Source organism: Ylistrum balloti, unplaced genomic scaffold (genome assembly GCF_031769215.1).
Source record: "Ylistrum balloti isolate Yb309-2 unplaced genomic scaffold, AGI_CSIRO_Ybal_v1 Utg370946, whole genome shotgun sequence".
Lineage (NCBI taxonomy): Eukaryota > Metazoa > Mollusca > Bivalvia > Pectinida > Pectinidae > Ylistrum > Ylistrum balloti.
The window spans coordinates 376,598-506,538 of NW_026782533.1; the positions used below are offsets into that span (position 1 = coordinate 376,598).

The following is a 129,941-nucleotide window of genomic DNA, read 5'->3' on the forward strand; positions in this document are numbered from 1 at the left end:
AAATTTCACAACATTACTCCCGTAATCGCTCTGTTTTTTACTCACTGGTAGAAAATAACAAGAACATTACATTTCACTCGCAACTTGATAACCTTTGATAATTACACTCAGTTGAACAATTTTTGAATGTCAAGCTTTCGGATAATGCAGATCAACTTTGTCAACGTAAATCCTTGATTATATAAACATTATGTCAAGCAACACAGAACACAATGAAAGAATTCACAAAAATATTTATTTGTTTTCTTGTTTACAGTCCTAATTTATCATACATATAGTCAAGACATTTTCAATTTGAGACGGCTTGCTGATAAAAATCTATTACATGATAACGTGAAAGGATGACGCTAATGTTGCCATATAAGGTAACAATGGAACTTCCGGTGGAATGACGTAATAACCGTAACCAAGATAAATGGAACAAAAACGCCAATGTTATTATTAGATTTTCATGAAAATAAACAAGTTATCGGTGATATGAAATTTGTTGGGCAGGTCTATCCGTAAGGAATTATCATACTGTGATGAAAATGTGCTAGATATGAATTAGATAATCAGTGATTTTAAGACTCAGAGCCCTGGTCTCATATGTCTTTCCTGTGAGACTCATTCAAGTTTTGAGGACTCATTCTATCTCTTAGTAATGAGACTCATCAACATTTTGGAAATGGTGACATGAATTCGCATGAAAAAATACTGATAACAAAAGCCGTTTGATGGGATTTCATCTAACATGTTACCGATGCCTTCTATCCTGATGTTCAGTTTGAAAGGTAGCTACAGGACACATTGTGTTGTTCTCCCGCCTGTTTCACATGTGTTGTTCTCTCACCTGCTTACCTGTGTTGTTCTCCTTACTGTTTTACATGTGTTTTTATCCAACCTGTTTATTTGTGTTGTTCCCCTAATTGTTTACCTGAGTTGTTCTCATACCTTCCCCCCCCCCGTGTTCCCCTCTCACCTGTTTACCTGTGTTGTTCGCCCACCTGTTTACCTGTGTTGTTCGCCCACCTGTTTACCTGTGTTGTCCCCCCACCTGTTAACCTGTGTTGTTCCCCCACCTGTTTACCTGTGTTGTTCGCCCACCTGTTTACCTGTGTTGTTCGCCCACGTGTTTACCTGTGTTGTTCGCCCACCTGTTTACCTGTGTTGTTCCCCCCACCTGTTAACCTGTGTTGTTCCCCCACCTGTTTACCTGTGTTGTTCCCCCACCTGTTTACCTGTGTTGTTCGCCCACCTGTTTACCTGTGTTGTTCCCATACTTGTTTACCTGTGTTGTTCGCCCACCTGTTTACCTGTGTTGTTCGCCCACCTGTTTACCTGTGTTGTTCGCCCACCTGTTTACCTGTGTTGTTCCCCCACCTGTTTACCTGTGTTGTTCGCCCACCTGTTTACCTGTGTTGTTCCCATACTTGTTTACCTGTGTTGTTCGCCCACCTGTTTACCTGTGTTGATCGCCCACCTGTTTACCTGTGTTGTTCGCCCACCTGTTTACCTGTGTTGTTCCCCTACTTGTTTACCTGTGTTGTTCTCATACCTTTTTCCCCCGAGTTCCCCTCTCACCTGTTTACCTGTGTTGTTCGCCCACCTGTTTACCTGTGTTGTTCCCCCACCTGTTTACCTGTGTTGTTCGCCCACCTGTTTACCTGTGTTGTTCCCATACTTGTTTACCTGTGTTGTTCGCCCACCTGTTTACCTGTGTTGTCCCCCCACCTGTTAACCTGTGTTGTTCGCCCACCTGTTTACCTGTGTTGTTCGCCCACGTGTTTACCTGTGTTGTTCGCCCACCTGTTTACCTGTGTTGTTCCCCCCACCTGTTAACCTGTGTTGTTCCCCCACCTGTTTACCTGTGTTGTTCCCCCACCTGTTTACCTGTGTTGTTCGCCCACCTGTTTACCTGTGTTGTTCGCCCACCTGTTTACCTGTGTTGTCCCCCCACCTGTTTACCTGTGTTGTTCGCCCACCTGTTTACCTGTGTTGTTCGCCCACGTGTTTACCTGTGTTGTTCGCCCACCTGTTTACCTGTGTTGTTCCCCCCACCTGTTAACCTGTGTTGTTCCCCCACCTGTTTACCTGTGTTGTTCCCCCACCTGTTTACCTGTGTTGTTCGCCCACCTGTTTACCTGTGTTGTTCCCATACTTGTTTACCTGTGTTGTTCGCCCACCTGTTTACCTGTGTTGTTCGCCCACCTGTTTACCTGTGTTGTTCGCCCACCTGTTTACCTGTGTTGTTCCCCCACCTGTTTACCTGTGTTGTTCGCCCACCTGTTTACCTGTGTTGTTCCCATACTTGTTTACCTGTGTTGTTCCCATACTTGTTTACCTGTGTTGTTCGCCCACCTGTTTACCTGTGTTGATCGCCCACCTGTTTACCTGTGTTGTTCGCCCACCTGTTTACCTGTGTTGTTCCCCTACTTGTTTACCTGTGTTGTTCTCATACCTTTTTCCCCCGAGTTCCCCTCTCACCTGTTTACCAGTGTTGTTATCCCACCTGTTAACCTGTGTTGTTCCCCCACCTGTTTACCTGTGTTGTTCGCCCACCTGTTTACCTGTGTTGTTCGCCCACCTGTTTACCTGTGTTGTTCGCCCACCTGTTTACCTGTGTTGTTCCCCCACCTGTTAACCTGTGTTGTTCCCCCACCTGTTTACCTGTGTTGTTCCCCTAATTGTTTACCTGTGTTGTTCGCCCACCTGTTTACCTGTGTTGTTCCCCCCACCTGTTAACCTGTGTTGTTCCCCCACCTGTTTACCTGTGTTGTTCCCCCACCTGTTTACCTGTGTTGTTCGCCCACCTGTTTACCTGTGTTGTTCCCATACTTGTTTACCTGTGTTGTTCGCCCACCTGTTTACCTGTGTTGTTCGCCCACCTGTTTACCTGTGTTGTTCGCCCACCTGTTTACCTGTGTTGTTCCCCTACTTGTTTACCTGTGTTGTTCTCATACCTTTTTCCCCCGAGTTCCCCTCTCACCTGTTTACCAGTGTTGTTATCCCACCTGTACTATTTGTGTTATTCTCTCAATATATTCATGAGACAATTCTTGCCTTCAAAATGTAATTGTATGCATTACATACTTATAACGGTAACATTTAATGATTTAATATTTTATAAAATAATTACATGTTTTCTATAACGGATTCTGTTGTATTCTTATCAAATAGTATCTGGACACTGATAAACAGTTTTATATCAAATTGCCCTAATCAGGAAAGTGGCTATCAAAATGTGTTATAATTTACACAGTGTGTACTATTTTACAGTTATGATAAGATATCCTTAAAACGTGTGATTAAGGAGAACGAACCCTTTTAGGAAAGTACTAAAGAAAATAATACTTTAAAGAAACACGTATGAAACCAAATTAACACAGCACAAAACTACAATGCTTAATATCGGACCGAATATGGAAAATTATTCAATAGCCTCCGGAACAAGAGACAGGGTCAGGGCGACACACCATTTTATATAACGTTTATTGTATAATCAGGGTGATAAAGGGCCGCATTATGAGACATTCAGCCAACATGAACACATGAGCAAATTCTTAAAAGAACGTGACATATTATGGTAAGGAAATCTCAATTTTAAAAAAATCATCGATATTAACATCATTTTTACACAAATATTTCGCTTTCTCTAGAACGATTTGTTACGAACTGACGGAAGCTGGTCATTCACACTGATATTTGGTAGAAACAGGCTGGGTTCTTGTTTCTTGACATTGCCATAGATATATGTTATTGACGTGGAAAATACACAACCATTCATTTATAATATACAAATATAAAATATAACAAAGTTAATTAAAACAGTCGACCATGGTTTAGAGTCTTACACATAACATACACATACGTACACACACATACACGCTGAGGAGTTTTGCGTGTCTACCGCAGGACAAAGAGGAACGCGTTTATCTTTTACTATGACACGAGATTTCTGCAAAATAGAACACCTTTTTAACGCATATGACGAGATGGGTCTGTTTCAATAGACAGATGGTACCCAAGTGAAGATGAATTTCTGTAGCGAAGCAGAAAGGCATTGGAGTTACTTTGAATGCATAAACTTTACGAAATCTCTCTCCAAACAGCTCTTTATGTCACTCCGCCATATACAGATGGAGATCAAATGAAATCAAAGATATTTCGCTCATAATTGCACGTGACACAAATTATAAATACAAACTTAAATTTTATTAAAAATACGCAAATAGAATAAATTTATTTCTTACACATTGCGAAATCTTTCCACTGTGAAAAAGATATTCGTTTCGCACCCACGTTTGAGTATCATAAACCGCATTCTCGTCTTAAAACATTGTCAAAACAGTCACTCATTACCTTAACGTTTAAAAGCAAGTAATGTTCAAGATGTATTCGATAAGGGTAACTTAGATTCGTTCATTTTTGACATTTGTCATCCATTCCACAAGAAAGCATATAGTTGTTTATAAAAAAAAGAAATGGAAACATTTCCTTACGTAATGCATTTCATACCTAAACGCGTATCTAACATAAAACAGGTATACATCACATACAAGGATACATCGGCTTGCATTCTGTCTAATAACTCACAAAATTGACATATTTTATATAAAAAGAAGTGTTCTAAGTTCTCATTCAATACCAAGGTACCAGTAGACCGTGCTGATATGTACATAGAAACGCACCATTTGTGACTTTGAGTCACAGAATCAGGTAGCAGTCGACAAATTGTTGAAGGTATGTGTCCGTTCCATCACTCTCCAGCCCAAGCATGTGAAGTTGCGTCAGGAAGGCCAAGATCGTGAAAGCAAGAGCAATTTATCTCAATCGACATCATTTCCTCTGCGATATTTACCTCAATCCATATGCCAATATGTCGTACCCTAATTTGTTCTTGTTCTATTTAGACCTACAGAAAAAATCGGACAAAGTTGGTCAATCCTGGAAATCGGACAGCACAGTGAAATTATGCTTCAATGAACATGGCGGTTTGGAAGTCTTTGCTAGACACGAGGTAATGTTGGAAGGACACAAGAAACAACAGTTGCTTATGACATAATTCCTACCTATATATAGGTATCTTTTTAAGCCGATCTATATATAAATATGCTTACACGCACATAGTCGAACGCCATGACTTCTCCATATTTGTCTCGAGCAAACGACAATGCCATGTTCGATCTCATTCATAGTTGTCATTTATTGTTTTGTTCTCTCGTAAACAAATATTATTACAGCGTTCATTGCCCGTTATAAGCGTTTCGAGATACTTCACGAGAGTATGAACTGAAGTACGTGTATGGTAACAATGATTAAATCGTACGTTCTATGGACGATTGGTGCTTAAAATAATACGTTTTCTGTGAAAAGGAGACTTATGAGAAATGTCCATCTCATTTCGTTTCGGGTGCAAATCATATCTAGTACAGTTATGTTATCGTTTTTATTCTGTATGTGTTTTTTTTTTAAATAAATTATTTTATTAAGTAGGAATATGAATATGTTTCCGTAAACTCTGCAGTAAATGTAGGTCGTGAATCTAATACTTTACCGAATAGAGGTCACACAATCTAGCAGAAAGGAAATAGTTGCTCTCCAAATCATTGTTAACACTTCATCACTAGATTTTTGTCACGTATTAAGATTCTGTTAAGGATCTATCAAACACATCCGAACAGGTACACTGATGTTATTTAGAGTTACCCCTCTTTCCTCTGAAACGTTGCCTCACCAAGATCAACCAAGAGACGAGTTACCTCCCTTCAGTCTTCCATACAGAAATACGTAACTTGTCTGATGTCAGCATGCCGATGAAATTACAATTAAGCGTCACATATAAGCAGACGTTGCTGTCTGTCGTTAGAGCTTTCAAATAACAAACGTTTCTTTATAAAGATATCAACATGTGTTTCGCCATTTATTTATGGTGATAATATTGCCACTCTTTCGAAGAAGTTGTTTACCCTGCTGCAATTTGTCCGAGAATTTGACGTGTTTTAGTCTTCGTCTATGACCGAATGCACGTGATTTGTAAGGCGGAGTCCATTGTGTTTGCTGTGACGTTAAATTTGTAACCCTGACAACAGAACCTTGGACCATACGTCATAGCCGTCTTATTGGTGGTAAAGACTATATCTCCTTGGTTGGCACAGTTGGTAATCTGGTGATTTGACTGAAAACATAAAATATTTCATTAGGTACTGATGTGTTCAAATTACAAATTATAGTTGGGGTCTCAGCAGTTTGTTATGCAAAGTCGAAAGCATTACATGTGTTCAAGAGTCGTCCAATCATAGCCTCACTTATGTCCTCGGCACAGTTAAATTTGTTTCTTCTGCATTCAGGTGTCACTACTGTATACTAGATAAATATTCGAATCTATCATACAGGGAATACATTTCATCGCTTTAAAGTACATTATATAACTTTACCCTGTGAAGAACAATTTACTGAAATTAAAACGACCCAATATTAAAAATCAGATTGCACGGAGCGACATATATATGTTCGGGAATATGTTTTGTGTCGTGGATTTATATTGATTTTCAAAGCAGTTCAACCATGGAAGTGGTCAATGGAGGTCACACCTGTTATTAAGTGACAAGGATGTTTTGTTTGTTGCAGATTCCATGTGTCCAAGGTTAAATGGAAATAGAAGTCTTAGTCTGAGGACATTTGTTTGACCTAATCTCTTATGTAATAGTGCCTATACGGATTTTCTGGCAAATTACCTGTTTGATCATGAAATTGCTCTGGTATATTTTTCTAGCTTCGTAAATTTACTTTAATTATTTGTGATGGCTTCTGACAACATCGGCTATACCGAAAGCGATAGGCGGCCATTTTCATATCATATACTGATCGTATCACTGTAGATGGTAGTATACAGCTTAATATACTACCATTTGATACATTAACAACAAACCGACAAATGAAACACGGAATGCAGATGTATTCAGATGAATTTATACGCGGCATGCAGATTAAGGCAAACCTTGTCTACCACCTATAATCTTAAAGTTTGAACATAGCAAATTCGAAGTGAAACAGAAACTTTTGACTTTTTTCCAGTGAATGTTTAGACAAGATATATCACTGAGAAATATTTATGTCCAAATCAAATAGACATCTCTTTAGAAGTCCGATACTTTGATATAAACAGGAGATCATGTCCTTGCATTTTCGAGTGTGGTAAACTGAACTGATGTTACGAATATCGTTTTATTTTCTACAAGAATCATAAATTACGGATTACGTGTAGATCTAATGTTGAACAATCTAAAAAAAAGGCTCCATGGTTTTTGATAAATGGATTGAATGACCTCATAAATAACGAAATGACAAATCTAGAACATTTCTAATCTATTATGATGTTCATTTATCAGATTCTGTTCCAGTTTTTACCTCATTTCTACACTTAAACATTTTCCCGACCAATGTTGATTTCTCTAAGCGTCTGATCACTTCATGTATCACTTGCTAAGTTGACGACACATCTGTAGGATGCAATTTACGTCATTATTTAACAATATTACCTTTACTTTTTTGCATTAAAATGTGGTATTTATTTGTGTGTCTTTTGTATAGTATATATGTCCTCTTTTTAAGAGATGTTTATTCTAAATGCTCTTTCTAGAAACTCTATTGCCGATTCCTCTAGAGATATATATTATTTCGTTAATTTTAAAACAATTGCCAAGCAACCTTTTGCTTCTAAGAATCACTCTTGTTGGTGCGGATAGAAAACTCGTGAAAGTTTCACTGTGGGAGGAAATCGGAGCACTAGGGTAAATCCAAGTGGTCAGACAGGTGACCTGCATTCCTTTTCATATCTGTTTGGGGGACTCGAACTCTGAACATCTGGGTTAAAAGTGTTACCACTGCGCTACTGATCATCCACCCGTCTGGCAATATCACGTGTCTTTTTGTATTAATTATTTGTGTTTATAGCTCATTAAAATACCTAGAACGTTATTTTATGTGAAGCGTTTGAATTTTTATTTTATTATTTTTTCATTCCAAGACTGCGAATATAACGTTATTTACGTTAAGGATAGAAGCGATCTCAGAACGTCATATTATATATATCAAGATCTATGTGACAGTCTTCAACAAACTTAAAAAGAAAAAAAAATCCTAAAATTGATGTTCACATTTTATATAATTTGATTTAACATTTTTTAAAATGAAATTATGATTGCTATGAAGGGTATGAAGATATGTAATTGGCTAAAAACGATATATGCAAAAATAAAATAGCATGTCTGTTTAGCTCATTAATATCCGCGGCAAGAGAAATAACCATTTTGCAATCCTTCAAGATTTCGTTAAATACAACAACGCAGTGTTATAGATAAAAAACTATTGATTGTTGGAATTTAAAATAATCCAATCCTTTTATCCATCTGGGAATCGTGATTAAGTTATGTTTGACGTCACAGCTGAAATAACTTGAACTAACATCCGTGGAACTCTCTTAAACTACAGCTCAAGGACACTAAGGTAGCTGGAATATATAACATTGAATGACAAGGTTGATCAACACGAAAGGTTACTCTCTGTTCGAAATATCTGCTGGGATATCTGGCAGTCTAACTAACTAACCTTTATCACGTTAGGGAATATCCGGCGGAGGAATGACTAAAAACACATTTTCTGATAGAAAAAAATTAAAAAAAAAAGATTTCTAGGGAAATGTCGTCCCGCAGGTATTGGTCTTTACATTTATTGCACAGGTAGGTATTCTTTAAAGGCTTTTTGTAAGTGAAAGAGACAGTTGACTGACTATAAGATTATGTGAGAATAGTTAGATATCATGAAATGTCTTCAGGTAGATACAATGTATGCTCTTAGCTGATATAGAATGTTGAATTTTTGCAGAATCCAGATAAAACGTTATGAATTCGAAATTATTTGACGCGGAAATATATCATGAAAATTAAACAAATTTTAATTCGTTTTAATAGTTTTTCTTGCACCGCTTTGCTTTGCAAGTTTCAAAATTTATAATCATTGACGAGTTCTAGAAAGATGAAATAGCTGTATGATGCAATTGAATTCATTATTTGGCCCATCTGTCTATAATCATCTGTATCATGTTATGTTATTTATTTGTACAGTGTTTATTTTGATAATCTTAATGGTAAAAAGATGAATATATCTTTAGATTTATCTAAAATAAACATTTCATTTCTTGGAGGAAATGTACTCAATTCTGATATCATATCAAAGATCGATGAATTTGATAATCGTGGAAGGTTTTCAATTTGCATACGATTCTCCACGAACTGATAAAATATCTCTAGCGAAAATAGAATGATTGACAGCACACCACAGTTTTGAATCAAAGCTAATGTACGGTTTGACGAGAATGATGCTGATCTACATATTCTCAATATCGCAAAGATACAAAAATAGGTTCATGATGACTAATCTCGCTGTCCTATTGAAACGCAAATAAGATTATGTAAAACTGTTATCTGGCCTTCCATTAGGAATTACGAAACATCCCTCGCGATATCCTTGCATGAAACTTGTATCTGATTAGGGTAAGAATCACATTGACGAAAACTCGGGTATGAATGTCTCTAATGAAGGCAATTTAATGCAGGCTGTAGGTTCTATTCCCTTATCAATTTGTGTCGATGCAGGCTTCCTGGTATCGCACGTAATTTGACATTTAACTGAATCCATGTTTCAAGATATGTTAACATTGTAGATAATAATTACTACTGATCCTTTATTATTTCTTTTGCTATTAAATGGAAATTCCAGAGTTCGTATGTTGGTAAATGGTGTTTTTGGTTTGGGTAAACAGGTCGAAGGCCTTTCAATTAACCGTTTCGTCAACGAAACACGTTTACTTGGCAGATTCTGCATATGAAAGACATGTCGCCATTTATGTTGTCATTTGTAACACTAAATAATGCGGGTACAGATTTATAATTCCGCGTGCTCTCTCGTTTTCGCAGGGTTTAAAACTTCGATTTGTTTTATCTTTAAGAAGTAATCAAAATAGTACATGTATATTACCTGCATGATCATCTATGTTTCCATGATTTGTTGTACTTTTATAAGCTCTCGAACAGGTATAGGGTTAGATAATATATTGTATTTCACACATACTCCCAGGGGCGTAGCAAGCCCAGCAGAAATTTGTAAGCCCAGACGAGGGGTCTGAATTTCATGATTTCAAAGATGTTTTGAATCGTTTTCTGAGACAGTTTTTTTAAAATTTATTTCACAACAATTAAAACTTCAACCCCTGATATTTATTTTCAACCTTAGTTTTGTAATTTTGTCCGACATACTCTATCCACGGATTTTTTTTATTTGTAAGCCCGGGCTTTTTCTTTCTATGGGAGCTACGCCCCTGGCTCCTTGCAATTTCAGGTGATGGTAGACCTGCTATATGCCGTTGCCATTTGTCGCAGAGGCAATCAAGTTTTGAAAAAAGGTGTAGAAATTAGGTGTATCTTGTATTTCAACAATTTCGACCTAAGCTTAAAGTATGAAAGGAACATCAAATAATACATTGATGTCGTAGAGCTTTTATATGGAATAAATATCGTTTTGTTGTCTTGTTCTACAGCCCTGGCGTGATCGTTCACTTAAGATTTATGGAAAACCAAGTAAACGGCCACCAATTTGACTGTCTGGTACACGTTGTTAGCTGACATATGACATTTACAGGTCTGTAATTGCAATTGACCAACGAAATGCCTTGTTACTTCTCAATAATGAAATAACTTCTTTAATGAAATCTTAAAACATTTCATTTCTTTAAGAAAGAGCTATGATATTATCGCGATACTGAAATTCGCAGATCACCGAAATCTTTAATAAGACGCGGGTAATTAAGAGAAGGAAGTAGAATTATCCCTTTAACCTCTAATATCATTTTCAACTGACTAAGACGCTAAGGAATTTCACAAGAATTCAGACGTTTCAATTGAATTACAAGACTATTTTCCGTACGTCTGTGCAAATTCAGATGTTACAAAGGTAGAAGAGAGTCGAACAAAAACGTCTTTTACTGCAAATAGATTTATCTAGGGTAATGAAAACGTAGTGATATAACAATATGACAACAAAACGAGAATTATTCCATTCAGTTACGCTTAATACGTGATAAATAAAGATTAAACGTACCAGCCAGATTGAAATTGGTCCTGAGAAGAGTTTGTGTAATGAAATGATGTTTGCTTTTTGAAAGGCTTATCCTGCCGTCTTTGCTGAAGATTTCATTTGACACATACGCTAAGTTATCGTGTAATGTATAACATATCTTTGCTGTGGAATCTATAACAGATACTTACTGTCAAGTAAATTCTCATATCCTACGTAGAGAAATCGATTTGTTATGTTAGATTGTAGTAAAAGTACATGATGTAATTTCTTCATACATCTGTAGAAAACAACTCTACCCATTTGTCAGTGAACAATGATGTGTGTATGTCATTTATATCTTTATGTAGGGATGAGATTTCCATCTAGTCGCCAAAATCAATATAATACTAAATAAATATCCTAGTTGTTGGAATATTATTTTTTTAAACGTTTGTTAGTAATTTATTTTATCTCTTAGGATGACAAAAAGTGACAATTTCTCATTTCTAGAGATAAATATATGTCATGTAGTTTTTGTTTCTTAAAAGTACAGATAATAATTAATAACTTTAAACCTCAAAGTTTCCGCTTTTACACTAACAAGATAATGCAAATTCTGGCAAGTAGCATACGCATTTCAACTGAAGCATTCTTGATAAGGAATGACGGAAACTGCCAAGCTTTCCATCGGCGAACCAGATAAGTCATTTTACTGATAGTTTCGACATATTTTTTCCATGACTAATAGTGAAGTTCGTTTGAAAAGCAGAATTTTTTTCATTGAAAATATTATTTCAAAAATTCTAATACTTATACCGTTAATCAATCGACTATTGATTATCTATGATAATTGTTGAGATAAGCTTTATTGATGCCCATGAGATGAATACTATAAAATTACAAAATCCAATGTTATAACAATGTTATATAACAGTACATGTATATTATCAGAAAGAAACTTTTTCATCGGGTGAATGCTTGATGCTCATTCCTTTTTCAACATTTAACCATATGGTCGATGCTTCGTCCTAAAACTGCCACCGGTTTCCAAAACATCGAGGGTCGAACCCGAAGCTAACCAAACTTTTAAAACCGTCTGTCAAGCGCCCAAGATCTCTTAAACAATTGGATTTTGTACAGAGCGTATATCACACGCGAATAACGACACTACCGTTTTGAAATCTCGAGTAGTTTGAAAAACTTAAGATAATATGACGTCACAATATTTAACGTCGAATTTACCAATTGTAGCAGATCAACTAAGTTAACTGCTGATGATTGGTGAAGAATTCTCTGAAGTCAGGGTAGTAGTATGGTAAGCCCTCGTTAAAGTGGGCATATCTTGTTTGGATGAACTCGGTTAAGTGTCCCTATTCACGTATTGATTTTGCATTACTTCATACAAAAACAGTTTTCTAGTTTACTCAATGAAGTAATAAAAGCTGATAAGCTCCTATAAAAGTTTACTCACTGTTGAATCAGATTCTTTAATGGTCCCAAGACAATAAAATGAATGTTTTAGCTTTTTATTCATAGTATTTTTACTGTAATTAAACAACGCGGAAGTTGTCGTATTGACAACATCTTCGGCCAAATACCAAGGATGTTAATGGAAAAAAAATACTCAAATTGGATCCGAAGCCTACATGCCACGTTTTAATTCCTCAAAAAGTTGCTGGATCGTGAATATGTACAAGCACAAAACGTTATTCTGAAAGTATAAACTAATCATGAGGCTATTGTACCGCCTATCCTAGATTTTGACAATCCTTTCGATCTCTTTGAATTTACTTCAGTCGCTTCTTAGGTTTCAAAATTTATGCCCCTTGCATCAGTGATGAGTCTTAGAAGGACAAAACAGCTGTATGGTGCAGTTTGATTAATCATTTGGTTCTACTGTATTTAATTCTAAACTTGTATTAAAAGCCATTGTAAGCTATGGAAACTAATTATTTTGAAGTACAATGAACATGGAAGAGTACTTAAGAATTACTGGGGTGTATCTCTTTGTTTCATAATGACGTTAATGCGTACACTTTATGTATTTTACCAAGTCTGTTAAGGTAGATTGTAAATATCACATATTGATTAAATCATTTCATAATTACAGCTCCTGTTTGCTTTGCCTCGATGAAGGAAATGAAATCCAATCACTTCATTTCTCGGTGCTTTTTGTTCTGGGCGAAGAGCGAAAATATATCATGATGCATTGTTATGAAACATGGCTATACATGTGTTCACACTTAAAAATAGTTAGTATAAAACAGGGAGTTAAAACACGTGATCTGCTGACAAAACACTGACTTTTATGAAAGCATGATTGCATCAACCATCATATAATTCTAAAATGATGTATGATTTTATCATAGATACTTTATCTACCGTACAGATTAATGTGAAATGAGTTTTACTCTGACGGTCGGATTTCATCATCGCAATAATAAATCATATTCTTTGGTGGTCAAAAAGATTTGGTATTAAATGTTCATGTGTTATTATAACACAGTTCAAACATTAGTTATCAGAGATATATCGTTGTGTGCTGAGTCTGGCTTAGGTTACATGACGCTAACAAAACGTGTGCTTGAACTCGCCTGATCGGCATCCCGTGATAATAAATTTAATCAGAAACAATAGAAAGAAAATCAACGACAATCAATTCCGATTTGAATATGTATTTAGATTGAAATTTCATACTTTAACAGCACGATGGCATCTGTTGAATTTTCATGTTTAAAATTGCGATAATAATATTGGATTTTCCAGTACTGTTTCGGTCATGTTGTGATATTTGGATACTACTCACGTACGATCTTCTCATAATTGAGTACGATTGAATTATTATGAAATTACCCCAGAGGAGACAATAAATGCCATGAAAAAATCAGGATTTTGTTTCATTTTTAACTAGAAATTACATAACAGGCGACTTTCCCACAGAAGGGTCATTGTCAGTGGCGTAGCAAATGTTTTTTAAGAGTGTTTGATTTCAAGAAAGGGTCCAGGGGCGAGGCTCCGGAGGAGGTCTGGGGGCGAAGTAAAATTTTTAAAAAAAGTAAGAAAAAATATATCAATGTAATTCGAGTGCATGTTTAAGCTTACAAGCAAACATTATTGCTATGCCACTGATTGTACTGGCGCGTGTTTGATCGTCTTAGTTCTGTCGGTAGATACATTGTTATATCATTGGCAAATCTGTGACTGGTTGTCGATGTATTCGGGTTTAACGGGCAAGGAATCAATTATTAACACCCTGTTATCATATAGAATTCAAGATAACTCAACAAGCCTTGTAGTTTAACAACTGTTTTACTCATATACGCCATATATGATTACGATGTATCCTTTATAGAGGATTTTTGTATATTTAAATATATACGCGGTTGTGATACATAATATGTATATATGGCAAGCACGTTTACCATGCAAATGCACAACATAAAGGATTATCATACAAATAAACGCTATACACGGTAACCATACTTTGTAACTTCATGTAACTTTAAACATTTATCAATCAAAAATATATCATAAATTTCTTTCTTAAAAATACACGCCGTGTACATTTATCTTAACACACAATGTTATACACAGTTGTCAGGCAATTGTAGCACGGGGCTATGCATACACGCGAATTCCATTGTGTGAGGCGAAAAGGGGGTTCTTTCAGGGAATCAGAAATTGATCAAAGGATTCAAAATTAATTTTTCTGTATTGCAACTTTTACGACCCGATTTGATTTTGGTGTTATCTAATTTTTATAGTGTTAAGCTGTTCCGAGACACGAACAATCCAATACCATATGTAAATGATACAAGATATGTATTGCAATGTGATAATTAAGGATATTTACGTCATAACGGTGAAACATTGATGGGTTACCTCATTCTCAATACTTCAGGAGTAAGGATCACTTTCGCTTTCTGCATCCCTGGAACATTTCACGGCAAAATTGAAGGTTCCATGTGCGACACCTTGTGGACAAGGCGTTAAGGCCCTTGATCCTTTGATGTAAAACAATCGAATCTCAAGGTCGGATAACGGTGTATTGTAATGACTTTGAAGTTGAGCATCGTTTCTTTGTAATCTTCAGCATGTGGCTAGTTTTTTTTTCTTCGGGAACCAATGAAATTACTTCGCTTGTTCCTTCAATTTTGCAATGACATGTTCCAGGGATGCAGAGAGCAAAAGTGATCATAACCCCTGGTGTATCGAGGATAGGGTTAACTGTTCTTTTCGCTTAACTTACCATACAACGGAATACAAAGTTGAGAGCGGCATTAATTGGGAAGGCAGCTACAGTCTCGTTCTCATCACAACACAACATGGAGGCACACGGCATTTTGTCTGGTCTGTCGGATGCAAAGCCAAGCGTCCCATTGCAACACCGTTGGGTTTTCCTCCCCCCTGGTCCTCTATCTCCGGAACCCACCTCTTCACGGCCTCGATGCCGACGTTGTTCGTATGTCTGTCAATAGAAGAAAGGACCTAATGCATTCTGTCTGAATTATTCCCGATCAAGGTCTTCCAACGAGGCGGGTTATACATGGATGTGAATGTGAAATTGACAAATCTCTTTTGCACATGATTAAGTAGATGTGAGGCTTTAGATGGTAACGAAGTATTCTGAAAACATACTAAGACATTCTGTACAACTCCACAGGGTGCTAAGCTGACACTCAATAATCCTTTTGATTAAGGTTAGCTAGAGTCGTTACACATACAAGATTTCTATCTGATGTAATCAATATCATTGTCAGTTCTGAAGAATCATCATGTTACAGGAAAAAACCTGAATGCAATGACTAACGAAGATTGTGGAACTCCTTTCAGATAAAGATACACGATTTTGAATATGTTACAAAATTAAAGCTTAATTAAAACGATGTTTGGAACATATATAGGTTTAATTTAGGACCTTGAAATTCTGTATTAAATTCAAATGATGAGTTGTTAATTTTATAAAAAAAAAATAGTCCATTCAGTTTGAAAGGTTTAAAAGCGAGTCTGATTTCAGATTTATTATCTATCGCATGTACATGTACTGTTGTTATATCATTATGTTATATTATATTATATTATATTATCACGGGGAAATGCTATATAGAATTAAAAAGGATTAATAGAAAGTTACAAATATGGCGTCAGTCTTTCAAAATGCCCGTCCTTCGATGTGAATATATTAATATCTCAATGTCAGAAATACCCCAGGCAAAGACCCACGGCAGCTACTGTTAGCTACTCATGTCTGTATTTTACATAACATTTCAGTTAAAAAGTGAGACTTTGAATTATTGTTACATGTCTGGTTTACCATTGTATTTGCTGGAATGATTAATGAATAAAACAAGCTGTCTTTGTAATTTCAGCATAAACACAGAAAATCAATAAAGGTGTTCAATATATCGATTTTTTAAAAAATCTTCTGGTCAAGCAAATACGAAAAAATGCTGTTGTTTTCACATTTGCTTACACCAAAGCGAAAGCTGATTTTCTCGAGCTCGGGATAAGCTTCTAGAGCCCCGGATGTGTATAGAGGTCAAACTGGCGGATAAGCCTAATGGCATGAGTTATAATCGCCTTATGATCGCTGTGACTATTCCATCAGAAACATTCCGGGTCCATTTAGGGGCAGACATACCGTCGGGACCCAGCAAGACAATTTGATCCGTATTCCTCTTGATGATAAATAACCGTTTCACTAGTTATAGCAGCAAGGCCGCCCTGATTTCTGACTGCATGGTGTGAACGTTGATGGGTTTGTGCCTAAGTCTTTACATCACATTTATAAAATACTGTCATTGTTCCCGACAGAAAACCTCACGATCAATTTCTTATCTCGTGACATACAATGAATATTAATGAAGATATGATGTCAGGTATGTGACTAACAGGATAACACTGTGATCAAAATCACCAACAATGCATGTGCTTATGCACGACCGACAGAAAGAGACCAAATCTTACTGTAGTAATAAAGGCTATTCAATTGAAAACGCATCGTAATAATGAATTTAGCAGCGTAAAGGGGAAAGTACTGCCGGTAATATCACAATATTGCACTACAAGTACTTTGAACATAAGAATGAATGAAAAATATGGATAAAAGAAAAAAATATTAGTAAATATTGACATAGAATTACAGATATATCACAGTAAGAGAACTTATGTTCATCATTTACATGAATAAACACCATAAGTATTATTAAAGTCAAACATCATTGTCTCAAATTCGTATAACTCGAAGACCCCGTTTAATTCGAAGCATTTCGACTGTCCAGATAAAATTTTTCAACAAACATTGAATCTCACTAAATCGAATACTCGGAAAACTCGAAGTTTTCTATCGGTTCCCCCCGACTTCGAGAGAACGAGGTTCGATTGTATTTTGAGAGAGAAGAAAGTGTTGGGGGACATATTCCTATACGTAATAATGGAAAATCGAACAATTTTCTGGTAATTTACAAAGGTTATATTAGTAAATATTGAACATCGAATTAAATAAATGAATTTTTAAAAATCAAATAGGCTTCATTTTGATATAGTAAGGGGAAAAAATAAATTCAAATATGTAACATAACCTTTAAAAATAATGTACTCTATCGATATGTAAGCAAAGCTTTATTCACATTTTGAAGAGGATATGTGACCAAATAAACAAACAAACCAAATATAAGCATTATCTTTGACTTATCCCAAGCAAAGACGCATTAAGAACCGTAGATGTGTAATGAATACTCTGACATCAATCACTAAGATGTAACATGACCAGTCATCTAAACTTGGTGGTGCTCTAAACGCTGAAGGATAACACTAAAATATCACGACAATGATGAAATATATATCTCATTAATTCAATCATACCGTCTGGCTCAGAAAAGTCAATTATGATCACAGACATAATTTTTCGGTATAAAAAATGCAGCACCCGCAACATATGTCAGATTTTACGGAACGGAACAACCAGCAGAAGATAAGTGTGACGTTTCGATGACTACACGGTCACCTTCATACAAAATAACCCGTGTGAAGCGTACTAGCACTGACGTATGTGGAACGAGATGGTAAGGAATCGTCCACCTTTTTCGGCTGAACTATAATCCTATGTACACTAAGGTCAAAAACAATGTGACGAGATGGTAAACAGATTAAGACCAAAAATACACAAGATGGTAGTAATGTACTGTAACCAATCTGGATACGCTGCAGCGGGCTAGCACTGAACAGGGACGATGGGGGCCTACAGATTCTAGCACATCTATGAACAAGTGTTAAAGCGAAACCGAATTGACCACCGTCGTTGTTATCGTCTTATGTACTTTGTGTTTACCATCTCGTCACACCAACATTTCCCAGAAGACATGTTTCGTATACGAATTTAGTGTCTAACAACTCTAAATTGTTTTCCCACGTGTCTTCTGTGAGTCTCCAATGAATTTAACTCAAATCACTTAATTACATATTGTATAAAATCAGCCAAACTTTCTAACAGTATACAGCAGAGTAATATAAACAAATATGTAATATTTTTAACAGATCTTCAAAATAACCGTCTAAGTGTCCACATTTCATCGGCTTTAGTAACCCATTCATTGAAGCTTTCTGTTTTGTTTCGGTATAGTTTGATAGTATAAATACTACAAGACGAGTCTTGAGTGATGTTTATTTTATGACTGATCCATGTTACTGTCTGGAACCCGATCAAAATTGACTTGTACCATTTATAGTACAAAACATCGCATTTTCAAATGTCAAGAAATTTTGCAGAAGGTCGAAAGCACCAGCGTGCTAAATTAACCGATTTTTAGTTTAATCGTTCGAGAGAAAATATGTTTTATTGCCATACGTGCAGTAACAGTTTAAATCACGTTTATAACGATAAACAGACTTGTTTGTCTTCAATAAGGTGATGAAGTGCATCTCAGTGTAACCTTTTGGTTTGCAACATCTTATCGTGAAAGAGGTTCGACATATTGTACGGGTCGACGTTTAAACGTGAAAGCTGTTATTTCCTAAAGGGAGGGAGAATGTTTTGGAAGTTCATAACACATGGGTTGCTTCATCATATTAGAGACCACCGTTATTTCCCAAGGCAACGCTGATACAGCTTCGAAATTTGATTACCAATGGATTCCTTGGTCGTGTTGCTTTCTGTATAATCGTCTAGATTTTAGTTTTCCGAAGCTTGATGAATAAACTTTGTAAAAATGAATCATTTAATCGATCACAATTATACAATAGCTCGAGATGTATGCCTCAATGCCTGGTACCCGCCGGAACTTAATTGGAAAGACAGCAGTTTTGTAGTGACGTTTCAGTTGCGCTGCAAGGCGTTATCGGACGATTCGCAGTCATCAGTTTAAGGAATTGCAGTCGAGCGCATATCGCCAGACCACGTAGATATACCGTGTCCTTGTGATGTTGTCTCGGCCTACAGGAACACAGAGTCACGTTAACATCTCAACAACAACAGGAACATATCTCTGGTTATCGTTCCCCTGGGAACGATAGTTAGTGTCGCATCGACTGAAGAAAGATCCATAACCTTTAGCACACAAAGGTTGGATACACTTGGGAAGCTAAACCAACTTAAGGGCCATAAAACTATTTACAATGCAGTTAGCACACGAGCACTCCAAGGATAATACTCGGGCTGAACGTTTCCAGACCCAATCTCTGTGACTGGGACTTTGGAAACTATGCCTTGCTCGTGAGAACCATGGAACAGAGCATGCGCCAGTTACTGTATGTGAGTTATATCAATGGACTCGTTTTAGGCTCAAAGCGAATACTGAATGTTTACTTTTGTAAACATTCATAGTTTGGAAATTGCTTAGAGGTAATACAGTTTTGAAATGAAATATTACATTGATGTCACAAGACCATGTCTATCTTGCACTTTTTATTTTATCTGCTAGAATTACAAGGGAACGTTTTCAACGATCACATTAGGAAATTTAAAGTAAGAAAAATAACACAAAATCATTTTGATTTTCAAATTTTATCGTCTGTGTTTTTGTAGGCTGCACTTGACATGGATGATACGCGCTCAACTCTAGAGATGGCGCACCAGTCGCCCGTTCGTGATATATGATAATAGGGATTGAAATACGGTTTGATAAAACAGATAAATCAAAATTTTACGGTAGTGTTAGATTATGTAACAGAGCACCATTAAGATAAACGGATGATAGTTGTAACTAATTGACCTTCAGGTTACTTTCTGCTCAGAACCTCCGATCTTGGTGCAAAACCATTAATAAGCATTTCTCATATTATAGTGTTTGCAGTTCAAGACATTAGAACCTATTTGAAATATCCATCCTTCATAGTTACAACTTAACTAACGTAATGTGAATATGGATTCCATCAAACTGAAACTGTTCTAATTGACAATTAAATGGAAGGAGATGTATTCTGTTTTAACACTTCTGGCCATTGTTCTTTCATATTAGCGTTGAAGGCATTTCGTAATTCAGGATTCTATAATATGCCATCAATATTATACATTATCAATAAAGCCGACAAATTTCTTCATTGTACTAGCCTAGGACCAGTAACAATATAAACAGAGAATGAAGTTGTAGGTTCCATTCTGGCATTCTTCGTTGGTCCGATAAAAGGATGAGAAAACCGAAATCAAGATGCTACAAATCAAATACATTTATTTTTCTGTTCATGTCTGCAAGAGTAAACCGTGTCTAAATCTGAAGCCGGGTTAAGCATTTCTAGATAGATTCTAGCTGATCTAGTACTAACATTGTCCAAAATTGATCTCACTTTCTGGTCATGAACCTTTTATGAAACAATACACCGCCATTTTGAATAAACTATTTGAATTGGCGGGAATATTCAAATGGCTTTTTAATTTGACATGTTTTATTGTAGCACGCCGTGCATAGTTTTGAATAAATTATGGATTTAAAACGGAATATAATATTTCCGCATATTTTTTTTTATTTTGAATATGAATGTAAATTTGAATGCAACATAAGCTGATTTTAGCAGAAAGATTAATGAATTTAGTAAGAATGTTTTTGGATCCTTGGATTGATTCATCCTTGTAGAGATGAAGTTGACCGATGGAGTATCCCGAGATAAATATAACAGTTCCTGGGTCGATTTCTCCAGGTAATGACTCCGGCTAGCTGTTTCTAATGTGTTTTAAAGCTGTGTTATATTTCGTCTTTGTAAGTTGACATCATTATTTTGTAGTCTGTTTGTGTGAAAGCTATTTTTACATTGTCCTATCCTTCCGGAACACATGGTCTTATTCTACTTGTATTTTGTCATGACTCTCCGTATAAATATTTTTGTTGAAATTTTGCTCTTAATCTATCGAATTTGAGTTACATATAGGTGTTTTCTTGCTGTTTTTGACTTTTGCCTGTTTTGCCCTTGAGCACGGTATATATATATACTTTTTTCCCTACAATTTACAGATTTTTACTTTGTGTACAAGACGGTGTCATAATTGCCCTGATTATGTTCAAGTCATAGGATTCTAAGTGTTGCAATTTGTTGAAGATAAGACATGTAACAGAGGTCATTATTCATTTCAAAGTCTCCGCTAGGATTCCAACAAGGGACCACCTCCGGTTACTTGTCTAACGCTAAATAGTTCTAACTAAAGGAAAGTTCTCCCTTCGCGACTAGTATTCAATTAGGGTTACAGACATATCTTTCCTAACGTACTGCAGCATTAAACCATATTCTATGTAATTGACATATATGATATTACAGGAAGTGTAACGTGAAAAATAGAGCCTGGGTCAATTTTCATTGGGGTTCAATTTTCAATGTCACACCAGCAATTTACGAAACATTACATCTATCGATTATATCTATATGAAGATATATTAGATTTTTCAACATGTTTTTTTTTCTGATAACAGCCGGTGTAAATGAATACTGCCTCAGTATTACAAGATAAAATGCTATCACACGATCCAGAAAAAACCCTAAACGTGTTCATCATTATTAAGGCGATGCCACTTAATGGCACAAAGAGTTCATAAAAAACATGGATCCTACTTCATATAACAAAAGTTACAGTAATTGTATAAATTGTGTACAATAAATGTCTATTTCCTTGGTGAATATGAAAATCAATTAGATGGAATATATGACAGGCAAATACAGCTCATTTAACTTTATCAAATTGCTTTAGATAATAAAAAAGCCAAGACTGGTTTATTCTCTCCAATTGAGAGTCATAAAATGTAAAATTAAGGCAGAATTTCTCGACAGGAAGGTGACCCTACACAGAGAAATATATATAAAAAAAAATGAAAATCTCATATCGGAGAATGATAAGACTGATAAATTGTCTGGCGAGTGCGGCGTAAGGGAGTCAGATTCAGGAAAACTATCAGATGGCAGAGGCGATAGACTGGGGCATTCTTCACGTTCTAAACAATATGATTGCCTTCATTTTAAATGTATTGCTCAATAGACATTATCAGACAAACGCTTACATGACCCAGACTGGGATTCAGTCATGGTCGTCCTAAGGTTTTGCTGATATGGCACATACATGGATTGAAATCAATAATTTATAGAAGTGGGTTTGCTCAAAGGTGTCTAGGATTTAAGGGCTACCGGTAAGAAACACCCTCTAGTTGACGTAATGACGGGGATCGCTGACGAGGAATGGGCAAAGCACGCGCACCGGTTGAAGGCTTGTCACTAAATTCCAACTACTCCAGATGCAGGAGATAGCGGTTCTGTCAATAACAAACAGGGATCGTCGAATGCTAAGCGACAGAAACTACCTGTTGTTAGAGAGCCTATAACGAAACATATATTTTCAAACATGGAAGTAAATTATAAGGATGTAACTGGTTTTTTATTGAGATGATCATACAAATAACAGCCTATAAATGCTGAATAATAATAAAAAATATATGAGGACCAGAACTTAAAGCACTCCAGTAAAAATACCCAATATTCTGTAAAGCAATATGATGGTACAATACATTATCTTCGATCTTGTTTACGTGAAATAATCCCTTCCTGAAAACATAATACCGACAAATTCGATGTCAGGTCAAATCTACCTTTCTAAGTGTATCTTTACATTTGTGTTGTTAATTTAATATTTGCAGGTGGTTTATGCTATCTTCCTTTAGAATTAGCACTGTTATGTTTTGTTTTTGTGCTTTATGATTGCTAATTGCCTTCGTTAGATTGGTACTTTCCAGAATTAAAAGGATGAGAGTAATAACGATAAAGATATTTGTTAATGAAAAGGAATACAAACATATTGATCAACAACACAGATAAAAGGAAAGAATATCAATTATTTGAACAGTATTTTGGATTACACGATGTCGGTCCCGAATAATTATTCTGAAGTTATCGTTTCAGTATTTAAAAATTTCAAAATGAGAATATTTTACCTGTTCGTCAGTTATCTGACATCACCTAAATACGATGATGAGTTTCACACACAGCTGATGGTGCTCCGAAACAGAATGTTGGTTCTTAACAACAAGAGACACTCGTTATTTTTTAAAAGATCGATTACCAAAGCTTTATTTTAAGAGGGTAACATGACGAAGGTAACTTCTATAGTGCACAGACTTTACATATGTTCCCTACTTACAAATAGGCATCTTTGAGACTGGTATTAAAACATTTCATACCGGGTTTACTTAAAACAATAATCATGTCATGTACTTTAATAAAACAATCTGCATTTTTAAAGAAAATGAAATTACTTCTATTTTCCAAATGTTTTGATTTATGTTCTTGCCAACAAACATTTTTCAAAATGTTTATATGTCGTTCAGAAAACCGCTCCGAAATGCATCATCCATTGTGTGCAACAAATTCCAACGATACAACTGACTAAACCATTCATATTTCTTGAAAATTATAGCTCAAGTAAACTGAAATGTCGGAAAATAATATCGATAAATTTCAGTACGTTTTATTCTAATTATCTGACAAAAACCCAGAAATTCCTTATTGAATGTCTTTCTAAATTAACGTGATAGTGTTTACTTTAACAATGATGCTTCAATATCTTTGCTGAAGTGTACATCGGCGTAATATAATGCAGATATATAAGTCTGAACGACGCCGAAGGATGCAAATTTCTCATCATTGATGGAATATTGCATTGTCAGTTTACTAAAACGATTTCGATACAAATGTTTGGGTCAAGTTGCCATGCTTCTGCTTGTATATTTTCAAAATTCAATTACTGTCTAAATTTGCCAGACATAGTACGTCATTTTTTCTCGTTTAAATTACAGAGAGAGAAAATGCACATCCAAATCAAATTTGTAAAGACAGACTATAATGGTTCTTTTGTTGCAGGCTTTCAATTTTGACACGAAAAGCCCGTGCACGTTAACAAAAACACATCTATTGATACACATCTCTGCAAGCCCATGGCAATAAACAATCAGATTGTTTGGTAGGCGCTTTCCGGCCCTGAACTACAGTAAGGGTAGATTTGTAATCAATAAATTCTATCTATTGTCATAATTTCCGTTCGCATGAAGACATGAAGTTTTAAAGTCATTTCTTCTGCTCATTTATCGTTCGATAATGGACTACCATATGCACGTGGTATGTATGCACTGACAAATCCACATGCAGTTTTAAATAAGACAAAAATGTGCAGCAAAATATAATGGTATTCGATGCAGAACAATAGTTCTTTTAGAAACGGTATTGGGAAATACTTTTGGTACAAAAGCTTTTCTTAACACCGAATATAATGAACTCTTATTCAGGTGAAGTAATCTTTTACTGGAACTGCAAAAATAATGAAGGTTCAAAAACGATGTTAGTGTCTAAACCAGCAGCGTGATCTCCCAAGACGTAGTTTTGGGAATGCAAAAGATTTAATATGCGTGGAATTTGCGCAAGATTGTTTGTAAATTAAAATCTGTAATTTAGTTATATCACGACCAAATTTCAATTAATAGGGAACTACAAGTACAACAGCGGGAAATTCACCGATTTTTATTAAAACGAAATCATAATCAGGGAAGTTCTCGAATTCAAGGAAATCCCACAGGCGAGGGACAGAAAAGTAATCTGATTTATCCAGAGTTGACTAAATCAGAGCCGTCATACACGTATTACACATGGCAATTCAGTGCAGAATCCTTACACAAACGAAAGGTCAATGCCATTCCGCTGCTTTGGTGCAGACTGCATATTTCGACTACAGAAAATGTTTTGGCAATAAAAAGGGTTATTTTGTTACTTTGGATGATACGTATTATGCACTTAAAGATCCAAAATCTATAAACAGAGATTATTGATTAAATGCCTTTTGTTGTGAAATATCTAGGTGGTATTTTCTTTCTATTAAATAGGTTTATTGTCGTTATAACATAGTATCTGTTCCAAATACATTTTTTCCGAAACCAGTATAAGGTACTGTATGATTAAGGGGGACTTGTTACTTGCACAGTAAGTTGAAAGGTTTCAAATCGCAAGCAACCACCACAACGCAGCAAGTGTTGCTGTTAACTCGCCCACATTTCAAAATTTCCAAACGTTTACTGACTGATATATCTGTTTCTCTCAAACCAAGCACCGCCACAAATCAAAGTCTTGGCGAGATATCACCTGCATACGGCAATATTTCGGTAAATTTACGACAAAATTTGGAGTCGATAAGTTTCAGACAAACGAGCTAACGTTTTCTCCTACTATATTGTGTGCATTAAGGTATGTTAAATATGATATGTACGATATAACAGGAACTATCCATCAACTGGCAGACATTGGTGGAGTTGTAGATTGGCAGAATTTATAACCAAACACAAAATGATGGCGCTTCTTGAGATCAGGGGATATGGAGCAATTGTCTCAAGATAAGAACATATTTTTGATATTGTATCCGAATCAAGATATCAACTTTGATTTCTTTATATAATTTCTATAAATAACAAAGATGTTTCAACACATCACAGCTAAGGAAGTGTTATAGAATTTTTATTCGAATATAAAATCGGTTAAGATAGGGAAAATATTAGAAGAAAACAACCATAAACCGTCTCAAGTTGAATCAGGTGTTCAGTTTCTGTTACAAATTTTATATTGATTCTAGTCATACTTTAACGTTCTTAGTTTGATAACAGTGATTGTAAAAACGGTAAAGGCGCTGGAAAGTAATGAAATTATATATAGCATGATCGCATCAGGAAAAATACTTTTTGTTATATCATCACATTAACTTCCAAAGTTCTACGGACCCGCATCTTTGTCAGCCCTATGGCGTAAGATTGTTCGTCTATATTCTGTAACTATGATGGAAATAGTTGTGCTCAGATCATTGATCTAGAAAGGGAATTTTCAGGAAAAAATCGCTAGAATGATACATTTACCACGTGTTGTAAGTTCAACCGTCCTTTGGTGACATATTTTACGAAAATCTCAATATTGGGTGCAACCTCTAGAATACTGTATCAACCGCAACTTGTGAACGCGGTAGTTAGGAGATATTTTTAACTTTCCAGTAAAGGAAACTTCTTAATTCGGAATTCGTAATCATCGCGTTTATCATATATCTGACTAGGATAAAGGGTATGTTTGTTGCGTTGTATGGTAAGTGCATGGTGTGGAAGAGTCAGCCCTGTTTCTAATCATCAATACATATCTGGAAGTGAAATCCAATGCTAAGGCTGCGTCTTTGTTATCTGTTTTGCAAGTTTGTCGATAACGGCATCACACCAATAATGACAGAAGCATACTTAGGTGATATTGTTATGGCAATACTGCATTGGGAAATCTTACAACAAAACTCAACGAACGAATTGTCAATAGTAAATTTAATCATTCTCACGATTTTGCTCGATATTTGTTTCATTTATTCTCAACTATGCCTCCGATGTATGGTATATTTGTTACATGCAGAACGTATCTAACGAGATATTGATCCGTATTACAATCAACTGATAATTTGTATATCATTTTGTGTCTAATTACATCACTTTTTTTAAAACATCAAGTTTGCTTACAGATGTAGTCGAATGTCTAGGTTTGTGATCTCACTATTGCCTTATCTGAATAAATGTAATGGTTAATGAATATCAAATACAATTTTACCTGACATAAAGCTAAATCGTTAATGAGTTGTAAAAATGCATTTGTAAACTAATATGTCAATTAGGAAAAAACTTAATCTGACGCGAAGGAAGAATACATATATACAATGTGCTGTACTAATAGTGTGATAGTTTGTAATGTATTTCATTTTGAAGTTTCTAATCAAATGAATATGTTTGTGTGTGTTTGCAGGGTTGTTTATGTAGTCATGACATCCAAAAAGAAAATATCTTCATCTTAAAACCTTGCTATTGTGACGACAATATTAGGTGGCTTCCTGTATCGATAGAATTAATACTATATCTTACTGTGTAGTTAATTAGCTAACCCAATATAAATAATGAGAAGCCAACTTGCCTAAAGGGCATTTATTTACAGAAGAAAACAATATATCAGTACATAAATAAGATTTAATTTCAAATTATATCACTGGAAAATCTCGAATACTTGCGGTGTCATGCAGCGTCTTGTTCAATAAACAATAATGTTACTTTTTATTTCTTTGTTGTTTAGCTTCTCTTCCAGCAATACTAATTGATTTTTTTTCTGCAATAGAATATAGCTTGCTCCTATAGCGCATAGGTTCATAGGTTGTTTTGCCATCAGGGATTTGGGTTTATGGAAAACAAATGATATATTCATTTGATATAGCTAATGACATTTGCACACATCGATATTAATTTTAAAATAGTAAAACATGAACATTAGTCGTGTTTTTCTTAAGGATAGACATCAAAAGCACATTCGCATTATGCCTTCTATTATAAAGTCACATTGCTGGAGGGAGATATACTTATCGCTAAACACACTTCGAATCCTCTCCATAGACATATGTTCCAGCGTAGTCCATAGCTTTTGAAAGGCAGAAAACGGATCACAAATATCCTATTTAAATATTTAGGCCCCTATTTGAATATGTATTTAGCAATAAATAACTGAAGTTTAAAATGTGATCCCAGCAATGGTTATCTCATTAATACAATTACGCTAAAGCTATATGCAAAAGCAGACTTTCGTGTAGGTGTCATCGTACATAACACTATTATCTATCACTTCACTTTTATCCAGGCAATTAACGATTTGGACTGAAAGCTTTACTAAGTGGTTCAAATAGCCGCTAATATCCTAATAAGAAAATCTGTTTTCCCTAACCATAACGATATCTTCACTAAACTAGTTTTAAATAACATATGTCTGACTAGAAACGGATGGCAGGCAAGGATTCTTTTTTTTCATCATTTTGATTTAAATAATTACAAAAAGAGCAGCAATTGTATCCAAATCCAATGTCAAAAACAACGAAAGTATTTTAAAAATATTTTTGGTATCCTTGTTAAACATTATGAAATGCCTCACCAGTGAGAGCAGTATCACGTTTATCTCCCCTCCCCCCTTAAAAGCAGAAAAATGGGCGAAATTTTGACTGAGGCGCCACCTGTAGACAAAATGAGAAACTATTTTTTAATGTCATTAAGTATGGAGTAATTAATTATATTTGATAAATCAATCATAGCAAACATTTATTTATTGCTGTAACAGGTCGTATAGAATTAGATACAGTACAACAAACATTAATCAATCAAACAGCATCTTAAACCTGTCTTTCTAGATTTTCGTCAGTTTTGCTAAGGTTTTATGTAGTTAAAATCTAGGAGGCAATTGACCACACTTCTTAATCAAGTTCCTTTCCTAGATCGGTTTAGAATCAGTAACTCGCTATTTAGTTCTTTTTTGTTAGGAAGTAAATGGCGACCAAGAAACCTAAACGAATAAACGCGTTTTCCGCTAAATAACCTAAAATCGCATTTGTTCGCAGTAACCACGTTCGTCTTTCTCCTTTCAGCATCTACCTTTTGCAACCAAGATGCTAAGAATGAAATAGTACCAATCAGCCGCCATAGATTATTCAAATATATTTGCACTTTGGTCGATTGTTTTGTGTTCCGAATGTCACTTGACATTAACTCACTTGTAACGACAGGTTCGTCTGCCAACATGAATACGAGCACGCCAGGAACCAGACATCAAAGATACGGTTTGTCGGCGCGGCAATCAGATAGTTAATCTGAAGCAATGGTTATCATTTTATTGCTTTTACTAGGAACTGACTAATGTGTTTTGCTGTAATATACATTGGGCTAATTTTACTCTACGTAAATGTAGAACGGAGGGCAAGGAGAAGAAGTGGAAGAGGACAAACAGGAGTGATGGATATCCCTTTTAGCATTGAACCACTTTCACATGGCGTTTATGGGTATATGAATGCCAACATATTTAATGCAAATTCAATTAAGTGGGTAAGGCTTCATGTTGTATTTGCCCTAATCCAGTTTGACGTTCATAATTCTTATATTCCACATTTCCAATTTTCATCTGGTTACTAGGGGTGATAGTTTCAATTTGTTTTCCGATGTTGTTGGCTGTTCATGGTTCAGTGTTAAACCGAAGCAATGCAATACAATTATAAATATTGGTCAATATATGATATTCAACCATCAACAAGTTATTGACGCCGAGAGAAGCTTTAACAAATCACCTCGATATATATATAGCTTTAGAGTGGGTGTACGGATGTCAATTATGGAATATTATTCAATAAGTAGTAATTTAGTATTAATTTTACATCATGTTTTAAACAATAAATTATATTATTGACATATATGACACCTTTTTTGAAACTTAATCAGCATAAAATTTAATTGGTGTCGGAGAATGTAATAGCAAAGCGTCCACACACTAGATTTAAATAAAAGATTTAATTCCATTCGAATTCAGATGATAATTGGAACCGTGTCGATATCTATCTAGAATAGGAGATACTTAGGTTAACATAGTTGTAATAAAAAAACATGATAATCTCTCCTTCCAGAAATCATTGTCTTTTTCAGCAAAATGTTCAATAGTATCCAATTCAGCCGCTGCTTTTTACATTGTTTTGGCAGCATTTTCTTTATTCATTGTATGAATCAAGGGTGTCGATGGACAGTTTGATTCTCACACACCTTACGTCAGTGCAAATTAAAATAATAAGCTATTTTTACCATAGAAAGTGCCCTGACCTAAATAAGTGTTGACCTGCTCACTATTTGACTCAAGGTGTGATAAATTTGTTTTCTACATAAAAATCACAACAGCGGACAGGTACACCAAGGTCTTCTGACGGCGTTAGTGCCATTTCTACTCACAGCAAATGTCGCTAAAAGGAGGCAGGTGTAGTATTTCCTTAACATTGTGGAATTCTTGAAGTGGTATTTGATCTTAAAGTGCAATCGAAAGTACAACCAAAAATGAATATATGAGAAAATTAATAAGAGTATAACAATATTATCTGAACCTTTTATATTGTTCTCCCTATCACTGGGTCACTGTAATACAAAATTACTGACTGCGCTATACTTTGTTTTGTGTTAGTTCTTTCATGTGTCATCAGAACAAGGAAGATATTGTCACACAAACAAAAAAGACGTTATTGTTCATTCAGACATGTTCAGAAAGGCGATATTAAAACATAATGGTAGCATGTACCTTTTGTGTCAAAGATATCATTTACTATAAACGGCAATCATTTGGTGTCTCTAAAGTTGATAAGAGGAATGCGATATCTACCCACATCTCTAAAACTTTTCTTTCCCTCTGTGGTGCTGTATTCCGTTGCAAGAAATTAAGAAGGCAGATATATATAGGATTTTTAAAATATTTTATTCCTGAATTTTGCAATTTATATTTCATACGAGATCAGTAGAATAACATATGATTTAAACTGAGGAATACATCTACAATGATGTCTAGTATCTCTGCAATGTCAGTATCATTGCTGGATATAAACGAAAATTATAAAACCTTTGGTCAAATTCAAGGACGGTATTACTGTTAAACGGTCAATATTTCATACATATCTAGCGCTTACTTAAGGATATATTTTGAGTAGTTCAAGAGTGAATTTTTTTGGCGTCAGGGAATCCTGCCATAGTGATGCTTAAAGGTCCAACAAGTATGGCAAATTATTAACATAATATGATAATAATCCTTTCAAGCGATTGATTGGGTCATTTTGCATCACGCTTAGTTTTTATTCTTTTTTTGTGTGACGATTTCTTGTGAATTCTATGTTACATAATATTTTATCCGCAAATCTAATATTTTCATTTTTTTCTATGTTGTTTCTTAATACGGTCACTAAAGTCTACATTCAATGCACGTTTCTAGACATACGAAATAACATCGTTTTGAGGGGTCTGTCAAAATAATGCCATGATATCATGATAATGTATATTACGTCCAGTCTAAATGTTTTGAAAATTCTATTTCAGACGTACTCTGTACACCCACTAGCAATATCCATGTTTACCTACAGAACCAACACAGACAGGTTCCAGGCAATATTAACACAACACATAGATAGTTGCCCGCGTCACACTCTCATTTGGGGTTCACTGAGTAGTAGGTAGTTGTTCAATTTACCATGCCAAATAGATTGGAAGATATCATGATCTCATCTAACGACTGAAATATATGGCTACGTCATTTCGCCGTTGGGTCTGGATGTTTCATATCCTATTAGTTTAGCCGGAGTTTTTAGTATCTGCCGTCCATTTTGCTCTCCATGACCTTTTTACACTCCTCGATGCGTTAACTAGCGATACACATTCGCATAAATCGAGCGAATAACAGGGAACCAATGGTCTTCCTAAATCTTGTTTAGCTTTAAGCGGTGAATGTGTGCACAGTTCAGAGCTAATCAGCTATACACCGTTAATAGGTATTGAATCCAGAAACTCCCAAGTGGCGCTTTTGGAATTCTGAGAATAATAGGCGGGAAATATAGAGTAATATCTGCTGAATAGAGGTAGATGGCGTTGACGGTGTCTGGCGGGGCGAGGCAAGCGCGGGAATTCTCAAGACACCTTCGCTATTGCTAGCCGTAAAATCACGCTGATGATCGCCTGATGAAGTTACAATCAATAAAAACGACGAATAAATGCCGAGATATCACCACAACTATGATGGTGACAAGAGATTCACTCTCCCCTAATGGAGACACAAAAACACATTCCAACATTTTGTTTGATTTTATGTGATTTTATTTGACAATAATGGTGATGTGCTAGTGAGGTTTGGTGTTCCTTCATCGTTTAACACGTCGCTTAGGCACGGACCGAGAGTAGCGACTTTCCCATTTAGTCATTAGGGATGGTAGTTTGTTGCCGGTAGAATACCGGTAATGGAAAGAGGAGGGATAGTATTTCTAATTTCAGTTTCGTTTATTTCAAACCGTATTGCTTCACCTTTATATTCGAGAAAGCATTCCTTTGGAATCACGCCAAGTAGCAATTTGTCTGAAATTGCTCTTATATGTGTTATTTGATATTCATAATTAATGATTTATAATTTTACGGAGAAGATGTTTTGCTTGTATTTTTCCTCAGAGGTAACATAGCTGTTCTAATTGGTATTAATTACAGCAGAAATGTGTTTCCGAATGCGTTTGACGATATTGAATTCAAGAGAACGGATATAAACATCAGCTCTTAAAACAAACTAAAAGTTTTGTAAATATTTCTGGTAAATCGATCATTTGACATAACGAAGTTAAATGCGGTTTTTGGAATTAATTCTCATTTAAACGTCCCTCTAATACTACACACCCATTATCGTGTTCGCCGGTCTTGTTCCCAGATAGCATTGGCGGAAAGCTGTATCTTATAATGTTCCAATACAAATGGGAGAACATATTTTGGCAAGAACATTCAACAATTCTGTCAATTTAAAATGTACATTGTACATGATTTCATCAATATAAGATATCAATTTCAGACTTCATCTTCGATATTGTTTCCTAGGTTAATAAAACTATGCATTGACTTCATGAAAACACCAATATCTATGTCGGTAGATGGCATTACAGTTATCTGGAGGACTGCAATTCAATCAAATTGTCGTTATTTTTATATGTTGCCATTATATACAATATACTTTAGATATTTGGGTCATGAATCCTTTAGTAAGAGAAGCAATGCATATCAATCGCCGTAACTGTAACTTAACAATCGATTTGAAAAGCGGAAGTGCGTGCACAAAATCCTCGTGTTGTACATATTACCAAAGTGCCACAGGAGGCTTCCTTGTAATGATATAGCGGTTAAAAAAGATTGTATAAAAGTCACACAAGTGAACTTCTAGCACTAGAAGTCCAGAATTGTCTGCCGCCTGCAATCCTGGAGATTTTACGAAATTGCATACAATGTGAAAAGACCTTTCCTATACAAATCTAGAATTTAGAATACCACACGATGTTTGAAACTGGATATTTTAACCACAATTACTAGAATGCAATGACACAACAAATCTTCAGCTTTTTCTGAAACCTGAATGTCCTCAAGTTCCTGACATGGATACTTAATGTTTCTGCTCAACGAATTAAACAAACACATGTTTTTTTCCCCTTTATTTTCCCATTCTGTCTACTTTGCTTTCAGTTTAACACTTGATTGGCATCTTCTGACAAAGATTTGATTTGTTTTTACCTCACATTCTCAAGGACTTTCGCTGAAATTCGGAATGTCTAGTCTTGTTTTCGACTTCTTCATTACTTTGTTAAACGTAACCAAGATGGCGGTCAGTTCAAACTGACATGTACAATGTAAAGAGTAGATAGTTTTCGATTAATTCATCAACTTATTTATTGTTTTGGGCAACCGTTCAGATACACTATACAGCATGAAAACAAACAACAGTAATAACATTCACTAGGAATCTTAAGTTGATATTATATTGTCTTTGATCAAATTGAGAGTCTGGTCGGCGAAAGAAAAACAAATAATCAAATTCTTTGTTTACAATATCAATAAACAGTTATTTGACACGAAAAAAAGTTTAATATACTGAAATATCATATATATACCAGAAAGATGTCACGATTTAACACATAATATACCGACAACAATACAAAACGAATTGCACTGACATCTGAGGTTACTCAAGCTGTTAGAAAAATGTCCGCAACGAAATTAAAGTGCAGGTTCAAAGGCACTTGATAACTGAAATGAAACACCTTGGTAGAGTATGAAAATCGATTAAAGTGCAATTGTCTGTCGAAAGGTTCTTGTGATCTACAATCCAACAAAGTATTGCTTTAACTTTTGAAATATGTTAAAATGAAAAATAGTCGTTGAAAACGGATATCCTGCAGCATTTAAATGTATCTGATATATCATCTCGTGTGTGAAATATAGCATGCACCATTATAAATTAATTATTTTTGAGCGAAATCGATTTTTTAAAACTGACATGAAAAATTAATATTTTTAAATGTGACAATTTTTAGTGACCCAGAATTTTCTCGTTAACGTGAAATATCTGACTTCTTGCATTTCAGTTTTCCATAAACGGTAACAAATTTCTTTATCGCTGATCTTATTCAAATTTTTGTTAATCTCATTTTCTTATGACAGAACAAACCAAAGAACTTTTCCTGTACAATGACCCTATTTTTTAGTTGGAGAAACTAATGTTGTTTTTGATAAATTGCATTATTGTATTAATACAAAACGGCAGCTGAAAATTATTCTGAACCGAAGTTCAATATTTCAATAAAGGATAGAAGAAAAGGCATTAGTTAAGCGTACGATCAAGACGACCATCATCTAAATGGTTGAATATGCAGTCTTGACCAGGATTTTGTGCACAAGGCTAAAAAAATGTTTTATATGAGAAAATAATATTAAAATATCGATAGGAAAAATAAAAAACAAGAATACAAAACAAAACAAGAAAGACATGAATCATTCAAAAACTTGCAAAATCTTTACTGGTAATATTTGTGTGTAGTTACCAGTGATATATTTGTTATGCTCTCATATGGTGTATGTGTGAGATACTCCTATAAAATATTCTGCCTTCACAGGAAATCTACAGCTATCGCAGTCGTTATGTACAATGACTAGGTGATGTATTCCCTGAGCTTGGTCTATCCTAGTAAATCGGTATAGACTACTGTACAGCCTCATTTTGTTGTCTTTCCAAAAAGGTAAGTACAGTACATTTAACAGCATCTATCAAGTATAAATACTCAAGGGGGATGTTCTCGAAAAATGCCTACAGAGAGTGCCTCGATACCAGTATACGTTTGCCTGTACAGCAAGCATTGGCATTCTGGCGACGCTGTATTGCAGCAAGAAAACATTCATAATTTACAATGTCTTACTCTAGAAGACAGATCCCGTATATTAAATGGCAAAATGTTTCTCATTTCCGCTTCTTTTGTGACGGTTTTTATTATTTTTCTTGTAAAATACTTCGTAAATTTCTACCGATAAGCTATATTTGTGCCAGAGATAGACAAAGTTCTCGGATAAAGGATAGCGTTTTATGAACCCGCCTATTACCGACGCACCTCTATCTCTCCACGGCTGTCTCTAACTGGAATGGCGTAAAAAGAAAAAAAAAAGAATTTATATCGAGCTTTAGAGACTTGGATACAAATTTGCTTTAAAAGGAAAAGAAAACAACAGCGACGTGATTAAGTATCGGAGGAGTACATAAAACACATAACTACATTCTTTATGATACTATATGCTGTTTTGAAAACACGGTCGCCTCTTACTATTGCGCAGCTGCCTATATAGTGACTCAGAATGGATAGATACCATATATAAATGAATGTTTAATATGCAAACAGCAACAAAACTGATAATTAGGAAATCCTTTTAAAAGTGTCTAATTTATTTTCATCCTCTATCGATATATCATTTACTCAGGATATTAGGAACAGTGTATATCAGATACAGTGAATATCTCAAGATTTCAAACAAAGGAAATGTCATATAAAAAGACACAAGAGAATAGCAACACAGTTGAGTTATAGTTTTAATGAGCTACGCTGAGTAAAACTGAAATATACAGAAGTTACTTCCTTCTAGGACAGATGATATCTCTGGTTTAAGAATATCTATACATAGTTTGCGTGACGGCTTCATTGTTAGCAGGTTCTCAAGCTGAGAATAGGTTATTGTTTGGATGGAAGAACTTAAGGTTGGGTGTTATTGCTACCAACTATCAACACTGCGATAGAAAGAAATCAGCTTGCAAACGTACGGTGATGTGAAATCAAATATTAAGGGTGCAGTAAAATGTGAACCAAAAAACATTGTGGTTAAACAGCAACTAAATATCAACATCACAGTAATATAAAAACCAAATACCATTAGTAAAGTAAAAAAGGAGCTTAATATCAACAGTGCGGTAATTAAGAAACCAAACATGAACACTATGGTGATGAAGAAACTAAACACAAACATTGCGGTCGTGTAAGGACTACATGTAAATATATACAATGTGAAACAAAAATAACATCTGCTCTGTATACTCGAATCAAATATCAACAGTGAGGGGAAAAAAGAAACTAAAAAACAACAGCAGTTTTTTTTCAAATGTTTGTCACTCCTTGACGTCCTTTTTAACACAATAAAGTAATAAAAGTTTTACAATTGAATTGGACCCTCACAGAGGTAACCGCAGTGCCATTTCACTGAAATGTCATATCGATAGCACACTGTCCCTAACAATGAAATCGGCCATGAATGTGCCCGTTTTCTTTCATAAATCGCATTATCAGTACTGTTTTGATGACTTTGGTATGTAATGGCCTAGATACAGAACCCATAGCCTTGCTTGCTGGGACAAGTGCTCAAATTAAAGTTCAAATGTTAGGCAGTGTCAGGGGGAATATTTGAACGAAAAATAGTGTTGTTTACATCAAAGAAATCACAGAAAAAGGTCTAATTCTCACAATCACAAAATGTTGACAACAAGTACCAGTTCCGAGCTCTGTGAGGTAATACAGAAACCGAAACAAGACTAAAACAATGTAAAATGATTTATTTGTTTCATAAAAAGGAACACTAAATTAATATTATTGACAATAGTTTAAACTTAACAACAGAATCAATTTAAAATGATTTAATCAGAAATGTTGAAATGAGTGGTAAATTATATAATCAAATTGTTATTTTCTCATTTCCCATAATGACGCTATCAGTAGATACATTTTGTTTAATACGTAATGTCAATTTGGTTATACAGACATATTTTATCAATTCGTTAGCTAAATATCGATGTAAAATTGTATTTTTCTTTCGATGCATTTAGAAGACATCGATAATTCTTTCAGTGAGGGACCGTGATGGCCGAGTAGTGGTGTCTGGCCCTATCTATCACTAACTTTCCACCTCTGGGTCGGGACTATCGAGTGATTAAGGCGTCTGACCGTGTTTATCATTAACCCTTCATCTCTTGGTCGCGGGTTCGAGGCATACGCAAGGCCTTTGCCAGGTCCTGCACACAGGTCGGTGTTTTTTTTCCAGTACTCCGGTTTTCCTTTGCCGCCCAAACCTGGCAGGTCCTTAAACGAATCTGGCTGTTAACAGGACGTAAAGCAACAACACACCAAACTAAAATAAGTATTGCAGTCACATGATGCAGTTTCGATGATGTATATCATATCCAGTAAGATCTAACAATAGACGGTTATACTCCCCGTAGCAGGGTAACACACAATTTGTATCGTTTTGATATACTCGTAAGAAAGTGATCGATTTGATTACTGGTACGGAATGAACCAATACAATCACGGCTACGGTCGATCACAATGAGACAATAGAATTAAACTAATTTGGCTATTAAATGATACTAAATTTCATACACAGCCGCTTATTCAAGCTGAATAATTTTCTTTGACGAATGAATTTATAGCAGATACGTACATTGCCGTCGGGAGGAAGGTAGGCGGGGGTTGGGATGTAGGATTGGTTCTAACGATCAGAGCAAAACACTTAACGCATATATATTTTCTACCTTTTTAATGGTGTTTATGAGAGACTTGGAATATATACTACTTAAAGCAATGTCGTTTACATTATGATATATATTTCTTTCAATTGAATGTATTTTAAGGCTAATTGGTTTGACAACATAAAGTGCTCAGTTGAGAGCAATCAAAGAACTAGCTTATTCTCTTGTGAAAATGTTAGCTATGTTAGTTTGAAAAATATGTATCTGGAAGGTGAATTGACTATGTTCTTCCGATAAAATAGGCTATGTTAGTTTGAAAAATATGTATCTGAAAGGTGAATTGACTATGTTCTTCCGATAAAATAGGCTATGTTAGTGTGAAACATATGTATCTGGAAGGTGAATTGACTATGTTCTTCCGATAAAATAGGCTATGTTAGTGTGAAACATATGTATCTGGAAGGTGAATTGACTATGTTCTTCCGATAAAATAGGCTATGTTAGTGTGAAACATATGTATCTGAAAGGTGAATTGAATGTATGTTCTTCCGGTAAAATAGGCTATGTTAGTCTGAAACAAATGTATCTGAAAGGTGAATTGACTATGTTCTTCCGATAAAATAGGCTATGTTAGTGTGAAACAAATGTATCTGAAAGGTGAATTGAATGTATGTTCTTCCGGTAAAATAGGCTATGTTAGTCTGAAACAAATGTATATATATATATATATATATATATATATATATATTCCGCCATGTCTCCAACATTAAACTGATTAAGCTAATCAGGCAGTATCAACGCGTCTACAGCGTCACCACTGTATATTTAAACCCAATTAATACGTTAAAAATATCTTATTAAGTCGTTTATTTATCTCGCAGTTTCAATTTTTTACAAACCGGATTTAGAACAGCAAAGTAAAGGAATGACTGGCGCGGGTAAAAGAATGAAAAAAAATTCGCACTATTAAAAAAGTACAAAACGACTTGATTCAGAAAATGTACGAAACTATCAAAAAGTACATATGCACTTCTTTTGATTTGTCTTTTCCCTGTTAATGCTTGAGAGGATGCTGAAGCAATTTTAGACTTCTTCAACCAGCTTAGGTACTTTTATCATCGACTCCAGTAGAGACAGCAAAGCTAATGAACTCGGCAATTGTTTACTTCCGGAGTGATGGATTAAATGTATGCTACGCATGCGTGGTATAGTTAGAATTCCGGTATGCTCTGATCACGGACTATATTTAATGTTTCAGTCGACGAGATAGGAAAAAGGGCATTTGTCTTTTTAATGTCTTAGGTACATTAAAAAATACCTGATGTTAATGGGATATTAACCTTAATCCAGAGATGCACATGCACAATGCTTGACTTCATGTCTTTGATCACTGAAACCTTCTAAAAGAGTAAAGTATGTGTATTTTTTTAAATCTCTGAAGTTTCATTACATTTATCTCTTTGACTTAATGTCAATATGGTAGTCGTCTTGTGTCAAGAAAAATATCGCTTTGAACTAAAACTTGATGTGTCTCACATATCTCATTACACATATAAGGATATACTTTCAATGCCACGAGTTTGGTTTTAGTCCCCTTTTTAAATGAACTCTTTGCACGAAGATTTGAAGGAATCCACATTTCTCAGGAGTTCTCCGTTTTTATTACGATATAAATTATTATCACAAACGCTAACAACGAACACGCTAAACTTCAATGTACAATTAATGCCGAGTCCATCGTTAGAAAATAAATTAAGGAGAAATAACGTTATAACCCAAATAAAGTCTCTTTGAAAAGCAAATTATTCTTCAATTAAAAATTGAAATCGATTTGTCATAAAACTACTCTCACCGTCGATGTGGCAAAGTTTCTATAATTCACTTCATCAAGACTAATTTATTAACACGGGACGCGCGCGCCAAAATGAGATTTAATTTGTGTTGTTATTTTGTCTTTTCTTTATCACTTTGCAAATTAGTTTTATTTGAAATGCAACTGTGTAAATACAATCCTTCAATTAAATGTCGGTGTTACGAGCCTGCACGTGAAGATTGACATCATGCGTGTTATTCTTAGAAATCCTATCTTTCAATCAAGATTCGACGTGACGGAGAACAATGATGGTTGCCAATTTGACAGCGGTTATCGCCGAAGAGATCAGTGTTTTAATGAGAAGCCTACAGAGTCGTGTCCTATGGTAGAGGCTTGCGTATTAAGGTTCCTCAATCAACGAGACGTTTTAAGGGATTTTTTCCATTTAGAAAGTCAATCCGATTTGAGTTTCGGAAAAGTCGTTTATTCGCACAGGAAATAAAGGCGGAGCCTTTTCTGTGTTGTCAAGGACAATCCGGAAGGAGAACACGCTGTCTGTATGAGTCAAGGGCATTAACGTGATATGATGAGAAATCATCCATGGTAAATGATTAGCTGTAGCTAACACTATAAGAATGACAAATATGATATGAAAAAAAAACAGAAAAAAATGTATTACCTAATCGATTTCTAACTGATATGAGATTGAGATCAGTATATGATACTCCGCAGAAAGACATTGATAATGCGTTTATTACTACTTAGGGAAAAACCAGCGAGGAAATATGTAATTATATATTCATTTCTTGAAATATACATATATATATATTAGTCTGTCGCCATTTCTGCCTTTCCACGTCACGAACACTGGGAAATGTCAGAAGTGATTTTTATTTATTCATTTATATCTCATTGTTTTTCATTCCAGTTTTCGTTTCAATTCAAGATTTCCAACAGGTCCTAAACATACACCAGCAAAATTGTGAGAATTCGTGTATTCGGTTGGAGGAGAATTAATTCCAATATCATTCCAATCTTCCATATCCTTTAATATCCAGGATATCGAGTGGAAGTAATTTTTTTTCGTTATTGTCTATCTCTTGCTTGCTTGTCGCTCATCATTGCACAACGATGGATCAACACAAGCAAACGTATCGGGAACCTTTTATCTCTAGATTACATGTAGAAACATATATCTAAAAATAAGTTTGATAAAATACGCTTGGATTATTACATCGTATACTGATTTGGTGATTAGTTATACGTAAGCTACAGGCTTTGTCCTATTTTATGCTGAAATGCATGTCGACGACCAAGGACAAGTTATAATTGACTTCTATAAGTTAATAAAGAATCGAAACCAGACATATTTGCATTAATAGTCGTCTGCGTCCATTCCCAAAATGCCAGGATTGACAACTCGTCAGTTTGGACTCTGCTAAAGTGCACGTTACCGAGAACATGCTGGTTAGTTTTTTTTATCTTACGTAGGAACCTGCAATTGATTCAATATTAGCGCGAATTCCAAAGAAATATAAAATCCCATGATGTTCCACTGGAAACCCATTACCAATCTTTAACCACTTTAATGTATTTTACGTACGTCGCAAACGCTTGCATGACCCTCGTCAGCCGTTTCGAAACTTCATTACCAAACAACATGCATTGTAAACATCAATTGTATGCGGGCTTATTCTAATGTATGATGGTCATACAAGATAGTTTAAGATTCCATCCGTGGACTGTCTTTCTCGTTCATATGAAAAGTACTTGTCAAACGACAACGCATAGGAACATACAGTGACAATCCTCTCTCGGGGAAGTGTTGAAGAAAAATTGAAAATAGATAACGAATGCCTTTGCGAGATGTTGTGGCAAAACAACATAACGAATTAAATGTGTAGACATTGCTTTGTTAGTCATTTTTCCATTTGTCGAGATAACGGAACAGTTGTAGTTTTAACTTTTAGAATGCAATCAAGGAAAATGTCTTTCTCTTGTTTACAACGCAAGCAATTATGTAATTTTCATAAAAAAAAATATTTTCGATTATCAGTAATTGATTGCCGGACATTTTTATATTATACTTTGAAAAAATACGTCGTAAAGTATTTGTCATCTAAAAGTGTTTGTTGATAATCATAACTATCAAAAACAAACAAAAAAGTACCTTGAAAATAAGCTGATACAGAAAGCTATATCCCTTATTTTGACTTCTGCGAAAAGAAAAACTTTTACAAGGGGTCTTTAGGAATAAGCTTTTCGTAATTTTTGATAATAAAAAAATAATATAATTTCGCATGTTCTTCCTTAGTATTGTAACATTAGAATGTGAAACACAAATCATATTTGGTTCTCTTTTCATTATTGAGAAAAATGGCAAGAAACTTAAATTTGTGTCTGTTATAGGAGAAAGGACGTAGAGAAGCGTGATACACCTAATACGTCAAGTGTGATTGTGTAATTTGTATCTTTGGTCATTAATAATTAATGCTTTTAGAAGGAGTTACATAACTCAGGAATCATAAAGAAAAGACTAAAATCTGGTGTTCCAGAAGAGTAAGCGTCTTCTGATTCATTGATAACACCCGCCATATAAAGATTGGCCATGTTCTCAACTGAATTCAAGGTATACAACAACGGAAACAACAGGCAAACTACATTTGTAACGAGCATAAAAACAATTGCTACAGATGTCATTTGATAATACTATCCTGATGATAGTGAATGTTACAGAATCACAATGTTCACAGGAAGGTATAGGCCATGACATATAACAGACATGTTACCTGTAACTAGTTCCTGCCTTACACGGATAATTGTCACACAAATTTCCTAATTATTCCGAACTCTCTGGAGCAGACAAACCGTAATGGACGTCGGATGCAACCTTAACATTTAGCTGCGATAAGAAAATTGAACAGGCAGTGCGAAAGTAGGAAAGTAGTCTTCATGTATCTATACCTATAGTTATCTCTACATATCAGTGCTACTATGAATATGTGTTTATCTGTGAATTTGTAAAACATTCTAACCGATAATTTATGTAAGTCCATGATTAAAACATCTCCTCTAGTACTACTACGTACAACATTAATTTGACATGGAATGGACTGCTGCTATACATGAACCAAAGATTAAAAGCAATTGTAATGGAGCACATCACTATTACAGAGAAACGTAATCTGGTCGATTGATGTTTTGTAATACTTTGGAGCAGAAAGCCATTACTGAATACAGTGATGGTCTTCTGGATAATACCGGGATAGATATCTGACTGTTACTGCGTGCAGGAAAACAATTATTGTTTCATGGTGTTTTTAATGCTAGAAAACCGAAACTTTTGAGAGTTTCAAATTCATTTATTGGAAATTTCCAGCTGAGATAGGTTAAAGATAGAATTTTGTATCTCTTCTTCCCTGGAAAGGAAATTACATCACAGCTAGAAAGTGCAATGAACTTGTTCATAGAAATAGGTTTTCAAAGCTTTGTTATTCATATTATCTTCCTTTCTGGTCATAGAAAATTTTTTTTCTATAACTGATGGAATACTCATTACTTCACACCATATTTGAATCCATCGAGGCCCATTGGGAGTCTCAGCTTCACAAATCAATTAAGTATATTTTTCGCCTGCAGAGGACGTAACAAGACCCCATACTGTTGAAATCACACTGCTCTATATTTTCAGCCTGTTTAAATCATGAAAGTGACGTAATTTTATAAATGAAATTGCATATATATCAACTCTTCCAGTTTGCAGCCACATGTTTAATATAAGCGACAAGCGTCTATTTAAGTCATTGTCTCTAAAACGTTTTTATTGCATTGGTTACTGAACCGAAACAACGTTCGCTAAACGATTTAAAAAGCAAGGGAAAAATCTTCGATGATATTTCTGAATTAGCTGATTCAAAAAAGAAAAGCAAATGCTTTGTATATTTATGATCAATGCTAGAGATCAAAATGTTTCCAAATATCACGGTTTTAGTGATGGATGTCAACTGCTGACGAAAGAAAGCATAGGATTTCGGAAGATGCAGATGATTACAAGTGACACAAATATTGAGGTCTTCATTATGATCTAATCGTAAATAGCTTCACATGATAAATATCGTGTGATAAGAGCAATGAATTATTTGTTCCTTTTCACTGTGCTTGCAATATCGGGGTTAAACTTCACTCAGTCTAGCTTTCAAAATATGGCGACTATCTTTTCTTAGAAATTACTAATCAGGAATACCTGGTTTTTTTTTTATTAATTTTCCATTGCTTAGTGTTTAAGGATGCGACTTTCTTTTTCATTTTTTGTTTAGACCTTTGATATTATCTACCTTGATTGGGAAGGGCTCTCAATTCAGGAAAAGACAAATATCTGGCTATGTTGCCTTGGACACCACATGGATTTAAACTTTACTGCTAGCATGTTATAAATATATTCATACTTTTTCCGTCTAAATTATATTTTTGTAATCAAGGCCGCTAGCTTACATTGTACTCTAGACGATACAGTTTGAAACGTCACAACACAAATTTCGATTAGAGAACCTAGCTATGAATCAAATATAGAACTCGTAACTTCGATGGGTAATACCAAAATAGCTCATGTAATCCTATTAATTAGAAATTGTAACTATATTTGTTTAGATGTAATTAGGTCTCTTCTCCCACAGCTAAATCAGATGCCATGTTAGAAATCCCTGTAGTAACATTGAACCAGACTAAAGCAACACCATACCGCTTGAAGGCTTACACCCACCACTTTCGAGAATAATGAGCGTTATTATTGTATTTCTACAAGACAGTTGGTCGCTTATGTGTCCTTGTGACGTTCTACAACCGATAATCTCCGCTGAACCATTCAATGGCAGGATACTGATTAATTTAAAATACTTCATACAGCCGATAATGTCAACTTAACCATTAGATGTCTTAAAACAGCCGATAATATCAATTGAACCATTAAATGTCTTAACACAGACGATAATATCAATTGAACCATTCAGTGTCTTAATACAGACGATAATATCGATTAAATCAGTCAGTGTCTTAATACAGACGATAATATCAATTGAACCATTAAATGTCTTAATAAAGTTGATAATATGAATTGAATCATTAAATGTCTTAACATAGCCGATAATATCCACTGAACCATTAAATGTCTTAATACAGCCGATAATATCAATTGAATCATTAAATGTCTTAATACAGCCGATAATATCCACTGAACCATTAAAATGTCTTAATGCAGCCGATAATATCCACTGAACCATTAAATGTCTTAATACAGCCGATAATATCCACTGAACCATTAAATGTCTTAATACAGCCGATAATATCCACTGAACCATTAAATGTCTTAATGCAGCCGATAATATCAACTAAAAATCTCATTTCATATTTCCTTTTCATTATACTGATATACAGCAGGCAAACAGACGAGTAAACACAAGCTGAATTAAAAATCAATTCAAAGAAATGTGGGAGGGGACATGAACTAAAAAGATTTACCCGTTAAGATCTTGGATACATTCAAAAACCAAATGTTTCATCATTGCTATATTCAATTTCAATCTACGATTTCCTCCAACGCACATCATTCATCGATCCGTATGAAATAGTATTTATTTTGGTGCTGAATAGACATGCAATGCGTATATTTATTGTTCGACACTTTACTGTTCAAACAATGATGTACCGTGACTATACTTCTTTAGAAAAGGCTAGTGGAGTTCCATGCTATTTGTTTTTGATGTCTCGCTTTCTAACGTAACCTGTAGAAGGCAGTGTATTTACTAGCCGGAGCCTAAATCAAACGTGGCAAAACTTGTAGGTGTGATTGTTCACATTAAGTTGATAAAATTTCTTTGGTGTCTGACGACCAGAGAGCGAAAAACGGAGCTCGTCTGGCTTTTGTAAATCTATAATACTGAAAAAAAGATGACTCCTTTCCTTTTAAACAGTTTTGTTCAAATAAATACCCAAAAAATTGCTATTTTTATCGGTAGAAAACGAAAAAAGACCAAGTGAGATGTTAAGCAAGTTCTTATTGCGAACTATGAATTTCTGATTCTAGTGTCTGGATAACCAGAGGCAAACAATTTATACATTTCTATGATTTAAAACTTGGTTTAGACATAAAATAACTGCGATACATAATATAATAGCAAACATTGGCTTCCTCATTACTTCGGTCGAATGCATTGGGGCTAGTAAGAGACAGGAAATGAAACATTGTTAGGTAAAATTGCTAGGATATCATTGACATTGTTTTTGTCACATTACAAACGGACAAGAAGAGCGGGCGTTGTTGAAAATAATGCTGATGTACTGTTGATATTTTTTCAGTGACAATCGTGCTGAAAGTATTGCGTTGGAATATGATTGCGCTTGTAATACACACCTACTCGTTCATTACAGGCATGCCCATTGACGTCAACGCCTGATACAATGCATACACATAGGGAGGATGCGATGTTTCACTCCCCAGGTCACATTTTGTGACTCCTCGTGTACAATTCTCTATCCTACACCCTAACACATGAAAGAGTCTATCACATTTGTATCTGTATACAATGCGTAGGTCGCTGATACGGTCAAGAGAAAATCAACTACTCACTTGTAATATGATAAGATGTTAACGATAGCAAAGAAAGAACCGCAAATATAGTAGTTTCTTGGTAACCATCTTCTAATATAAACATATTTTACATAAAACAGGTACTTTTGTTTTATTCAGGAATCATGAGGCAGCATGACGTCATTCGAAGACCCATCAACACAGATATTGTCTTCAGTAGTAGTAATGGCAGATATAATGCGATAAGTGACAAAGAAGAGTACAATCAAGTATTAAATGGAAATACATTTCATCCCGAGGGTACTCCCCATCAAATCTGAACCGACTAGAAATACCGAATGAATGTATTGATCACAGCCAATGAAAACCCAAGGGGATTTAAGACGTACAAACAAGCAACATTTCCTACTGATAGCAATGTGAGATGTTTTGGTCCTTATTATATATCTAACATAAAACATTGCCATCAGAGATAGATATACATATCTGGGGAGGCGAGCTTGTGGTTATATACTTTGACACATATCTTTTTTTCTATACATTGATGTACATAAAAAGGCATTGTACTGTGATGTGTTTGTTATCAACGGTGTTGTTATATTGCCAATAAGCGCCAGAGAAATCCTGATTTCTCACTTCATCACTTCAGATCGAGGCTTTATGAAACAGCACAGACGGATAACAGATCACTGGTAGAACTAATTCAATAATCAAAGTGAAGTCCAAGCTTTGAAAAATAAAGGAATGAAATGCACAAAGCTACGTACAGTATATATCAGTATATGTATCCTCATTTGTCTTTGATAGAGAACTATTGACTTGATCATTTAAACTGTATGTTACAACATTGCGGTCTCTTCTGGCTGTTTAACCAAACATTTGTTCAAATCATTTCTTCATACTATCCAACCTGGGTAACAGTCAGTCTTATGGTGATACTGTTTAGACAAGAAATGGAATTAACAGTATGTTGATTTTAAGACACTACAAATAGCTTTTGACTAACATCCGATTCTAAAAACGTTTCTTCTGCGAGAACATTTGATTTGTCAACTCTATACAACATCCTTATCCAAAGTCATAACACAAGACTGCAAAAGATGCAAGTTGATAAAAATATGGGTAAGTTTTACGGTTGTCATGGTGATCTCATTGAGAAATCTTCTATTTCTTTGTGCGGTATGAACATTATTTAACAAGATTTGCATCGGGGCTCTTGGATGAAAGTAAAAGACACTGACTCATCTGGAACACCTGGTCATATTCCCATGTACTTTTATGGGAGCCTCCGTGTAAGTCTTTTTTTGTTTGTTTTTTTTGTGTTAATATTATTATCTAGTTTAATTGAATTTTTAATTGAATTGCATTTCAATTATGGCTATGTTTACATGTTGGTATTTTCATGTTGTTTTTAATTGCAATTAATCAAAAAATCTTCAAAACAAGTTGATCAGTATAAATTGATTCATTAAATTGCATGGTTATTGATTTGTGGAGTTGAGTTTGACTAGTTTCCGAAGCGACATTTTCGAATTCGATTGTAATAAACTACATTGGCACATCATTTTGTTGTCTGCTTTGTTAGCAACGAAATCACCTGATAAATCTGAATCGGTTTGGGCTTACTTCATCAACGACAATCCGTCGTTTACAATATACTTCCATCCGACGGATCATAGCCAGACGCCAATATCTCATCTATATTTAGTATAATTATAGGAGAAACGTGGTTTTGAATTTGCTAAAGCATTCAATTAAATACAACATGTCTGCCAGTAATGGTATTAGCTGTTCAACTTACTGTGTGTAAATGATGCACCGAGAATAATGGTTGGTGTTGTTAGAGCGGCATAGATATCAAGACATCTATAGGTTGATTAAACTGTAATATTGATCGCATGATATGGGATTCAATGTGATCTATCTTCCAATTCCCTTTGAAAGTTGATGAATACTCTTCGTTGAAAAATGAATTTAAGTTTTCGATGTGAATACCGTAGACTTCAGGTCATATATGTCATGCGTGCAGATACATCAATCTCGCGCGCGGAGTATAACAAAATCCCCGCGGAAATTTTGTCATTACAAAACCGATTTAACGGGACGCTATATTGCAATGCAGAAATACAAAACGTCGTGAATTATTCTTGGAATCGAGAAGTGTGTTTGGTACACAATTATCCTACCGCTGGAGGGGACAAGCTACATCGTCATCAATGTATAGGTAAAAGTTTAAGAAGCAACTATAAAAGTAATACAGACATATTCATCGATTCTAGAAATATATCATTCTTCGAGTTGTAGGTGGATGATAATACTCGTGAACGTTTCGTTACTTAGTGATAGGTAACATACTGTAACTGAATGCATATTATTACGTTGTTTTGAAATAATTCAACTTTGAAATTTATTGACTTTTCGGATTAGCTCATCTCCCGTCTGGTTCTTCACATTTATTTCCAACTATTTGTATTTTGCTCAATCACCTACATAGGTTTCAACAAGTTTCGTCCTTTGCATCATTAATGAGAACGAAATAGCGGTATTATTCAATTTCAGTTAATTATTAAGCTCATATTTATTCAATTCCAAGCCACGCATAGACAACTTTGTACCATGCCTGGTGATACCTGCGATTATTTCAACTTTTTTTTCCATTTCTGGATAGCAAAACCCCTCCTTGCATATCAAATCTAAGGAGTTGACAGGCCTGTTCCCAATATCATGACTTTCGTTTCAGATGTCGTCATCTGATAGACAAACTCATAACACAGGATATCAAGAGATGCAAATTGATGAAAATTATGGGGAAGTTTTGCGGTCGTCAGATTGATCTCAGTAATCATATCTATAATATTCTGATATGAATCTTGATATATTGGATACTCGTTAGTTTGCCTGTTGGTTCCTTTGTTGCTATACAATGTTTTCATTCAAGAATTAACTGGAATGTCGATAAAGCAGAAGACGTTAACTCTACCGGAACACCTTATTGTCATTGAAAGTGCTCAGGAGTGTTTGAATTTGGGTTTAGATTATTATTCTTTTCGCATGTTGGTATTTTGTTGTTTTTATTGAAAGGTGCTATTCAACTATATGTCTTTTCTACATTGTAAAAATATAAACATTTTGATGCAAAAATAAGCCCAAATTTCAGTTTTGAATATTGATTATCAAAGATGCTTTCTCAACATCATTATTGGATAGAAAACAAACTTCAAAAGGTTAAAAAAGAAAGAAAAAAACAGAATTTTAATAACAAAATGTTGAAAAGCAAAACAGTGTATGTTTCGTTCTGCAAATAATTTCTGTCTTTATTCGTAAATAAGTTACTTTCACACAGAGGTCAGCCTACCTATTTATCTACATTTTGTTTTTAATATTTCACTAAAAATAAATGATAATCCATCAGCTGATCCAGAAATTAAAAAAAAACCAACGTAAATGATGAAATAATCTCAAATGAGTTTTTTCTTCCAAGTATGAAATGTGGAACCGTAAACTTTTAAAGGTCATCTGTTGAGATAATACATCTACTTTGTATACTCTCTCTTTCTCTCTCTCCCTCCCTCCTCTCTCTGTCTCTGTCTCTCTCTCTCTGTCTCTGTCTCTGTCTCTCTCTCTCTCTCTCTCTCTCTCTCTCTCTCTCTCTCTCTCTCTCTCTGTGTGTCCAAAGTGTACCTATTACGGATAATTCATACGCTTAATAGTATAAATATTGTATTATGTACCGTATTAGCAGTATCATAAAGACGTATATACCTTTTAAGTGTGTTGTGGAGGCCCCGTTGTGCCAGAAGAGATGTTGGATTTATATTGGTTTGCATCAGTAAAACAAAAGATCCCTCAACATACCAATGCCCAGATTTACAAATATAAAAAAAATTAACAATTCCCATTGGAAATACTTTCCAATTGGTGTTTCCTTTATTCCTGCAAAATCCTGACAACGTTTGTTACTCTGAGGCCGAGAATAAGGTGATTGTCAGATAGTCGTTTGTACAATGACATGCACAATCATTGATAAAGCAAAATTCAATTGTTCATTGTTCCATACCTGGGTAAATCGAGGTCATTTTATAGAGAGACAGGAAGCCAAAACCGGTCAGAAACATTTTACTTCCTCAGTGTAAATGGTTGGTTAATGTATTGCTAGCAGACGGTAATGTTTCTGACGATGGGCAGGATTTTGGTATGTGTGTGGAAAGTTTCAATATAAATTTGAAACGTAAGTCGAATCCTGGTTTATACAGCAATCATGATACCCCAGGGAACCGTTATGTGCTGTCAATAGATGATCAATATATTATCATCTATGATAAAAGTGACAATAAATCAACTCATTAAACTATGATAGCATGAACCATATTATTGTAAAAATGAACATGATGGGGGAGAAAGTTAATGATATTGAATTATCAATACAACGATACCAACAGGATCAACTTTCCATCAAGCTGTATGATAAACGTGCTTATTTCTCTATTGTGAATTTTCCATTTCTGGATAGAAATATTCCTGCATTTCTAACCTGTGGTATTTACATGTCACAATCGATTCGATATTAAAGGGACTGTTCCCATTATCACGAATTTTATGCAAGAAGTAGTCAATTTACTGACAAGCTTGTCACACAAGGGTTCAAAGATGCAGGTTGATGAAAATTACAGGGAAGTTTTATGGTCGTCATAGTGATCTCATTAAATTATTTTATTTGTTTGATGTAGTTGATGTTCGTTAGTTTGCCTACTGATTCCGTTGTTGTATGCCTTGTTCTTTTTGAGAAAGTGACATTACTTACGTATTAGACCAAGGTGTACATGGCGAGTGTCTTTGATGACTAAGAAGACGTTTAATCTTAGTCTCCGTGTAAATCCTTCTTTTATCAATATTTTGTCCTAATTTTATGGAATTTGAGTTTGCAATTTGATTATGTTGCCATGTTGGTATTTCTTAATGTCATTTGTAGATAACATATATGTTATCGAAACAATAACGTTTATTATAAGCTCAACCCTGATGGTGAAGATTATATTCACACACCCAAAAATGGAGATATGGTGCTTCTGTTCTGTGTGGAACTAAGGACGGATATAACTTGTAAACAGCACGTACCATTATTCAGCATTACCCTATTGAAGAAAAGATTATTAAAACTTTCTCTCTCTGACACAGAAATTAGACGAAATCACCATTGTTTAATGGGTATTTTGTTGAAGACAGTTCGGCTGTCATTACTCCATCGGTGCCATTGAAGCACTTGTCGGAACTGTTAGAGTTTGCCCTGCCTTGGTATTACAGGACCCATTTACAGGAGAAAGAGACACGAAAGATACCGACCCAGTTGAAAAAATTAAAATTCGTCTTAGAGTGCACAACAAAATATCGAGAAGAGTACAAGAAGAGTCTGATGTCACAATGACAGCTAAATCCTCCTTCGTCAAACTAGATGCTTGGCAGATAATTATGATTTTCTTGTTAGATATGGACATATGGTTCTGCAAGGCTTACAAGAACCTATCGTTACTTTCCGAAAACAAACACAGTAAACACACGGGCTCACCTAGAAAATGTATTAAGGCCGTCATTAAGTTATATAGACATTATAGGTCATATAATATAAATCCAAACCCAGAAATGATTTAAAACATAATTGAAAACAACGCGAATTACAAAGACTTAACACCCACCCCCATCCCCTTCCTCTATGTAGGATTAAATAGTTATCAAGTCGTTTTCTACAATATGCTATAGCAGGTGTGTATATGTGTTGCAATGCGTTCATGGTGGTAATAGAAGGAGGTGATTCAGGAATTTATTTTCCTTTTGTTATTAACGTTTCTAAATATCAAATACATTAAAAACATGTTTTAAAATGTAATTCCAGTGCTGGGATCTGAATCTACAACATCTCAATATATTTATACTAAGGCCTTTGTTTTTATGACACAGAACCAAAATGTTAACGACAAAGTTTGAAATCCCTTCATGTCCATATGCATGCCTATTCACCTGGTACCATCTCTTATTTTACATCCTATTTACACAAAACCGTCAATTTTTTTCATTTTATTCAAATTTGTTATTGGATCAAGGTCATTTTACTTCAACTCAAACTTGTTCTGTCAAGTTGCTAACAATTTTTCTATCCTTTTAAATAAAAACAGTTTGAATTATCAAAATGATATTCTGAACGTTATGTAATGGCTAATACTATCTATATTTCTTGCGAGTGCCTTAAAAGTAATTAATAATTAGGCTAGATATTAATTAGCGAAGAATGAAAGTATAAACTTTCAACATCCAAGTTCTTTGTACCTAAGTGAGAGTACATGAAAACATCAACTGAACAGTATACATCTTTGACTATATGACACACGAAAATATTGGATTTGAAAATTGGTATATAGCATACGTATCCGACATGAAAGGAGTTCCATTCGTTTTTTGTTCAGAAAAAATTGAGCGTAAAGTTAGTTTTATGTTATGAAATAAGAAGAATTGTCATGTTATTAAGATTCTCTCGTATACAATTATGGATTTATTTTGAACACTGATGGCTGGGCTTGGACGCCCTAAGCTATAAGTCTGTACGTATCATTCTTTTGTCTTTCGAATGCAAATTCATACCTTTAAGAGGTGCACATATGTTAGAAACGACCATTATATAGTCTTTTGCACATTTCCCTTAAGAACATCGAGTCACTAGAGTATGGCGTTTTGATTATTTTGTGATAAAAACAGTAAAACACTTGACGGTATATTGAGAAAGAAATGCCAATGAGTTGCAGCCGTTTCTATCCAGTAATATGTCAAAAGTGTTGGAGTATTTTTATGGAACGATCGACCTCAATACAGATGCGTCTTTGGAATAAATCTAATTAGTGACTTTATATTGTTCGAGTGTTTTACACAACTGTCTTTTAGATCTGTCTATAGGGTGGTATATCCAAAAGAAAAGAAGTATATAGATGACACGGTATTGGTTTAATAAAATCAACTTTCTCATAAAATTTAATGCATTCCACAGAAAATATATTTCAATTATTGAGCTTTAAAGGCAAGTACAGAAATAATTTTTTTTAATTCTTACGTTTGATTTTTGTTCCTATCCAAATTTGCTGTCACCAAATAAAGGATTATTTGGTACAGACTTTTTATATGGTGTATTTATATCCGGTACAGAGAGTAACGAAATAACACTGAAAATCAATGGGCAATATTGCCAACCAGATACAGCCTTAAAGTGTTTCTAATTTTATATACAAGTTGTATTGTTCAAGTATGTTAAGACCATGGTATATAGTATCTAGACGTGCTGGAACGTGTTTTTGCGTTTGTATGTTGATACTGACTTGAAACACAGACTATCGTATCTAATTGTACCCAATTGTAGATATTGTGGTGTAGTGTGGGTTGACACAAAGTCTATGGTGTCTAATTGTACCCATATGTAGATGATCGGTGTAGGTTGGGTTGACACACAGACTATGGTATCTAATTGTACCCATGTGTTGATGGTGTGGTGTAGTGTGGGTTGACACACATACTATTGTATCTAATTGTACCCATTTATTGATGGTGTGGTGTAGTGTGTAGATCATATCAAGCTATTTTACTTTCCATACTAACATTTTGGTCTGTCTTTCGGTCTTATCTTTCGTATGTCACCACTACTGTGTCATTTTTATTTCATATTTGTACACGATGGCGTGATTTCCCCCTTCATGTTCTGAAATCGCTGTATTCCCGATTTGACTTATTTATTTATCGATTTATTTCTTTATCAATAAATTTATTCATTTATTTGTTGTGGTGACCTGACATGTATTTTATCATAAATTCAAAACATTTAGCGTCCCAAACTAATAAAAAAAAAGTTGAGAGGTACGACTTTTAAGACATAACTTATAAGGTAAAATGTTGAAGATAAACAAACGTTACCATACCAATACCAAAACTCAAATTACACAATTAACTTTATCATACAATAGTGAGTGTATTGTAGAAAACCTTACAGTAAAATATAGGTTTTCTTTTGTCATTAAAAAACAACGAATCGATTGATTATTCTATATCGTGTCTAAAACCTCTAAGGTTATTTGTTATATACCCGTGCATGACGTGAAACTCATCAATATTGATACCGTTAGCAATAGTACAGCAAAATACATTGTAGCAACAAACGGGTCGATGAGGTTGCCGTATTGTAACTTTGACAGGTCCTCTAGATTCCGGAAAATCTTGCACGGAAATGGTATCGGATTTAGATTACCCAATAGATGATGGTACAAGCAAGCTTGTCCCGTGATATAGTCTTATTCATTAAATATAGATGCGTCGCCATGGCGCGTGAAAAAAAGCTTGTTAACATGAAATGACATTTGATACATATCGAACGCTTTTAATCTGAAAGCGACATCATGCTGAAAACACGTAACTCGTCATGCTCCAACAACACAACCAGCAATTTTGCTGCTATTTATGAGCCACAACACAAAATCGCGAATATAGTTCTTGTCATATAAAATGATATCCATTCTTACCTAGGGGCTGTATGAATCTTTGATAAGGGCGGGTGAATAATGAAACACAATTACATATAGATATATATATGTACTGATTGCTACAAGTCTCCCTAAACGTACATATTGTAATGTTTGCTAGTGAAATTTCTACCGATTTCTATCTTCCTCTTTGATAACGCTCCATCTCAAATTAAAAAAATTTCTGGAATCATTTATGAATTTTTCATTGAATCGCTTCATCACGTTATACCTTTGTGTATCCCCATCAAACACCACATGTGTGATAGCATGAACGTGTGCGATTTAAAACAGTAATTGTCTTGTGTCAGCAGCACATATGGCGAATTTCTAATGTAATACTACTTTAATCATCAAACGTAATCGCTAATACAATATCACACTGCACATTCTAGACACTGGTAGTTGAGCTACAAATACGATGCGTCTTGACTATGAATATTACAATATTCAATTCAATGATACAAGATTGAAACAAGAAGCCAATTGTGACATTAAAAATTGTATCTCAATGTCATTTTGATACATAACAGAGGAATAAAGATTGTATTGTTAAAATTAGAAACCCTAATGATTAAACAGAGGTGGACGCTAGTGATATCGATTTCGTCTATAATATGGTTACATTTCCATTGATGCCGATAAATGTCTCAGATTTTAGTATAGTTTTTCCTCCGGGTCCGACGTCTCGCCTATAGTAAAGTGGGTACTGACAAGAGTGATTAATTAAATTACCTTCCCAACATACTCAAGGTCAACCGATGTATTTACTTTAAACGGTCTGTCGTTCCTTGGTAAGACGCCAAGCAGACCAAACAATTGGGAATCAAGTTCAGGGCACACAAAAATTGTTATCTTCCTCAACGTGTATTCTTAGTACAGTTGATGAAGTACGAGTTTTGATTGGTCAAGTGTAGACGTGCCTGATGTAATATTGGAACACAGACTATCGTATAGATAGACAGCAATGTGATGTACAGGTCTGTATTTCGGTATGACTAAGCGTCTGGTACAACGTTGGCATTGTATATCATTGACAGCCAAACAATGATATTGTTTCTAACTTTACAGATGATCAACATAGACAGTCATTATTATGCATATCGCCATTTTCCTTGTACTCATTACGTGTTTACAGCATATCAGTATTTCACAGGGTGTGATTTCTTTCTCTTGAAACAATCTGGTATAGAAAAGAGTCATGGATTCATATGTTATCATTGTTGGCGTTTTATTCACTTTTCTGAGTTGAGTGACGGTCTTAATGAAAATTCATAGGAACAGTTGACCAGAGAGATTTGTCCTGAGCTGAATGATTGTTAAAATCGAAAAAGGACTGAAATTAGTTTATTCATTCATCCTTGCATTTGTCAATTAATTTGGTCTTTGTGACCAATGAAAATACTCCTACAATAATAATATAAATTGTGAAAGGTTTCAATTAAAAATGAAACAGGAAAGTTGTTAAAAGTGGACATATTTTAATGTACACGACTTTTGCCGGAACTGTGGTACTCGTAACTGTCCCTGTCGTTCAGGGAATGTGGGGGTCATTTGGTTGATAAAACAATTCAAACTTTATTCACACAGAACCTTAATAATATCACATGGTGTATCGCAAGCAGATAAGGAATGAAACTTCATTTGTACAGACTTAAATCAAACGAAGTTTAATTCAGTCAGCTCTTGGTGATATTGGAAGGTTTTATTGCTCACCAGAAAATGTGCAATACTTTTGCAACCGTTTTTATATCATTGAATGTTGTTTGTAACACTCTATATACAAACAGTTTTGTATCCAAGTTAAATGTGGAAACCAATGAGAGACATAATTCCGACTCCAACAGTCTCCGAGGCTGTTTTCATAAATCAAGCTGTCCAAGACTCTTTCAGAAAGAATATCAGTCGTTTGAAATTAAAGTCTACGGGTGCCATCAAAGACAGATAATATCTCATTGACGAAATCAGAACATATATTTTACAGCATAGTCTTACGTTTTTCATGTTAATTTGAAGAAAGAAACGTACACATCATTCATCAGCATCAGAAAAAATGTTACCATTATTATTCTACCACAAATGGATATGCATCATCATTTATACATTTTTTGGCGAAGGTGGAAAATCAATACGTAACAATGCTCTCATGATAAGGTATTGTTCACACAATACAAATATAAATGTCACTCGGACTTTTTGCGGTCTGAAACGTATACCGGGTAATTTTAGATTGAACATTAACATGTAAGACGAAGAACTCACAATGTGATTTTTAGAGGTACTTTTTTAAACATCACCCTACTCTAATACGTCATTCGACATATTTGGAACTTCTTTTTGTATGAATTGATATCTTATTATATTCATCTTGTTTGTGATTCATTCAAAGATGTAAGAAAAGAACAGACTACAACATCATAAAATATTTAAATATCTTATAATGTACACAAACAATGAATAATTACTGGATTTATTAGGGTATCGATATGTAGATTTATACTTTTATACATATCCGTTTGGAATGTGACGGGCCTACTCATGAATGGATTTTAAATGACTGAAAATGGCGCGAATAAGCTGTCAATGACGTCACGTCACGTCGCGCCAGCTGTTATGCGTAATGAATTCTTATAAATTAATCCGTCATTAGAATTATACATTTTGCAATCTTTGTTTTTTTTTACATCAATAACATTAATTATAAGATTTGACAAGAATATTTTTTAGTTTCACACTGGAATGAAAGAAAAACCTAATCATCATAGCACGCTCATTGATTCAGTTTGCAAAAAGAAGTTATTATTTCATACTAGCATGAAACTGAAGATATTCCTATCAAAGCTTAAACATACAAAAAAAGATTCATATCCCAATCTCTTTCATAGGTTTTATTGGGATCATGATCATTGTGTGCTTAAGACCAAGGTGTGTTGGTATTCGACAATACTGACAGAGCTCAAAAGTGATTGAATCGAAACTGAGTGTAAAGCTTTCCTATATAGACAACATCTAAACAATCACATCCACATTTTTGCTAGCTTTCAAATAACGTGTGAGCTATAAACATATACAACCCGTTATTGGATATGCTTGCCGAGTTAGTCGTCCAAGATAAATTCCCTCTTGGCCATGAATGCCATTTGCTTATACCACGTCAAAATTAACGACTACAATGATGATTACACTGTCAAGGGCCATCAAGTACACCAGAGAAAGGTGAACAAGGGCAGGAGAAGACGAATCAACAGGTCACAGGCGCGACCCAAGGATCACGAAATTACTAGACTGTCACCATGATCTATCTAATCAGCCAAAGGACTGGTACAATTAAATCTGCAGTGTCGTATCTGCCATTTTCAAGACGACTGGGCATTATATCATGAATGATTAGGTCAGTCACAATTGTCAAACATACGTCATCATTCAACATCTTCCTTGGAGAAATTGTACTGAATATCAAACATCAAAGAGAACAATGTCACAGCGTCAGCAGGCAAAGACAAAGCCGGATACAAGAGCCATTGTAAAGAGCAAACTCGGAAACACTAACACACAGAAATAGATGATAAACCGAGTGATCATCAGGGTAAAACCTGACTACATGCCATGTTTGGTATCATAAGTTGTTAATGTCCTTATAGTCTTTCGCTTAGTTAACTCACGTTCAAAGAAACCGAAATACAATGTTTGATAAATATGGAAACAATTAAACTAGTCATGAGATCTTAGAAAATGTTAGGGTCGTATGAAATATAAAATGTGATTAACTGAGTCTTATTTATGCGCGGCGTTAGCATCTTTAATGATTTTAAGTACCTCCCGGAACTCTTCTTCTATATCCTGCGTGTTGATGTATACTGTGGTGAGTTCCGAATAAAAGGGTAGAACGTGAGCAGCCATTGAAGGCATTTGTTGTGAATTGTTCGGCCTGATTACATAAATAATGTAATATTTGTTTATTATGTAAATTATCTAAACAGGTAATCTTTTGATAAGTAGAACATAGTCATCTATGAATACATATTTGTTTGTTGACTCCTCAAAACAGGATACAACAAATCATTCGTTTCTCAGTGAATGGGATTGTTAAACATCCACATATATACGGTCACACATGCATGTCTGTTTTTTCGTTTTCGGTAAGAGATAATTGGTACGAATGTAAAAATTTCGTTTTGTCTTTAGCGTATCTCTTGTGAGATAAAAATAACTTTGCTACCTATTTCATAAAAACCGGTAGTTAAATAAGTTATCACGATCTATTTTAATCATTTCAGAAAATACAATTTTCATGTATATCTATTGTCACCAAAGGAACTTAAGGAATCACAGAGAAGGAGAATTAAATAAACCAGAACAGCACAAAAGTATGGTTAGGAATTGATTGTTATTTGAAATATTGGATAACGAGATATTAAAAGGAGTGATTTTGCGTAATCTGTTACTTTTTGCAATAATTCATAAGATTTAGCCTCGAGGTCTAGAGAATCAATAAACAGAGCTTACAATCCACCATTGTAACAAACGAAGAAAATATTGTGGAACGCTGTTTCATCAACTCTGACATAAGATATTCGTAAATGACTGCTGATGAAAAGTGTTCATTCCTTGATAAATACGTGTGAGCAAAGAGGGAGATGAAGACGCGCGGCAGGGCGGTAAAATCAATTTTCATTCTATATTTGATTATTTTCACTAGAAATGCATACGTTCCGCAGACGGATTTTAGCTTGATTAAACGTGAATATGACACTCGTTTAATTTTCTTTAATCACATTCAACATATAATAACTCAAACTAATGTGTAACAGAAACGTTTTGAATTTCCAATAAATCTCACTCACATGGACGCTTGCTGAACTATCCTCCCTAGAAACAACCAATGAAAATCGGTGTAACAACTACCAATGATACCAGTTCTTCCTTTATTGATCGTTTAACATTTCTCAAATTGAAAATCACGATCTCAAATCACTTTCCACTCCCAATTAAAGATTACTACAATACTTGTAAAGGTACGGGTAGAACATGTCTTCATTCTATGGGTACTTCATGCATAAATGTCAGACAAAACCAATTTCAAATTGTTTATATCTCTACCAAGTAAACAAAACCAAATATTTCATGGGAAACATATCCTTTTGATATCGTTTGGTGATAGAGGAATAAACATCACGAGAATAATGCAATCTTGATCAACAATGAACCGGTCATCAGATTTATAGTAATGAGTTTACTGAAATAATATTGCATATGATGTTGGAGTACGGTTCAGTCCCATTAACACAGACAGATGCATATTGATACACTATTGAGGAGCAGCAGATCTATTTGCATTGGGGGAAATATCACACTTGTCTTTGTGAGAGTGGTAGTCATTATCTTTTAAGTATAATAGGAGTGATGGGTACTTTAAGTTAATCAGTCTACTACATGTTTGAATAGGAAATGAAAGGTTTGTTCGCTGAGAGTGTTTACATACATGTATAAACATTTATTGTATTCTGTATAGGAAAAGGTTTATTGTGTATGATTTATATCAGGTTGTGTGTGGTGTCAGTTTACGACGAGCGTGATTTGTATGAAATGTGTTACTGTACAATGTAATGTCTGGTGTGTGATTTGTATGTACTGTGTTCTTGTACAATGTAATGTCTGGTGTGTGATTTGTATGTACTGTGTTCTTGTACAATGTAATGTCTGGTGGGTGACTTGTATGTACTGTGTCCTTGTACAATGTACTGTCTGATGTGTGATTTGTATGTACTGTGTTCTTGTAAAATGTAATATCTGGTGCGTGATTTGTATGTTATGTGTTCTTGTACAATGTAATATCTGGTGTGTGATTTGTATGTAATGTTTTCTTGTACAATGTAATATCTGGTGTGTTATTTATATGTACTGTGTTCTTGTACAATGTCTGGTTTGTTTGTATGTAATGTTTTCTTGTAGAATGTAATGTCTGGTGTGTGATTTGTATGTATTGTGTTCTTGTACAATGTAATGTCTGGTGTGTGATTTGTTTACTGTGTTCTTGTACAATGTAATGTCTGGTGTGTGATTTGTATGTACTGTGTTCTTGTACAATGTAATGTCTGGTGTGTGATTTGTATGTACTGTGTTCTTGTACAATGTAATATCTGGTGTATGTACTGTGTTATTGTACAATGTAATGTCTGGTGTGTGATTTGTATGTATTGTTTTCTTGTACAACGTAATGTCTAGTGTGTGATTTGTATGTTCTGTGTCCTTGTACAATGTAATGTCTGGTGTGTGATTTGTATGTACTGTGTTCTTGTACAATGTAATATCTGGTGGGTGACTTGTATGTTATGTGTTCTTGTACAATGTAATGTCTGGTGTGTGAATTGTTAACTGTGTTCTTGTACAATGTAATATCTGGTGTGTGATTTGTTTACTGTGTTCTTGTACAATGTAATGTCTGGTGTGTGATTTGTTTACTGTGTTCTTGTACAATGTAATATCTGGTGTGTGATTTGTATGTTATGTGTTCTTGTACAATGTAATATCTGGTGGGTGACTTGTATGTACTGTGTCCTTGTACAATGTACTGTCTGATGTGTGATTTGTATGTACTGTGTTCTTGTAAAATGTAATATCTGGTGCGTGATTTGTATGTTATGTGTTCTTGTACAATGTAATGTCTGGTGTGTGATTTGTATGTACTGTGTTCTTGTACAATGTAATATCTGGTGGGTGACTTGTATGTTATGTGTTCTTGTACAATGTAATGTCTGGTGTGTGATTTGTTAACTGTGTTCTTGTACAATGTAATATCTGGTGTGTGATTTGTTTACTGTGTTCTTGTACAATGTAATGTCTGGTGTGTGATTTGTTTACTGTGTTCTTGTACAATGTAATATCTGGTGTGTGATTTGTATGTTATGTGTTCTTGTACAATGTAATATCTGGTGGGTGACTTGTATGTACTGTGTCCTTGTACAATGTACTGTCTGATGTGTGATTTGTATGTACTGTGTTCTTGTAAAATGTAATATCTGGTGCGTGATTTGTATGTTATGTGTTCTTGTACAATGTAATGTCTGGTGTGTGATTTGTATGTACTGTGTTCTTGTACAATGTACTGTCTGATGTGTGATTTGTATGTACTGTGTTCTTGTAAAATGTAATATCTGGTGCGTGATTTGTATGTTATGTGTTCTTGTACAATGTAATGTCTGGTGTGTGATTTGTATGTACTGTGTTCTTGTACAATGTAATATCTGGTGGGTGACTTGTATGTTATGTGTTCTTGTACAATGTAATGTCTGGTGTGTGATTTGTTAACTGTGTTCTTGTACAATGTAATATCTGGTGTGTGATTTGTTTACTGTGTTCTTGTACAATGTAATGTCTGGTGTGTGATTTGTTTACTGTGTTCTTGTACAATGTAATATCTGGTGTGTGATTTGTATGTTATGTGTTCTTGTACAATGTAATATCTGGTGGGTGACTTGTATGTACTGTGTCCTTGTACAATGTACTGTCTGATGTGTGATTTGTATGTACTGTGTTCTTGTAAAATGTAATATCTGGTGCGTGATTTGTATGTTATGTGTTCTTGTACAATGTAATGTCTGGTGTGTGATTTGTATGTACTGTGTTCTTGTACAATGGACTGTCTGATGTGTGATTTGTATGTACTGTGTTCTTGTAAAATGTAATATCTGGTGCGTGATTTGTATGTTATGTGTTCTTGTACAATGTAATGTCTGGTGTGTGATTTGTATGTACTGTGTTCTTGTACAATGTAATGTCTGGTGTGTGATTTGTATGTATTGTGTTCTTGTACAATGTAATATCTGGTGTGTGATTTGTATGTACTGTGTTCTTGTACAATGTAATGTCTGGTGTGTGATTTGGATGAAATGTGTTCTTGTACAATGTAATATCTGGTTTGTTTGTATGTAATGTTTTCTTGTAGAATGTAATGTCTTGTGTGTGATTTGTATGTATTGTGTTCTTGTACAATGTAATGTCTGGTGTGTGATTTGTATGTACTGTGTTCTTGTACAATGTGATGTCTGGTGTGTGATTTGTATGTACTGTGTTCTTGTACAATGTAAGGTCTGGTGCCTGATCTGTAATTACTGTTGTACAATATAATGTGTGATGCCTGATTTTGTACGCTGTGTCAAGATGAGGGCTGTGAAGTTGTTTATATGCTCTGCCAAAGTGTTGAGGTGTGATAATTTAGATGCTGCGTCAATTTGTGAGTTGGGGGAGCTTGTGTAACATAATGTGAGTGGTTGGTGTGGGTACAAATGTTGTAGAATAGCGTTTTCAGTGAATACGTTCTATGATTGTATGTGCATTATATGATTATGTATTTCTCGTATCATTATGAATGCATTGTCTTATTGATAATGTACTGAATGATTATGTATATATTGTTTAAGAATATATATCATATCATATATGACTGGCTATGCGTTGTACAATTATGTATATATATCATATAAATTTGTATGTTATGTATGTCTATGTATGTTTTGTGTGATTATATAATTACAGAATGATTGTCTATTATTGTATAACCGTGTATGCAAACATAATTGCGCATCATGCATTATGTAATGTAATTGAATATACGTTATGAGAGGGTGTGCGTGTTTGTCTCGTGTAAAGGGGCCTGATGTATGACAGTGTATGTATTGTTTGTTTCAGTGAGTTTTGTGAATGTGCTATCTGAATGTATGTCTCGTAATTTTGATGTGTGCTAATGTATTGGGCGACTATAAGTTTTGAGATTATGTATATGTCGCGTGTTTGTTGTTTCTTCGTTATACCTTCACTATCTTTGTTTGCCCCAGAACAATTGTAACCGATCAACATCTCGATGTTCACTGCTTACATCACAGCTCTTTAATGTTCGGTACTTTCCGTCGTTAATCGACAATTTCCGCCGTTAAATAATATTGACAGTACACACTTATACAAATCCTGATTGAAAATTTATTTCAGAATTTAAAATTGTTGAAATGATATTGTCTTATCATTTATATTTATTGATAATGATTCGTTTTTTAAGATATCTACTGTAGAAGATGTAACAAAACATTTGTAGACTGGATTCTCGGTCAACATGTGTTATGATGAACCTTCGGACTAAGCTGTTGTCTTCGGCTTTCAGGCAACAGTTTAGCTCTCTGGTTCAACATAACACGCGTTTAACCTTTAACCCAGTCAACAAATGTATAATGCTTGTAATTTCGGTGGAAGACACATATTTGGAATACGTCAGTATGTAAGAACAATGATTCAACCTTGGCAATATACCATTTTTCTGTCTGAAAAAACATGAAATGAAATCGAATATGATGGATCAATATTCAGTATCGATTGAGGAAGCTATTCGTTTCTTTGTCCCATAAGATTCAAATTTCTTTCTAACATATATTTTGTGAATAAAGAATGATAAGTATGTGAAAATAGAAACATTAAAAGGAACCAGCGCCTTTTAAGTAAATGACCATAATTTGATAAGTCATATTTAATAGCGGCAATTTTTTTTAAACATTTACATACATTTAGTGATGATTTCTACACAGGATTACCGATAACTTTTAAAATACAACAATTGATCTTGAATTTATTATATTTACATATGTCTGACCTGTCTGATAAATTAAATAAAAAAAATTAATTCAACAAAAATCTTTCACAAACAGAGTACGATATATCGAGGGTAAAACAAAATTAGATAGATATAAACATTGTATTGACTTCTTTTTAACAAAAGCATGTTTTGGACCTTTCATAACGCAATAATTTGAATCTATAATAAGATTTTCTAGGTAAATTCATATAGTTCAAACATAATTGAAATACCGAATTTCAAATTATTTATCGCATTTCAGTGATTAAATTTCATATAAAAAAAAAAAAAAAAAAAAACGCTGTCGTTTATGTAAAGATCACGATATATGTATCGCTTGTTCAATACACCGTGAATATAGAGCGCCGAATGTTGTAAATAATTCAGGATAGGAACTACCGTGCAGTCCCATTAACGTCTTTATTAGGCCGGTTTGCTATCCAGGTATGAAGCACTATTTTACAGTCTGGTGGAGTTTTAATGACACGTGGCCAAATATCGATATAATCATGTTCATACACAATAAATAAATACAAACGAATTTCGTTCTCAATGAATTAAACACGTCATTTTTTTTTCATGAATTTGTGACACAAGTCTCGGTCGATAAACAGATGAACTAATATATCGCTCCGTCGACCTTTATATCAATGTTCATCTGACACGTTGATATTATCACTTCCGTCAAAAATGGAGTTCTGGTGTGGTAGTTAAAGTCAATCAATTTTGGTGTTTATACCATAATTGTATATTGATTATGGCACCACAACGACGCAATTGCGTTTATGCATAAACGAAGGCAAATAGTGTTCATTCATGTCTAATGGATTTTCCAAAAAAAAAAAAAAAAAAAGTGTGAAAATTTGCAAATCGTTCTAGAAGACCAAAACATGTGCTAACATACATAATAGGGCTCTCGGGTAAAATATAAAGGTTTCCCATACAGGGCTATTCTGTACACACAATCAGCGTCCAAATAACGCAAGGTTATACGGTATACGGGGCATTCGATTATACTGCATGAATGTATACAATAGCATGTACATGTAACTCTATGTTATCTAGACAGCTTGACAATCCAATATATCTTAAACATATCCCTATTTATTGTTCAAGTATATCCTAACCATCTATTTTATTGTCATGGTTGTGAGACATTAATGTAACAGTATAACTATAGTTAAAACTATGGCGTGTCAAACTGCAATCAAGTTTACATTACTTCTACTGTATAAACCTACAAAATCTCCTAAATTTTTCATCTGCCACAGATAAAAATGTGGCAACATGTTCCTATAGTGGCAGCCAAGATATGTATGAAAATAGAGTGGCCAAACAAGTCGTTTATGAAATGTATACTTACATTGCTGACCAAGTATACCTGTCCGATAAATGTCAGAAGGAACGTTGACCTAAGGTCCATATTTGTCCGAAGTTCTTCCCTGGATTATATCAAACGGTCACACACTACTTAAACTAGTTAAGATATCTAATACCGGATATTTTTCAGAATAAATACTAGACACCAATATTATTGATATTAATAATAAGCTGAACAGGAGGCTAATTGTCAATAGGCCTGTATACGTGTATAATGCATGACTGTTGCTGATATGCCACATGCACCGCCTCAGAAGTGGACTAAATATGATAAAACACTTGTAGTCATGATTGTCAATCCTGGGAACACCCCGCCTTGCATTGCCACAGCTTACTCACGTATGAACGATCGGTTACGTAGATAGAGTTGACAATGATGAAAACCACGATAGTGCTTTAATGAGAATGGTTATAGGATTGCGTTGCGATGCCAATGGCGAGCCGGGAGGAGCGAGATTATCGTTCGGTCTATCACAGAGAACCAAATAGCAAGCAAGCAGCCTCAATCCCGAGCGTCTACATGCAACTGATCACTCTCGAACGCCAACATTAACACTAAAGTCGTTGACACGAGTCGGATTTCCCAAAGCGCGAGGTGACACAATCTTATTTTGTTATGGACTGATTGTAAGACCCAAACGTGGTAACACTTATACCCTATATAGAAGTCATCCAAGTAGATTTGGCCGGCTCAGTAGACTTGCTCCCAAAGGTTATTTACAAAATGACCGTTCGCTTCGCACTGTCTGGATTTTTTTTTTTTTTTTTTTTCGGATAAGAAATATTCCGAAATGCGGGCTCATTATTGGAATGGAACATAACAATTACAATCTTTAACAGTAAACAAGAAATCATGAGTATTAATATGTCAAAGCAAAAATGTGTGGATCACATATATTGCTGTAAAAATTGGAAGCGTGAACGATTTCTCGGCACTAGCACTGTACCATTAGTGTTAATGGATAGCGGGACTACTATCCTCGAAATAGTCACTGTCATATGTATGAGATGCTTTCGGGAAGAGATTACACGGGATTGCAATCTCATCACAAGGATACTTTGTAGTCCCAGTGGGGTACATTCTGTCATCGTAAACTAGTACTACAACTCGTAAACATTTCTCTTTGGGGGTAGCTTTATCGATTCATATAGTAACTAATAACATCTTTGATTTTGAGATTCCACCTGTTTGACACATGACAAGCAACGATAATATTGTTAGTCCGAGCGCGAAACATGTATCGAATTTACAATGAACTTCTAATTTGATCAAGTGTAATAACAGATTCTATCGATTTTATTATTGAGTTTTCATGTTGAAAATCAAAGATGGCAAAGCAGACAAGAGAGCATTTTAATGTCGCGATAATTTACATACATTTCCAAATGTAATTAATTAAGTTTGAGATTAATAGAGACTAGAGGCCATCCATTTAATAGCTCGGCAAAGGACATAACGGGTTTTAAGTGACGGATTCGTATGCACTTCACCGCATTATCTTGCCAATTATCTGTAGTGGCAGGCTACACGAATACGCTAAAGACAAGGGAATGGTGACGATGGATTACACCATGATGCTCCATTAAATGACGATTTGGTTATCTCTTTCGGCAACCTTTGATGGGTTCAAAAGAATTCGTGATATCCAGCTTGACATGCAACTTTTTGCACAGAGCACTTTAGAATAAGGTGCCTTACAGACTCGTGATTAAACACATTTCCTGGTACCAATATGCAAGCCATACTAACACTCACTCGTACTACTTTTCTATCGTTTTCCTTTCATCAATTCCTTCCGGGATATTTTAGACTACATTATTCATACATCTAAAAGTTTATTAATTTTAGATCAGATTGCAGAGAGAAGGAATTGTAGGTCGAAATGAAGATAGACGAGAATAAATGTAGGACAGAGTGAAAGGAGACGAGAACATATGTAGGTCAGAGTGAAGCGAGACGACAGTATCTGTATATCAGAGTGAAGAGACACGAGAATGTTTATAGGTCAGAAGGGGAAAAAACGAGAATATTGCAGGTCAGGTGAAGAGAGATGAGAATGTTTGTTAGGTCAGCGTAATGATAGACAAGAATATTTGTAGGTCGGAGTGATGAGAGACGAGAATGTTTGTAGGTCTTATTGAAGAGAGACGAGAATGTAAGTCGAAGTGAAGAGAGACGAGAATATCTGTATATCAGAGTGAAGAGACACGAGAATGTTTATAGGTCAGAAGGGGAAAAAACGAGAATATTGCAGGTCAGAGTGAAGAGGTACGAGAATGTTTGTAGGTCAGAGTGAAAAGGTACGAAAATGTTTGTAGGTCTGATTGAAGAGAGACGAGAATGTTTGTAGGTCAGAGTGAAAAGGTACGAAAATGTTTGCAGGTCAGAGTGAAGAGGTACGAGAATGTTTGTAGGTCAGAGTGAAAAGGTACGAAAATGTTTGTAGGTCTGATTGAAGAGAGACGAGAATGTTTGTAGGTCAGAGTGAAAAGGTGCGAAAATGTTTGTAGGTCTGATTGAAGAGAGACGAGAATGTTTGTAGGTCAGAGTGAAAAGGTACGAAAATGTTTGTAGGTCTGATTGAAGAGAGACGAGATTGTAGGTCAGAGTGAAGAGAGATCAATATGTTTGTAGGTTAGAAGGAAGAAAGACGAGAATATTGTAGGTCAGGTTAAGAGAGATGAGAATGTTTGGTAGGTCATAGTGACGAGAGACAAGAATGTTTGTAGGTCGGAATGATGGGGGACGGGAATGTTTGTAGGTCAGTAGGAAGAGTGACGAGAATGTAGGCCACAGTGAAGAGAGATGAGAATGTTTGCTGGCCAGAATGGAGAAAGACTGTGATGTTTATAGGTCACAAAGAAGCGAGAAGATGGTGATTGTACTACAGAGCGAAGAGTGACCGGAAAGTTTTGACCAGAATTACCGGACTTTTGTTCAGCTATTACAGCCTGACATGCTGAGGCATTTTGCTAAGGTGGTTCACATAATGCGTTTTTGCTTCGTCTTCAGACCATGTGGAGATACCCCTTCGGGTCAGAGTAGAAATTGCTCCCCTCCTACGTTCTAGTGGTCTTTTGTGGTCTAATTGAAGGCAATGGTCTCTGCAGTAGGGTTTATAATATACATTGAATTCAACGGATCCATCGACACATGCCGTGTGCGTGTGTCTAATGCCAGGATGGTGTGGCCTATAGTCCTCTCGGTGGCTAATTGTATTGCAGAATGACAGTTGTTGAGATGGTGCGTGAATCCGTCTACCGAATTCGTCAGTGTAATTGAAAGCTATATCTTACCCTTGTGTACATTCAATTTGAGATTTGTTATTGAAACAAAGTGGCCGACTGCTTTTGGCATTGAACGTTGGTTATCGCTATTTCAGCACTGAATGAGTTCTTCTAAAGCTTGATATATAGGTTCTCCTTGGTCCAAAGTTGTGTCCATTTCATTTTGTGTCTGTTCAAAAAAAGGAAAAAAGTTGACCGGAGACCATATTTAGGTAGTTTGTTATCGCTAATTTTTTTAAGCTGTCATTAGATCTTTCTTAGAAAACATTTTGACATCTTATCCAATGATAGAAAGGAAAAGGGGAAAGATACGGAAAGGAGAGGAAAGATCAGTCTTGTAAAGGAAGAATAAAGATTATTCTATTTTAGACGCCGCGATCCCTCTGTGATCTTTCGTTCATGTTCATGAAGTCACAGAGGGACCTATAATTTTGCAGTCCTTTTTGCTGGATAAAATGGGCGGTTTAAGGGTGTATGGTACCCTGAAGCGTCGTGCAGGTTGCTTTTCTCTCACGATGACATATATTGTGTGGCACATTCCATATCTGGCTATCAATCATTCTCGTAAGGATACTTACTGAGTACACGAAAACTATATCACATCCCGTTTATGACACAATGTCCTACCATATACCATAACGAGACTTTTATCGGTGTAACGTGCATGCTGCTGTAGTTCTGGAAATGCGTGACTTGGGAATATAGACAAACTATAACGGTATATCAAATCTAATAACGTTGTTGCTGTATACCCGTCCTTCTGCCAACAAACACCGTCTTCTATCATTACAAGAGTCAATTTACTACAATCTAGTTCACAAGTTTGTGTTGTTTTGGGGTTTCTTTTTAAATTTCTTCCACATAACGATGTTAGGTTTTTTTTCTTCATATGTGTGATTTTACTGCTTACTTCTCTGGTTGTACCCATGAAAACTGTATTGTTTACACTGTCCTTATCACTTGCTATAAATATCTTCTTCTTGTCCAATCTTGTCATTTCAGATTGAGAAACCTCTCAGCTTTCCAATGCATAAAACTGACATGACGGGGTTTAATTTTAAATCAATAGTTATTGCGTTTCCAAAGGTTCTGAAAGTAAGTTTTTCTGCTTCCTTGTACCTATTAAAGGCACTTGTGACATCGATGCTGAGTTTGAAATTAATTTCTTTGCTGCAATTCGCTATTCTTTTGATATTAATAACCTAAATATGAATAGTAATGTAATTTCATCAAACAAAAATATTCTAGACCCAATTCTCTTTAAAATTAAGCTTTAAAGTATTTTTTTAATGATTCAATTATTCCACTATCGGGACTACCAATATTTGATACCACGTTATATACAAAATATTAGTGAAGCCATTTAGCACAGACAATAAGCTAGCATTTTTATTTTCGGTCATATCTATGACACATATAGACAAAACAGTTATACCAGGCTTCTGGAGCTGTGTAGTGCTGTTTGCTAACTATAGCTAGCTCCACTCATTGACTTTATGAACACAGAGAATGGATTTTGATCGGAAATAGAAATACGCATTAGGAGATAAGAGATTCTGTCTTTGTTTAATGGGATGTGATTGATGATCTACTACTGTAGCCTGTGGCTGTATTGTGTACATAAGTAGCGTATCTTTACTTATCTGTTTCACTGTTTAATCCCATTTCCATTTTTATTCATACAATAAAAAGTAAACCATTTGCATCATACTCCTGTTAGACCTTTCTCGATACACCATACAAGACATTGTTCATAACTGCCACTTACCACACAACGAGATTGGATAAGGACGATTATGAAACACTCTTCCAGTGTCTAAAAATAGCGAACCGTTATATGCAAACAAGATAAAAAAATGTACATAATCTCGACATACCACAACGTCTGTACTCTAAATATATATGGTAGAAAGACTTTTATGCTGTCTTTAAAAACTTTTACATGCATTACATCGAATGTTTTCTATTGCCGACGAAATTTAAGGTAAGATATGTTTATATGAGGTCTTGGTTAAAGTACTTAGATAGTGCATATCCAACGCAGCTGATTTCTGATTTGCTGGTTAAACAGCATGCACGAACATACGTAAATTTCTCCCTGCATGGACTCTGCTCTTGTTGGAGAAAAAACAAAGAGATCATTTACAAATCTTCCAGGGAAGGTTATTTTTTCTGCAACAGCACTAATTTGAATATGTTACAGAGCACTGATACCTCTTGAAGGAAAATCCTGGAAATAAAATGAGTTTAACAGAAACATAACACAGACAGGGGTTGTATATACAACAGATAATATACGAGACTCTCCCTTACTATCACAGAAAGTTACTGTCGTTGACGTAAGACACGTTCGGATAGTTCGGGTCGACGTCTTCATTTATTCGAAAGAAACCAGAAAGATCGCTACATCGTCACTCACCATACACGCAAAGTGGTGTGGACAAAGTCACTAAATATTTGTCTGGTTTAAGCTTGCTACGATCATATACGTCGTGTGTTACAAACACAGACAGAATGTTACACAGCACGGAATATCTTCTGACATGAAAGGGGAAAGTACGATTCTCGCCATCACTGTGTTCCATAAAATCAGATCACGGTGGTCGTAACGCTGAGTGATATAACAGCGAACACACGTTATCATGAGGGAAAGGTGTGTTAATTCAGTCGTGGATGATGTAATCTTGTTATCTAAATCAAGTCTGACCTTTTCTTCTGATGCAATTGACTGACAGTATCTTTTTATGAATCGATTCGTTTGTTATTCAGAAAATAAACACACCTCATATTTGCACATTACATTAGAACATAATGACGTCACTACGCGAAAATAATGACGTCGGATATTTTTTATGTCATAGATGTCATAAATGGAGCAGAACAAAAAAATATTTGAAATTAGACTTCAATAGATCGAAGAAACATTCAGAGCGTTTGTTCCGAAAATTTATTTCGAAACATTTACTTCAGGTTGGTTATGTCTATAGAATAGAAGTTCTTATAAAACAACCAGTAGAAGATTAGAGTGTGACTTTTCGATGACTACACGGTCACCTCTATCAGGTAAATGACCGGCGTGAAGTGTAGTAGCTTTGACTTACGGAGTGACGTCATCAGGCAAATGACTAGTATAAAGCTCACTAGCATTATATAACACACTACATACGTCATTGCTAGTACGTTTTACTGTGGTAATTGTCTAAGGAAGAGGACAGTGTAGCTACCGAAACGTCACACTTACATATTCTACTGGTTATATTATAAAAAGTTTATTCGTCGATGTTTCTGACCAGATAAAATCTTACTCTTCCACTGAATTGTCAGTCACCGATAATGCTTTATGTTACGAATATATCTGACAGCAATTGTGATGTAACATAGAACTCTTTCATTCGATTAAGAGCACATGATCAGTTCGGAATCATATTATTTAATCTACATTCTTTTTATATCAAAATGACTTCGTTATTCAAGTCATTCATCTAACGCTTAAAGTGCATATCCAGGCCATTTGCGTTTGAGCATAATATGGTAGAAATGTATTTACATACCGTCAGTGAAAGTCGCACGACTGATAATGAGACTGTATACGACATTAGGATATTTACATGATTCCAATAACATTTCTTGTCTAATGCGCTTCCCATCATGCAGACCAAATAATCATTACATTATTTCAGATTTTCGTGCAGGTTGTTGATATAGATGTGAAACGTTGACTCCAGGTTTCGCGTGTCTACATCGTCGGTGATAGAATAATGCTGTGCAAATTCTACGGTTCCGAGAGATATTGTATACCATTTGTAGTATCTAATCTTCAACGACGGGAAATTTGATTTTTAAATCACACGCCACATTGGCACGAAGTCCCGATGTTGTAACATTATCAATGGTAGCGTTTACCTGCTTAAATGTCGTACTCGTGTATCTCTGTCTGGGGCAATGTCCGTGTAAAAGTGTCAGGTTTTCTTGTCATCTGTAACGTTGCCTCGAGACCCTCTTGAGACAAAAGGGGTCTGGTCGATGAAATGTACAATTACAATAAATGCCGTGGCCAAGAAACATAGCTCGCGGCATTTGTTAAATGGATGTTGATGCCATTGTCTCACATATTGTAACATTGATGATCTTGTCCTGTCTTTGGTGAACGTTCTTTTAATCATCACACCTGATCTGTCTTACATATTTACGTGAAAACATTTCTAAGCGATTTTAAAAAAATTGAAAATTCTAATCTATAAAATCAAAATTAAAAAAAATAGCCTTTACGGTGGAGGCGTATATTTTATGAAAAAAAAAATTAATTTCATTTTTTTTTCTCAGAAATGACAATATTTAAAGAGTGAAGCTCATGCAATGACATTTTAATGGTTTTTATTACTGACAGAGCGTCGCAAGAAAATGCCATATTGTGCGCTTCCTTAAATGCCACAAAAACATTGTACTTTTACCCTTGTTGCTGTCGATCATAATTTAATTTGAATTAGAATACGTTATTTATTATCGAAAGTAAAACAAGTCAAATGGAAAAGACGTTTTGAAGTAAAATTCTTTGCCATTTATATGTCACCGATAATGGTAACAAACTGGATGTCAGTTATACTATCTTAAAACAGCGAATCATCTACAGAATGTGTAACTCGAAGATTCATGGTACTACAGTACAACACTTGTCTTCTTTACTGTGATGTAGTAATCAGTATAATCAAGATATATCAACTCGCATACCAAAGCCTAATTATATTATTTTGGAAAAATGTCGGCATCGAAATTGTTTAAGGTTATATATGTACTTGCTGTGACGTAATTCACTCCCAAAAGAGTTTCAAACAGAAACATGTTAATTACTTTTTGCACGCTGTCTTGTAATAAGTTGATCATAACACGTTGTTGAAATAACCTGTTAGTTTTTCTCTTCGAAAACAAAGATACGAAAATGTTACAAAATAAGCAAATAATGTTATCCTATAATATATCTCAAGAAGCAAGAAACAGCCGAATGTAAACAAAAGAAACGTTCAAACGGAAATTTTAACAGGAGAAAATCCAATGAGTTGATGACACCAGTCATATGAATCAAGGTAAACGTCATGCGATGTCATGTTCTCAAAATAAGAATCAGGTAATATAGTTATCAACTGAGAAATAAAAAGAGAATGAAAAATCAAGAAAATATCAACATGTCAAGATAATCATAATAACAAAAGAAAAAAAACATGGAAACGCATGAAAAAGTACAAAGATAACAAGACCAAGTGTTCCGGAAGAGTAAGCGTCTTAGACTGCATCGATAACATCCGCCATGTAAACATTGGTCAATCCACATCCCCAAATGACAGCACGGTAAACAACATTGGAACCAACAATATATTTACGAGGATCTAAATTCGCCCAATTGCATTCGCAAAAGGAAATAGAATATTTCCCTATGAGACTTGTCAGACGACCGTAAAAATTCACGTTCTCAAATGAGAACAAGGTATAAAACAATGGAACCAATAGGCAAACGTAAATGCAACATATTCAACGTATATGTTACCTTAAAGACACGTACTACGCCAGTAAAAGATCAAACTGACAAATATCATTAAATACAAGGTAACAGGTGATTATACTAATTTTATTCATTACATGCCTATTGCAAACATATATGTTTTTGAGATTTAATTAAAATCCATGTATTTTCCTTTTTTTCTACGATTACATCTCGTATCACGTATAGTCAAAATTTGAATGAAGTCATTTATCGATATCATGACGGAAATTATGAAACAGCGTTTTACTTTCAAAAAATATTTTAGCTATCTAAACTCACGTCGTTATTAGATCGCGCACCGCCAATTTGGCGCCAGGACACTTCAAATTTTACACATATCGTTTCTTTGACGATATTGGGAAGGCACTGGACTGCCATGATTGACAGCATCGCAGTCCTGTGGCGTATTTTATGCTCCATCTTTTATTAAAATTATGATATTGTTTATGTTGTAAATATGTTTGTATAACATGGTTGACATTGTCGTTACCATGACTGACATGCTATTTAATCGTGTAAGAAATTTACATTACTGCATACATTTGATTCTTTCTCGTTATTGATATATAATATCCCCAAAAACATAGCTCAAGTCGTGACTTAATTATCGGGATGGAAATTATAACGGAAATGTGTTTTTGAGATTCATTCAAAGTGCATGTATTTACATTTTTTTTTTCTACTAATTCATATCGTATCACGTGTAGACGTAATATTGATGAAGGCATTTATCGAAAACATGACGGAAATGTACAACACAGCATTTTACTTTGGAAAAAACGTTTTAGCTATCTAACCTGGCGTCGGTATTAGATCGCGCACCGCGATCATACATGCAACTTTGGCGTCAGGACACTTCAAATTTAACAGATATCGTTTCTTTGACAACACCTTATCTTTCTAAAAAAAACAATCAGAAAATTTACTTTAAATGTTTGGAAAGCCTTAATTGCAGTAGATAATACATATAAGTGTATGGGTTGTGGTATGAACATCGTAAACCCAAATGTACAACAGTAATGTAAACCCTTTCAGAAAATCTAAGATATCACAGAAATTGGCTATTGAACAAAGGCTTTTATGTTTCATAGCAACGATAAGCAGTGCATGTACATTACAAATAAGTAATAAAGATATAATTTGCTATCGGTGTTGTTGAATAACAATCACATGGATTTTAGAATAATTCAAGTCATATATATTATCACTTATGAAAGAGGAATTTGTCAGGCATTAACTAAACATAACATTTTGAAATAACATTCAAAAGAATTACCTTCGTGAAATTGTTTGACGACAAAAACGAGGATATAAATGCATGTGTAATAATGAATTTTGAAGTCTAACACTTGGAACATACGAAACTGTACTTTGCCGTTGTGCTTTACTGTAGTATACTATTGGGGACGCCAAATTGTTTCAGGGTTTCAGGATTTATCTGCAGTATCATTTTCATCTAGCTTTTTCACTGCTACACAGGCTTTGATGATGTATTTTGAAAATGACAAAAAAGCCCTGAAACATCATGATTCCAGTTGTCATTTTGTTTCGTATTGAAAACACCTGATAAAACAAGCAAATGTACATGCCAGTTATCAGTTGCCGTTGAAATTTGTGATCATTAATAATATTTTTTTACAGTCGTTGTTCTTTTAATGTAATACTCATATATTTCAAGCTGCAGAAACACAACTTTTTCAGGAAATGGAATGATATTATTTTCTGCACAGCACTGTTAATGATCTTTTTTATTTTTCCGATGAAGTAACACTATCTTTATTATCTTTGTCAAAATCGTGCTGACATTCGACAACAGACATCGCAGAAGAAATCTCAATGACAGTCTCATTTCCGAGTTTGATAATTCTCAGCGTCAAATCTAAATCTAGAAGACGGCATAACGGTTGATCACATAAGCTATTGATTCGGAACGCTATATAGAGACTAAGGCTTCTGACTTTCTTTGACATTTATGCAACAACCATCACCCACATTTGACAGCTATTTCGTCGTAATTATTTGTATAAGAGAAATAACCAAATTTCAGCAAATTATATCTCAAAGCATCACACAGAGTAAATATTTTAAGATGATTATCTTGGCTGAGTTGTGATCATTTCATTTCATTTTTAGATGTTTCGTTAAGCGTGACAGTTCATTTGATTTATGTTCTGTATTTAATTCCGGTGTGACAAACGCGTTCCTGATTTGATTAATATGGTAACTATGTTTGACATTTCCTGACGCAAGCTCCAATTTTCCTCATGATCGATTTGATAAACAATTATTTTCCTTGCAATTAAAATGACAGGGATGGTGCTATTTTATAATGAGTGCCTAAGGGTTACCTCATATTGATTTGTTTACAGTAATTGTAACATCAAAACAATTACTTCTGTCAAACAGAGTTATATATGTAATTCATATCAAGTCTAAAATCGGAGTACTTCCGGTTTCCTCTTAACTGACGCTGACCTTATACTGTTTGTTGTCATGACTTTGAGGAGTTTGTAATATCTTGGAAGACGTAGAAACTTCTTTTAAAAAACGAAACGCATACAAGTGGGAATATTTTCTTTCTGAAGAAACTGCAGTCGTTTTTTATCAACTTTTATATCTTTACAGACGGGCAACAAGGTTGAAAGTTCAGGATTTATAATTTTGAATTTAACAAGAATAAGCACGAGGCAGCTTCTAAAACATTTTCAATAGGATGGATCCTTCTTTTGATCTAATTTCTACCTCGTTTGTTCATTATATACAATTGAGTATGCATCGTTGTACTTCTTTATTTCTTTTCTTATCTGGTTTATTGGCGTTTCAGATGCCTAAAGTACACCTGGTTAGATAACACCAACTTCCACTGTAGATTATCGGATTGCTCCGGCAGTGATTGTAACTTATATTTGATTTTGGATGTGTTATATATAGGATTACCTACGATGATAAATGTTATGTAATCGATTTACTGTCACGTTACTGTGTCTGTGATAAATCCATGCCGGGCAAGATATTCGATATACAACAATTTTGGCAGCTTCCCTTCTGAACTAATTCACCTGAAATAGAAAAATTTTGATTGATGGCATGGTATTTAAAGACAGTTATGTGTTTATCTCTGTATTAAAGTGTAGATAAGATGTTCTTTTACAGCCGAATAATCTATCAGCCTTATTACACAGCGCTGATTTCGTGCAAACATGATGAGGAACATGCTTATTCAATCATTTCGCGACGTCGCCATTGCAATATTATATTTCAAAGAATTAGGCATTCAGTTATTGGCTTGGAAAACTCATCTAATGGTATGGCACCACAGGAATATTACAGCGGTAATGTGGAACTCTAAAATACGCTTCCTGGGTTTAACAAAATGATCTATTGCAGAGCATGTTGAGAGAATTCTAATGTCTTAGCACAGTGGGATGGGTGGTAGGTATTTCACTGCTTCAGGAATACAGAATTTTATACTAAAGCAAGACGTATTCTGAATTGTATTTACGTCTTTACAAGGGCTAATGTAATTTGAAAACTGTCTACAAATGATCAAACAATGCAAGGACGGTTTAATAGTACCATCACACAGACGTGTGAAACGGTAGTATATCTCAACCGATCATATCATACTAAGATTGAACAAAAGAGACACACTTTAAGACTTTAATAGATTTAGAATAAGGTTAATAAACATTTGATTGCATCATACTGCAGGTTAACCTCTCCCGGTCGCTCACGAAAAGATGGACGGTAAGCACAGTAGCAAACACTAATATAAAATTCCTTTGTTTTACCTCCATGACTTAGACGACCGCTCACCACAATTACAGAATGTACTGCCAAGTGGGTTGTTGGGAAGGAAAGACCTTTTCAGTAACAGGAGAGATATATGATTTGAAATAAACGACACTTTAATGTGGACAGTATAATGGTTTTGGGCCCGGTGTGTTGTGTAATACGGGTTCTAATATTTGAATGGTGTTTGCTGGAATTTTTTTTAATTCTTTCTAATGATGAAATCCCATACGCAAAGTGATGAATCTTTATATGTGGATTGGAATGTGGTAGCTTGCAAATATATGACAAATATTTGTGTCAGGAGATAAAATATGTGATTTGTACTGTAGACTAAATGTGCTAATTACAAGTAACTTTTTCTGATGTTCATGGTCTCCTTTATTACCATGGTTTTTACATAAACTTACCTTGCTATCAGTACCACCTTGAACGCTGGTTTTTATGTATATGCTAACAATACCTCAATGCTGTGGATATATTCATTTCAATATGCGTCCCAAACAGATCCTTTCTACCAGATTTCTCAAAGTGTGACAATACTTGTCATGCACGACGGAGGACTTCCTGAAACTGTCCGGTCGTAATGGGTTTAATAAGATACACGCTAATGGATGCTAGGCCTAGGAAATACTATCAAGGTTTTACACAACATCTCCGACGACCACAGAAGTAAACATTTCCGCCCTAAGCAGACTGATGATCGTTGATGACACTAGATAAATACACTGCATCTGTCAAGATATTATTTCTTATAATTGATTTTTCTTTTACCAATTTAGACATAATCATAAATGCTTGTAACATTCATTTTTCAAATCTTTCAGATAATAATTGTAAGACCAGCAAAAATGATTAATCGGTTCAAAAAATGAATTTTAAAAATGTAATATGTACTTTAAAATAAGAAGTTGTTATGAATCTCAAACCCCGAACACAAATCATGTACCAAAAATGATTTACATCTGCGATCAATAACATAAATATTAAAGATGTCGGCTGTTTTAAATAATTGCACAAGTCAATGAATTGCCATCGTATGCTTACGTGGGAAAACGTTGTCAAAGACAACCCTTCATAATTCGTTTGGTGTGAGTTGTTTTCAATTGAATGAGAAAATGGTATGTAACAAGAAAACCAACAGGCAATCTAATGAACACCAATCAGCTTCAGCTTCATATCACACAAACTGGAGCAACGTTTACTGCATTGAACTTCAACTAGTGCATATATTATCGAAATGAAATATGCTTGTAAATAAATAATACTAATTATCTATCTATTTCTTTATTGTTACGTCCCTTGATGCCAGACTTGTCCCACGCTAAGCTCTGCTTTCGTTGATATACATATTATCAAATGATTGCCCTTTTGGCGATGAAAATGCCTTTACTATGTTCCTTTTTGTTACACTTTCCTGTAGATTTTTCTTTTCACCGTCAGAATAATAAAACAATTTTTTTTATCGGCATATCATTGCCGAAACGTATTGATTCAGTCTTTTCGTCCAAATAAAAATGCTTCCGCTTTGCGTCAATATGTTTTATCATTTGCAATAACCCATTAACTGTATGTCTTTTATGTGAAGACATTATCTGTACAACGTTTCCTCATATAAACATTTGGATAGGGAAAATCCTAGCAATGGGATTAACAGTAATGGATTTCCTAGTATTTTAATGCTTATATCTACAAATAGCTAGCCTGTCAAGGTAATGCTTTTTTAATAGTCCAATGTCCTGTCAGTGATTCCTTTAATACACACCGAGGTAGTTTCCATTGCCATTTATAAACCTTCAAAAGAATTAGATTATTTATGTCTTGGCAATGAATGAAAGTTCATTGTGAATATGTGTCTTTAACTGTAGATAGTATATTTAACTTTCTATACCGCTCATGGGAAATGATCACAGAATGAATTTGATGTCTTTTGGTCCCATTTTCTTAATCCTAACGACTCATTTATTTTTACTTCAAAGTTTATATGCATTTCTTTCCCGAAGGTCCTTCGTGGCTTTCAGCTATTCTGTGTTTCCGAATGTGGCCATTTTCTTCATTGGGCTCTTCAAAAAACGGGCTATAGCCAAGGCCCGGTAGAATGCAAGACTATTCTGTGGAAACTAGATTATGGTGACACTGGAAGTAGACAAGAAAGGGTTATCGAAAGATTTGACATGTCATATCAACACCTAGATACCACCAACAATATCAGATTTACATGTTAGGAGGAAATCAATGGCGCCATGCCATTACTTGACACCATGCTAGTAATGAAAGTGGAGTGTACTAACAAAGTACTGGTTTACAATAGAAAAAACACACGGACAAATATCTAAAATTCCGATCTCACCACTCCTTACACCAGGCATTGGGTATTGTACGAATTTCGTTCAATAGATGGGAAACTATTGTCACAAAAAAAACAAGACAAGACACAAGAACAAAATCATATCAAAAGCGCCATGAAATTATGTGAATACCCTAATTAAGCAATCAAGAAACTTAAAAAAACAAATTAAGGCCAAGAGACAAACACCAGGGAAAATAAGAGAATGAAAGGAACACAGGTCGTCATTCCAAATATCAAATGTTTGTAACAGCCATGAAAGCTCACAAGACTTTCCAGAATACCCAAGTCCATTCTCAGGATGAAACATAAAAAATCGCAAATGATTATACAAGATCGGATGCAAGAAGTGATCGCATGGTATGATGGCGAAACAGTCGGGGTTTGGGGTTCGACTTAATAAACATCATAAAGACGCGGAATCCCAAGAAGGCAGAAAATTCACTAGACCAGAGAGAGACGAAATCTCGGTCCTAGATCAATATACTGGCACTCAGAGATCATTCCACAGAGCAAAATCGTATCATTGACTTGGGAATATTCTTTAATACTGGACAGGGACAACAATATTTTCAGGCTGCTGGTCAAGGAGGCTATCTGGATACGCCGCTGTATGCTAGTAGTGAACAAGGACGAGGGGGCTACAGTAACTCCCACATCTTGGACTAAGTGTTAAACAAAGCATACCCAAATCGACTACCATCGTTTCACACTTTGTTTTTTACCTTAGAGTACATATCATTACACTACCGCCGAAAACGTCAGTGAGTTCTTCACCAGTTCGTGCGCTACATAAAGCAGTGCTAGTATGCTTCACACTTGTAATTTGTTTGACGAAGATGACTAAATGATCTTCGAACTTAAACATGTTATAAGAACTTATATTGATAAAACCAACCCAAAAGAAAACATTTCGAAATATTCAGCTTTTCTGTATGACAGAAAAACCTAGAGGACTGCCCTAACGGCACATTATTTTTCATCAGAAACCATTATATCCATTATAGCACAACCGATGTACATTTTATCGTGATATTTTGTTAAATGTTGAACGTGGTTGTCCCTTAACTGTTTTTTAAAGTTTATTAACAATCAAACAATCGTATATTCAGTCAAATCAAACGGGCTAGAAAAATGATTTCTCGCCCTTTTTTAAATGGAGTTTATATCAAAATCCAAGTTTTATTCTCATTGAAAAGCATTTCTCATTAAATTGTTTGCTAACTCGATTTTGAAATTTTAGTAATTCCTTTCAATGTTGTGTGTACTAAAAGAGCTTTGGAAGTTTCAAGTTAGATTTTCAGTCCAAGTAATTGTCTTTTATGATGTTGAGTAGCGCTGTGACGAATATAGAATTTTCCCCAACCAGCGGAAGTCTGAGAACTTTATGGTAAGGAATAGTTGTTCTAACTGTCAGTGATAGTTTAAGAGTGACACTCTTTCAACATAAGATTGTTTTGATTGTAGAACCTCTTCTCGTGAAGTCGTCGTTGCAACAATCTACAAGACGTTTAAACGAGCTTCTCAATTTATCGACATGGTTAATTTCTATAGTGGCACATATCTCTTTTTTATATTTGTACTCTTTTGTTCTGGAATAAAACATGTCATCTTCCATTATGTGTGCCTGTTAAAAGTGCCATAAAGGATTTGAATGCTGATGTTTTCGCACGCAAGTCTACATCCAATTTCCTTTAACTTTACATAAGATATAGCATACCGGATCCATAGTTTACTTATATATGTGAGTATGTTAATTAAAAACAAGAAAGTGTTTCAACTATTATTATGAAAATATCACAAACACGCGCTTTGATTTTCACTACGATTGACAAGGAAATATGACCTTTGATGGTTTGATGCATTACATTTATATATCATGTTTATTATGTCATTCAGAAAGGAATTTGGAACTTTGTGACAAAATGATTTTGAAAGTAATATCTATGAACTATGGCATTTGCTTGAAATATGAATGTGAATTCTACCTCGAATTTTCGCTTTTGTTAAAGTCGCAGCAACGCTATTGTTAACGAGAAGCTTACAGCGTTTAATCATACACACACAACTTGGGTAGTGGCGAGTGTTTTAGATTTTCAAGATAGTACAGTTTAATTTGAGATTGATAAATTCAACTGTCAATTTATTATATGATACAAATGTCTGCATGTGTGTTTGTAAAGAAATATTCTTGAAATATTTAAATAGATTGCACCGAAAGACAGAACGAATGTTCTGTATATATAACATGCAAACAGGAATTACTGTACAGTAGAAAGTATTGACGAATATATGTTAACATGAATTGACAGAAGTTTTGAAAATAGTCAATAGATGCTTTTAATGACAGGGTTTAAGACGGTTTGGTTTACGAAAAAGCAACAGTTCCATTACTTGATTGCTTAGGAACGAGCATTGAAATGGAAAGAAAATGGCCCTAAACCACAACCTTCACCATAGTGTGTAATTGTCCGTTCATACAAATGGGTGGAAAATAGACTGCGACCTTATAAACGGGAAGGACAAGACCGGAATGAAGGAAAGTCACGCAGATTAGTTGTTAAAACAAGGTTTAGGATTCACCAGGGATATGTCAACTTTGTCCGTTCTATTAGGAATGACGTCGAAGAGGTCAGTTATGTCTTGTCTACCAATCTGTTTTCGGTGTATGAGTGCTGGCTAGTTCATATTGCTTTCAAATCAAATCTTCAAATCGAATAAGAGCTTTGTACACAATTGAAATTTCAACTCAGTTATGTTGCTCACGCGTGCAATTGTCATATAACCCCGATGCTCCTAAAATTGCATTTCAAGAAATCTCGTTAATACAATTATCAATGTATGTGCGTATGGATCTAGTTGATACGTCAATCATATACTTCGTATCGAGGTTAGATCACAAATTAATCATCTTTTCTAGTTCACAAATAAATTTTCTTTTCTAGTTCATAAATTCTCTTTTCTAGTTCACAAATTATCTTTCCGCTATTTGTTTAAATAAATGTCGGACTCGGCTGCTATCCATGGCGGGAACATGCTCTTCTAACGATAGATAAATGCTATGCGTTTAACTTTGCCATGTTACAACAATTATAAAAAGGTAAATGTTTACGTTCAGCTATCTGAACCGCCATCCGCTACTTTGCAAAATTATCATGTAATGCAGTACAGATTGCCTGTTTCGGTGTTATATGGCTGTCATCGACCTACGTCTGAGGAATTACGGACTCGAAGCAAAATGTCAGCATAACACGAAAGATTGGTACATTTTCTTTCCTTCATTTTTCCTTGTGATCATGGAAGGTTTGATACCAATAAAACATTGACGTTTCATTAACAGGATAATGGACATGGTGACGGTAATACGACTTCTGCGAGATCTGGCATCGAAGTAGAACCATAAAGAGACTGCAGACAGCCGTGGTGTCCTTGATGGAGACACTGCAATACGGGGTTGATCACCCTACCTAGTCCAACTATAACATTCTGAAACGTTGTCTGGTTACGCGACCTCGTGTCTTGTATTATCCGGAATTATGCAACCAAATATCCGTGGAATTTCTAAATACGACGGGTTGTACCAAATGTAACTTTCGACTGTGTAGGATATGCATCAGTTCTATCATAGGTATATACTTTCCCGTTTTGACTTTCCACATAAGTCACCTCTGATGTAACATTTACTATACATAAGTTCGGTAAAATATGTTAAAGTTCTATTGATCATTAAGGTATGTTTACCATTCCTGATTTCATACGAAAAGGCAATTGTTTTACCTTATGAAATCTTACACAATTAAGCTATGAAAAAAGATATTTATTGCACCTAACTTTTAAAATGAAAAAATAGCATTGCATTGTATCTTCCTTATTATAAATGCTTTTTAATGTTTCTGGCACTTTGTGTTGTGAATAATTTAAAACAGAAAGCATAGAATTGTGTAATTTTCCCTTGAAAAGCCTTAAGCAAAAACCTTCATTGAATCATTAGTATTGAAATTGTATCATTAGAAGTGAGTATTAAAGATGTTCTGCGAGTGTTTCGCCTAACAACATCTATTATATAACAGTCCAAATGACGGTAATCAAATGTATAAAGTTTATTGGGTGTGGGACACAATGCAATGAATTCCGAGATGTTATACATCAAAATCGATTGATATTATCTGAAATGTATATAAAGATTCGGATTGCCCGCCGCCAGCAAATCTGGATGATAATAATCTACGCTGTGATGCAATGAAATGTTGATGCAATTCCAGCAGCAGCAACAACATCTACCTAGTAGATAATGAACCAACTGCATGTTCTTGTTCATAACATATCTCTACCTATACTGGTAACCATCAAGGTAAAACAGGATATTCCTACATGAACATTACGTCAATATCCCAAATGTGATTGATAAAATCTTCAATAGTATCCTGAATGCCTTATCAGCGTTCGACACAACTCTAGGATCACCAGTTTCATCCACGACACCCGCCATGTTTGTTAAATCTTCTAAGTAATGTTATGATCTCAAATGAGAACAAGATATACAACAACGAAACCAACAGGCAAACCAACCAGAAACAAAGACGTCCAGCTTCATATCGCATAAATTATATTTTTCAATGTGATCTCTGTGACGACCCTAAAACTTCCCCATAATTTTCATTAACCTCCATCCCTTGAAATCCTGTGTTATGTGTTCATCTGTCAATTTAAGACATATTGCTCAAAAAGTGGGAACATGTTATTGCTTACCGAATTAACTTAGACATGTAAACACCATAGGCTGGGGAAACAAGGATATTGTTATCCAGAAATGGAAAATTCACAATAGGGAAAAGTTGATGATTGGCATGAGGTCATGGTGCCGTTTTCGAAATATGGTGATATACATATTTACTAGATGACGATTCTATCGTGTATGTTCTTTCTGCAGTCCGTCATCGCAGCGAGTCCAATATATTTGTTATACGACAAATGTAAAAATTGTGGCTCGTTCTGATTATATAAGAGATCGTAATATACAGGACCATATGGACTATAAAGTTCTAAATTTAGAACAGCAAAACCATTTATACTCTATGTTTCTAAATTAAGCACAACCTAGTGATATGGACCCCCAACTATAACATAAGTGTCTAATAGGATAATTTGTGATATACTTATTCAGGCGTTGTATTTGTTTAAAAATTTAGAATATTTGTACGGTTAAGAAAATAAACATATTCATATTCATTGACGTAAATATGATATTGTATCGACCTGATAGAAAAATATCGACTCCAGCGTTTGTTCTCGGTTCATATTTTGTTCTGTCAGGTCTTTATACATTGGTTTCACCAAAATGACCTAACCAAAAATTCATAATCCAGAAAGATTATTTTGTTTGAAATGACAATACGGAGAAAGCTGAATATTTGATTTATTAATTCGTGTACATGTAGCAAGGTTCTCAGAATAGACGTGTCTTGTTCTTTCATATAAAAAACTAGAATAAAGTTCAAGAAAAAAAATGCCAATTTCCATGACAAAATTTTCTTTATTAACTCGTCTACGCAGAGCAAGTTTCTAAGAATAGGCGTTTCTTGTTCTTTGATATAAAAGAAAACATAAAATTCAGGAAAAAATACTAATTTCCATGACAAATTAACTCTCCTTGAATATAAAACCTTTAATTCTTCAGTGGTTTCAGTAAAATATTCTATATCGAATAAAAAAAGGAATTTTCTAGAAATATTAGATCATCCTTTCGAAATGCCATTCTCGAGGTTAGTCGATGAACTAATGATAGCACTTCACCTTTGAAGAACAACATGTGCGGGTAATCAAGTTAGTCCCCGAACAGGTTTTATGTTTTGCTAATACCACTAGCTCGAGATGATGACACAATTGATCCATTGTTTCCGTCAATTAGTAAAGGAGGTTACCTCCCCTGCTTATTGATCGACCCAGCAGATGCAAAAGGAAATCCAGCCGGAAGTGCACACTAGGGAACAAATGCGCATTCATAGCTACTGATTATTCTCGCTTTATCCTGTGTAGTGATTTCTGTGTTCTAGATACATACCAGAAATTCTTATTGAAGTACCTTCGTTCGATCGATAACTCATCATTTATTGCGTTATCATTTATCAGTATGAAGCCTGTGCATTCAAGTCCTTTCATTGTGTAAAAAATATTTGAAACCTCTTACAAGGTCAAATATTACTAGTACAATGATTGTTCAAAATATTTTATAAAAGGGATTATGTTTCATATAATGATGAATTTAAATACTCTTCCTTCACGGATAGTTAATACACTCATACAATGTCAAAAGATAGTATCCCTATATTGAGCAATATTTCCACTATAAAGTATTCATACCTATATTACACTGTAGGTTCATACCTCATATACTTCCGTTTATCATTGTTTGTCTTACTGTTAACACATTTGTAGTGGCATAATATGTATGATTGAAAGCAATTATAGACACTCCGCACACGGTGAACATTATTCATTCCTTACAACCTCTTCTATGCAGTACTGTAATTATTCCTTCCAAATATGTCATTTTTTTCAAACAATTTTTTGTCACATCAAAATAACTGATTCTTAACACTATTTTAAGGCCACATAAACCTACCCTCCAATACAACACCAGCTTAACTGTATGATATAACACGTGATCGATATATGGTGTAAATTCCTCTTTATTACACTAGTCTGCAGATTAAGAAGAGTTTTTAAAAAGTAGAAAGTTGATGTACTTAAATCAATCATCATTAAACATCTAATATATGTTACAGATAGTTTTCCTCGTTCGTTTAACGGATAATCCAGCTTATAACATTTTCATTTGCTGATTGGTCTACACCTGATCACGTGTTGAATTGCACTTTGCGACAGTGATAAAACATCATATTGCACGCTCTTGTGAGTGTTCTGCGACATCGCATTATTTCAGACTATCAGATTTGTCGGACACATGTCCGGCAAGTATTGAGAGACTGCACAACGTTGTTTGATCAAAGATACGATATCCACAAGGCTGTGGTGAATATGCTGGAATATCATGCAATTTTAATCATCATGGGACCGTACCTTTAACATTCGCGTTCTGGTTTTTGATTCCGGATATCGGTTATCATCTCTCCATCGATCCTCTTACCGATAAAACGGTGTCATTATTGAATGATATTTTTAGTTTACTTTGTTTGCGATTACTGGTCCAAAATTGGTATTTGATTTTCTTTCTAGCACGCCTGTGATTTGTTTTATATTTGGTTAACATCAGCCTCTCCATTCTACAAATTTATCTTCTACAAAACGTACTTTCCGTTACCATTGATATCAAATCACGGCCATTAAATACATAGAAGGAAGACGATTTTTAAAAAATAAAAACTTGATTGGTCCTCGGGATGTATTGATGTATTATGTGTACATTTAAGACAACCCAATTCTTGTTAATCTGTCTTTCGCCTCGTTACCGCTACACACGTGCTCGTGTTTTAATAGTACATGGCATTCTGTTGAGAAATAGATTATCCAATTGTTCTGTGCATGAATGTAGACAAAATGAAATACGTGCTTGGAATACCATGTTTTCGTTATAAGTGTAATTTATTTAGAAACGGAAATGAAGTATATTTTTAGTGTTGGTCCTTCGTGATTTTTATACATATAAACCAACCAATCTTGTTATGTTGACGTCACGGTTATCGTCCTAGAATGAAGATTTCATAACCCCCTGTCTGTGTACAAAGTGTATAAATTCATGTAAATATGTTGTTTGACTTGATTCAACTACCCGCCGCTATCATTACAGATAAATTAAATCTGTGTCGTACTCCAACCGCCCTGCTTTTCTGCATTGTGACATGCAATAATGTAAAAATAACAGAGAATCACACAACAAAACACCTGAACCAAAATATAAGTTCAGATCACGGAGTGAACAACATGTTCAATAATTAGTTCAATTTTTTTCAGTCTCCTCCAAAGCTTCAAATACAGATCCTTCACATTACTGACCCAGAAGAAGATCTGTATGATGCAGTTTGATTCATTGTTTGGCGCTACTGTCCCTAACACCAAAGTATTAAGAGGTACTATTCACTTTTCTACAATTGTAGGGTAACAAAAACAGGTTTGCAATCAACATGTATTTTGTATCAGCATTTAACACAAAGGAAGATGGTGTAAATAGGTATGTTTACAAAAACAACGCATTTGTAGGGTAAACAGAGAAACTCTCCGAAAAGAAAAAACTACACGAGGTCACAAGACAAAGATTTTACATCAAGTCATCAGTATCAGGTCATCCAAGAACTTAATTCATTTACATATGTTGAATATTCATGAAATCAAAATATGCATTCGACATTTTTATATAAGGTTGAAGGGAAAAAAAATCTAAGGTGCTCTCATCAGCGAAATCGATATATTTCAGGTGACAGAAGGTGGTAGGTTAGAGTCTTATCACCACTTCCGGTGTCGCTTGGCAGCAACTCCTTTCGGTCCAGTTCAAAGTCAGTATGGGTCTGAGTTCATGCTCAGTTCTTTTTCAGGGCTGACGGGATTGAGTATCACAAGTTTTTGTGACAAATTTGATTATAAAGGACAATCAAGAAAATTAATTAAGTTAGTAATTTGATTCCTCATAATATAGATTTAGAAATATCTGAAAATTGAAATTCTTTTTAATCTAACCTTCTAAATGGAGGCAATTTTTATTTTCATTCGATATGCCGGAAAGGACTCCTGCTTTCACGTCTCCGTTGGCATTGGTTATTGGAAAAGACAAGAGTTTTTTTGTAGAGATGAGACCGACCATCGTTAATATAACATGACTGTCTGATCCAATTAATCGTTATGGTAGTGACATGCATGATTCTGTTTGATGTTATAAATGTATTAATGGTATAAATGACAGTTTAAAAAACCAGACATGTACATACATATTGTACATTTCAGGTTTCCTTGATGCCTTTTTTCAGGAGATCGCAGTCTGCAGTCTTACGTCTAGTACTGGTCTTCTAGTCCCAGTTGCTCAAAACTTGGTTAAAGATAACAAGTCGTTAGGGAAAAATATGGCTTAAACAGCATATGAAATAATCTTTATCATTTCACATTTGCAGATTTGTTAAACAGGTCAGATTGGTATTTTTGATCTTCAATTTTGCTTTGAAAGTCTTTTCAACTAACTTGTTAACGTTAACCAAGCATTGATAAACTGGGGCCAGGTTGGACCCTATGCAATATTTATTCAAAGACGGTGACATGTGATGCTGTTTGATAATATTCTGACTGCGCATTGACATCAGTAAGGATTCCGATACGACATTTCTACACTCCACTAAAAGGGTCATGTCGTCCGTGATTCCAAAAATTGAATATTGTTTGAAGGACCCCTGAATAATATGCACTTTGTGATGCCATCGGAGCTGAAATTCGATAAGAGAATAAAAAAAAAAAAAAAAACACTCAACCAAGTCTCGACAAAGCAAAAGAAATTATGATCCCCCCAAAAAATCTGAAAGCAGACAGACACTATCTTTTCCTTTAGGAGATTTCGTACGTCAAATATTTTTACAAAATGTATCTTAATTTATACGTTAACATAAGTATCCATTTATTATGCACATCATTGCATTAAACATACGCATATTGATAGAAAGGAGTTCCTTGAAAAAGCAATCTTGATATTATTCATTAATCGGATTCCCGAGCTGTTTAAAACCCCAGTCATGTGTGCTGGACATTTAGGAACACATTTCAGAACTGAAATTTTCTGTGTTGCCCTTTAATCCGTATGCCTGCATGACAATAATCTCCTTTCTCCCCTATCTTGGCCATATCAGACTAATGTTGACATTTTTAACATGGCATTAAGTAGGGCAGAGTTTTCTAATAGTGTACTGGTAACTAAGAATGCATTAAAGAGCTAAAAACAGATTCAGATAGACACAATGGAGTAGTATTAGAAAATCCTTAATGTTATCGAGATTTTTATTTTCCCCATTTGGCACTGGTAGCGCAGATCCCGTCGAGTATAGATTGGAAATTAGGTCACGGATGACACTGATGAATTTATCGTACATTTGTAAAATAAAGGGAAATTAAATAAATATAATGAGATTTAATATGCTGTGTCGGCTTTAAGCACAATACTTCTCCTGATCAGATCAATGGTATAGTTATCTTCAATGACAAATTGATACCATATCGAAAGAATCCATTGTTTCACCGAAGTGAGAAACGGCTACAAATAAAGTGAAAATTTGTACTGAGGCAGAGTTGGAAAGCCGCTGTTTCGCATCTAGATTGTTAGTAATTATATAATGTTATTTTACACCTATAGAATGTTAATGTTAATAGAGTATTGTTTTAGAAGAAAAGATTTTATACTGATAAGAAAAGCACATACTCATCAAAGTATACTGGTTGGTAACGCTTACGGACAAGCCAACCATCCGACCGGGACTACGCCGGGCCGTAGGTAAACTTACTTTCGAGATCAACGTTATCACAGTAACTGATTTTTTGTTTTGTTTTGTTCTTTTTTTTAATCTAATCGAACGGAATGGTTTATGAAATGTTCAGAACAAAATCGGTTCAATTATATCCGAGTCCGGACCGGTCAACTTACTTCACTTCTACAAATCGAACCTTCTCTAAACCGTTCAAATATTTATTTTCACGCATAGCCGGTTTGGAATAGTTCCACTGTACGATATGTAAGACACGTATCAGTCACTGATAACAGACGAGCCTGAATAATAACTAACATGCTCGTAGCTATTATTCCGTGGTATCTTAAGTTACATTTCCGGTTTGGTGTTTCCGGTTCCTGTTATTTTACCTCATTTTATTTTTAGACTGAATATTGTCAGTGTATATTAACACATGGAAACAGATAAAATGTACAGAACGTAAGTCATCCGTTGGAAACAGGAGGACAAAGTTCTGTCTCTTAAACGACTGTCGTGGAAGTGAGTTACACATCATACCGACCACCAAGGTAGCATAAATCACCTGATACATCTCTACATTACCTCGAATCCGACAAAGCCGTCCTTTCCCCATAGGAATGATCTTTACATAACGTCGATACAATTTTCATGAAGTTGTTAAAAGATCATACACTAATTCGGCTCGTCAGAGAACGAGTGTTAGGATTTGATTGAAAAATTGCATATTTCACGCAGAGAACTACAAAAACGACATATCTACTCATTGCTCCGGCTTTGCAACACGAAACTCCAATATACTAGAAATCCCTCAAAGTATTTTCATTTCCATTCAATTTAATTTCCATTTAATCTGACCTTCTTATATCTGTGTTCTGCAATATGCCTCTCTCCTGTTGAGATTAGACCAACTAATGTCGCCTATGAGAAATGATATTTAGAATTCATTATATCTTTGCCGTTCTTGTAGCTCACATGCCAAAAAAGGCTTCGGATTGACTACAGAAATGTTACATTATTTTCTGACGCATGACCCCATAGTGTCAATTAACAAGAGATGACGGCGTTGTGCACGTGAACAGTAAACCACGTGATCGACGGTCGATGGCCTATCTGTCTGTCCCCGATGTATTTACACCGTGATGATGTCCAATATTCCCGCGCTATAATCACAAAATATTTGTTGATTAGAAGTGCTGTTTTTAATGGATTTTGTTTCTAGGAATCTCTCTAAATTGGTTATTATCAAAGGAACCATGATAGCCAAGATATTGGAAAAAATAGATGATAAAACGATGTCTTTCGTGAACTGATGTGAAATTGATTAATTATAGTGAAGAGCAGTTGGCGAAAATTAATTGCATTTAACAGAGAAAGACACGTCACAGTAGAGCAATGTTTTAAATATGTCACATTGGATAATTGGTTTAAAGAATACAAGGTCACAACTCAACAAAAAGTATGTCGATGCAATGTAAACGGGGCCGTGATAATAACTTCTTTATCCTCCTATCTAGGTCTGTTTTTAAATCTAGAGATTTATGGTTGACACTTTGACAGATCATTAGCAAACCTACGCAGAGAATCATGAGGTGGTAGACGGCATACCCAAAAAAAGAAACAAAGAATTTAATCATGAAATGTTGAGTTCCTTGACATATCATTCCGTTACATAAATGCCAGAATCATTCTGTCTTATAGATTATTGTACATAAGTGCAGGTACAAACTAACTCGTCGTAAGAACATCGGTATATTGATCATTTATGGAGAGTTTTGCATACATTTCTCAAAACGATATGAGATATATCTGACAAATTATTAAAATATTAATTCTTAAAAGTTTTATGTCTTAAAATCATGTATATAATTTAGAATTATCTACATCTCGTTTTGGAAATAAATGTATCTCCAACATTTTAAGCTGCCTCTAATACATTCAAAACATCTTATTAAACGAAATTAAATGGTCATGATTAAAAAATTAAGTTGCTTTCAAGAAGCGATTTTAACCAAATGATTTCGATTTCTCTTCAAATGAAACATGAAAGTTATAGTTTCCTTGTTTGGGCCTTAAATTGAGAACTATATTGCTGAACAAACTTGTTTGTAAATTCTTCCGTGCAAGGGAGACGTCGACAATGTTTTATGAATTTTCTAGAGAATGTACCGAATGAAATAGTAACATAACTGAAACAAGTCAAGATGTATATCATTTTGTTGGGAAATACCCGCGATTCGCTACTGTACAAATTGGTATACAGTCATAAAAATGGCCTTGGTTGCTATTGACGATACGCGCGTTGCGATAAATATGTTTCTTAATTGAATTGATTTATTCATTTATTTTGTTTATTTATTTGTTTATCTATTCTGTTTGCTGAGCGCATGAATACGACACGAGAGATAAATGGTTTCAATAGAGAACAACATGTCATAAAAAGAAAAAAAAATGTAATTGAATTTCGGCCTACAAATTGACGCACATGATGTAAGCAAAATTCCATAGATATCTATGAAAATCATTTGTAAATTATATATATAAATATATCTAAATGAAATTAAGTATGTGGTTGCAAATTTCTCATCATTATAAAATTTGAAATTAATTTAATTTATCTATATAAAATTTAGTGAATGACAACGTGCAAACTTAGCTATTTAATAATTTGATTTCATTTTCAGCAATTTACTTGGTTTCTGCATTTGTGAAATGTACAGTCCAATAAACACCAACTGTGTCAATCAGCTTGTTTACGTTTTATCTAGTTAAATATCAGATTGGTTAATTAAACAGATAGAATTCTGGCACCATCTAAGAGGCTGTTGTCATAACGTATCTTCACTAATTAACACGTCAGGTGCTGCCGGCTGAGTTTCATATATCGTTGATAATACTATCTGTATTCAATTATCGATACATATTCCACCATCTGAATCTGAGAGATTTTTTTGCATGAATTGATTTGCAGAGAAATATACTTCCTAGAGATGTCAATATCAACATATCTAGATATTGCAGCGATTCGTTACACGAACAAGCAATCTCCATTTGAGTGTGTGTAGTATGCCTGACCCTAACAAAGGGCAATAGACTAATTAAAGTTCATCACGCAGAATGTGATACTTACATTCTTGTTCGGTTGGGGTTTAACTGACAAATCAGAAACTGATAATGGATTAAATTGGAGATGCTCTGCTGAAAGTTTCCTAAGAATCAATAGAACTTGAAAAGTACACTCTGCTTTTTTTTTTTTGTAGATTGTTGACGTGCTCTGTAGCAATCTTGCCGTTTCTCAGTGGTATCAGAGAGATCATCTGAAATTCTTACGTGTAAGACACAGTGTGTGAAGGGATTCTTAAGGACGTTGTTTAAATCAATAAGCGGTAATCAGGGGCGATACAGAACAACCAATTAGAGTTCTAGAGATGCATTTCTAGACGATTTTATCTGATTGAAGGAGAGGGGAATCTCGTAGTTAAGATTAGATGAACTGGTAAGGAGCAGAAGAAGTCATCTAAGGGAGATAAGCAAGTCTAAGTTACGAGTCTAAAACATCAGACTAAAAACAACGATTATACCGTGGTTTGAAAAACTATTTCTCGCTAAAACAGTAAAGACAGGTTTTATTGTACCTAATGGACGTAATAAGGATTGAAGAAAGAATCGTCTTGTTTATTTTTAGGGTAATCGGATAACTGTAAACAAACACAAAATTGACCCACGGTATTCATTATTAAGCTTAAGCAAGAGACCATCTCGCTAAATTTATGTGCTAAGAGTCGTATTTCCTGGCAGCTCTTAGAGCAGTTTTCTTCAGACGTTCTGTCACTATACAAAATTGAAAGGCAGACTCAATTTAAACCAGAAAGAATATCGTATTTTTAAAGCTGAAACTTGTTTCCTGCTTTTTATGATAAAATTCGCTACTGAATATAGTGAACAGGTTTATCCCTTTAAAGTAATGCATTTGCACAAAACAAAACGGTAAAAACAAATTCCGTTTGAAGAATGAAAACTAATCAATACTGCGAATAGATTTACATAGAATTATGACGTCATTGTTCATTTTGACGTCACAATAGACAAATTACAATTGAAGTATTAAGTTTACGTAATTATAACGTGACTTATTTATGTGATATGTCGAAAATGCCGTTGAGGTTTAACACCAGATTTAAGACAATATATTATGAGGCCATCTATAATACAGTGATGGCCACGATGGTATAAATGACATGCACGTGAATGGCACATTTTCATGCAAATACTTACATACATCTGATACTTTTAAAAAGAATGCCACGTTCATGTGTATGTTCCAAACTTTGACACTTTCGGAATGAATTTTAATGTGGCATGCAGGTTACAGTAGACCTCGGGGACACAAAATCCACCAGCAATGTTTACGACCTTGAATCTCGAAGACGCTAGAATAATACATTTTATCACAAACGTAGAATTAAATACATGTACAGCAGAATAAAAAAATTGGTCAAACTACGTCATACCGCTGCTTTGTCCTTCTAGGACTCGTCACTGATAATAAAGGTGTACACTTTTGTTCATTTGAGAACTACGTATAACATACCTGGATTTAACAAGGTTTACATGGCGGGTGTCGTCGAATAAGCAGAAGACATTTACTCTTCCGGAACACCTGGTCTTATTCCCCTTGTTTTGGATTACAAACATGTTGACATGTTGGTATTTTCTTGTTGTTGTTTTGTTTACAAATATTGCTATTCACGTATGATGCCAACAAAGAAATCCAACAGTTTGTATTTTTAGAAATGAATTTGAAATTATACCAGGTACGGTTGATAAAATTTTCATTCAATTCCTTTTTGCGATATGAAACTGGAGGTGTTTTATCATCGTTAGTTTGCATGTATGTACCATTGTTGTATGCCTTGTTCTAATTTGCGAACGGGGCATAACTAACTTGAATTGACTATAAAATTTGCATGGCGGCTGTCGTCGATGAAGCAGAAGGCATTTACTCTTCCGAAACACCTGGTCTTAATCATGTAATTGTTTAGGAGTCTGTAAATCTTTTTTTTTTTTTTTTTTTGTTTTTAGTTTTGTTTTTTTGTTCATATTTAGCCCTTTTGTAGTTGACTTTAAGTTTGGATTATGATTACAATGTTATCGTCTTCTTGTTTTTGCATCAAAACTCAAGAATTTGACTTTATAAAATCAAATACATACAATATAAACCATATTCCCTTTTTACAGTGAACTTACATCCCTGTAGAGCATGCTATTTGTTCATATGAGTGGAATTTTCTAACAAAGTTGAAATGTTATGTAAAGAGTATACATTTTGGCGACTCCGCATGATACCTAATGCTACGTAGGTGTAACCATCCAATAGAACATTGGCGAGATGAAATGTCACACTGTGTTTGATAAATGTCGTCAAGTCACGTAGACGTCACGCCAAGGTCACGTGACTATAAAATAAATGAAATGATATATATAAAAAATACTCTATAATATACGGCCTACAGAAGTATTAGATAAACATTTTTTATGTTTGTTTTTTCACTTTTATCATCACGAAGAAAAAATACCACGTTTCATGAACAGTGACTCATATGTTTTCATTCATCAGTTTTTATAAATAAACAACGGTTAGAAAAGTATAATGAAGTGCTCACGCGTATTTTCAAAAGGGTGACGTTTAGTGATATGTTGACTATGACAGTAGACAAAATTAACGAAAATGAAACATACCCATAGCGTAGTTAGCGCTTTGGTTTAACAATGCTTCTCCTCCTCGGCTTTAACCCTAACCTGAAACTTACAACATTATCTAATTAACATGTTACCTATATTATATATACAGATGTTGATTTCTAGGATTCGTTTGTTTTAATGTATAGCATGGCGATGCTGTGAATATGTTTGGGCGTTTACTTCATATCCGAAAAAAATCTATGAAAGCCGAGATCTCTGCCATGGAAGCCTATTTCAGGGGATCGAGTTGTAAGGAACTCATTTCATAAAGAAAAAACAGCAATATAATACTAGCTTTTGGCTACAATAAATGCGAATGCTTCAGTTGTACTTTAAGACATCATATGCATTACCCATATATTATAAAGACATGTCCGGAAGGCGATGTTCTGATTTTATTGCTATTGAATCCTCTATAGCGATGTGATGGATTTATTTCTATATCACTAGAGATTCTGCCAGGATAATGTGTACTTTTGTAAAAAAAAAAAAAAAAAAAACACAGCTTCAATTTATATAACTTTGTCTTCCGTTTTATTAAATGAAACAAGATCTTGATGTAAGGACTCAATGGTAAGTTGCAATGTGGGTTTCAAGTTTACGTTATTGATATGATAAATCAATTAAACACAGTAACACAGGGAATCATTCTCAGAAGACGGCAATTGCATTTAGAATCGTTTTGGTAGAGTAAACGGTTTGACAAAATATACAAGAATTTTTTTTTTAAAAAATTGTTGTTTGATGCATATCTGTCATTAAATAGATAATGTCACTTTTATTACAATAAGCTGTGTATTTAAATACAATTATGATCACGTAATCAGAGACTCTGAGTTATACGGTATTTCCTCTGATGTGTCACAAATGTTAAATAGAATTACTGCAAATGCTTGAATATAAGGGTATCTTATCTCTACCAGTAGTTGTTCCCGTGTGATCTGGTAGCCCGCTCGTTGCCGCTGCGCCCATTCATGAAACATCATTTTAACTTCAATTTCCCTCCAACAAATATAAGACGTGCTACTGTGTTTGAGGATGGGCGACGACTCTGTCAAAATATAATAATCGTTAATTACTTTAATTAGCATTAAGAATAATGATACACTACAATAATATTTCATTATAGTGTCAAACATCAATAATACGACAAAATACAATTACATATAATAATATTCAATATAAATGGATGATGTTCAGCTGTATTCGAATCACGAAACACATTAGTTTAATTAAAACAATATCTCAATTCAATTTTCAACAATTTAACACAAATATACGATACATATTGGATGGGAAAACAAGCTTAAAATGTATTTGATTATTTATGAATATTATAACAGAGTGATCGTCATTTGATATTTGAATAAATCTCGTAAGCATTACCAACGCTAGACCGTTAAGAGTAAATGAGAACATAGCAGTTGAATTCTTCTCACGGGACGCATGGTGTAATTTCCCTGAGTATAACGGGATTAATGAGATTCATTATCACGACCCCAATACTATGCCAAAACAACAAAACAAAGTCGACATGTTAACAAAATCTTCATTCAAACATAAATCCGTTGAAACTTTGGCAAAATAGAATAAGACCAGGTGTTCCGGAGGGATAAACGTCTTCTGCTTTGGTACCACGATGCCAGGTAACACACACCGTTTACAGCTGAGAAATGTCCTTATGACGACGTTATTAATCTTAACGGTATACAACACACGTGACGTTATGCGATATATCTTTTTACAACAATTCATGACGAAAAACACAGGGAAATAAACTCATATATAGTCAATGATTTCTTCTTCTCGTGCCTCCACAATCAAACTGCATATCTTATCCCATTTCCCGAACAATTAACCTTAACATATGATATCTAATCACTCATATTTGGCATTGTCAAGCCATACATTTTATGGAATGTGTTTGAAAATCACATTTTGAACGAGGAACGACGGCTTTCAATTATGAGAGTTGACAAATGCATTATTCATTCCCATCCCATATGTTCATGTGTCACAAGTAAAGAATTTCTATTAACGATATAGATATTTTCAAGTAAGACAAATCGATGTTTTAACCACGTAAAAACTACTTTATTGTCCATATAATGTGTTTTCTGAAATGTAATGGTGATAAATTGTTTTCACGATTTCAGATCTTTAGGTCGACATATAACTATGTTTAAATGGCCAACGATGCTGTCGGAAGATGAACGCAAGAACAAGAATCATTCCAACCACGTCCTTGGCAATTTTACAGTTGTATCTGCAAAAGAATATTTCCTATGTACTTTACTTAGTATCCATTAAAATCTATATAGCTGCTATCTTATTACCTTTGACCTTTAATCAGTACAGTGTACATGGAAACCTTTTGTTGTACCAAGACGTCCTCAATAAGTATAAGATCGCGTAGGTTCATCCGTACCTTCGTGCTACGCAAATGCTAGAAAAAAGGATAATTCATTCTCTACAATTGTATAGTATATGCATTAATAGATAACGCTTACAAATTGGTTTGTAATTGATCTTAGCTTGAATATAATGCAAATTCACTTAAACAGTTTCTCTCAAACCATACAACAGAACGCGAGAGATGTCGAACGTGATGACAATATGCTGAATCACAAATAGCCATCTAATTTACTAAAAGTACGGGCAAATGACGTTTGTAGTTTAGGAGAGACACAATCTGCAGTGTCAAACTGATGTAAAATATACATTTACTTATATTAAAACGACATCCATCCCACATATAATCATTAAACAAGATCTCTAAGGTATATCACCACACACGGAAGACGTTAATTCTCCAACCCTCGCGAAAGAATGATCCTTGTCTACACAGTGTATAAAACCGTATGTTCTATTTAGAGTTAAATTTATTGTTTGGCTTCACTGTATCTAACTTTAAATTTGTTTTATAATGCGCTATTCACTTATATGTCTTTTGTACAATTATCTTGACAATCATGAATTACGTTTGATTTAAGCTTACCACCTGACGATGTCCACAAATAATTAAGGTAAAGAAGTGATAAAGGTAGCACTTTATATACATTACAATGTATGATAATGAATGGACTTAACAGAAAATATAACGACTGTTGGAGCCTAGAACTTTATGTATGATGCTTATATTTTTAGAAATGTATGACATAATCATATACAACAATAAATGGTTATCGTGGTGTTCACAGACAATATGAATGCCACACATGAATTACGACAAAGTCGATGAAGCAAACATTAGCACTTCAGGTTAATTTGTTGTTATCCGATGTCATTCATAGGCCAGTACATTTAATAATGAACTTTTGGATTGAATTTTCATAATTCAGCATTTTCTGAATAGATTAACTAAATTGACATTCATAGCTGTTATAAATGTAATCTAGATATGTCAGGGTTCTGAAATGCCAATGGATTAGCGTAGCAAATATATGCTTAGAGATTGCATCGTCTTTCTGTACATGTTCATTAGAGTAGTGTTCATGAAACGAATCATAAAAATGGTCTAACAATCAGTCAACTCGGTGCAGCCAGGAACTGCACTTTTTGTGAGACAACATCAACGTGAGCGACAAGAATTGGGATGTCAAGTGAAATGAATACACAATGAATCTGTAAAGTAACCAAAAAACCTCAGAAGGCAATGAATATTTCATAAGTAAAATATCCGTTTCAGCTGATCATTAGTCTCATTCACGTGAGCGAATTACATGTATGTACAGTTCCAGGGGAAGATGCAATTATTAATGAACCTAAACCAATTATCGTAATTGGATCCAATCAGACAGACTTTATTTGAATACAGGACTAAAAGTGCAAAATTCTATCGGGGTTAAGGATCACTTCAACACGAATTTTAAGAAAATCTAGATTTTCTCGATACGTGTATTAAAACAGATTGCATGGCATTAAATGTATTTTATGTACTTCAGACAGAGGCTGGTAGGTCGATGTTCTGTGATGGCGCAGAGAACTCAAGATTGCTTTGAATTCCCCGATTGACTGCGTTGAAGTTACATTGATGTTTTCCGAAAGTATATTTATGCACGCTAATATCTAGGATAAGTAATGGTTTGTGGTTGAATTGCTAAAACATATTAATTTTTTGGTCCATCATTTTGATAATGTTGACACCATAAATTCTGTTTCAGCTCTGTTAACAAAACCTGTTTACACGTTATGTGATGTATACTATGATGATATGATGATATGATACAGTTTGTACTGTTTAACTTCTAAAATATCGGTTATGTAGTGCATTTTTAATATCGGTATCTGTTATGACGTTATTCCCGATACACTCATGGATTCTGATAATACTATTTGCTGACCATATAAACTGTTTAGACAGACGACAGATATATACATTAGGAAAAATTATTAACACATGCCCACGTGTGTCATCGAAATATAAATAGGACAGTAGGACGATAATAATCTTTGTAAGATATTCTCAATCTCTTTTCTCCGTTTGAGGTTAGGACTTTGTTGGTAGTACAAGAGTGTCGATAGAGACGATATTCATTGCAGTAGTTCTAGGTGATAGACTCAATCAAGGGATCAATTTCAGTTACAATATCACGACTAAATAGAATCATACTCACATAATATTGTTTCCTACCTTTGCTTGATAATACTATATAGAATGATACATAAATCTCCATTTGAAAGAAACGCGCTGATGAGTATCACCGTCATGATGATTACTCTCCGAGGACTCTCTACGGCGTCCGTTGTGTTTTCGATCTACTTTAGTGAAGAAATCCTTTTGAAATTCAAAGTTAAGATGCGAGGAATTTCTGGTATGCACACAAGGAAACAACACTTTAGACAGATAATCAACAATAATAAATAAATGAATAAATATATGCCTCGACCTGCATCCTGACCCGAATCTATCGACAACTTGACTAGAAAGTGGGCTGAGCTTTTACTTCATCAATTGGGTTGCTTGTCTAAGAACATCTGAGGGCCGTTTGGAACAAAATAAGTCAGATCTTAGTTTTTGCTGAATTTCGTTGATATTGCGCTAATTACATCACTTTTAGACTCAAATTAGGTTAAAAAGAGGATAGTAAGTTTGTTTTATATGTGGTCTTAAAATTCATGATCTAATATCCTGTTTATCCCTGAATACAGGCATTCTATCCCCAAAGTATATTGCGATCTTTAGAAATTAACGTCTTTGTTGGTTGTTAATGTGACTGGTGATTTGGTTTCTGTTGACCCTACTCTCACTTGAGAACGTGACATTACTGACAACAACATTTTCAATTATAAGCAAGTGTTACGAATGTTTCAAGTACTACATCGATGTTTCTGATCACGAATATTTTTGAACACAACATGGCGGTAAGATACTTTGAGAAAAAGTCATGATTACTCCACAGATACCTAAAGTCGAATGCCGGATAGGCAGCAAGGCCGTTCAAGCACTTGCAAAAGCAAAGAATTAAATGAAATCGATAAAAAAAAAACAATGTTACATAATGGGCCTGTAATAAAATCTGAAAATTGAAAATCAACGGCATTAAGATTAATTACATGAAAACAAAAAATATCCATTCTTTAACTGAACAACTCATCATCATTAAATCTCAAAATTAGAATAAAAATTGTATTCCCTGTACTACTCATTTGTCATGAAAACTGGATTAAACGTTTCATTGGCTAAACAATCAGATTATCGCTAATAGCATTATCTAAATAAATTATATTATCTGAACGACTCATCCTTACCGGACTGTAGCTCCGCATTGATCTTCCAAATTAGAAAATCGAGATATCAATTAGTGTAATTACATTGGTTACAACTGATATCAATTTAAAATTACTTATTTTCCATTTATTAAATGATCAACTTTATTTTGTTCTTGAGCTAATTTATCTTCTCTTGTAACCTAGGTTATCCAAACTTTAAGTCCTGAGCTTGCTAAACAGTTTTAGAAGAAAATACACCAAAACATGATGCATAATCATACATAATTGTTCACGGAAAGCCTTGAAGCGACTACAGTTTTGCTTCGACATCTTGTGTTTATGTAAACATACAGGAGGTTTTGTTGTAGTGTGTTTCGTGTTCTGACAATTGTCATAAAATGTCACACTGAGAGTCTTGACAAGCGTGCTACAGATGAGTCATAAAACTGCGGAATAACATTAAGTACCGTCTGATATATGATCCTCTCTAACGTCATGTCCCTACGGGAGATTTAAAAGACACTTTTCTTAAAAGTAAAGTGCTTTGAAATGAAAATTAATGGCTGTCGAGTTGATTTAGTTTTTGAGATAAAACAATAAATATGTGGTCTCAATCACTTCAGCAGTAAGTAATGACTACATACTCATCAAATGTTTGTATGTCTGAACGTCGCAATAGAGTCGTTTAACGCTAGTACATATAAACAGTCTCTAATATAAACTTTCCTTTAGTCAGTAATGAAGTATGTTTTTAATCCAGATGACTCCGCTCCATTCACTCGATATTCAGCGTATCTTAAAGCCATCTCCTAAAGACGCAATCTATTAACATTTCAAGTTTGATATGTTGATTGGATGTGCAATGGTTAATATTCCTTAACTTACGTTTTAAATTTTAAAACTTGCTTATTCATTTGTGTTAGATTTTAGGGTAAATAAACACTCCAAAATCATCATAAGCCTGAAAGGAAAACAAAACGGTGAAAATCCATGTTAATTATTATGGTGCCGCTCCTAGACAATTCCCTTAATTGCGTTGATTTCTGTTGGTGTAATAAATCCTGAAACGATGTCGCTATTACCTGTCTTCTTTTTAATCATACCTTGTATATATTTCCAATCAGCCTTGAGCGATTCTACAGTGTTGAACAACACTGAAATAAGGATTTTTTTCTGAGGAAAGTAAAACAGCTTTCAACCAGCCAGCATATTCTTTAATGTCATTCAATCCTCTCAAGGGAAAAATGTGTGCATAAGAAACAATGATTTCAGGGGGTATAAAACACATGAAACTTCACTCGAAATCGATTGGTGGAAGTCGTTCTTATTTTAATATAAAAGGATTATATTTCACACTTTGTGTGATATTATCTGAACAGCCTGAAAGCTCAAGGGAACAATAACATTTCACCATAATGCAGTTTCCTTAAGTATATGTAGACAAACGATCTTTACACGCCATAACGTTACTTACCTATGACTCCTCCGGGACTTTTCAAATCATTTCCACACGATATACAGCTTATGATTTAAAGCATAATACATATCGTAATAAAACTGTTTTACTTAAGTTTCATGCTGTCATACACAGAGGGCATATTTTGATAATAGCATTACGTTTGATTTCTTACGATTTCATCACACATGGTTAATGCCAAATTCTAGTTTATGTTCCAAAAAAAGGAATGTGCCCATTTTAGGAATATTTTGAAAAATCGAAAAGAGGAAAAAATCAAAGCCGTTTCATGTCAACTGTTTTGAAGGGTAATTTGAATATTAGAAATTTTCATTCAGAAAATAAAAGATTGGAGAGAGGTTGTTAAGTTATTCTTTCTTATTTTATGTCCCAAACCTCGCTGACCTATCTCAGGATAAACAGAAAACTGTATGATAGAGTTTAACAGATAAATCGGCTATTCTGTATTTTATTTTAAATTTATATTGTAAGCTGCTTTTCACTTGTATATGTTATGCATAATACAAAATTGTACTTTTGGGTTATATACTTGCTTTCATTTTCAATAAACCATATAGCCGTTTATTTTTTCGAGGAGGATATTTCGCTGTTTTTCGAGTACATTAACATGGTCGCGAAAATATGATCCATAAAATAATGAGACACCTGTGTATAGATGTCCTTTTTTACATCGAGATCGCGAAATTTTTTATTCGTCGAAATATCAATCGATCGTTTGAAAAGAAAATTGCAAAAATTATGACCCGTGAAAAATAACAGCTATACGGTAACATATCCATTAAATTAATTAACAAAAACGTTTGGTGTTCTGATAAATCAATGAAGCATGGTGAAAACATGAAAACACAGAAAAAGTCACCTAGCAACGTCATATTAATGTTTTTTTTTTTTTTTTTTTCATTTCGAAAGAAATGAATTATAAAGGCTTGCCATCATTTCCTTTCGGTCGTCTTGTCTGTTAACCATTCTTTGACGTAGTCCTCCATGTCTGTATTGATGTGGTTACTCATACATTCATCATTGCTGGTATTTTTGTTGAACTTCGTGAACGTGTGTAATTGCTCGTTCTTTAAAACCTATCAAACAGAAAGCAATTATTCGGCTAAAATCTGATAGACATGCGGAACACTAAGTTCACTGTCCTAAGGAAAAATGTATTTAACACATTTTGGTTTGTCAACGATTAGTTTTAGTATTCTGTAATAGTGCGATAACAACTTGTCAACAACATGATGTGTTTTTCAATATCGTATCTATTCTTTAGCATTAAATTCGGTTAAATAGGTTAAGGCATGGATTGGGGGAAATGTTGACCTTTAATATGTGTTTATCCAAGTAGCCATATCACATACAAGTTGATAAATCTCAATACATAACACAAGATAAACCTGCGGAGATAATCAATATTTCCAATACAATATTTGCAATGAAGTACAGTACAACAAGGTTCAGAAAATGAACTAAGAAACAACTTATGATAACATTTACATGGAGAATCCTGAAAAAGTACAAGGAGAATAAGACCATGTGTACCGAAAGAGTAAGAGTCTTCATCGAAGACACCCGCCATCTAAACCTTGGTCAATCCAAGTATGTAATGCCAGATACACAACAGAACGAACAGACAGACTAACGAGCGTCAAAACACGTCAAGCTTCATATCGCACAAAGTAATAGAATGCTTCTTAATGAAGTCATTGTGACGGCTAAATCTTCCCCATAATTTTCGTCAACCTGCATCTTTCGAAACCCTGTGTTAGAAGTTTTCCCGTTACTTGACGACTTTTTTGCACGAAAATCGTGATAATGGGAACAGGCCCTTGAACATTGCATCAACAGCGACATGTAAACATCATATTTTGTAGATGCAGGAGTAATTGCTATCCACAAAAGGAAAACACACAATAGGAAAATTAAGATCATCACGTTTTTCATACAGCTTGGTGGAAAGCTTGTCCGTCTATGTTTCGTTGTAGGAAATGATATAGATCATCAGCTGATGTAGAGGAGTCTGTACTCTCTTTGATTTCCAATTCCGATGCTATATAGGATGGATGTGGTCAATAAATTTCTCGTTATTCAAAGACAAAACGTAATTTAACAACTTCGCAAGGTCTCTGTGACTTGTTTTATAGGCTCTTCAATAAATTCAGCCTCGCATGTAAATATAAACAAGTCAGCCAACAGAGGGGCGAACATAGTTCCCATGAGCATGTCAGTAGTCTGTTGGAAGATCTTACCATTAAACTCGACCAAGATGTTGTCAACCAGAAACTATATCATTTCTGTTGTTTCCTCCTCCTTATTTCTACGAAAAACGCTTCAGTATAGATCTCAACCATGTTTTTATACCACGTCCTTAGATAGAATTTACTGTTACTCAGATGTGCACTGGATTTTGTTATGTAGATGTCGTGCGTGAAATGTTTATAAAAACGTATGGTTATACAAAATAAAATAATATTCAAGCAGAAAATGATTGACCAGAATGCATACTAGAAATAACGAATATCGGTCGATAGAGAACAAAAACCAGATGCTTTTATATGTTTGCCTATGTATTCTTCGATCTTTATTATATACTAATTTATCTTTAATCGGCGCCAAAAAGGCATGTGTCAGATATAATATATAGATAACATCACCCAAAATAATCCAGTGCTATTTATATTGGCAGTATCTTATACTGAAACATTCAGAAAGTGACATTTCGATACATGTTTCTTAATGTTTTTTGTCGAATGTTTTAAGTATGCAGATTTAACATCATGAAGTGTTCCCTTTTTTGAGTTGAAGATATTGAGAGCATGTTGTATAGATTTAACCTAATGAAGCAGAATTAAGCCTTGAAGAGGTCTGCAATAAAACAATAAAACTATAACTGCAAAAAAGACGCAATTTGAGACGCAAAAACTTTATTTTGCACTTCGTTTTTCATGCAACTATTTTTATATGCAAACTGGTTTTAAGACGTTCTTCTTCACTGTCCATTTGCGTCTAGGAAACAAGTCAAATAATCAGGGGATTAGAAAACATTGATGCTAAACACGCCATGTACACAAGAAATCTAGCGATCGTTTTCAGTTTATAAAACTATGTTAAGTAATGTTAATAAATCTTCTCAAATTATGTATGTATGTATGTATGTATGTATGTATGTATGTATGTATGTATGTATGCATGTATGTATGTTTTGGAGCCGCCAGTTGTTCTACAAAACAGTCTTACCACGCCTAACATGAAGTATACTGTCTACAATGCTTATAGAATATGTTGAGAAATATAGCCATGCTATTTTAGTCGTTTTAACTCATGCATACTAATTCATATTTGAACATTTGCTATGAATCTTTGTCAAAATTAAACAATGGTTGTGACTCCATCCATCAGTCTATTTTACGTCGCCATCCTTCTTCAACAGCTGAACATGTGCACTTTCGTTGGCTGCGTCGAGAACGTCTATCAACACAGCGTACTTTGACGGTGCAGCTGTTATAGAGTTTAGCTAATATCAAGCAAGGACAACTGACTTCAAGGAGGGATATGTTTTGGTTTTTATTAACAGTAATCCTTTACCATCAGATCTCCGCTCAGATCTCACAGAATAATGATGTCTTGCCTGGAGCTTCAAGGCATCTTCTAGATCTTCATCGCCGACTAAAGTCGATGGAAAACTGGTTTAAAGACATAGAAAAATCTATGAAGGATTTCAAAAATATTTTTGATAATCTCAAAAATCTTCATAGTACTGAGGAAAAAAGATTGAATGAGCTTGAAAATCTAGTAAATAAGGAACAACTCCGAATTGACGATCAGGATAAAAACCAGTTACTTAGCCAACGTCGACTAGCTGATCTTGAAAATAAACAACAAACAGATCGCCGAGATATCATTGCGCTGAGGGAACAACGAGCAACTGATAAACAAGCATTGGAGGAATTTGTTAAAAGGCGGACATCTGATCTGGATAAGATAGCGGAATTAACCAGTTTACGCCTAGTCGATCAGTATCGGATATCCGAACTAGTGAGTATGCGTCAAAATGAACAACGACGATTATCGAATTTGGAAAAACAAATTAATCTATACCAAGAGAAATTTGTTAAATTTGAAGAACAGCAGAAGCGGGATGAAGAGCGAATAAGTGTTATCGAAAAATATGATAAATTAAATCGTCGTGTTTCTGACATTTCAAAACAAAGACAAGATGACGAGAGGCGTATTTCTGTTACAGAAAAATACTTAAAAGGTGAAAAACACCAATTATCTATTTTACGGAAATATCTAAAGGAGAATCAGTTAAGTATAGCAGAGCTCAAGAAACGTCGCATAACAACAAAATATGCCATTGCTGATTTAGAAAATCAAGATTATTTTGTTCAACGTCGTATTGTTCAGCTTACAAAACAGCAAGAAATAAATATCCAACGCCTGGATGTCCTCGAACATCTACAGAGAGCTCGAAGACAGCAAAAATCATTTACAGGCCCAGTAGGTTTGACAAGAAAAAAATATTTGCTACCAGGGAAGAGCAGTTCAGCGGTTTCAGGAAATTACACCAGACGTTTTTCTGTAGGAAAAGAGGATGACGAATTTTCGCTACGTTATGATAACGATACATTTGCATTCCACGCAGTTCACACGAAAGAAAAAGGCAACACCCTGAGATTCTCTGTGATTCAATTTGATGATGTTATTACAAACATTGGTGGTGCTTTTAACCCGATTTCAAGTCAATTCACGTGCCCTGTAAATGGAATTTATGTGTTTGGATGGACAGTACGCGTTTCTCAACAATACCTGTGTACTGATCTTGTAAAAAATGGTAATGTTGTCGCCACAGCGTTTTCAGGAGGTGAAAATATCGGAGACGTCAGTGTTTCAGGGAGTAGTTTGACTGTTGTAGAATTGCAGGAAGGCGACAGGGTTTGGGTTCGAGTCAGCGACCAATACCCCAGCGTGTCTATATCAGCGGAATTCCGAGCTACACAGTTTACTGGTTTCAGAATATGATAGTGTACACTTAAGTGTAAAATTTATTACACACAGAAATCATTTCATCCTTCTGTATTTTATATGACACATTTCATTAAGGAAATTAGCATATTTGTCAGAATGTTAAAAGGTGTACTATAATTAATTTATTTGTCTAATTTCTTTAGGAAAGAGTTTAATTAATATGAATTTTCTGTAATTAGTATAATATATTAACTAACACCAATAACAGTCAGAAATATAGAAAATAAATTCCGGATTCCTGCTTTTGTTTATTATATTAGAAACATAGATATCGTACAATTATACCGTGGACGTCATGTGTGAATGACAGAGCATTCACACAAATTACCGGTAAATCATCCTTTTATAAAATACATTGTTATACACTACGATTTTCCTCTCAACATAGATTGTGCGTAATATCTTATAATAAAATAAACTGCAACATGCTTGTTGGAGGGATGATATTCACGAAACAATATCCCGTATATTATTTCATCAAATTAAAACGTCACGGATTAAATGACGCCATGACACACTACTTAATTTATGTAGTCAGAATCAAATACAACTGATGATTTAGGATGTAAAATAATTGGAACCGGCATCATTTCAGAAACATTATCCTCGTATTTGTAAAATGAATGTTGTAATAAAGCTTGTCTTCCTGAAAATTACGTCGTATTTCAGTTATTACTGTTTAAATGTGCACAGCAGTGTATGTTTACAATGTTGGACCAGCTACTTGTAGTTACACTTAAATATTTTTATTCTTTTTTCGAATTTATTCGTATTACAAAAATTATATAAAAAAATATTTATAATAATGAAACTTGATTCGGTACTATAGAAACTCCATTCCATATATCAAAATAGCTACCAATCCCCAGTCATTTTGTGGCAATTCAGTGGTAAGTCAATTTTTCAGCAACTGCACACAGCAATGTTAAAAATAAGAGATTTTTCTTGACTATAAGAATATTTGGGGGTTGGAATAGAGGGTTGAGAACAGTACTTGCTAAAGAGTTTTAATGTCTATTTCAGCGGCATGTTTTCAATACCAAATGTAATATTGGTGTGTGTTTGACATCCAGCGACAGGGAGGTGGTTGACGACAATGTTTGCATCTATCCTGTGATATTAACACATTGATAGACATGGAAGCATTGACCAATCCTATTATATTTTTAGCTGTGTCTTATGTCGACTGTACTACTAGAGATAAAACAGACATAATAACCAGTGTTTTATCTAAATGTCCATTCCCAGACATCTCAGTCACGACCGAATGGGTTGGATTCCACTTTAATATGTGTCAGTGCATACAGATAGGTAACCATTGAAAGCAAAATGAAATAAATGCTTAGTTTGTCGCCATATCGTCCATCGGATTTACGAGATATAAGATATTAATACAGCTTGAATAACAGCCTGGAAAGGAACAAAACATTAATGTTAGCAAATGGTTTTTATTAATATTTGCCCTCTGTTTAAAATATGTTTGACAGGATAAATCCACATGTGTTCAAAATAAAGGAGAATTTGTCGTCTATTCCAAGAAGTTTTGACAAAACCTTGTTTCGAAGTAGAGAATGATGAATATGCTTGACAAGACAGCTTTATATATTACTGGACAGGACGCATCGTACAGCGATGATACATGACTCATGAAAATACCTAGAAATGTATTATACTGACAAGCTCGAGCAGAGTTAACTTAAATGCAGCAAACGATTATTGATAACGAGAAACGACTTCCACTATCACTAACCGAAAAGTCATTAGGAAAATACATTTGACAGGAACCAGTTGCCATGCATCTGACAAAGTTCCATCATTAACAGCGTAAAAAACAGATATATTACATGAACCTTCAGAAAGTAATTCGTAAAGAGACATTTTCAATAAATCACTGGAACTTTAGAGCAGATTTATCCAAGAATTTACTAATAGATTTTTTAAGCAGCTGTATATGACATCATCGAAAAATCCGATGCTCAATCGAAATATGAATTGGATTGGAAAAAGAATTATTTTACACCCACACTATAAATATAGTCAAAAGGAATGGAATAGAAAACGTAGAAAATTACTACTAGGCTTTGAAGTACGCTTTGTAAGCTTTCGATTTGATCTCTTGATGATGCGCCTAGCGAAATATCCGGTTTTTGTGAAGATTTACTATTCCAGGTGCAATACCCTATTTGTATAGCGTTCTGATATATCTGTTTCCAAAAAGACTGCCTTATTTCACGTCACCTGAAAAACCCCCGTCTTAATGTAATCGCACCATTCGAAAAGTCCGCCTGTTATCGCTCAATGTGACGTATTCCTAATTCATTGTGTACTTACGACTCTCATTGTCTACAAATTGAAGCATCAGCTGTTATAATAAAAATGTAATTTGATTCCAATGTATAGCATTTACTTGCAAACAATTGTTATTGGAAACAAAGAATGCATGCAAATATAATCAAACATGGTGATGTGGGTAGGTAGCCTTGATATTGCCTCATAAAACGTGTCATCTGATATATCTGCGTATCTATTACTAACTGTAATGAAATACTGATTTCCTCTGAGAAATAATAGATAGAGGGTTCCTGTTTTCTATTTCTTTTTTATTTAGAACAAAAAGAACAATAAAGTGAAAGTCAGTATTCTACTGGAACTACAAGTGTAAAAAAAATGTAGTTTATTAAACTTACGGGGATGAAAGCATCAACATTACCTCGGACTAATAAACCACGATAGAAATAAAAGCACATTTGTACCAATTTGTTCCAAGAGATGAAACTACGCGGAGATCCTTCGGGAATATCTGTTTTATTGAACTGTATTGAAATGACATTGGGTCCTAGATAATTAAAACTTTTCTTCTAGGGTTTGGTCTGGTCACTTAGTGCACATGCTCATTTACCTCGTTGTTTAAATTACACCTGTATTTCATCATGCAATAAACACGAAGATCCATTTTATTGATTAATACATGATTGAAATCCTGTATTAAGGTTGTACTTTGTTTGGTAGGTAAAACCATAGCAACGGTGACGTCATAACAAAAAAATAAGAAACCGTAATGAACATTTTTCCCTATAAAACATGATATATTATTTTCGCTTCGCTGTGTATTTTGTATAGGCTGTTTAAGAAATATAAATCAAAAATAGATTAAATTTTCAAAACAAGTTATCAATTATATTAGGCCTGATAAACTGGTCTGCTAAACAGACGTCCAATGTACGGCAAAAGTCCTTGAAGATTGAAGTCTACTGAAAAATGATCGATAGATGAAGATGTTGCAAATTATATACAAGATCATCCGTGTTATTGTTTGTGCGTCCTTAGCGTCTATCGCAGGAAAAAAACTCGACATCACGTGACGTAACTGGTCAAATTAAATAAACATAGGACAGCGACATAGACATCGCGAATGGCCATGGTGATAAGCCTGATTAGGTCCGTGACAACCCGATTACAATCCATCTAAAATTACATGGACAAACGTGACGGTAAATAGTAGTTTCGTGAAACAGTCCCTGACCCTGAATTGAAGCCCCGCCAAGGGCGTTAAAACAATGATGGATTGCTTGTTGAATCAATATTGCTTCTTATATATATAGTACTGAATTAGATACCAAGGAGACGGCAGACATGGTCTTGAGGGATGTTTATGGTGCAAGCAATTCCATTTAATTTCCGTCTATTTGTACTAGTTGCTTTTACGTGCGGCGGTCCCGCTGACCAGATCCGACAAGAGGTCAAAAGAGGTCAAAAGAGGATCCATTGTAATACAGACGTAAAGGCAGTATGTGACAAGTTTAATTGGAGCAGACGTGAATTTCTACAGTAAAAAAGAGGAGACCCATAGGTTCCAAGAGCAATTACCAGCTAAGCGGATGTTCGTTTGTGCAAATATGAAACTTCAGATAATGCAAAACACAAAAACACTAAACATGATGGCATGGTATTTTCTGTGTTCTATATATGAAAGACGGTTCTATATATGAAATACTACACGAGCAAACCTAATTATATTGCTGTTAGCTGCCCAATTGTCGATGTTATACTGAGGCAGGCTTTGTCCCATTGTAATGTCTCTTTCAAGTGTTATGGCATTTTGAACGAAAGTTTTTCTTTCGCATGTTGAAGTTTTTTTAAGGGTTTAATTTTTAGATCAGTATTTTACTAAGAGTTGATTCGCTTCATTGCTGTTTAATCTTTTTTCAAACAACCGGAGTTGCGTTCAGTGATAATGATTCCCAAAATGTTAGAACTCTTTTTTGTCGTTTTAACAAGTAATGTAGTTAGTTTAAAGGCATTTTGTTGCAAAGTATTACAAATGGAGTGCGCACAAGCTATTGCAAGTTATAATCGCCATTTCTATAATACTTTGACATATTAATACATTTCAAATTACAGAAATATATGTATCTGCAGCTTTCCACTTAATGTTTAAAAAGGGGAAAGGTTCATCGTTGTTGTATAAGTATTGCTTCTAAACCTTTTGTCAGGTATGAAAGCTTAACTACAAGCAGATATTCCTTTAACTGTTAAGGCCCTTCTCTAAGGTTTCTCTTTCAAAAGAAGAAGTTTTACAGTAGGTGTTTCTTAAATATTAGTTTGTTTTATCGAATTTTTTTTACCAATTGTGGAACTTCAAAAGTCTTTACACGCTTCTTTTAAAGATATATTGCATTCACGTTTAAACTTACCAATATTTCTGAACAACCGTTAATGCTTCCGCCAGGGTTTTTCATGTCTCAAGGTTTTTCATTATAGGAATGTCTTGTCAGTCCGGTGTTTATCTATCGACTACGTTTTAAATTGCAACATACGTTCAGAACATTAAATTTCTGAGGACAACAAAGCTCCTTTTCAATTTAGAGAAATTCCCTCGGTACTCGAAAAACTGAAAATATACTTTGTTATTTTGTACTGTTTGATATTGAGAGCTGTAACCCGACCGGTGAATTTTATATTATTGATAGGTTTGATGTGAATTCTTGACAGTATGGAGATTAAGCATTAAGAAATCTTGAGTTACGCAATTTGATTTTCTCTTAGACTGACAACGTAGGTGCCGTAACGTCTGATCGCGCTTGATAACACATAGAGGTATATCTGTAACTATGATCCCTGCTATCGCGAACTCATTAAATAGAGAGCCCAGATCGACACCTAATTTGGGCTTCTCATTTCGGCGACCTTCGTTATCCCTCTTGAGCCAAACCCTATCAAATTGCAATGTATGGGTATTTTTTTCTGATACAATGGTTTACTAAGAGTCACATCACCCTTGCTATATATGATTGTATGCAGTAAACAAGAGAGTGATATCAGATCGTCTTGATTTACATAACAATGATGTACCGTAGACAATGGTTTTCACAAATCTAAATCACAAACGCTGTTTTAGTATGAGGTAATAAAAACTTTCATTTCGTTCTCTCCTTTTCTATTCTCAAAAGATTAAATCTTTAAATTGTTCGAAAACAAATCTATCTAAATTTTAGGTCGTTGAATACGTGTTGCGAATTGAAAATTACAATTGTAGAAAATGTAAAAAAAAAAAGTGAAACAAAGATTCAAAACTATACCGATTTAGACATGCAATCTTACCGTTACAAAGTCACATGGTTGTAGTTTCATGAAGGAAGTAGGCCTGCAAAACTGGTTTAATTACATAAGAAACATGCATATGTGCCGAGCAAACCATATAAGTTGATCATTAGTCTGAATATGGCCCCAATGCTTCGCCAGTCGTATACGATGTTGATGGTGGATGAGAAGTTCCGGTAACTGTCTTCCTATGTTGCATGGTGTGATATTTGTATTCAGAAAAGCTCTCAATATACATTTAGATTTAATGGTAAAAAATAACTGTTGTATTAGTTTGTACAAAATCCCCAAGAGTTGAACGCCTACAGAATAGTTTTGCATTCTGTATACATACATCAAACGCGAGTTGATGTGTTGTTGCCTTCGACCCAGTCCACTAATGGAATGCTAGAGGTTAATGACAAACATTAATGTAAGGGACTCCATATAGAACATTTAAGTATTTCGTTTGGCAGACTTAACCGGATGTGAGTCGCGAAAGTGTTACTCCGCACCATGTAATGAAACAGAGCAAACTGTCTGCAATAAAAACGGCCGGAAGCCGTCATTTGAATGAGTTCCGGTTCAAGCACGCCGCCAAGATGCTTTATTGTATGTATAACTACAGCGCCGTTTGGTGCCTTGAGCGGCTTACAAGAAATGCAGCAACTTCAGGAACGGGAAAGATCTAAATCAACCCAAGTGTAAATTCCAGACTGCCCCGTTGTGATGGTATTTCATAGACAACGAATTTCGTGAAGAAAATGGTCGGATGAATTATCATTTCTATTAGAAACCTCGGTCGCTCTAAACATCCTGATGGGAAGTGTGTCAGCCAATCCAATCTTTTATCATTTTCTGCAGTCAAACTTTGATTCAGGGTTGGAGAAAAGAAAAAAACATGTCGGCTATTTTAATTTTCTGTGTCATTAAAACAAAACAAACTAGCATCAAAACACAACAACTAGACTAAATCACAACCAAAATGATTTATAACAAGCACAGTGAGTATTGTGGAAGCCATACATGTACATTATATTGCTTTATGAACTTTCTAAAAACAGTAACAGTGACCTTGACCCTGAAACTCGACCTTGTGAAAGATAATTCAGTGCTTAATAAGTTTTCGAAGTTTGTTGAGAATCCCTCAATGAAGAAGCTAGAGCACAGGGAAACTACAGTACCCTTATCCTTAGGTTTCACCGGTAGGGGTCTCATAAATGACAGGGTACATCAAAATATAACTGGAACACGTGTACCTCAGTAAGATGGAAAAGACGATAATTCAAAAAATGTTAGTGCCTACAATGGTACTTGCGTCGGTGGTCGGTGGGCTCAGTGGTAACGTACTCGTCTTATCCTAGACAATCCTATTTCGATTCTCCGACTGAATGGGAGAAGGTGCGGTTTGATGTGACATGTAGTTTAAGGATAAAAACATTAAACAAAAAAGGACTTTAAAATGCTCAGTCCATTAACACATCAGGGTGGTTGAATGGTGCAGTGGTAACGCACTCGACTTTTACCTGGCCGTTCGGGGTTCGATTCCCGGGTCATATGGAAGTGGGGGCACCTGTCCGACCACTTGGGTTTTTCCTTGGTACTCCGGTCTGTTTGCTCCCACAGTAAGACCACTTGCGCGCTAACATCCGGTCAAACAAGCGTGATTACTTTTAAGTTACTACAACTTATTTCATAATTGTTGTAAAGTAAGTACTGTTCATTTTTACATCAGTGGCAATACCCTATTGCAAAAGAAAGTAAAACTTAAGTCTATCAGCACTCATTATCAGCGGATTAATTCAACATGAATATATCAATGCCCACGACGATCTCGACGGCCGAAAACGTAACTCTCTACCTGTTTTTTTAATTCCTACTCCTCGTCCTTTTTCAAATCTCTGAGAGTTTGCCTTGTTTTAAAACTTTAGCTATGTTAATTTATTGGCAAATCAAGACCAGGAGGAATAGGGAGGGTTTAATGAGATCTCCCTGACGTCGACAGATTACAAACTATCTTGATATAAGTTGAAATTGTAGTGATCAATGAACATTCCTGACCTGATATCACATCTGTTAGTCGTGTCCAGTGACTTGAAAGAAGATAGATATTTACAAATAAATTGATTTTATTTTGCATTGCCTTTATGTGATATAGTGAACATCTACTGCATCCAAAGTGAGAAAAACGAAACAGTGTGCGTTTCGAAAATAACTGTTTAAGTGTTCCAAGAATGAGAGTTTTATAATCAGATACATTATGTGGGCAGGCAAAACACGTTATTTCATAGTGTCATAATGTTAACAAGAGAAGAAAGATTTAGGGCCACAAAAATTGGCGGGAATTCTCACGTGTACATTCGAGGTCGTTGAAGTTAGTTACCAGGGTCTGTCTTTTTTATCAAAGATTTGATACGAGATTTAACAGTACTGTTAAACTGAGATTGTTATTATATAGCAATAGTATTTACATGCAGGTACTTTGTAAGATCTGGAACTATAAAACGACATTTAAGGGCCTCGTTAATTTCACACACTGTAGTCATACCGAGCTGTTGCAGGGTTATAAAATAGGAAGCAAACGACATGGTGGTATCAGGGGCACATAGTGCTGGCAGCATCAAGATTGTTTAATATCTAAGATATATTTATATAGACATCTGCTGGAATGCTGTAGTCGGTAGTCTTGCACAAGGTGTGCCGCTTCTTGTCTGTAGTATTCTACAATATGGCAGTCGTGTTGTACAAGGTGTGCCGCTTCTTGGCTGTAGTATTCTACAATATGGCAGTCGTGTCGTACAAGGTGTGCCGCTTCTTGTCTGTAGTATTCTACAATATGGCAGTCGTGTCGTACAAGGTGTGCCGCTTTTTGTCTGTAGTATTCTACAATATGGCAGTCGTGTTGTACAAGGTGTGCCGCTTTTTGTCTGTAGTATTCTACAATATGGCAGTCGTGTCGTACAAGGTGTGCCGCTTTTTGTCTGTAGTATTCTACAATATGGCAGTCGTGTTGTACAAGGTGTTACTTTTGTTATTCGCAGTGCTGTACAATATATGCTACTTGTTGTCAGCGGTGTGTAAAAGGTCTGTCGTTTGTTGTCTGTGGTGTGTGAAAGGTCCGTCGCTTGATGTCTGTGGTGTGTAAAGGGTCTGTCGCTTGATGTCTGTGGTGTGTAAAGGGTCTGTCGTTTGTTGTCAGCGGTGTGTAAAGGGTCTGTCGTTTGTTGTCAGCGGTGTTTAAAGGGTCTGTCGCTTGATGTCTGTGGTGTGTAAAGGGTCTGTTGCTTGATGTCTGTGGTGTGTAAAGGGTCTGTTGCTTGATGTCTGTGGTGTGTAAAGGGTCTGTCTGTTGTTGTTGTTGTTGTTGTTGTGTGTGTGTGTGTGTGTGTGTGTGTGTGTGTGTGTGTGTATGTGTGTGTGTGTGTGTGTGTGTGTGTGTGTGTGTGTGTGTGTGTGTGTGTGTGTGTGTGTGTGTGTGTGTGTGTGTGTGTGTGTGTGTGTGTGTGTGTGTGTGTGTGTGTGTGTAAGGGTAGGTGTGTGTGTGTGTAAGGGTGGGTGTGTGAGAGAGGGAGTCAGTGAGTGTGGGGGAGGGGGGGTGAGTGTGTGAGGGTGTGTGTGTGTGTGTGTGTGTGTGTGTGTGTGTGGAAAATATTGTGTATTAAGTATTTCTATAATCGCATGTACGCGTAACAATGTCTATGAAAGTGCGAACTCACGCAATACACACGATCACATGCCCTACAGTGACTCATTTCAATTAAACAGAGTCATATCAATATATCTATAAAGATGCTAACAACATACATCAATTATTCATCTAGATTTGGTACAGTTCTCTGATGTTATATGGATAGTTTGTACAGGCACGTAATGAATGGACCAAATCACAGCTATAACGTGTACTACTGCACGTATTTACGGTCACAGAGGGAACGTCGATATAATCGAATTTTCGCATGGATCTATACCCATTTCATATTACATTTAACAGCACAAACAATCAATACTACAAACGATTCTTCTAACTTTTGCTTTCTATTTTATTAATTCAACGATTTTTTAATCAAAAGGAAGAGTATGTATTCGTTAAAGCGACATTGGATTAAAAGCACGCGACTTCCTGTCTCCATGCACCGGGAACCTGAGTTTGATACCAAGAATAGAAATTAACTAATCCATTAAATGTCGGTCGTTAAATAGCATAATTGGAACGGTCCCCGTCAAGTAAAGGCAACCTTGTGGAGAGATAGTATTAAGTGTTAAATAATAAGGCAATAAGCTTGGGGTCCAACGTGTTTGGTATGACGAGTGTGTAATTTGGTATGGTAAGCAAAAATGGCCGGAGAATGGCGCTTCGGGAGTCAAAATAATTACAGAAAACTATACATCTCTTGTATGTTGAGTGTAAGATTCTAATGAATATTGCGTTTCGGTGATAAAATTTTTTTCTGTTTGGTTTCGTAGCTGACAAATTTAACGTGACTTTTTTTTGTTTAGAAGTAATTAAGCAGATTACACGATATTCTGAGACAGACAACATAACAGCACTTCACATCCGCCCCGATGATGTTTTCGGCTGGACATACGCTTTCAGTCAATTTGAACAACATAATGACAAAAACAACCATATACTTTCACTTTAGAGCCAATTTTTATCAACATTTATGTGGCAAAAATTCCCTAAATCTTCATTTCCGATCATTTTGGTGTGCGCAACCATTGGTATGCATGGTTGTGTAAACCACAAGATTTGGTATGATGTGTTTTTGATATCGTCAATGATGCCGATGGTCTATTCCTGATCGTGTTATTTATGATATCGTTGTTTTCGGAATTCGAAAATGAATTGGAATTGTTTCAGATGAACCCATCCTCAATCTATCCCACACAGATAAGAAAGAGCTCTCCTAGCCTGGTACAGTATGAACTAAAACTCTACCAGGTGTCGCCTTTGTCTTTCCTCACAATCCGAAACAGAGATGCACCTTCTATAACTTTAAATAAGACGTTATATGTCATGTGGCGATAGTATTAGCCGGAATTCTCCGGAGACCGGATCATATTTACTGAATCTAGCGTTGATCCATGTTTTACCACTGCTCTCGTGGGCATGCTCATTTGTATAAAGGCGCGCTGGATATGACCTTATACGTTTTCACGACTGAAGAGCTTATTCGTGAAAACTCCGGGGACCTATTTGGCGCGGATTTTCAGTCAGGAATGTAATCCTCTTGGCTGTAAATGTCACAAAACTGAGGCCCACTTCAATTACACATAATGAGACCTCAAATTACCAAAGCCAAGTGGAAAACGTTTCCATGATATGTGGCTATTCGAGAGAGTTACACAACCCAGCAGAAAATCACAAGGAATCATTCTCACAGAGGACATATTTTAAGAGAAAGAGTAACATCTATAGATGTGACACATAGACAGAAAACAATGATAGATAAACATATTGAAATATTTTTTAAATATATTTTGGTGTGTACCATAACTCGCCGTGACGTCATGCATGCAAACGTTTTTTCGCGTATCCTCTGGACAATTTCAAAAATGGTGAAAATCGGAAAATAAAACAAATTAGAACGATTAAATTGTTAGATTCTACAGATCGCAACACGGAGATTTTAGATTTTCTTATTTTCTTTGGTGTCTGACAAAGCATGCCTCAATCTCAAGAAATATCTTGGGTTACCAGAGTTATCTCTCTTTGATCAAAAAATCCTGCGAACATCGAGTCAGATTATGACTGATCAACACGAAAATTTTTCATGTATTCACATTTAAATTTGAATATTTATATATGTACTGAAGTTACACGAAAGGTGGCTGTTGTAAACGGTATTTCTTTCTCTCGAATTCATTATGTTTTCACAACTTACAACAGTGAACGAAATGCCGTATTCTACACTGACTAGTTTGTGAGACTACAACAAACGAGTTATTCCGGTGAGGAAATTTATCAGTTTTGTACCCAGGTGTGTTTTGCTGACGTCATCAGCTGGGGCAGGGTTACATGACATTAAGTACAAAGTCACTAATTAATACGTAAAACTGACAATTTCAGGAACATTCTTAATTATTACAAAATATTACAAGTATTAAATTGGTTTCTTATCTTCAAAATAATAAAATTATCAAATTGGTGATAACGTTTGCGGTTAACACAATGTATATGTGGTCAATTAAATGTACTAAGACAACTGTGTATCAAACGATATCCGACCTGCTATTTAAATCTGTTTTTATTTATTTTATTTCTTCCAATGATGAAGTGTTACAGAAACAGAGAAAAAATGTAGTAACAATTTTACCAATATTGAAAGAAAGAAATACATATACGCACGTACTTACAGATTTACACAGAGACTTTTACACGGATATACATGGACACGCACACTCATATACATCACACACATACGCGCATGTATTAAATTGTTACACGAATGATGCACGATTATACATAAATTACCTTTCAATGACAGTTCAAGATTCATTTTTACCATTTCAGGCGTACAAAGGTGTTGTACAGACATTTTTCTTTATCACCATGCAATGATATATTGTAAAATGGGAGCGGGCAAAAGAGAGTGTTTTATAACCGTGTTATATTGACAAGGATTTTTGTAAATACAAGAGTTATCTTTCTTCTTCTGTCCCAAGTTGTAATTCTGACGAGGAACACGTAGTAAATAAGAGTTTCTCATATAGCTGTTTAATCTTCGATTTCTGCCAAAACGATGCAAATAGTGTATTCGTTGTATATCTGTATTATTCAAATTTAAACTATACGAGAGATGTACAGAGATGTGTTATATACATCTCAGCTATTTCCAAAATGTTCCTCCTTTCTTTCTGGGTAACGTAGATTTTGGGGAAAAAATCTAAACAATTTAAGCCTTTCATTCAAATACAGAAGTCGTTAGTTAATCTATAACGCCCAAGGGAGGGGTTTGCCCTAGTTCGGCCTAATGCAATGTGCTTTATGAAGTGTGGGACACGCGAGGTCACGAGGACATGCAAGGCCGCTCACCTCTGTCACCTCACGTATCATACTGCGTAACCCTAGCGACGGAAGCCCCGGGTTAGTTACTGTAATCGTGTTATACAGAAAAATGCGTAAGATTAAGTCGGATTCAACTTTCTTCAAAAGGCCGAGGTCGTAAAAAGGGCACAGAAAACAACCTTAATAGAAGAACTGAGGACTGCTATAGAAATTGAGATAATCCGACATGTCTGATTCAGTGTTTTTTTTCCATTGACCTTCCATGTATGTATATCTACACTTGTGTCCGTCTCACCTTGTAATGCAAATGTAGAAAAAAAAATATTTCACAGGTGAATAAATATATGACAATTCATAAAGTAAAAATTCACTGGCATACTTTTTAACAATTGTTTTTCCAGAACTTTTTTTAATGAATATACAACGCGATTAAATGAAAAATTAAAGAGAAAGAAAAAAAGGAAGGAAAGAAAAAGAATAAATTGAAATTGAAATAACATAAAAAGTTATGTTCAAAACTTGTGCGAGATTGATTTTTATTGTAGTGGTGGATTGCCTTTGTCGAATATCAAAACGATTAAGAAAGCGCATATTTAACGTGATTTTATCACTGACCACACCAGAAGTTAAACAGGTGTAGTCATGGGGAAGTTCTCACTGACCGTTCAGTGCAACTTAAAGATTCTCTTTTTTTTATCGAGCACAAGGGGCGGTGCCCTTCATTCTGTAATCTGAGAGTCTCTAGCCTGATTTGGAAGGCACAGATATAGAATTCAAGACTGTCGCTTGCCACGATCATTTTACTGTGTAAAGAATTAGATTACGTAGAGTCATTCTGACTGAAAACTCGAAGCCACCTGTTGATAGTGTCTTGGTGACCTGTCACGTCCCGGCCCTCGTGTAAGTTTACAGAGATAACCCTATAGAGGGGGAATGTAACCCGTTTAGGGTCAAAGGTCGTGTTTAAGGTCGCAGTTAGACAGCTGAGGGACAACTCAACCCCGGGAGTTTACGTGATTAGGGTGTCACATGGCACGATACGGGAAAGTGTGTGTGAGGGGAGGAGATGGCGGGTCACTACAGAAGTGAACACTACGTTCTACATTTTACAATCAGTAGGCAAAAAATTAAAAAAAAAACCCACTTAGTTCCATTTTCAAACTTCTGTAAAATCCTTAAGTAAGACATTTGTTTTAACTTGAACCTGTATTCATGTATATTCTCCGACGTCTAATCATTTGTGTTGCATGTGTTTCGGATTTATAAACTGGTTTGTATGTGTTCCTGGTTTATAAACTGATATTGTATGTGTTCCAGATCTATAAACTGTGTTTCATGTGTTCCAGATTTATAAACTGGTTTGTATGTGTTCCAGATTTATAAACTGATATTGTATGTGTTCTAGATCTATAGACTGTGTTTCATGTGTTCCAGATTTATAAACTGGTTTGTATGTGTTCCAGATTTATAAACTGTGTTGTATGTGTTCCAGATCTATAAACTTAAATTGTATGTGTTCCAGATTTAATAAGGTGTTACGTAAGTATTCCAGGTTCCATAACTTGAGTCTCAGGTTTCAGAGTTAGTGCTGTGTTTATTCCATGTCACAATCTTTGTACACGTTTCAAATCTAACGTTTTGTATAAAACTCGCAAAATTTCATAGTTTGTATTGCACGTGTTTCATGTCCTTCCAAGATCAATACTTAATAATTATCTTGTTTCATGTTCATATTTTATATCTTTTTCGTGTTTTATTTTTAAAGTGTATTATACATGTATGTAGAAAAGATTAAACACATCGAATCAGTTATTATTGCATGGAAGTCAGATATGCGATCAATTCTACTTCAGTACCAAGGACAGAACAGTAACATTTATACGGTTGTATTGTTATCTCGCAGAGATGTTTCATGCAGCCTGTCATAAATGTCCATCAACCGCTTTTCTATAACTTATTTCTCCGAAAAGCTATCCATTTTATGTGAAATTAACGGTCAATTTACTTTAATTGATCAATGTTGATACAATTATAACACTTTAAAAGTGTCAATGCCTTGATACACGGGGGTCCAGAAGGATGGGATCCTATTGTTATGAAATAATAATAGTTCCAATTTAAATATACAGAAAAATCGACATTGCCCGGAAACAAAACTTGTTGTGAAAAAAATGATTAATTAATAAAGATTAATAATTATTTGAATATCTGTTAATTAATTACCAATATTACTATATGATAAAGGTTGACAACTATTGTATCTGAGATATATTTCTCACGATTTTTTGTGGTAGTTAGAAGAAAACGCGTCTAGTATGAGAGAGCTATTTCACGTGCAAGCATAGGTAAAACAGTCATGTGATTTTGTCCTTGCCCAACGGAAGTTGTAAAAAGTTCGCAAACTTCCAGACATACGTAATATTCTATATTCTGGAAATACGTCGCATTTTCTCCATAGCCCCGATATGCACCCTAGTAACGCCCTCTACTGGATACACCCCCCGCCCTGCACCCTAGTAACGCCCTCTACTGAGTATACCTCCCCTGCACTCTAGTAACGACTTCTACTGGGTAACCCCCCCCCCCACTCCCACCGTGCACTAGTAACGCCCTCTACTGGGTACACACCCCCTGCACCCTAGTAACGCCCTCTACTGGGTACCCCCTTCATCCGGCAACCTAGTAAAGCCCTCTACTGGGTACACCCCCGCCCTGCACCCTAGTAACGCCCTCTACTGAGTATACACACCCTTGCATTCTAGTAACGCCCCACTGTACCCCACCCCCCCCCAACTGTACCCTAGTAATGCCCTCTACTGGGTACACCCCCAACTGTACCCTTGTAATGCCCTCTACTGGGTACCCCCCCAACTGTACCCTAGTAACGCCCTCTACTGGGTACCCCCCCAACTGTACCCTAGTAATGCCCTCTACTGGGTACCCCCCCCAACTGTACCCTAGTAATGCCCTCTACTGGGTACACCCCCCCCCCCAACTGTACCCTAGCAATGCCCTCTACTGGGTACACCCCCCCCCTAACTGTACCCTTGTAATGCCCTCTACTGGGTACACCCTTCCCTCGTCACCCTAGTAACGCCCTCTACTGGGCACCCCCCACGAATACCACTCCGATCAATGTTGTCTTCCTGACGGGAGACGTGACCATGATTGTTCCAACGGAAGCCTAGTCTGATAGCTGTAATATCCTGACAATTGAAACACTTTGTGTTACATTTAGAAATATAGAGAGAAAGGCTTTCAAACTGCAGATAAAGATCTGATATTTCACATCGTGGTATCGATCTCTGAGCCCACCGGATTGTTAAATCGTTGTATGGGGTCCGCAATGAAGTCATCTTACCGTGATCAGGGCTTAAATGATGTGGTTGTCTGATAACAACATTTACTGATTTTTCCATATAAACGTACCAGAACAAAGGTTTTGATTTCACGAAAGCTTTATATGAAAACCAGAATTCTGATTAAAGTAATTTCAGAAGTAAAAATTACAGAAAAAACAGCAATTTTAAAACACCGTTGTGGCTGGCGTATCAAATACCACCGCGATAAAATGTCTTTAAACGCAATAAAAATTAAATACGACTTTAAAAACTCAGGATATCCTACCTGATATTAAATCTCTAGTTACGTGGTTCATGACTAACCGATAATGTAGACTTCAGGAAGTTAAGTGAAAGCAATAAACTCGATGACGCGTAGTGGAAGTTACCTGACAAGGTTTACACGCAGAATAAGTGATTCCGCCGACTCGAAATGCACACAAAAGACGCATGCTAATTCATTCTCAGTTTTGATAACCAGTTACTGACGGAACCATGCAAATTGTTACTATAACAGACAATTTTCACGTTTTCGTAGATACCAAAATATGCATGAAAACAGGAAATCTCTAGAATCATTAATGAATAAAACACTGAATGAAAATGTACACGGTTGTTGTGAATTTATATAAAGAAATACAATATATGTTAAATCGAAAATCGTAGCCATGAGTTAGTGATGTTGCTAGTAGATCTGTCACGGATGTAGGAATCTGACTAAGCGAAGAAGGTCAAGTGGTTCTTCATAGTCACTTTCGCAGGGAATCGAACACCGACCGCCGCTGTATCGGACCATTCTTTGATAATCGTGTTGATATAATAATGATGAGAACAGTTAAAGGTACTTTTGAAATCGTTTGCTATGATAACTCGAGACAATATCACTGTTCCAGTATGTCAAACGAAGAGAAGAACACTGCTAAATACAAAGATCACACAAAACGATGTTAGCGACATATTTGTCCGTAGGGTCTCATCCATTAGCCCCAAAGGCTTACACATGTCATATAAAATTGAATCCCCTTTAAGAAAGGGAGCAACATATTAAATTTGGTCAAAATAACTTCATCTGTAAGGAAGGAAAACCTAATAAAAAAATAAAAATGGTCCTACCCTCAGCTCAAAAAAGACTACAAACCTCATTTATACAACATGGATTCGTGTTTCCCCCAAGGCTGATTCTACAGATCAAATTAGGAGCAGCGCAACTGCATCTTCAGGCAATATGACTTGCAAAAATGACACATGCATGCAGAAGGCAAATCGACAGCAACTCGAAAAAGGTTAATTCAGATAAAATTTAATTTAAAGGGGGGTGGGGGGATATGAAAAATGATTGTCAAGCATCGTAAATTGTTCATTAAATATGTGTATAGAAATGTCATTATGCTGTGTGATAATATCGTCCCAAGCCTTCGAGATATTGCCACCCGCTGAATATACGAATATATTAACTTATTTTCTAGCTTTAACCACTGACCTGTCCGAATAGATAAATAGTTCTTTTTTATATTTATGTACATGTTTTTCAATAGCAAGGTTTCAATAAGCCAACTACGATGGAGTACGACAGGTATATGAGAATGCTCGAGAGGACAACGCCCTCTGTTCCTGTCCATTTATTCAAATTTGAATCTAGACATGGCAACATACTGTATTCAACATAAAAAAAATTCTAGCTCTTTGCGTCCTTTTTTTCTGAGCCTGTCTCGCTGCGTCCCAAACAAAACCAACTAATCACCCTTATTACCTTCCGCCGGACGCGTGGAGACGTAAACTCAATGACAATCTAAGGCGTAATGTTACCTGCAACATTGACGGTTTTCCGCCACAAGAGAGTTCTTATGTTTCTCTTCCTCGCTATCACCGGTAATGGACCTATTGAAGCATTTTATCGACACAAGACTACAGACGTACACATTTATAATAATCCTGCCATTTAGAGTTTATGTGGACCAGACCTATCTCACCATCTTTGCCAATAAAAAGTGATCCGTTTTATAGTTGTTTCTCGTCTTTAATCAATATTAGCTAGGCTTCATCTGACAAGACATCTTAGTTCGAGTAATGGTGATAAGTATCCCTAATTGATTTACAGAGTGGTGTTAACACTAAAACCGGTCACTGTTTAGAGGGTGTTGTACCGGAATCGCTTGATATTTGATACCAGAATTTTTTCCAGTGAATCCATAATTCCTTATATATGTCTATTTTCTCCTCTCCACTATTGTACTATTGTTCACCTCCATCATAAATATAATATCGTGAAGTCACACAGGGTCACACAGTAATCTTAAAGATCCAACAACACAATAACGTCGTACAGGACCACACGGTAGTCTTATCGGGTCATCAACACAATAACATCATACATTGTCACACGGTAGTCTTAACGGGTCATCAACACAATAACATCTGATGTTATTGTGTTGATGACCCCTAAAGACTACCGTGTGGCCCTGTATGACGTCATTGTGTTGATGACCCCTAAAGACTACCGTGTGACCCTGTATGACGTTATTGTGTTGATGACCTGTTAAGACTACCGTGTGGCCCTGTATAATGTTATTGTGTTGATGACCTGTTAAGACTACCATGTGGCCCTGTGTGACGTTATTGTGTTGATGACCTGTTAATACTACCGTGTGGCCCTGTATGACGTTATTGTATTGATGACCCCTAAAGACTACCGTGTGGCCCTGTATGACGTTATTGTATTGATGACCCCTAAAGACTACCGTGTGTCCCTGTATGACGTCATTGTGTTGATGACCCCTAAAGACTACCGTGTGACCCTGTATGACGTTATTGTGTTGATGACCTGTTAATACTACCGTGTGGCCCTGTATGACGTTATTGTATTGATGACCCGTTAAGACTACCGTGTGGCCCTGTATGACGTTATTGTATTGATGACCCGTTAAGACTACCGTGTGGCCCTGTAGGATGTTATTGTATTGATGACCCGTTAAGACTACCGTGTGACCTGTATGATGTTATTGTGTTGATGACCGTTATGACTACCGTGTGACCCTGTATGACGTTATTGTGTTGATGACCTGTTAAGACTACCGTGTGGTCCTGTATAATGTTATTGTGTTGATGACCTGTTAAGACTACCATGTGGCCCTGTGTGACGTTATTGTGTTGATGACCTGTTAATACTACCGTGTGGCCCTGTATGACGTTATTGTATTGATGACCCCTAAAGACTACCGTGTGGCCCTGTATGACGTTATTGTATTGATGACCCCTAAAGACTACCGTGTGTCCCTGTATGACGTCATTGTGTTGATGACCCCTAAAGACTACCGTGTGACCCTGTATGACGTTATTGTGTTGATGACCTGTTAATACTACCGTGTGGCCCTGTATGACGTTATTGTATTGATGACCCGTTAAGACTACCGTGTGGCCCTGTAGGATGTTATTGTATTGATGACCCGTTAAGACTACCGTGTGACCTGTATGATGTTATTGTGTTGATGACCGTTATGACTACCGTGTGACCCTGTATGACGTTATTGTGTTGATGACCTGTTAAGACTTCCGTGTGATCCTGTATGATGTTATTGTATTGATGACCCGTTAAGACTACCGTGTAGCAATGTATGATATTATCGTGTTGATTACCCGTTAAGGCTACCATCACCATAATAACGTCATACAGGGCTACACGGTAGAGTGAGATCGTTGAAATGGGTATTTTCCCCATATTCCAAGAGAGACACGTAAGTATTTATTAATAAGTTCCAGAAATTTGATGAAAATTTGATGTATCACATCAAGTCTGCTCCTTAATTAATTGAGTCAAATTGTTTTTGTTTTTGTTTTTTTTTTAAACTCTTGTAAAACACATTCAACAAACATATTTTCGGACTTTGGATTTAAATACACTCATGACTACAGAAGCTTTTATCTTAACACATGAGAGATTAACCATAGATACATCATTCAGAATGTGTTGGTGTAACATAAGGTGATTATGGACTTCCTTTCAAAACAGGCGTACGTCAAATTCTGATGAATTCATATGGACACACCATAAGATTGATATAAGTACATGTGTACTGTAGTTAAACATAATGAATATTGGAAAGGGTCACGTGGTCGGATTTCTGCCCTTGGATACAGAATCGTACTACATGTTATATATACCCGGAACGGCCGGGTCACCAGTGTCCAGTGGCCATCATCACGAAGATTGGCGGTGTGTTTAAATAAATAATCTGCTGTATTTTCAAAAGATAAAAATTTTTATGTTTCCGTAGATTTTAGCTCCGTTCAGTTAATGCTGAGGCCAAAAGAATTAGTGTTTGTATGTTTAAATAAGGATATTCAGGTCATTTAAAACCAGAACGGTCAGTCATTTCGACAACTGACCAGTGGTCATCGTGGGGTCACGTACTGGTCATCTAAGGTCAGTCCCACCCGCTTGTTTAGATTGTAAAGTCTCTGGTCAGCGTCTGGTCAGGTCAGCTTTTGTATTGACGAAGTTTATTTCTATTCAGACCCATTCTTGAGAAGCGCTTCCCAGCTGGAATTACTGAAATCAACAGTTTATCTGAAAAATTCTTATCCATATTTAATCACCATTAGCATTACTACATATAGCCTCTATTCAACAACTGAAAAAAACTGGATTTTTTTTTACTCATCAATATCTATGTCATTCAAATGTTTAGTACAAGGCTTTTACTTCGGTTATGACTAAAGCGTCTTATCGAAAATGACATTTCGACTTTCT

General features: G+C 35.2%; 1 protein-coding gene across 1 annotated transcript; it reads left to right on the forward strand.

The window, feature by feature from the left end:
* Window positions 1-4,858: 4,858 nt before the first annotated feature.
* Window positions 4,859-111,926, forward strand: LOC132559613 (uncharacterized). Its single transcript, XM_060224246.1, has 3 exons — window positions 4,859-4,999; window positions 107,828-109,183; window positions 111,873-111,926. Exons 1-3 carry the CDS (start codon window positions 4,859-4,861, stop codon window positions 111,924-111,926), a joined length of 1,551 nt encoding a protein of 516 aa, XP_060080229.1.
* The last annotated feature ends 18,015 nt before the right edge of the window (window positions 111,927-129,941 follow it).

What these genes read in the sequence shown, in the direction of transcription:
- LOC132559613 (XM_060224246.1), top strand. Translation starts at nt 4,859, where the DNA reads ATGTCGTACCCTAATTTGTTCTTGTTCTATTTAGACCTACAGAAAAAA. An exon ending in AAGTCTTTGCTAGACACGAG is followed by an intron (nt 5,000 to 107,827) that starts GTAATGTTGGAA and finishes CTTTACCATCAG; the next exon opens with ATCTCCGCTCAGATCTCACA. An exon ending in GCGACAGGGTTTGGGTTCGA is followed by an intron (nt 109,184 to 111,872) that starts GTCAGCGACCAA and finishes TTTTTTATTTAG; the next exon opens with AACAAAAAGAACAATAAAGT.